Source organism: Taurulus bubalis, assembly GCF_910589615.1.
Source record: "Taurulus bubalis genome assembly, chromosome: 18".
NCBI classification, from domain to species: domain Eukaryota; kingdom Metazoa; phylum Chordata; class Actinopteri; order Perciformes; family Cottidae; genus Taurulus; species Taurulus bubalis.
This window is the reverse complement of record NC_136606.1, coordinates 9,707,366-9,831,454: the sequence shown is the minus strand read 5'-3', so window position 1 is coordinate 9,831,454 and position 124,089 is coordinate 9,707,366. Positions and strand designations below refer to the sequence as shown.

The window sequence follows — 124,089 nt, the reverse complement described above, 5'->3', positions numbered from 1 at the left end:
CTTTAGTTTTGCACCAAACCTCTGGAAAGTCTCAATGGGTTGGTAGTAGGATTCTGTAGTCTGGAGAAACGGCGGCGCACAACCCAGCTCTGGGATTTTGGGAGCCAGTCCCTATTGTTCAGATCCCTCCTCCTGCTTGGGAAGTGGGAGGACCCGAAAAGGCGTCGCAAAAGGGAGAATTGTTTGAGAGCTCAGTCATCCAAAAACGGCCTTTCAATGTGAGAACTTGGGGAGCCGAAGAAAATGTCGGTGGCATCGCAGTAAATTACCAAAGCAGCGAGGCTTTAGAGGGAAAAGAGAAGTAAAAACTGTTGTTTTTCTGGGACTAAAGCTCACCGCAGAAGAGAAGACGAAGAGAAGATCTTTCGGTTAAAACGAGGTGTGAGCGCCAGATAGAGCGGTTTTGGTAAGTTTTGTCCCTTCATGCGGTCCATGTTTCTGCGGTGTTGCGCTTTGTATCAACATATTTTACAATGTTTTAGATAAAAGTAGCAGTTTTGGTGCTTGTTTGCAGTCTGGCGCGAGACCTTACCAACTCACTTGTTACTTTATTTAGAGAGAAAATTGTGATTTAGGAGTTAGTTTGGGCTACTACTTTACGCTGTTGACTACTTTGATAGCCATATTTGTTTTGTTTTTTCAGCTTATAGATGCACATACACTTTGCCTCAAGCTTTCTCCATCACATATCTACTTTAATTGCGTGGACGTGTGCGTTTTGGCTCTCTGTGTGGGACTAACTTTGAGTAAAACCGTTTACTTTGCTTGCGGACTTAGCCTGTTGTTGATTGGTTGAGTGTTGCGTCCATACTTTCCAAACTTTTCCTTAATTTTCTGGATGTATTCGCCGACTTTAACATCTCGATACATGTCTGAGGAGAGCAATCGGCTCTGCGTGACACGTTGCAGACATTCATAACTGTGTTTTAAAACGTACGTGCGTGTTTTCTTTTGGAGAAACTGTGTGTGCGTTTTGCAGGCCGCAGCCTATAGTCGCTCCCATAGGGTAACAGAAAACAGACACGGGGAGCTCTGCCAGATTTACCCCCATATTATACCACAGGGGAGTGCAGCAATGTGGGGATAGAAAACCATCAGGGGCAGAGCTGCAAAAACAAATGAAGTTCTCATGAACCAGCATGTTTCTTGATGATGCTCTGAATTAATTTACGCCTTTTTAAAAGAAGATCCATCTAAAAAGAGACACTATTGCACCAAATGGCTTGTGCAGATTGTATAGTCGGCATAGAGAGAACCATAACAAACGCTACCTGAGTTCTTTCTATGCCTCTGCCCTCCAAACCAAAGTCCGGTGTCAGAATAACCTAATTAAAGCCTCCCAGGAACTGACAGCTGCTCGGCGCAGCCAGGAATGCAGCATCCTGCCTCTCCGCGAGGAGAGTCTCCCCTGATATTATCCTCTCATTCAGGTTTGGTTTAATGAGAAAAAGTTTGTCTTAATCCCCGGGCTGCTAATGAGTGTTTGGCCCGGGGTGTCACTCACCGAGGGGGCCGGGTGGAGACGCAGAGGAGGCGGGGGTTACACGGAGGAGGCTCCGGGAACAGCCGCAGGGGCTCAAGTTTCCAACCCCAGGTGTCGTTTTGTTATTTGGATTACATTTAGCCTCCGCTGTCTCGCATGGAGGAACCTTCAGTGACAGACATGGCATCAGACAAGAGGGCCTGATTGTTCCCGCTGAATCAATGTCACTTGGATTAAAAGTCGAAACGAATGGCTTGGCCTCCTTCAATTAGGCGCACAGCTTATAAGGGAATTAATTGGTCTCAGCAAAAAGGAGCCTCTTGTTGTTTGGTAGCAGGGTTTGTTGTTGTTGATCATCTTTGGCAGTCCGGTGGATCAAAGTTGGACTAATTGATTCCAGTCTGATTATCTGCCTGTTTCTCACACAGTTTGGCCCCTTTGATTACTTATGTGGAACCCGGGAAAAACACAATTATAGGAGTTCATCGTCAATCTTGTCAGTTATTATGCAAATATTACAGAATATTTCAATGCCACGCAGCTACTGTCAGTTGTAACGGTGATGTCTTAAACCGTACAGTCATACTGGAGGAGAGAACGATCGAAACTTGAGAGTAACATAGACCCTAGTTGTAACTGAATACCACAGGCACACTTTTAATCCCTATAGGAGTTCTAACAATGTTTTTTCTCAAGATATGATACTTAATGAAAGGCCTTCAGGGTGCAGTTCATGGGCAAACCAACGTCTGCCCGGAAGTACAGTAGTTTTCCTTGAATACACAAATGCAACAGAAAATGTATCGGAAGCTATTTTGATAATTGATTAATAGCTTAAAAGTTTTTTTTTGTTTAGCACAACATATTTGATAGCTTCCCAATTGTGATGGTTTTCTGCCCTTTTGTCTTTTTTGATATCTTTTGAATATCTGGATTTTGTAATTTTGCTCGACTCAAATTTGCAATTGGAAGTTGTTGCCTTGGGCTCTAAGAAACTAAGATATCATCAGATTTATTGACAATGAAACCGTTAGTGGCAGCTCTAGACTACAGGGAAGTGGACTCAATCCATTATTGAATACCACAGGCTCACTTCAAGTCCCTATAGGAGTATTATAATATCTTGTGTTTTCTCAGAAACATTCTCAGGCTCAAGTGCCAAGCAAAAACAACATCTATTGCCTGGAAGTAGAGGAAAAGCTGCCCATAAAGTTGTACAACAGTCGGCTAAAATCCTGCACATTGTGGACTTTTTTGAACATGTGCATACCTTTAGGCGAAAGAGACCTTTACGTCAGGACAGGAAACGCACTTTATTGTCTTTTGGTTAAAGAGTCTAATATGTGTCAGAGTGTTGGAGCTTTTTCTTTGTCTTGCTGAGCTGGAGCTTTTACTATGAAACTTTAAGTTATGTGTGATTGATCTTGGTTACCTGCCAAACAGACATGTGGCAGAGGCGAAAGGTGCCAGTTTTCGACTATTTGTCCAGAAGCCGGTGGATAGTTTGTCATGCAGTGTGTCGGAGCTGAGTTTCATGTGTTGTAGCCTGTAAAGAAAAGTTACTGTGTGGATTTAGGTATGAAGCCAATAGCAATAGTCTCTCACTCGTATCTTAGTTTGGTTTGAAAATGTACTCTGCCATATTGAACCGTGATGTGAGATATGAGTGGAAGGATTTAACTTGTTTGACTCTTGCCTGTTGTGTTTTTACATCTGGATGTAAAGCAAAGCATTTAGATGGAGATGTATTTCAAGATGCATTTTGAGATTACCCGCTGTTGCTGCTCCGACCTCGGTGTTTGGGAGCCAAAATTCCTGAGGTTTGACTGGAAAGCTGGAAAGCAGCATTGTTATTGTTGAGGGTGTAACATTGGCATTAATTGACAAAGAAGAAAAAAAATCCTTCCTGAGGCCGTGCTTTCATCTCTATGACACCAGGTACACTCATGCAGTCATAACAGCCTGCAGGCAGAATCTGTGGGCCCTTGGCGAATATGTGTGTGTGTGTGTGTGTGAGTGATAGTTCCTGTAGTAGATAGTTACTTTATAATTTCAGCAAGTTTTTTTTTTCTGGGTTAAAGTAATTTTCATAAACTAGCAAGGAACACACTCATCGCCAAATAAGGCTGCCTCGTTTCCCAGAGCCGGACATTGTTGGCCTGTTGACATACGGTGCATTAGTCCTCCAGCGCTGACAGATTGGAGGCTCGGGCTCAGGCCTCGTGCCCCCGGGAGGGTTTCTGTGTCCAGTCAGACATCGGATAACCAGAGAGGGACACCTGGACCGGCAGGTGGCCGGGCTCTAGGCCCCTCCCCGGGGGTTGCATACCTCTCTCCTCCTGATCCTCCTTGTCAGCCAGGACCACAGACAGAGAGAGAGAGCGAGAGGAATGTGAGGGGAATAGAAAAGGAGAAAGTTCTGACAGAGAGTTGGAGAGACAAATTAAACAATCCACGATCAAACGGAGTGAGACTATTGAGGCGAGAGAAGAAAAATTGGATGTGAGAAAAGGAGACACAGCCAAAAGAAAGCTGTGGATGGAGAAATTAGCTTTCTTTCTTTTTTAAAGGTTTCAAATAATATGTGGAAGCAATATGTTGATGCCCCTCCAGTTTATATCAGTATCATGAATACAATCACGCTCTCATTCGTTGTCTTAACAGCCTAATGGGGATTATCCAAAGCCTTTAAACAAGCTGAGTTGATTTGTTCCACTACTTAAAGGAAAAGTTAAGAAGCTCTTGATTGGATAATGAAGTTACCAAAGCCATACTCTCACTCTCTCTCTCTCTTACACACACACACACACACACACACACACACACACACACACACACACACACACACACACACACACACACAGTGAGTGCTGTTAGATCATTGATCAACTCCAGACCCGGTAAGAAAGCAGTGTGTGTGTAGACAAATAGCCCTGTGTGTGCAAAGCAGATATTTGGACAAAGATTAGGGGCTGTTATTACGAGCCAAAAGCAACCCAGACGGTCTTATAGATCATTCACACACAGGCACAAGATTGCACTCTTGACTGGAGCTCTTCAGTTTAAGCCTGGGTCAGTCACTCTTTTTCTCTTTTTGTCTCAATTGCACACATTATTGAAAAGTTGTGATCTTGTGCACTATAACTCCTTTATATGCTGTCATATGCTTGCGTTGATGTATTCCTGTCTCGAGCATGTGTGAACGGAAAAAATAAAAGCACAAAAAAAAAGCCAAAGACTCTAGGTTGTGTTCCAGGGCTTTAAACAACAATCAGATTTTAAAGTGTAGCCCTACAGAGAAAAAAACTCATCATTGAAGAATGTCAAACTGGCAGGAGAAGACATGATTCAACAGAATAAATCACTGGGCACCAGATTAGTTGGTTATTGGGCCCCTGAGGTTATCACAACTGGAATTTTCCATCGGCTGCGCTCCTCTTCTGTCCAAATTGTGTGTGTGCGTGTGTACAGCTTTCCCCCTTTAGGATAATGCACATCCGGGATTCTGAGTGACGGGACACATGGTAGCTCTGCTGTACCACACAAATCCAGCTTCTGACACTAAGGGCTCTCTTTGAAACGACCCTCCTCCAGCTGTTTCTCCTCTTGAGAAAAGTCTTTCAGACCAGCAGCTTTCACTTTATAACCGTGGAGCAAGCAGTCCACGTCGGTTGCAACATCTCGAACACCGTTGACGCCCCACAACCCTCGCTTTATGTTTAATTTCCTGCCTCTCCATTTTCCAATTCTTCATATGTTTTTCCTATAATGCTCTCCTTCAGGCGTTTCATATAACTTTACGGCTTTTCTCCATTCCCTCACCCCTCTTTCCGTCTGCCTTATCTCAATTTCCTAATGCCTCCCCATATCTGTTTTTCATATAATATTTCACTTGCTCTGCTTTTTTTTCTTCTTCTCTTCCTTCCTCTGTCTCCCACTGAGAGTTGTAGGGCAGTCTTGCTCCTTTTCCCTCCTGGTTCCTGCTGAATAATGGGGAGAAATTGCTCTTGATTTATAATTGGTTCCATTCACTCTGATGCATGAGCTGCCAAAGGAGTTTGGGGCCCCATTCACCCCCTCACATCCCTCCTCCCTCCTTCCCTCCCTCCCTTCCTACGATGCAGGAACACACAAGGAGCAGGCTGCAGATATGTACAGCTATGAAAGTCTATATTAGCATGCATGAATGCCGCGGTGTATGTAGTTTATCTCTCGGGCCGGGCAGAAGTGGTAGCCTGTTTTTTTGTGTTGACATTTGGTGTTGGAAAAACTTCCTGAGGTCTGCATATTTATGTGCCTCTGTGAGTATACTTTTACCATGTAATAGGAGTTTGTGTGATTGCTTGCTCATGTGTCATCAATTTTGTGTGTGTGTGTGTGCAGGGAAATAATGGTTGTGGGTACATGAAGTATGCAACAGCATGAGCGTGTGTGTACTGTGAGTATTAGTTAGTTTCCCCAGTAGAGTGTGTGTGAGACATCCATGTACTGAGACTCTTTGTGATAATTTCAAGCTTCTCAGAAGTGTGTCACTAAAGAAGACACACACACACACACGGCGCACACAGCACACACACGTACTGTAGGATTTCTGCATAGTGACATTTCTGAATCAGTCTAAAATATTCAGTCTTATTTGAGAAGCTGTACTCTGTGAATGTTTGGGTTTTTTTCATATTCATGAGCATATTTGTTGATTTAAAAAAAAAGAAAAAGTATACAGTTTGTCTTTAATACAGTTTTAGAGTTAGAATGGTCAAGGTTTTTCGTCAGCCTTAACCTTTGATTTGAGCTGTATTTTAATTATTCCTTCAGACTATCGTGTCTACTTTCCTGCTATTTTCTGCCTTCTGTCTATCTATCCATCCTTTCTGTTCTTCCATCTATTCGTTCATCTTTCTTTTCTTTTCTTCCTTCCTTCTACCATTCTTTAATCCACCACTTCTTTCCTTCCATCTTTCCCTCGTTCCTCATCTGCCATCCTTATTTCTTTCCTGCGTTCTTTCTATGCATCCATCTCTCTCTTTCATCCATCCATCCATCCTGTCCTCCCTCCCTCTGATTTGATTGGCTGACGCTACCTACATCACTGCTTGGTCCATCTAGCTGGCTCGCTCTCCCCCGGCAGTTGTGATGATCCCATCCTGTTCCCATGGCCCCGGTGGGCACGCTGGCATCCCACACCAGGCAGAGGAATGTGGGTGGGTTTGTTCGCCGTGGCACAGTAATTAGCTCTCCGTGGTTAATTCAGCTTCGTTATCTAAATTATGCAAATGCCGCATTGCCTAATTGATTAGAACGCCCCCCTCTTCTACATCGCGGGCCTGTCCAGATCCCTCTCGTTAATCCTCGAGACGCTCTGTAGCTCGTTAGTGTCGGTTTGGGGGCCGAAGGAGGGGTTGGACGGGCATATAGCTCGTTAATACTTTGTGAAGCGTGTGTGTGTGTGTGTGTGTGTGTGTGTGTGTGTGTGTGTGTGTGTGTGTGTGTGTGTGTGTGTGTGTGTGAGTATTATGGAGGAGGAGGGGTTGAATTCTCAACCTCGTTAGGGTTGCTGAGATGCTTTTGATGTGTAATTTTATGGCATGAGAACGAGTGATGTCTCGAGTGGAGGATTTGGACTGGCCCCCTCTCCACCTGTTGGGCAGAGTTTCCTTGCCAAGATAAGACTCCAGAAGGTTCCCTTGTGTCCGAGAGATAGATGGGAATAGAGTTGAAGTTTGTTCTCTGCCAAGTTTTTGCTCGTGTGAAGTACAACAGAGAAAATTGTCTACTTCAGTTATCTTTCAGATACTTTGAAGTAGAGACAGCCGCATCCAGCAATATGATCTCTTTGATTTCTGTGTACTTTTGTTATTTTTGACGCGATGATTCCTGACAGAGCAGTTTCTTTCCAATGTATTGCACTTGTTATCCTCTATTCATCTTGTAAAAGTCAATAACAAGCAATGACGTATAAATAACTATAGCAACTTAATACCAATTGCATACATTGGTTCACTAATTAGAACGATGGACATTTTCCACTATTTTATGAGAATTCATAGGCTGAATATTTAGTCAGAAAAATACAATAATTTAGAGACAGATTCATCAATCATGGAAAATAACTCCTACGTATCAGCCTTATCTAAAAAGCTTGTTTGTCCTTGTTGCTGTCTTGTTGCTCTCTTCCCTGTGTGATGGGCTGATGGCAGAGCGGGTGTGTTGTTGGTTTGTTAAGCAATCCCCGGACCCTCCTCGCCCTCGTCCACTCAGCACAAACGCGGGCCAAACCGAGAGACCAGCAAAGGCATTGACAGAGTGAGGGGAAAATATGTTGGGACATTCAGCGCCGCTCCCACAAACACACCCTCTCTTTGACGAGGCCCTGCTCTCTCCTCCTGCTCGCCCGCCAGTTGACATCCTCTCTATTAATTTCAGTCGCCGTTCTGCTTTCTCAGTCAACCTCTCCGCCCCCCAGTGCCTCCATAAACCCCCTTCACCCATCTCACATCAATCCATAAAGCCATTGAACCCCCCCTTCTCCTCCCTGCCTCCCCAAACTCTCCACACTCTACTCTCAAACCTCTTGGTCATTGAGCCCCTCCTTCTCTTTGGTCATTGAGCAGGACCCATCAGCTCTTCCCCGGGCCCTTCAGAGTAGCGTCTCCCCTTTCTCCAGGGGTCTGCGGGGTCTTTGTCCGTACGCCGGCTCACTGCTTTACAATGACTCTCCACTCTATTAAGGTGCGTTCTGCCTGTTAGCGTCGCCAGGGGCAACTGGCCTCCCGCATGGCAGCTATGCGGCACGGCATTGTGGGCCGCGGGCCCGAGCGGAGCAGTTGAACCCCCGGCACTCCTCACACTTGACACCGCATGTGTTTATCTAAAGGGGGGGCTTTGTGGTGTTTGGAGAACCTCGACGTAAGGAGGGGGGGAGGGGGGGGGGGCACAGGGTGTAAAAAGACGTAAAACGGGGGGAGGAGGGAGGGCAAGAGGGGAATTTGGGGAGGTGATAAATATTCAACAGCTCAGCTCCTCAGAAGGAGTTACTACCCTTCTACCCCTCCACCACCGCCGCCCCTCCTGTGTCCCCTCTCCATGCCAGAAAGCAGATGGAATGTGAGAGCTCAGGGAGGTGGCTCCAGTCTGGTTTTATCCAATTAGCAGGGTTGTCAAAATGAATTTATCCACGGAGGCAGGGGGACAATGGGACTGGCAGTGGCCCGGGAGAACAGGGGCCCCGGTGTCTTTACTTAGCACGCTCACAATGAACTTCTGTCAAGTGACTCTCTCCCACAATGACATATAAGGCACTCGCATACCTCCACTCATGATGCGTGCCTGCACACCATTGTCACAACCTGGCGCTTCTCTATGATATATACACTTTTAAGTCTTTTTGGCTTTGGTCAAAGTCAAGTCGCAGGTTAAGTCAAAAGTCTTCAAAATACAAAAAGTCATGTTGCTTTTAGGTGTCTGAATGTTTATTAAAATGACAATTTTGTGTGTAAATTGCAGGGATGCACCAATACAACTTTATCTTATGTTATTGATATATGGCCAGGGATTTATGTGGCAATGAAAGCTAAATGTAAGTGGTGCAGAAAATATTTATGGAATAACATTGACAAAGAAATTGTATTTAATGTGGATCAGTGACATCATGGCCATTATCTAATCCACGTAATGAGGTCACATCTGCACTGATATCTCAAAGTAAAATAGTTTTTTCCTCCACATTTTTCTTGCGTAACATGTGTAACCATGCAAGGCCCACCTGCTGCAGGGGCTGGGTGTTTAATTATGTTTTTAACACTAGTGCAATGCATTACCTGGGTTTAAGGACTGATCATCCAAATGGGACTTTGTTTAAACCGTTTACTTCAAGGAAGCAAGTTTTTCAATGTTATTCAACAAAATGAGAAAAACCTCTCAAATGTTAAATTCAAAAGCAGCTGTACAATAAACTATGATATGAATTACAAGTAAACACAATAATTTAACCTGACTTTTTCTGCAGCAAAGTCTCAAGGCAGAGCTCAGAGTAGTCAAGTGTCAGTTCCTCACCATGATGACACAAATAGCTTCACTCCCCTGTAATCATAAAACTGGCAGAGTTGAGCAGTTCACACAGTTCTCCTCACTGCACTGTCACTGGAGTATGTTCTAATCCTACAACGCATCGTTGTTCGTAAGGCTGTTATACAACAGTCGAAGGAACACATTAACACACTCGCATTCCCTCGCTTCTTAATTTAGGAGAGCTGTCTGTGAGTCTGCTCTGGTTTGTATCAGTCTGTCTGATGCGTAGGAGGCTTCTTCTCCCCCTCGATGTCTGTGACTTCTCTTGGAAGGATGGATGGAAAGACTTGGACATGGATGTCAGGCCAACTTTTCATCTTAAAGCAGGGTATCTGCTAAACAAACACAAAACCCAGATGACAAATGAATCAGAAAGACAGACAGGCTCCACGGAGTATGGTTGTCTTTAGGGAGTGATGATGTATCAGGGCCCTTCTCAGACCGCCGTTATAACAAAGTTCTCCCCGTTTCTATCTCACTGTCGCTGCTTTTATTAGTCAGGTGAGAGGTCTCGTTGGCGAAGTAGTGTGTCCCTGCTGTGTGTCCGGGAGGCAGGCTGACTGGTGTGGTTTACGGTTAGTGACTCTCACGGTTGGGACAGGTGCTCCATACAGATGTGTGTTTTTTATGGGCAGCTGTCCCGGGTTGTGTCCATAGAGCGACCGGCCACTGAAGCCGCAGACCTTCAGCTTTTGCTTCCTGGTTCTACAGCAGCTCGCTGTTTGTTTATCGAGTGAGCCCACTGCTGATGGGCCACTCTGAGTGGACGACTGAGTGAATTACAGTGTACATGTATGTAGGGCTGAATAGGGCTTATTTTCAATATTGACAACACTGAATATGCCCGTCACAGTTTCCCTGTTGCATTGTGACATCCTTAAAGTCCCTGTTTTGTCTAACAGTCAAAAAAGACATGAGATGAACATGAATGAGTGAAAATCAGCCCATTTGAGAAGCTAGAGCCAGTGTTTGTCATCTTTGCATGAAGAGGTTATCAAGTATACATACAGATAACTTTTTATTGTCTTTAAGCTCATTACTTTGGCCTTTGGGCTAGAAAATGTTTTGATTCACTCATCGGCTTTGTTCGTTACAGTTTTTTTGCAGCAAAATAGCTTGTAAAAACAACTGCAGCTATATGCTCGGCACCAAACAGCAGACACACAAAGTTAGGGAGCTGCTGTTGAACAATTTTTCCGCTAAAGAGGAAGATATTTACCTCGGGAGTTGGTGGAGACCAAAGACTGAGCTAAAAGATTGGACTCATCCGGTTGTCAGAAACGGCTCCAAATGAATGCTAATGTTGCTTCATATTTTTGCTGTATGTGTAAATAAGCAACTGTTCAACATATAACCTCAATAGGTGAAGTCAGTATGTTGTGTGTACAGGTTGTTACTGCTGCCAAAAATGTGTTATTGCAGGATTAATAAATGAATAAACCGGGTTGATCGACTAATCAGTGCTACATTGTGCAAGTTGGACTGGAGCTTTCCTAAGCCATTTGTGTCGTGAGAATTAACAATCTAAAATTGTTTACACACATTCATACTCTGCAATTAAAATGTAGTGGAGTAGTGTGTGGCAGTTGGCGTAGTTAACAGCAGTTTTTCCATCAGCCTGCTGCTTTGCTCATTTTCAATAAATGTGCCAGGCAGCTAAACATTTTCACTGCTGCCATTAGATGATGAAGGTGCACTGTAAGAGTTTCCATTCTCTTACTGTCCTGTTTTGGCCCCGTGTGTGTGTGTGTGTGTGTAGTCCGTGTGTGTAGTCCCTAGCCCGAGCTTCATTAATCATCTCCTTGCCATAATAAGATCAGGACAAATATGTATGAGAACGTTGTGTGCTTCCATTTCCACTAGTAGATTGTCGCAGGACACTTCATGCCCTGAGTGTGTGCATGTTAAAATACATGCATGTATACGAGAGAGAGACGGAGAGATTCAGTCTTACAGGACCACCCTCCTCATCCTGACGGGAAGTTGTTAGTTTAACCTGACAGGAAAGAATTTGGGAAACTTGGCAGTAAGCGACAGGGGAGAGAGGAAAGCTCCCCTCTCTACGTTAACTGTTAATAGACTGCCTATTAACATCGTCCTCTCCATTTTCCTCCCAATACATACTGCAACCATACTACAACCCTCCATCTCGCACGCGCTCCTCGCTGCTGTGATATATATTTCCTCCCCCCGTCCCCCTCCCCATCCTGCCTCTCATTAGTTGTTCTTTGTCCCGACTCCTGAATGCAGCCTGTGTGTTTTTCCCCCTCCCTCCTCCTGGACCCTCTACCTGTATCAGTTACACCTGAGCGGGAAGGTGGAGGGGTCGGGTTACGGCCCACAGAATGAGGGCGCCCCTTTGATGAGTGCAGGCTGGATGTGTGCGATGCAGGCGGAGGAGATGGGGTCAGCGGCGAGATGGGGGCTGACAGAAAAGAAAGGCTTTATTTGTGTCTGGAGTTTGGCTGCTGAGGGTACAGCAGAGTGCCTCGCCTGGGTTGTGTTTCATTAATGGCTGCCTGTTTGTGTACGTGTGTGTGTATACAAGTAAGATAGAGAGCAGCTTATGTATGAATCTAGATTGTTTAGATGGGTGATAGATGTTTCCATGTTTTGGTAGCTTTCTTTTCTATGCATTTCTGTCTCTCTGTGAATAAAGTGGTTTGTGTTGTTTGTTTTGAGTGTACCCAGTCTGTAAATGACCCTCTGACCTTCCTCTGTATGTGTTTCAGGGGGCAGTGTATGGAAGATGTCTGGAAAGCGAGACTGGACTCCGTGGATGAAAAAGAGAAGGGCTCCAGTGTTGTGCGCTCTGGGTGCAGTACTACTGTGCTGCCTGCAGAGCGGCGCCTCTGTCCCCAGTGAGTAGACGAGCTGAGATGGTCGAAAACTGGATTAATCCGCATAAATATAACTTTGAAAAGTTCCATTTTTGTGTTTTCTGCCACTGTTTAAAAATGCACATTACTTACTCAAGCTATGCCCACTTTATGAATGCCTTTTACATACTTTTTTTCCCCAAACACCTGGTGCAGGAAAAGTCTGGCCAAAGACTAAATATTCTGGCTCAGTCACAGGGGGCGAGGTGTTTTTTATTTTATTTTTTTTTTTTTTACGTATCTTGGCAGCAGCAACAGCAGTTTATTTGAAATGCGGTGAAGAAGTGGGTAGTTTGGGTGATCCCTACTAGCCATCATGGACCAACTGAAAAGAAGTGCTGTATTTAGAGCTGCATTGATTAGCCCATGAAGCCATTAGTAGATCCAAAGAAAATTAATCGACAGCTGTTCAACAGGAATTTGTCAAGCAAAGCCAAACATTGTATGGTTCCAATTTGTAAAATGGGAGAATTTGCTGCTTTTCAGCACATTCTTTGCTTTTAGACTGGTCGATAATTGAAATAATTGTGAGTCGCAGCCTTGATTAATTGTCTTAAGTGTCTCAAGATGTCTTATTTGCTTCTGAGTTCTGTGTTTTAATCTTTGTCCTCAGACGAGGTGCCGTTGTTCGGTGAAGAGCCCATGTCCGTGGTGCAGAAGCTGGGAGGCAGCGTGAACCTGCGCTGCAGTGCCCAACCCGCCTCCGCCAACATCAGCTGGCGCCTCAATGGCGAGGAGCTGGTGGATGGGCATTTGGGTGTCGTGCTGGGGCCCAACAGCCTTTTCATCCCGACACTCTCCAACCTGACAGTGGGCAGATACCAGTGTGTGGCCAGCACCAGCACAGGAGCCTTGGCTAGTGTGCCTGCTAACGTCACTGCTGCCAGTGAGTACCACCCACACAAAGTTCACATAAATAAACACAAACACACAGACCCCTTTTTTGGTTTGTCAGAGTATCCAAAGAACGCTTTTTTTTGATTTAATTTTTTTTTGAATAAAACATAAACAATGAAGGGGCGGTATTTGTTTGCTTCAAATCTTCACCAATACAATGCTGTAAACCTTGTTATTTTTCCACTGCTGTGAGCCTAATCCTTAACTACAGCTCTGGTCATGGTCAGAAACGGTTGCACATGATTGATCACCGTTAATACCTCCAGATAGTCCGGCAGTATTTAGTCTGTGTAGTTAAATGCAACATCTGCTTTTATAGTGTCATATTGATCCAATGGAGCAAACGTGAATTATTCTCACCGCTGACGTTTTTAGTGTGCTGGTCTGAGTGTGTGGTGTTATATTTGATATGCATCATGGGACTAAGAAGGGGGCCTGAAGCTGTGTAACTTGAGTCTGAGGAATGGAGGGGACCTGGGGGCCGGTCAGAGCAGGGAAGAGGGGACCAGGACTCCAGCCTGGGGGCCCCCTGCTTCTATCGGCCCCTCCGCTCCACACAACACCACATTCCTCTCCACAGGACCCGACAGCAGGGCTCGCCAAAAAATTATGACCCTGTAATTGGGTGGAGGGCTGGGGGAGATGAGGGTGTGAGGGGGTGGACAGAGGATATTTCCCACTAGAACACACCTTTTAGGTATAAAACTGTGAACTGTATTGTTCTACATGTAGTGATGTATGAGGCTGCCATAAGCTGGAGAAACTGGAGGTGTTTTAGGCCAGTCGAGACAAGATCCTCACACAAGATGAGACGTGATGTCACATTCTCTGTCTCCTTGAAGGCCTCATAACCTTACACGCACACACATTTCTCTTCCTTTGCACATTTTTCACTCTTCACCCTGTCACTTTCTCTCCTCTTGCCTCCTTTCATTATCGTTCACTTTCCCTCCTCTTTTGTCATCTTCAGCTCGTGCTTTTTTCTTCTCTCCCCCGTTTCTTTTCTCGCACAAAGGCAGTAAAAGTTATTGATAGTTTCAATAGTAGATAAATTGTGTTGAGATTACCACATGTGGAGCCAGACTGTTCGCCCCCCCCCCCCCCTCCAAAAAAAACCTTTCTAATTTAATAACTTGGCCACCCCCGAACTGCCTAAGGAATTGCTCCACGGGGAGTGTGTACGTGCCTGTCTTTCCATGCGAGCTCTTAGTTGTACGCACATGTTTTTTGTGATCAGGATAGGTTGGTTCCAGACCCTCCTTGCTAGCCGCCTCTGATGCATCGTGGCTTTTTTGGCATCGGTTAAAAGCTCTTTGCTTGAATTCTTTTGCAGACAATCACCCTCCCCTTTTTGCTGCAGAAAACAGGGACATGTATCTGCACAACACATTGTGCACACACACACACACACACACACACACACACACACACACACACACACACACACACACACACACACACACACACACACACACACACACACACACACACAGGCCTCCTACTGCTACACATAAAGATGATGAATGCACTGTCTCTGTAGAAATATTTAAGTCTGGCTTGCCAAGCAGCCCTGGTGCGGGAGGTCTGCTTCACTTTATGAATGCCATCAATCCTCCATCCCTGCAGGATACACACACACACACACACACACAGGAATACATATGTGCATGCACACACTCACACCTGAGAGGCACCCATGCGGGGTTCTTCCTGTGAAGAATGTGGGGCGTTAAGAGTTGTGGGGGGGTTAAAAGGTGTAACTGGAGGAATGTTGAAGAAGCAGGCAGGAGGAGGAAGGTGGGATGGGTAGATATGAGGGCGGGGGGCTGTAAAAACAACACCTAATTGATTTAGCAAATGGAGCGCCACACAGCCCTCTTTAAGGCTTTCCCCCCCAACACACACACACACACACACACACACACACACACACGCATTCACTGCTTAGCTTGACATGTCCTGGATGGGATTCTCATCTTTCAGAATAAGAGCTGAAACAGAGTCGGAGATGGAGTTGTGTTTTTCCCCTTTTAAAGCTCCCCAGGCAGACAGTCAGACCCAACATGCATTGTGAATAAATCAGCTGCCGGCAGTGAAGGTGTTTGTTCAGTGCTTTGAGTACATCACTTGGTTGTCCCTATCAGTAGACACTCTGGCCTTTAGTAAACTTTACTTATTGAATTAGAGCTGTATACAAAGTCTCATCAGCTGACTGTATATACCAGCAGCGTTGTCTTTTTGCCAGAGAAAGCGGCTGGTCCAAGAACAACACGCCAGTTTTAGCACCTCTGGAAAGAAGGGAGAGAGGCCATGTTTGTTAAGGATGCATCAACGAGGACTGGTAGACGTTTAATTACGTTCCTGCAGTTTTATTTATCTTTCATTTCACTGCTCGACTCCTTCATGACAAATTTCCCCAGTTGTTGCTTTGTTTTTTCTCTCCTGTGCTGTTGCCTTCCTTCTTTTCCCTTTTTGGAGTCTCGTTTTAGTTTCCCTCTGCTTCAAATCTCTAAAATGGCAGCGCCCCCCTGCTTTTTGTCGGTTTTTCTTTTTCTTTCCGGCTTCTTGAGAGCAACGTTTTGCTGCTTCCTCCCAAACCCAAATGGATATCTTTCTTTGAAACTCTATAGGATGGACACCTTTGACCCATGGCCAGGCCTCTGGGCCACTCAGGGGGAGGGGGTGGGTTTAGGAGGTTAGAGGTCACTTGAGTGTCTGCTGTGTAGACTATGTGTCTGTGGGACACAGTCACAGCACATGGCCCCAGTAATCCCACTCCACCCATTTCCCACAGAATCTGAACTGACTCCAGTCCCAGTATAATGTTTGACAGCATTAATGACACATACTCGAATGTTACAGACACCACTTTTAGGCTTTGGACTTATCCAAAGGGTCGTTATTGAATGAAAAATGAGCAAGATTTAAAGCAGATGATGTAAGACGAGAGGAGAGAAATAAATGACTAAATGGAGCTTTTCTTTCAAAGAGGAAGCACTTTGGAGAAGATGTGGGAATGTGGTTACGATACAATGAGGACACCCAATATGAAAACAGCGCTGTTATCATACAGTTTATTATTGCTCAGATTATTGTGGTTTCTTTTCAAGCCGAGAACTGACTGTATACATGTGCAGTTGGATGTGATTTACACTGTGCATTACGACGATGAAAGAGCGGTGACTTGTGTTGCAGTGATGTGACAGAACTGACTTTTCCCTCGCCCGTGTGTTTTTCCAGAGCTGCGGGATTTTGAGCCCGATGACCAGCAGGAGATCGAGGTCGACGAAGGCAACACAGCTGTTATTGAATGTCACCTCCCGGAAAGCCAGCCCAAGGCTCAGGTCCGCTACAGTGTCAAACAGGAGTGGCTGGAAACTTCCAAAGGTATGGCAATACTTCAGTTCAATAAGATCTCCCAAAATCTCTTCCCGCCTAATTCTAATACTGTCTTCATAATTTACCGGAATGCTATAATCCTGCTATCAGGCCCATTTACGAAAGCGGTGATAAGGGTATTATCTCGAGAATGTTGAAACATGGGAATGCAGTTGTTTATTTTTCAAACTATTTACTTCTAAGTTGCTTGGAGGAGAAGAAAAGCTCCAGTGGTTTGTGGCTGGTATGCTGATGATGCCTGGGAGCTGTAGGTACTGATATCTGCAGCTTATCTGTGAGGAAATGAATACCACATTGACAGCATTCACTGACTCCCTCGGTCAGACTCTGGGGCGCCACCTTGTGGTCTCTGCCGTCTTGCAAACATGCGCTGGAATGGCACATAGTCCTCATATTACAGTGTTTCACAACATGGACTCAATTCTTCTGCGGTTCCCTCAGTGTCTGAGTCATATTCATGTATTTTCTTGTATATTTCCACATATGTATGCATTTAAGTTTAAAAACATTTATGTTAAACCTGATCTCATGTGGTTGCTGTTACAGTATTGCTTGTCCAGCACAAGGTCCTCTGCTAATCCTTTTCATCGCCACTTTAGTGTAGATAATTGTATTGCATAGTTTTCTTAACAATTGTGTCATTTGCACATTTTTAATTTAGAAAAAATGGTACAACACGTTAAACACTAGGACAAAATACACTTTATTATTGTAATACGATTGTTTTATTATAATATAACATTACAATAAATATATATATATATATATAAATAAATAAATAAATCATACTAATCAGAATTATTTGCTTTAATCTTTAATTTGACTCTTATTGTAATTTATTATTCTTTATTGCACACATTATCCCTTTTTTACCATGCATGTCTCTGCACATATTGTATGAGCAAGCAACAAATACAACCTTTGAATCAAAAGCAGTAACTGCCTTTACAGCAGCTGACCATAAATGTACACTCTGAGTAATTTATGGGTTTGCTCTGACATCTGTTTTGATTTCTTTTTCTGTAGGGAACTACCTCATCATGCCATCAGGGAACCTGCAGATAGCCAACGCCACGCATGACGACGAGGGGCCGTACAAGTGTGCTGCGTACAACCCCATCACTCAGGAGGTCAAAACATCTACCTCCACTGACCGCCTGCGCATACGCCGTGAGTCATCACCGCCAACACCAAGGGCGTCATTAGCATTGCTGTTTTGAATGAAAACACAATTTAAAGATGTGCAAAAAGGTCCTTCTGAAATGGATCCGTCAATAAGTGATGACATTACATCAGAAAGGACATTATTTGAGAGCTTGCTACTTGAGATGCATGTGGCGCACATGTGAGACTTTTATCATCCGATCTTGCCAGGACACTTTTAGTGTGCACAACTTGTGCTATTGCATCTTTAAAGGCATAGATTAAAGTGCTTGGACTTCACATTGTGATTTTAAATCCTTTGTATTCTGGATGCACTTTCAGGTGCAACATGCATGTCAGCAATTTAAAGCAATGCAGAAGTGTGGATAAATATGCACAAAGCTTTTCTCATCCTGATTGATGTCGTGTTCGTACCCTGACTGTCTTTTCCAGGATCCACCTCAGAAGCCGCTCGCATCATTTACCCACCGGCGTCTCGTTCCATCATGGTGACCAAAGGCCAGCGGCTGGTATTAGAATGTGTGGCCAGTGGCATCCCTACTCCTCAGGTCATATGGGCAAAAGATGGGCAGGACTTGCGTTCCCACAACAAGACCCGCTACCTGCTCAGCAACCTGCTGATCGACGCTGTGGGCGAGGCCGACTCGGGCACTTACATTTGCCAAGCGGACAACGGCATCGGCTCGGCCAGCTCTGCAACGGTGCTTTACGACGTACAAGTGTTTGGTGAGTAAACCTGAAGAGTGGAGGAAAGGCATGTTGTGCTTTGGCTGCTTTGGGCTTGATTCATTTTGATAGTCTTCTATAAATACCTTGGTTTAATGCAGATTCCAGTAAAGACTTTTCACAGTAAATGGGGTTTGTTCATTTTACTTTCACTTTTTTTTTTTTTTTTTGTATGAGTAGATTTTTGTCTGTCATGGATTTAATAATTATACTGACTCCTGTTTGGGGGCCAGAGAAGACAGCATGTATGTGTGCATGCAGTCATGTGTGTGAGAGCCATGTAAGCCTCGGCGGTGTTGTGTAAGAATAAGTTTGTGGAGACAGAGCGCTCTGTTCTCGAGCAGGACTTGATTGAGTTTGTCTAGGTTATGGATGACTGTTTTTACAGTGATTTTGTGTGTGTGTGTGTGTGTGTGTCTTGTGGGCTTGTCTCTCTGCAGCTGGCTCTAATTAAATCCAGAGAGCTGCTGTAGCTGTAATGAGCTCTGTCTTTCCCTGATTCACAAGCAGCCAACCATCAAGTTGCTGGCCTGGCCCTGCCTGGCTCTATACAGCCTTCACGCACACGCACACACACATGCGTGCATGATTTAGATTTTACTCACACACGTGTGCTTACATACGTGACTTTGTTGGAGCTTAAACTTTAAGAAGTTTAAAAAAATAGTTGTAATGTATAGAATAATATAGTTCTGTTGAACGATTAATCGCCTCAGCTCTAAGGAAAATAACCTCCAGCAGCAGTAGCAGCCCTGGACACAATCACACCTATGCACACGTTAACATTCAGGTTTTGAACCAGCCTCTTAACTGTTTTTTCTTTCCTGCAGAGCCTCCTCAGGTGACTGTGGAGCTGCAGCAGCAGGAGGTCGTGTACGGGGAGACGGTGCGGTTCACATGCCAGGCGCGCGGTAGACCCACTCCCTCAGTGATGTGGCTTCACAACGCCCGTCCCCTCGCGCCGTCTCCTCGCCACCGCCTGTCCTCCCGGGCGCTGCGTGTCTCCAACGTGGGCCCTCAGGATGACGGACTGTACCAGTGCATGGCTGAGAACGGGGTGGGCAGCTCACAGGCCTCTGCGCGCCTCATCACAGTATCAACCGGTAAGTCCGAAAATGTATAGATTTATTAATTAAATGTGGCTCAGCTGCAAGGGGTCATAGACCCCTGCAGCAAGCGCACTTCATGTTCTCCTGCGGGCTTAATAATAATAATCATCATAGTCCCACAAAAACTTTCGCGCGTATCTCCTCCCGCAGCGTTGCCCGCACATGCGGTCCAAATACATCAAAACGTGCGGCCTGATCGGGAATTGTGTGCTATGACTTTTCTAAGAGATTCGACCGGCCGTTTTCACAAAAAATGCGAAAAACGGCGAGAAATTGTCCCATTCACTTGACTGGGGTTTCGGACTGAAGAGAGCAAAAAAACATTCATCTCTGTGCCCACAGTGACTTGCCATATTGTATCGTAGAGAAATGGTTTAAAACGTTGACAAAAGTTTGGAGTTTATTTGCCCAATTGGGCATTTTTGATAGCTAGCACAGTTTTCATGTAATTATTGTTCAAGTTTAGGAAAATGTGGGAATCATTTCAGAGTTTACAATGGGTGTGTATGGGGCAGGTTAGAGGGGTGATCTCAACGCTAGGGATGGGTATCGCTTGGGTTTTTTCCGATACCGGTGCTAAACCGATACTTTTAAAACGCTACCGGTGCCTGAACTTTTTTATTGCTGAGGAAATTCCTTTTCTTAAAATTGAACAATATATTAACTGTTTAAAGTATACTTTACATATAAATAAATAAATAAATAAATAAATAAATAAATAAATAAATAATACATGCAACACACTTGTCTTCAAACTACAGCTTCAAACCTTTTAACTTCAAACTATAAACAATATATATTTAAAAAAAGAACGGATGGGACCGTGTGCAACAGAACTCAGACACTGTTGGATTCTACAAACTGCTGCTTTACTGGACTACACGTCATCATTAATATCAACTGGAGAGATTTGTTCCAGCAAGCCGAGGACGGACGTTCAAAAGCTCGTGCTCGTGTCTGCAGCGATCTCTGTGTGCGCGCTGTGTGAGTGTGGTGTGTGTGCTGGAAGCCCCGCCCCCTCGAGCCCCGCTCTGCATGCAGGCGGACAACAGAGTGGAGGAGTGAGCTCTGATCCGCGCTATTTTAATAGTATCGATACATCAAAATCCTATCGTTTTTAACGTACGGGTACCGCGCTATCTTTTTAGTATCTATATACCGAGCAACATTACAGAGTAGTGTAAAAAAAAAGTATATATATATATATATGCGCCAACATTAGCTATGAGGACTTGATGGTGTAAATATGAATAGGACAGCACTTTGCTGCAACATATCACATGATTACACGTGTTCCTCCTGCGTGTGTGTGCCCGTGTCACTGGTTGCCATGGTGACTGCCTTGATTGGCTAACTTAAAACAGGTGTGACACTGTCATAGAGCGGGAGACTGGACTGTGGATTTAATGAGAAAACCTGCCTGAGCCGATTTGAATACTTTTTTTTTTTTTTTACACTACTCTGTAATGTTGCTCGGTATATAGATACTAAAAAGGTAGCGCGGTACCTCAATAACACATCTCACTACCGGTAATGTATATATATTGCAACGTCTTACGGCAGTAGTAGCCACACTTTCAAAATTTCTTGTGAAATTTTCTAGTTAGAAATGTTATTTTATGTCGCAGCCTTTTTAGATTTTATGATTTTTATTTCTTCACTTTCTAGGGATTTCATCCAGGGTGAAGCTGCCCTCAATCTATCGGCCGCTCAGCCCAGATAAGGTGCTGAGAGAGCAGCCGCCTGTGAGGGCCGGGGCCGCGGGGGCCATGTTGCCTCTTGACTGCTCCGAGCTGCCCGGTCACATCCTACCTGCAGAGGCCCCCATCATCCTTAGCCTGCCACGCACGGGCAAGGCGGACTACTATGAACTCACCTGGAGGCCGCGGCATGAACGAGGAGTGCCCGTGCTGGAGTATATGGTCAAATTCAGAAAGGTATTGCAATCCGTTCACTGCATTCTCGGTTTAAATGCATGAATAAATATTGTATTTTCATTTCCGTTCCTTGTCGCTAACTCTCTTCTCTCTTTCTCTCAGGTGGGAGATCTTCAAGCTGACTGGACCTCCAGCAGTATCTCAGGTGCCCTCCACAAGCTGATTCTGGCGAAGCTGCAGTCAGACAGCCTGTATGAGGTGGAGATGGCTGCCAAAAACTGTGCCGGTTTGGGACAACCTGCTATGATGACCTTCAGAACTGGCAAAAGTAAAGAAAAATGCATTGTCATTTAGCTCAAAGCAGTACAGCCTCACAGAGCTGCTAACGTGGCTGTGGACTTGTTAAAAAATGTTCTGCCTGAGGGGAGAATTCAATTAAAATAGTTGCATGGCTCAAATGGTAGCTCCTTAATTGAAACTCTGCTCTAACTGGTGTCTTCCTGTCTTCAGGTCGCAGAGGGCCAATTGACCCACCGAAAACTCCTGCTGTGCCTTCGCCAAGCCTCTCTCGTGAGTAACCCTCCAGTCCTGTACCTCTCCGTGCCCCTTTGCAAACCCTCCTATTAACAATATTAACCATAAAAATCACGTCTACTAAACTAACTGTAACTTGATGTTTTCCAGCAAGACCCTGATCTAACATTCTTCTTTTGACTAACACGGAAACTTCTCAATCTTTCTTTCCTTTCCATCTCTGAAGGATGAGCTCTCAGTAAGTGCTGAATGTAATGTGTTTTTCCTTCACTGACATAATTACAGAATGTCGTCTTGAAGTTTATGTCCTCTATCTGACACCGCTCCTCCTCCCCCTCTTCCTCTGCAGCTCCCGAAGCCCCTGACAAGCCCACAGTCTCCACGGCAACGGAGACTTCGGCATACGTGACTTGGATTCCTCGCGGTAACCGCGGCTTCCCCATCCAGTCGTTTCGGGTGGAGTACAAGAAGGTGAAGAAGGCCGGAGAGGACTGGGTGACGGCGGTGGAAAACATCCCCCCATCGCGGCTCTCTGTGGAGATCACCAGCCTGGAGAAAGGTCGGCCATCCTCACATACAGTGTTGTTGTTCACAGCAGTTAATTCTGACTTGGTGGAGTTGGGTGGGAGAAGGAGGATGTCGTACCGTATAATTACAAAGATGATGTCCTGCATAATTGCATTCCCACGGCCTGTAAATTCATCAGCATAATGACTGTTGTTACAGTCATTTCAGTAATTGCTGCCATCAATCAAAAGCATAGCCGAATCGCACAAAAGGAAAACACCGAGCGATGTAAAGACAAACATCATTAGTCAACACACTATTGAGCTTCATTGTAGGCAGCTTGTTTCCCCGAGGGACAGATTAGTAATGGTGATTTCTCTCCCTGCAGGTACGTCCTACAAGTTTCGTGTCGTGGCAGTGAATGTAATCGGTTCCAGTCCTCCCAGTGCGCCATCGAAGGCGTACACAGTGGTAGGTGGGAGAACCCATGAGCGCCCTGTTGATGGACCCTACATCACCTACAATGAAGCCATCAACGAGACAACCGTCATACTCAAATGGACGGTGAGTGACGATTTTTTTCCCCATTAATTGGGTTAAAAATTAGTTGTGTTTTTTTTTTGTGCAATGTGATGGTAACATGATTTTTTTTTTTTTCCCCTCTCAACAGTACACTCCCGTAAACAACACCCCCATCTACGGTTTCTACATCTACTACCGCCCAACAGACAGTGATAATGACAGTGACTATAAGAAGGATGTGGTGGAGGGAGACAGATACTGGCATTCCATCACTGATCTGCAGCCCGAGACCGCCTACGACATCAAGATGCAGAGCTTCAACGAGAAGGGAGAGAGTGAATTTGGCAACGTGGTGATCCTTGAAACGAAAGGTGAGGTCATTATTATGTTAGCTGCTGTTGTGTTTTTTTGGGTCATCTCGTCAGTTTTGAAGCTATTCTCGTGTGTGTGTAATATCTCAGGCACACCTGGATGGAAATTCTTAATATTAGGCATAAACAAAGGTCACCATGACCTCACAAAACACATTTTTGGAAGAATTGATAAGCTAATTATGATAAGTTCACACAAATGTCAAAATACAAAATGATGAAGTGATGACATTTTGGTTGTTAAGTTTACTTCTGGACGATGTAGATGTATCAAAGTGTTTTTTATTTTCCCATGTCTGAGCTTTCTTTTTTTTTCTTTTTTTCTTAAACAGATTTTCAACTTTTTGTTTCCTCAGCTCGTCCTAATCACCATCGGCCGATTCCATCAGAGACCCCGGACCATGATTTGGGACACCCCAGCGGACTCGTGCCTCGGCCCGGCGACCTCCCCTACCTCATAGTTGGTATTGTCCTGGGAGCCTTCGTCTTCATCATTGTCGCCTTCATCCCCTTCTGCCTTTGGCGGGCGTGGGCCAAACAGAGTGAGCGCTCCTCACAGTTCCTCTTTGCAGTCGCTAAAGTTTTTGCCTCGACATCTGTGTAATTTTCTTTTTGCGCTTTCAGAGGAAATGGCCGACTTGTGTTTTCCTGCCGTGGTCACCCCCGTGTCCTCATGCCAGTACACCATGGTTCCCCTCCAGGGACTTGCCCTGGTTGGCCACTGCCCGCTGGACGGCCGCATGACGGCGCCACATGGCGTCTACCCTGCGAATGGAGAATACACTCCGAACGGCAAACCTCACTACCCCACACACTGCCTGCCGGGGCTGCAGCAGGTAAAAACTACTAAAATAGTTAAATATAGGTTGTTCCAGTTTTTCTTTTTTCCAATCTGTCGTTTTCTTTACATACTAGCTTCCCCAATACCAAAATAATGATTCTTTATTTTCTTATTTATAAATGCTTCACTCGGAATGCCATGAATAAATAAAACTAGTAATGTTCAAAACCATGAACATAATATAGGGCCTCTACTTCTACAACATCATCAGCTCAAAGGCAACATTGAAACAGCTGATGAGCATTTTTGAATGAACAGATCATTGGAATATTGATGAGAAGCTGATTTTATCATGAATTGTGTAAAATATCGAGGCCAATAGCATGCAGAGAGTTTCTATCTGCGGTGCATAGTGAGAGACACGAGATGTGATGTGGACAAGAACATGTGGCCAAATGCTGAAGATCGTATGAATTAGAACAGGACTGGGCTTTTTCAGTTTTCTTTCCCTTCTGTGACATGTTTACTGTATTTGTGTATTTCTTTTTTTACTAATTGGGAACCAAAGGCCATGTACAGTATGTTTTGTTGATCACTGGCAGCAATTGGTACTGGCAGTTTTTACTGCAGGAATTATGTCACTTAAGTGGTTTACAGTAAAAGGAAGCTAATTGTGTGATGTATGGGTACATTGTAATAAGCTGTCTATGCACAGCTTTTAACATATGATTTCTATGATCTTGTGCTCTGCAGGAGGGAGTGGACTGTGATATGGAGTGTGACACGTTGTTGCCACAGACAATGTCAAATGGACATCTGCCCGTTTACCACTACTCCAGGTACGTTTACATATTATGGACTGGAGGGACATTAGCAAATAATTTGTAAACAAAAAATAATGCTCGAGGTAGACAACAGTTAATCATGTAAAAAGTGACTGAACAGTCATATTTAAAGACTTTGTTAATCTGCATTAAAATTATTTTCATGGTAATTTTGTTGATTTCATGAATCTATTGTATTGGGCTGAAAGGCCAAACTTGCTGGTTCCTCTTTTTAAATATACATTTCATATCTTATGTTTTGAATTGTATTGTGGCATAGAATATGTGAATACGTTCAGGTACAGTATTAAGTGTAGGTCAAAACTCAATCACTGTAATTCTACAAAACAGAAGAAATAGACTTGAAGCTTACAAATACACTAAGCCCTCCCCTTTTTATACTAATTAATAAAAAACTTTTTGAAAATGTCACCATTGTTCATGAGTTGCACCCCTAATAGAAACGTGTCATCCTTAGTGGTCCAGATCATCACGAACATAGTTGCTGTCCTCCTGATGACTCCACTCTTCGGCTCCTCGACTCCTCCCATCAGCACCACGGTTCACAGGAACTGGGAGGTGATGGCAACTTCTGTGTTGGAGATGAAGCAGAGGATGGCTTCACTTACAGTACGTGTGCATTCTTTTGTTTTACTGAAATACTATTGAGTTGTTTATTAATGGTCCATTTGGAACGTAGTTTTTCTTATGTGTGATAATCCTGCAGTGCATCCAAATATGTTGGTGTCAGTGCTGAGTGTGAAACATTTGACATTTAATCCTCCGTTGAACACCACTTTGCATTTTTCTTACAAGTTCTCTTTCCCTCCTTCTCTCTTCAGAGCCGACATCCTTTCCTCTTCTCTCTCTCGAAGACGAAGGGATTTTCACCACGTCGTCTTCAGCAGCCACGACGCCACAATCCCAAGACATAACAATACAGGAGGTGAACATCCTCCCAAATGAGGCGTCCCCTGTGGACGAAGGGACAGCCAACACAACAGATGCATAAGAGACTGTTCAACAAACAGAAGAAAACAAGAGAAAATATTTATTTTTGTATCGGATATTTATATATTTATGCTTTTGTACATACTGATTATACTGTATATTAGGTTATTTTCACATTGAAAAAGATATTTGCTGAACTGTCTGCATTTCTTGGGGAAGAAAATAAACGAGACGTTATTCCTTGTGTGAAGACGACCAGTCGGGACAGTAAGCCTGCAGGGGATTCCTCTCAGTTCAGCACTTCATGTCTAGACCTTCCTCACTCCTCGCGTCATTCCTCACAGATATCCTCCATCCTAAATGTTTGGACCTTAGTTACTTAGCTTTATGTACAACAAAGGGACCATTCATACCAGTCTGATGCTGTAGTTATGAGGTGCTTCGTTGCTATTTAGTTCTGTTGCTTCATCACGTTTTCAAAATACAAACCGCCTGTCATGTTGTATAGCAATAACACAAATGTATTATGCATTGTTCATTAACAAAATATTAACAAGTGTATGCAACATAAATCATTCTATTTCTGTAGTGTACAAGAGATTATATATTGTATAGTTATTTATTTTTTTTTAAATCACTGAATGGGAGAGATTCTGGAAAAACTATCTTAAACTCAGTCATTGATAAGCTGAACTTTATACTGCAACCACTTCTGTTTACTCATCGCTGGTTACCAAATGACTGCCAGGTGAGGGCGCTGTGACAGGTGTGTCAGTATTACTCCTCCCTCACAGGTTGGTGCATTAAGTATTAGTCTTTGCCAGAGACATCTGCAATCAAAATGAAGGAGATCCTGAATCTACACTCCCCTTATCAGTGTAGCCGTTCTGTGGTTGCACATGCTGGAGCACTATTGCATGTAAATAAAAGCTTATGAAACGAACTGGAGTGCATCTTTTTCATCTTTGGACATTCATGTGGGTTAACTACATTTGATTAGAATGCATTTTGGAGAAGATAACTATTTCGCCATATTTCTCAGTGCAGTAAAAAAAAAATGTTGCTGTATAATTTATCTCTACAGATGTGGCAACTATGTTTTAAATCCATTCGTGTTGAAGTAAAGTCACCACTAATCTTTGTTTCTCCTGCTGGTGGATTACAAAATAAAAAAAACAGCACTACAAAGAACTATTTGACTGAGTTAAAGTGCCATCTAGTGGAGAAAGAAACACACTTCTTTAGTTGGCAGCAGATACAAATGTCTCCTTATAAACTTTATTAATCAATTTTGTATTTACAAATACATACATAATCTAACAATTCTGATATGAAACACTGGTATTTACAAAATAGCTCTTGGAAAAAAAAACAGATTCTGTACAATACAACCTGATATAAATTAGTAAATTACATTGGTAGGTAACTGCAGGTTTCTTGACCCACAACACATTGAATTCAAGCTCTAAACATAATTTAGTTTAACTACCAAACAGTTGGTTTAACCAACAAAGAGCTTCAAAGAAATATATTTTCATGTCCCCTTCAATTCAAATGATTTTGGAAATATTACAAATTATAACATTGACATACATATGCCAGAAGGAACAAATCTGAGATTGAAACTGTGACCATGTAAACAATCGGACAGACATGGTGTCATACCAAGAAACCGTCATCAGGTGCTTCACCACCACTTTTATATCAAGTTCATCAAAATGCAGCAGGACCTCCTCACACGGCCGAGCTGCCGTCATGGCCCAGAATGTGGCTGATGTTGTGGGCAGGACGGTTGGGCTGCTTGCCAGAGTCGGCAGCCGAGGTGTTGGAGAGAGACAGCAGGGGGGACATTGGCATGGCCGAACCATCAGTGGGCATGCCGGTGGCGATCTCGGGGAACAGGGAGGTGAGGCTGAAGTTGGATATGTGGGGGGTGATTCCAGATGAGTTGGCAATGGGCATAGGGGGCATATCTGGAAGCAAGGGGAAGCTGGCCTGGCCAAACCCCACAGGGCGAGGTGGGGAAAGGATGGAGCCGAAGCGGTTATTAAGAGGAGGAGCGCTGCCCTTGTCGGCACTTGGGCTGGTAAACATTTGGTTGGGAAAGTACTGGAGGGTGACGTCGCTGGGAAGGCTTGGGTGAGCAGCTGGAGAATAAGAAGGGTAGAAGGAGGGTAAAGTGTTTTGGGGCTCCACGGGCAGAAGGGACGGCGTACGGGAGGAGTTGGGCTGACTGACTGGAGGGATGAAAGTAGAGTTAGCATTGATGGGAGGTGGAGGATTCATCCCTCCCTCTGGAATAAAGGGGAACCCAAAGTTTTGTGTTAAGTGTTGGTCAGGAACGAGGTTGTTGTCGCTAGGAATCTGAGCAGTATCTGCCATAAAGCGAACGATAGTGCTGCGTCGTGCCTCTCCTCCAGACTGTGGTCTGCTCAGCAGCACCCCTCCACCTGACGGCAGAGGAAGGTGGCCCTCAGGCTCAAAGGGGTTGCTCTGCCTCAGAGTACCCGATCGAGGACGGTCACCAGGCCTCAGCTTGGTGGCCTGAGTATCTCGGGCGATGTGGCGAGCATGCTGGCTTACAGCAGTGGGGGGCCTGGAGGGGGCCGAGGAGCGGCCAGGCTCAGAGCTGCCGTGTGGGGTTAGAGGGTGGGGGAGACCTGTGCGTACACCTGGGCCTCCATGCATATTACTGCTGACCTGAGAAATATGGCCCTTGTTGCCCTCTCCAAGCCGCATAGCTGGGGCCTTCTGTGTCTGGGGCCCACTGGGGCTGGAGGCCTTGGCCTGTAGGTCTCCTGAGGAGCTTCCAGGCAGACAGCCGTACTCCATGCTGACTGGGGGACAGCACTGCACAGCTCGCTGGTGGTTGCTCTGCTCAGGCAGGTGGGGTGAAAGAAGGCTTTGCATGAAACTCTGGTGACAACCTTCCTGCTCCCGGGAGAGGCCAACTTGTACTCCCTGTGAGCCGGGATGAGCTGCACTGTAGCGGTTACGGCCATCTGGTGGAAGGCCAACACCCATCCTGAACCCGCCTTGCTGCTGCCCCTGAAGGCCCCTCTGGGAGGACGGCACTGACTTGGGGACCATGTCACTCCCACGGGACACCTGAGCTTCAAAGCCCCCGAGTTGATGCACTCCTCCTCCCATGGTCTTGAATGGCGGACACTCTGAGACCCGCTGAACATCAGCAGATCCAGGATGGTCAGAGGGCAAGCGATTCTGTGGGTTGTGTGCAATTGCAATGCCGGCCTTCCCTCGCGATGTGTCCAGATAACCGCGGAGGTCTGGCTGCTCCTGTGTGGCACCGCGGCCAGGCTGAAGGTGGAGACTCATGCGCTGTTGCTGTTCACCACTGGTGGAACTTTTACCGATGAGCGCCTCCGCAGAGTAGCTGGAAACACGGTGACGTTCCTGCCGTGACGGAGTGCAGGCCAGGTCCGACGACCGGGACACAGGATTGCTGGGAGGAGGGATGAGCTGCGTGCTCATCATCCTCTGCATAGCGTTATGGTCATGACCAGGCTGAGGGAGAGGAATAGGCCAAACGTTATGTTCCTGTCAGCTCAAACACATTTATATATATACACACACATGTAATATCATATACTAACTGGCAAGACATAAATAATTGTGTTTCACAAATATCTCTCTCTTAACTGCGACTATGGGGGAAGGGATGCCTTTTCACTGCATGGCCCAGGAAAGCTCCTAGGAAAGCATTTTGTTTTTCTGATTATTTTTCGCTGTGGCAGTGTAAATGTGGTCTGCTGTGGTAGTTTGCTGCAACTGGCTCTTTGTAAAATACTAGCATACCAGTTCTCAAACTCATTTGACTGCACTGACAGAAATGTCACACATATGAGGTTGTGATAATAAAATCATTGTCATCATAATTAAATACCCAACGTTATTACAAATGATCCTCACAAGTTCCTAGTGTTTAGTACACACAGTAGTCCAGCCACATATTTCAATTAAGTTGCAATTAATTCATTAATTAACAGTTGATGTCTGATGTGGTTTAAAGGGTAAATGAAAATCTATTCAGAACTCTGTTGATTGGTTGGTCCCACAATTACTTGTTTATTAAATGTATCATCAAATGATTTAGAACTGACAATGTCAGTTGAATAAAAAGATACATAGACAAGATAAACCCAAGTACCAGAAGGTGCCGCTGTACTTCACTTTCCAGTTTCATAAATTGTCATAGTATCCTCCATCTATGCAACACCAACCTTGAGGTGATCCTGCTGGCCCAGGTGGCTGCTGTGGTGGGCCCTGGATCCCGCTGCTTGGGCTTCACAACTTTTCTCCTGGTGTCTAAAGTGCTGCTGCTGCTGTTGCTGCTGCTGCTGGATCTGCTGCTGTAGATGCTGCTGGTGTCTGGAGTGGGAGCTCTGCTGCTGCTGTAACTGCTGCTGCTGCTGTTGGTGTTGTTGATGCTGCTGCTGCGTCTGTGGCTGCTGTTGATGCGTTTGCTGTTGGTGCTGTTGGGGATGAGCCTGTTGGTGTTGTGGTGGCTGTTGATGCTGCTGTGATTGTTGGTGAGACTGTTGTTGATGCTGCTGCGACTGCTGCGTGTGGGGTTGATGCTGCGTCTGTTGTTGTTGTTGATGCGAGTGCTGCTGCTGAACTCCAGACTTATCCAGGTGGTGCTGCTTCTGTTGCAGGCCAGAAGGTGAACCAGTCTGACTGCCTCTGACAAGCCCTCGCTTCTTCTGCACATGCTGCTGCTGCTGTTGCTGCTGCTGCTGCTGTTGTTGCTGTTGTTGCTGTTGCTGTTCCTGCTGCTGCTGCTGCTGAAGCGCCCTCTGGTGTAGCGAGTGGCGCTGTGCGGGGTCAGGCTGTGTCAGGTGGTGTTGCAAATGATACAGATGGTGCCTCTGTTGCTCTTGCTGCTGCTGTTTCATGTATGGGTTTCCTCCCAGGTGCTGGCCAGGTTGGATTGCAGCATGCTGTAGATGACCCTGGGGCAGATGAAGCACACCTGGCTGGTTCTGCTCAAGGGTTCCTTGAGGAAGGCAGTGGCCATCTGTGGGTCGAACTACTGGGCTCATGAAAGAGTTTGTGGAGAAGAGGGGGCCTCCACTTTCTGAATTAATCCTCGTCATGACACCTGAGGACGTGGGAGGCATCTGTCCCACCATCATCTGGCTGTGGTCCGGTGCTTTCAGGTCCATATGGCTAACAGTGGCAGCTGATGGAGGGCAAGGCTTGGGCCGTTTTCCTGTGTTTAGCATCACCTCTTCCTGGGCCTGCCGTTTGGAGATTATCTTCACTTGTCGCTCACCCACACCAACTCCAGCCTGAGCCCTCATTAACGCAGTCTTTAAGGGGGTGTACTCGTTCAGTTGAGCTGCACCTGAGCAGGGGGAGAGGGTGTTGTTTTGGGGTTGGGATATGTGGGCTGAGCTCCCTACCGGTGAGGGAACTGAGCCCTGTTGGACAGCCAGGCTGGGAGGGCCAGGGTAAGGTTGCTGACTGGAGCTGGGCCTGATCAGGTTGTTGACGCTGAGGCTAGCCACGGTGCCGCTCTGGGATGAGCTCTGAGGCTGGACCTGGGAGAGAGACTGAGACTGGGAGTATGACATGTTTTGTGGATGTCTGCTTCCATTGGACCCCTCCCCAGCCTGTCCTCTGACAGATACCTGGACAGGTTTAACTGTTACTGTGTCCGTGGGTTTAGACACTTTTGCCTGCTGTCCAGTTGAGCCCCTTTCTTTACTGTTTGACACCATTGGGGTTTTTGGGTGCTCCCATGTGGCTGCGGTGGGGTTTGTTGAAGCAGTGTTGCCAGAGCAGCTTCCACTCCGCCTTCCTGGACTGTCCTGTTCTAGCATGGCCAAGGCCAGCATTTCTGCCTGCTCAGATGTGAATGTAAATGTTCCAAAGGAGCCAGAAGACGCACTTATAGTGTGGCCTTGGGGAAGCATGGATGCCACAGAGAACCCTCTGCCTCCACCAGCCCCTGAAGACATTGGAGAATCTGTCTGTCTGCTTGATGTCATAGGGTGCTCTATAGTTTGATCGTCAAGGTTAGTGTACACCTGTTGAGATGGGGCAAGATCCTTTCTAGAGGGAGTGCCAGAAGTTGCCACCACCAAGCTGTCTTTCTCTGCTGCTGTGGAGTGTCTCTCTACCTGAGACTCACCATCTCTTCGAGAAGGCTGAGGTGGTTTGATTTCAGCAGAGTGACAGGGTGATGGGTGGGGAATATTCACATTAGTCTGTTGTGTTGGAGCTCTACTGGTAGTTACCCTTTTCCTAAACTCTGAGCTTGTTGTAGGAGCTGTAACAGAGCTGTGGGCTGCAGAAAAAGTTGCTGCAGGTGATGAGAGCGCCAAAGTTGTGGACACCAAGGGTAAAGTAGTGGGCTGCGACTGTGGTTTATTACAGGGCAGAGGATCTTGGGTATTAGATACCTGGTGGGGACGACATACTGAAGTTGTTTGGGTAGACTGATTTAAAGATACTGGTGCAGTTGCTGGGATACTGCTGGTGCAGACTGGAGTCAGGCATGCGGTAGAAACAGTGGTGGGAGTGTACAGAGGCTCAGTGGCACCTTCAGAACTGACCACAGATTTGCTCTGTTTAGAAACAGAAGTGGTGGCAGCCGACTTACTTTGTGTTGTGCTAGTTGCTGAACTAGTGGGTGGCTGTTTAACCTCTGGAACTAAGAGTTTGGTTAAAGTCGAGTTGTTGCCAGAAACTATGGATGGTTTACTCTCAATGGCCATAGCTGCACTAACTGTTGGCTTGACCGATGTGGCATTGACAGTTGTAACTGCAGTCGCCACACCACTAGTGTTACTGAGCACAACATCAGACCGAGTTGCACTGACGGAGCTTTTGCTCTGTGGATGGGATTGCCTAAATACAGGTGACTCACTAGATGAACTACACACAATCATTATCTGAGTGTTTTGTGTAGAGGTGATATTCCCAACAGCTTCACTGCAATCTGTTGTTGTGACAGCTGTGGTACTAGTAGGGAGGATGTCTATGACTTTTACTGTCGAGGACTGTAAAACTTCAGATACTGAAACTTGAACAGTCTGACCTTCTCCTGCAGCTACCACAGGCTTGGCTGAAACAGCAACGACAGGTGGCCCTTTCTTTTTGGCTGGTTTCGTCCTTTTAGCTGTCGCCCTCTTTGTATTCAAAGTTGTGTGACGCCTCTTTCCTCGACTCTTCGAGGCATTACCCACCAGCCCTGATTTGACTGGGTTGAAAGAAGGGATTTGTAGCTGCCGGGCAGGCAGAGCAAGTGCGGTTCCAGGGCCGGATGCCGGAGCAGGAAACTGCTTCTGCGGGACTACTGATAATGGAGCCGCTGGAAGCTGACCATTAGTCTGGCTAGAAATGGTAAGTGGAAGGCCCTGAGAGATGCTCTGATTGAGACTGCTGAGTGCACCTAAACTGTTGAGGGCCACATTAGTAGTTGGTTCCTCAGTGGTGGTGGGCTGGACCAGTTGGAGTGTACTCTGGCCAGCATGAAAACTGGACTTGTCAGAGGTTTTCATGGGCTGCAAAGCAAACACCTGGCCATTCACAGTGATAGTCTGTGGGGCTGGAGGAACTGGTGGGGAAGAGGAGGCCTGTGTGACCTGAAGGGGATGGTTCACATGAGGCTGAACAGGGCGTGGGAGAATGTGCACCAGTTGCTTTCCCCCAACACTCTGTAAGGAAGTGGCAGATGTTGCACTACTGGTTGTGGATATCTGAGTGGACACGACAGGTACAGCAGTGGGCACAGCAGCAGGCACCATGCCAACCTGAGGATTCTGCGGAGCAGGAGCAACTTGATTGGGTGCCTGGATGATTACAATATGCTGACATGGTGGCTGATTTGTCATTTCCTCCCCTACAACTGACTGGGTTGGGCAAGAACTGGCCTGCTGCAGGATGACCACACTTGGGTTGTTAGTGTTCTGTTGGGCTGTTACACCTGAGGCTGTCCCTCCAGTTGGGTTGACCTGCAGCACCTGCATGGTCTGAAGGAGGGGCAGCACAGTGGCCTGTTGCTGGGGCAACAGGGCCGGCTGAGGGATGTGCTGAGGTATGAGGGCGGTCGGATGATGGGGAACCAATGATTTAAGTACAGCAGACTGGGGCTGCGACGGCACGACGGCAGAGTGGGCCACCACAGCTGGCTGGGGCACTATGGCTGACTGGGAGAGAACAGCACACTGTGGTTGGGGGGCTAGAACGGGCTGAGGCTTTACCTGGTTCAGGATTGCTGGCCTTAGCTGGGGTGATCTCTGAAAGGGCTGTGCTTGAATGTGTGCTGTAATTGGTGCTTGCTGTACAGGCACATGTGGTTGCATCTGTATTTGAATGGGCTGAACAGAAGGTTTGTTGCCCATTGGACACACAGTCACCTGCTGGACAGTCTGGGTGGTGTTGATGATCTCTGGGGCGGGGAGACTCTGGCAGACTGGTTGCACTGTGTTTCCTGCCATCTGCAGCGTTGTCCAGGTCGTCTGTGTGCTGCCTGCCGCCCCAGCCCTAAGAAGGGCTTGGCTGTTGTGGATAGCAGTGTAACTTACAGTCCTCAAGGCAGTGTCCTGTGGGGCCCAAGAACAAACCTCTGAGGTTGCTGATCTGGATGTGGCTATAGCCTGGGTGAGTGTGGTCAGATTGGACAAGGGCTGCACAGGGCTTTCAGTGGGGAGCTGTGGCGCTGAAGATGCTGCTATGGTGAGGGTCGGGACCGGGGCGGCAGGCTGTGGTTGTTGGGAAAGGGTTGTGGTGGCTGCTGGGATCTGGAGGGTGATGTAAGACACAGAGGGTGGCAGAGTGGGGGCTGCAGCCGGTGTCTCGACCACACACTGCTCTATCATTCTCAGGCCTATTGTAGACTGGTTGGGTGTGGCAGTCGACCCAGGGAGAAGTGTAGGGGTGGAAGAAGAAGTATTAACTTGCAACAGGGCTCCATTAACTCTCAACCTGGCACCGACCTCAGACGGTGCCTGAAGAATTAATGATTTAGAAGGCTGTATTGTTGGGCTAGTCTCCTTCCCTGCTGGGCACTTTACAATGCCATTGGTGTAGACGACGATCCCTTTTGGGAGTTGGTGAGTAGGGGTCACCTTTGCTACCTTGGTGCAACGCTGTTTGCCCTTCCAGTGAATAGTGGGGTCTTCTAAAATGTTAATATCATGGGCTTTAAGGAGGTCGATGTACTGAGCACTCTCCCTCCTCAGCTCCTCCATCTGACGCCGCAGCCGACGGATCTCCTCAGCTGCACACAGACCAAGCACACATATTATCAATCAAGTATACTTACGCCAATACATCTAAATGCACATACTGTACAGTAACACTATAACTTCCAAGTATAAATAAAAACTATGAGCAAATCAAAGTGTGCACTGTTGTAAAAACAACAAGATGTGTACAATTATTAAACTTCACCTTGGACTTTATCTCCTCCTTCCAGAAGCAACGTATCATTTTGTTTCTTCAGTTCAGTGATGTAACGAAAGGCCTGATCCAAGATCATGTTTTTACTCTAAGATGAGGGGATATTAAATATAACACAGTTCACTGGCTTGTGCAGAAACGCATTTGACCATAATATTATACTGATAACGCAAAACAGTAATGCCATATTGTCTCTTACCTGTTTAAGTGCTTTGGAACAGGGTAGTAGATTACCAATGCGGTTAATCCCAGTATTAATCTTCTCTTTTCTGTGTCTCTCAACTATATAGAGAAGAGACTATACTTTAATGTCCAGTTACAGTTATAATTTATAGTGACCACTAGTTAAAGAAACCATCCACAAAGCAGCGAAGTCTGAACAGAAGCATAACAGGATATATTATTTCACCTGCATTGTGAGATTCTTTGTTTTTCTTCTTTCTGCAAAAAAAGTATTTACATTAGTATTCCAATCATGTAAATATTTATCCAAGTGCCTCTACTGATATTTTGGTTAGAACAGCAATAGACAGCAGATATCTCAAACATCCTCACTTGGGTTTACGACCAGGTGTTTGAGTTTCAGTCATCTCTGGCATCCTGTCTGAACAGTTGCCTGTTTGATAAGGAACCAGTCAACACATTTAACAGTTGGACCTTAAATCCCTCCCGTGAAAGTCCTGCAATGAAAACATAAAACATCCAGACAGAGTATACATAAGTATGATGACACCAGACTGTATCACACCAAAGAAAATCATTTAGATGCATTAATCCAGCAGTGATGTTGTTTTAGGTATAGGACATTGTTAAACTACACTGAGCTTTTCACAACTAGACGCTAACAAGTTGGTGTTGATTAACCTAGCTTTACAGCTAACCTAGACTAATGTGCCTGCTATTACAGCCTGTTTCACGAATTGCATACAGTTGGGAGTCGTGGTTTATCTTGTTGACAGCAAGCGAAAGTCGAATTACTGTCCGTAACAGTAACGTTAACCAGCAAGAAACTAGCAACCTGAGCAATTACCTATTAAGCTATCTGTCTGTTAGCTAACTGGCTAATAGCTAGCTTACTATACCGTTACCGATATAATTATAAAGCAAATAACTGGCGTATTTCTTTGCGTCTGTGCTGGTAAAAGGCTGCTAATGGCGGGTAGTTTCCACTAACCTCAAGCCTCAGCATTTTTGAGACTGTCTGTCGCTGAGAGTAGATTGAAGGCTAACTGGTGGCTAGCAAAGCATTTAACTCAACTCATTTCTCAAAACAATCTAGCTACACCTAACATGGTGCAGAAAGGGGCGGGCCCATGAGGTGCTGAGAGCCAATAGCATTAAAGATGTTGGCATTTTCAGCCAATCATGACGGGACATATTTGTTATACATTTTTCTTTGCAGTATGTTTTATTATGTGCATTTAGCTAATAATGCAGAAGAATACGGAAGACAATTAGTAAAACATTTACTGCAAATAGTAATTCCTTTATTTAGACGTTAAAAAGTCTTACAATATAGAGCTCCAGAAAAGATAAAATTCTTCAAAGAAAGGAAAAACATGCTTATACTACAGTGGACAGGACACAACTCTCCTTGCATGCAGAGGGGACAGAGCTTCCTCTGGGTAAAACAGTGTTAGAGAGAATTTACCAAAACTGCCAAACTATCAGGCAAGCTTCAAAACACAATGGTGTGTTTAACAGAAGCTGACAGACAGATAGTTGTAGAAGACCAAGTCTGAAAGGTGTTTAAGGTAAGATGTCTCAAAACACTTCCATGTGTTTAGAGACATATCCTCACACACACACCTTCATTATACTAGTGTAAATAATGCCCAAATCCAATCCCAAACAGACGGACAGTTTAGTTGAAACATCAAGACTATGTGGAGTGCCCATCTCAGAAACACATTCAATACAATATTTAATTTGTTTCTCTCATTCTTTAATGTTTTCACTCTTGGTAGTAAACCCAGGAGAAGCTCTGAACCATTTGCCATTTCAATGTAAAAAATAAAAATTACAGTTGAAGGGGAATTAAATTAACAGGTTGGAAAATAAAGTTATTCAGAAATTATGACTGGTGACAAAGTCTTCCTGCCATCTCAAAACCGTTCAGCATTCTTTACACCCGAACCGAGGGGATACATTTCTGCTTTCCCCCCTCTGGTCATGACATACCAACAAGCTGGTCAGACTCATTTCCCATAATTCCCAAGGTTCAGGTGGTGAGGGAATAGAGTTGTGACTGTTCCACGTAACAGCTCAAAGCGTCACTCCAAGCTGACAAGCTGGTACTTGTGTCAGTGATGGTCTTTCAAACACTTTTACAGCTTCTAACCAACTGTTTTCTTTTGCTCAACAGTAAAGATATGTCCCCATTAGCCTTATAACCGCATAAAAACAACTCAAACACAAACAGAATGATTTGCAAACACCACACCCTAACCCCCTTCACCAAGTCTAAAACTGTCCAAGTTGTCAACTTTGTCAATAGGCGCACTTTTGAATACTGAGCTTTTTTTTCGTTTTCAATTATCTGTATGAGGACACGGAGAAATAAAATATGCAAAAATCAAAAGGGGACCCCATTGCAAAATAAATGCAGCATTTTTTTGTACTTTAAATTTGTTTTCTCTTTTTGCGTCCTTTGAAGAAAGTGTTGGATGTGTCGACCCTGGGGCATTTGTCACAGTTCTGTTTCTGTGGAGGCTGGCACAACTGTGCTTTCCAAACGCTGTGCCCCTACTCTGCCTTCTGAAGCTCTCCAGTGGGCGGCGCACATGGGCTGCGCAGACTCTTCTGCAACACATGGGCATCTGCGGGCTCTATCCTCTTGTAGTAATTCTTTTTTGTTTCGATGATCTCAAAGCCAAACTTCTGGTAAAAGTGAATGGCTGACTCATTGCTGATCTGCACATGACTGTGGAAAGGGAAAGGAGAAATTTAGTTAGTGGTAGTACAGTTTGACGGTTTGCTCAACGAGAAACAATGGAATGAAAGTATTTGTTTTTGCTACGGCTGAAATAAGCAGTCACTTCTTTCAGTTTCAGTAAAACAATATTACAATAATGTATGCTAACTAAATCCACTGAAGCTACAATGGCCTCTCATACAACTTCTGCAAATAAACACTCACAGGTAAATGTTGTCAAAAGTGCCATCCTTCTCACAGATGTTTAGCACATGATTCAGCATCTTTGTACCTGGAAAGACAAAAGCGACAAAGGCAAAGTTGGAGAAACAACGCATAAGATCACACGGTGCACTGCAGAGTCTTCTAGAAATGCAGAGCTCTTTACCAATTCCAAGTCTACGGTAGGGTGCTAGACAGCCCAGCGTCATGATGTACAGTCTCTTCTGGTTCTGAGAGTGGTCCACTCTGCAGCACACAGCACCCACTGCAATGTCATTGAAGTATGCTGCAAAACAAAGAGTACTAAAACGTCACCAGGGAATCTTTAGTTCCTTCTAACTGAAGAGCCGATGATTGCTAGACTGCAGAGAATAGGGGAAATTTAAGGTTTTCATGACAACATCATTTGATTAGGTCTATAAATGACTCTTTGAAGGACTTTGTTTAGCCCATGTATGGACCCAAGCAGTTAAGGAAGAATGGTTTTCATCCATGTAGTAAGTAGTGTAATCTTCTACATTTCACTGACCAAAGACAGAATCATGACAGTGACTTCCCCTTCTAGTCTCTCACTATTACCAGAACTGCATTAAGTTCATGCTTTGAAAAACAAAAAGTTAGGTTATTTGAAAATACACGAGTGATGTTTCTTACCTAGCTTTGCAAGCTCTCCAACTTCCAGTACATCTTTGTAAAACTTGTCATTGTAGCTGACAGGGAAGATGACCTGGTTCAGACGTTTCAGCTGCTTTATGTTGTGGGGCGTAACATCCCCCAGCTCGATCCGGCTACTGAAACAATAGCAAAACGGTCAATTGGCTGGCGACAAGTACATTATTGTGACTCAAATGCATTCTGTAACTTTGAGATCCAGCTGTATACTATCAAATGCTTGACTTTTTTTTTTCTCTAATTACTTAAATGCAGTTGCTTTGACAAAGTGAATGGTACATTTGAAACGATTATTAGAGTACTTTAGTCGATCAACAGCAGATTAGGCCATTTAGATAATTCAAACAAACTGCTGAACATTACCGGGTTTATCAAAGCTGGGGGAAATTAATCCCCCATAGTAAAATCAAACCAGCTTTTCCACTGACATAATTGTCACACATTACTCCTGGTGACAGACACAATCTACCTAAATCACTTAAAAAAAGCTAATGATGTGGATATACATGCTTTATATTCACTAAGAAATGAAGGCACCTGCTAAAATCAATAGACAGGATAACCAAAGGATGTGTGTTAGTGTCAACCCTCCAGTGTTTATCATTGAGGGGTTCACTGGTATTTATAGGAGACAACACATCCTAAAAACAGCTGTTGGTCACGTGTCCTGCTCATCAATATATGCAGTGCCAGCATCCGTGCAAACTTCTAACAGTAAAGTCTCCTAAATCCTATCTGAAATGTATTAGTTAAACGTACTTCAGCGTTAACAGCTCTCGTGCTATCCGAGCACCAAATCCGCAACCAGACATATTACGACGTCCAGCACCAGCGCTCGTGTGTCACTTTGACATTTACACGAAGTAAACTGGAGCAGACTCTGAAGCTGATGTCGGTATCACGTTATCGCGGTAACCGACCGACATGAGCTCACAGTGCCTGCAACTTGTTCAGTAACTTTGTTCACCGACTTGGCTGAGAAACCACAAGTGAAGTCCAGTTGTCGACTAAGAAGCGAAGTATCACAGATCCAGAATCTGCCTATTTAGCTTAACTTAGCAAAGTGGTGTTTTCTGACTCAGCTCCCCAGTAGCAGCTAGCTAGGACTTAGTTTTGAGTAACCCGACATAAACGAACCGATACACGGCTTAAATTAACGAGCATTTACGTGACAGAACAGTTTCGGTCACAGGGCTGTCCGTCGTATTTTGTTTGCCATACACGTAAATTAAAGTAGCTTAGCAAGCTAGCTAGCCTCTCCGTCTCCTCCCCGCCTCCCATTAGAGAGAAAAAAAAATGAAAAACTTTACTCGTGCTAAGCTACTTATCCGTGACTCAAAAGCTTACACTCACCCTTTCATTGTAAATAGATAATATCCCTTATTTTCGATGAGGCTGAACTTTAGAGTTATTTTGTGTAAAAAAGGAGGGATATTGACAGAGTTAGGGTCAGGGATGCCTCCCGTTTTACCCTCCACATGTAGCTAGTTGCGGTGGTTGCAGTTAGCTTAGCCGCCGCCGCACTCCTTCCACGACTGTGTGGAGACTGTCAACCCTGACCCCCGCATGCGCACATGCGTTGCTGCATGTTTTAAAAGGAGTTTGGTATCCTCAGTTTGGTCTCCCAGGATCTACTGTGACCGCAAGCAAGAGGTTGATGTTACACTACAGTAAATTAAAACAGCCACGTAGAATAGTTATAATAATGGGTAATGCTGTGTTGTGTTATACAATAATCTTATTTTTTTGTCGTCGAATTTGAGAAGAGAAGGTCAGAGAGGCGTCGTGGTTGGGATTATGTTAAGAATAAAATCTGCCAATCATAGTGGACGAGGCGGGATTGGTGGATTTTTCAGAAACCTGAGCAGAAGCTCAGCCTCCGAGGCGACACTCAGGGCACCAAATACAATCAGTTAATGTACATACAACAACTTTCATTTTTGGAAATTTCTATACTTTTGCTAAATGAAGAAGAAGAAAAAATGTAAATGCTTTTGAATACACTGTCACAACCTTGCCTTACCTATTTTACCACGGACAATAACCACACCGCTTTAGGCGAGACAAGGCAAGGCAAGTTTATTTGTATAGCACATTTCAACAACAAGGCGATTCAAAGTGCTTCACATAAAACCATTAAAAGCATCAAAACATAATGCAGATTTAAAAACAGTTAAGAAAACATTAAAACAGTCAAAAAGCAAAATAAAAGTTGAAAAAGTAAAATAAAAAATAAAAGTTGAATAAAAGTTGCAGTGCAGTTTAAGAAATAAAATGCAGTAGTGAGATGCAGTAATTGAATCTGGTCCAGTTAAAGGCAGCAGCAAACTGGACTTAAAGGAGCTGAGGGTCTCAGCAGACCTGCAGCTTTCAGGGACCTTCTTCCAGATGTGTGGAGCAGAAAAGCTGAACGCTGTTTCTCCATGTTTAGTTCTGACTCTTGGAACAGAAAGTAGACTCGTCCCAGACGACCTGAGGGGCCGGGATGGTTCATGAGGTAGCAGCAGATCACAAACATACTAAGGCCCTAAACCATATAGTGCTGTATAAACCAGCAGCAGGATTTTAAAGTCAATTCTTTGTTTGACAGGGAGCCAGTGCAAAGACCTCAGAACTGGAGTGATGTGATCCACTTTCCTGGTCTTAGTGAGGACTCGAGCTGCAGCGTTCTGAATCAGCTGCAGCTTCCTGATTGACTTTTTACAGAGGCCTGTGAACACACCGTTACAGTAGTCAAGTCTACTGAAGATAAATGCATGGACAAGTTTCTCCAGATCCTGTTGAGACATAAGTCCTCAAACCCTTGATATATTCTTCAGGTGATAGTAGGCTGATTTTGTAATTGTCTTGATATGGCTGTTCAGGTTGAGGTCTGAATCCATAACTACACCTAGATTTCTGGCTTGGTTTGAGGTTTTTAACATTAGTGATTGAAGCTGAGCGCTGACTTTTAATCGTTCGTCCTTGGGACCAAAAACAATTACTTCTGTTTTATCTTGTTTTAATTGAAGAAAATTCTGGCACATCCAGTTATTGATTTCTTCAATGTATTTAGCCAGCCCTTCTATGGGACTATAGTCCCCTGGTGATATAGTTATGCAGAGTTGTGTGTCATCTGCATAACAATGATAACACACATTGTTGTTTTTCATAATCTGAGCCAGTGGAAGCATGTAGATGTTGAACAGAAGAGGCCCCAGTATTGAACCTTGGGGAACACCACATGTCATCCTAGTCAGCTCTGATGTGTAATTAGCTACCGACACAAAGTATTGTCGGTCCTTCAAGTAGGATTCAAACCAGTTAAGTGCTGCGCCAGAGAGTCCTACCCAGACTTTCAGTCTGTCTAGTAGTATGTCATGATCAACCGTGTCGAATGCAGCACTCAGATCCAGTAATACTAAGACTGAAGTTCTGCCACTGTCTGTGTTTAAGTGGATGTCGTTGAAAACCTTAACAAGAGCAGTTTCAGTACTGTGGTGCTGACGAAAGCCGGACTGGAAGACATCAAAACAGTTATTTTCAGCCAAGAAGTTGTTCAGCTGTTGAAAAAACGCCTTTTCCATTATTTTACTTCAGAATGGGAGGTTTGATATTGGTCTATAGTTTTTCAATATTTCGGGGTCTAAACTAGCCTTCTTTAGAAGTGGTTTAATAACTGCAGTTTTTAGGGCTTGTGGGAAAACACCTGAGAGAAGGGATGTGTTTACAATTTGTAAAAGATCAGCGGTCATGCAGTGTGAAATATTTTTGAAAAAGAGTGTTGGTAGAATATCCAAGCAGCATGAGGATGTGTTCAGATGTTGTATAATGTCTTCTAGGCTTCTTTGGTTGATTGAGTGAAATTGTGTCATGATATTTGAATGGATGCTATTTAAAGATGGGGACAACACATATCCTGTGGTTGGTGTGGAGCCACCGACTGCTTGTCTAATTCTCTGAATTATATCAGCAAAATAGGAGGCAAATTGATTGCATGCCCAGGTGGATTGGAGCGTAGCCGTTATCGACACCGGAGGGTTTGTTAGCCTGTCGACGGTAGCAAGCGTGTATTGTTTTTGTTTTTGGTTATGATGTCAGAGAAGAAGGCCTGTCTTGCATTTCTAAGTTCCAAATTATAATTGTGAAGTCTCTCTTTATAGATACCACAGTGAACCTGGAGATTAGTTTTTCGCCACCTGCGTTCAGCTTTCCGACTCTCTTTTCTCTATTCTGACCAGCGTGGCATTTCTCCAAGGGGATCTTTTCTTACCCGAGACAACCTTCACCTTAGTGCAGGCCTGGCCAACCCGCGGCTCCCGAGCCGCATGCGGCTCTTTGCCTGGTTTCATGCGGCTCTTGCTCATATCGAAGTTTTTTTTTTTTTTTAATCTTTTTATTGATTTTGCAAATACTTTAGACCACTGGTGTCGAAATCAAGGCGCGACGGCTTGAAAGCCATGAAATCGCGGACCCGTTTTCAGTCATTTGCGGACCCGTTTTCAGTCATTTGCGACCCGTTTTCAGTCATTCGCGGACCCGTTTTCAGTCATTCGCGGACCCGTTTTCAGTCATTCGCGGACCCGTTTTTAGTCATTCGCGGACCCGTTTTCAGTCTTTCGCGGACACGTTTTCAGTCCGTCAGGACGGTCATTTTACATGGGCAAAAAAAAAAAAAAAATCCTGTGCTTTTATTTTGAAGGGATTTTTTAATGCGGCAGAGTGCAATTTATTCAATTTCAGTCATATTGATGTCATGTGTTGTAACTCTGTTACGTTGTTCATTCTGGTCACATGACATCTATTGCTTCTGTCCATCCGGGGAGAGGGATCCTCCTCTGTTGCTCTCCTGAAGGGTTCTTCCTGTTTTCCCTGTGAAATGGTTTTTACTATCTTTATTTGGGGAGTTTTTCCTGATCTGATGTGAGGTCCCGGGACAGGATGTTATTTGTACAGATTGCACATTTTAATTTGTGGTTTTGAGCTATATAAAATAAACTGAATTGAATTGAATATTCACACACTCCTCAATGCTGCGTTCACAACACACTTTACTTGCGTGAGTTTACACATCGGACTATTTGTGATAGTTTGCTTCATTCCCAACCTTTTTTTTGTTATGTTCAAAAAGGCTGAAGTTATAACATTATTATGTGTGTTGTATTACCTTGTATCCTTAAGAAGCACTTTTGGGTTTTTAATTGAGTGTGAAAGGGAATATTTCTGTTTGGCATACTGTGATACTATCTCAGGTTCAAACCTAGGTGCCATATTTTCATTAAATCAAATTGAGAAGTTGAAAATGTTCCTCGCTTTGGTCGCGGCTTGTCATTCAGGGTGATGGTGGGTCCTGCAGCCAGATCAGTTAAACCACTGCCCCAGACCACATGCATGTTCTCAGAGTCATGTCCTTCTCAACTGTGACAAAAAAGCTTTGAACAAAGTTAATATAATAACGTGTGTTTAATTTTTGACTTTGTTATTTTCATCTGTTTTAAGTTTGATCTTGATCTTTGATAGAGTAATGTTGGTTTCTTAACCCTAAATTAAATGGATTTATGTCGTAGTAACAGAGACATTTTAATTTGGCTCACGGGGGGGGGGGCATCAATGGCATCAATAACATTTTTAACTTTAGAATTGAAGCCATCCACAAGCTCATTGACTGAGATGCAAGAGAGGGCTGGTGTGGAGCAGAACTTCTGAATAAATAGTTCACTGGTGTTTTCAGTGATGTAACGCTTTGTCACAACCTTGGTTTGGACATTTGTGTGTAGAGAGATTGCACTCTCAAAGAAAACACAGGAATGATCAGAGAGTGCAACATCAGTCACAGCAACCTTGGAAATGTTCAGACCTTTGGTGATGATTAGGTCTAGAGTGTGCCCCTTGTTGTGGGTGGGACCTGTTGCATGCTGAGTCAGGTCATAGTTATCAAGGACACCACATAGCTCTATAGACCCTCTGTCCTGGGGATTATCAACATGGATATCAAAACCACCAACAATGACAACACAATCAAAATCAATACAGATTGTAGACAGCAGTTCAGTAAACTCATCAAAGAAGGTTGCACAGTATTTAGGTGGTCTGTAAATGTTGAGGAATAAAACTTGCGTGGAATTGAGAGCCACATATTCAAAGGAAGTAAAATGACCAAAAGACATCTGCTTGCATTGAAGAGACTCATTATATAAAATAGCAACTCCACCTCCTTTCTTATGCACTCTTGTTTCACTCATGAAACTGAAGTTGGGAGGTGTTGCTTCAATAAGAACAGCTGCACTGTTATCTTGGTCTAACCAAGTTTCGGTTAAAAACAAAAAATCAAGTTTGTACCTAATAATAAAATCATTGATTAAAAATGTTTTTCCTGACAGAGACGTGACATTTAATAAAGTTAAGTTTAATGTGTTTAAAACTATATTTGCCCTATTTCTTTGGACAGGCTGACGAGGAATGAATTAGACAGGTATACATAATACTATTCTGGGTGTTCATTTCCTGGATTGGGACCAGGTGGGCTGAGTACATTAAAATACTGATTGTCTCATAAATAGAGAGTAATTTGACTTAGTTTATACATACAAAAAAATGTGTGCAATCGTATTTTTAGGTCATGCTGTGATCGATCACCGACGTTCAACACTTGCAAACGCTTTACGGTAGCTCACGGGGCGGATCCAAAATGGCGGCAGTTGCAGGGCCCCAGCAGTAAAACCGAGCAGCGAGTGAATGAAGTCAGCTGATCTCAGTCTGCTGTCACGCACCGCAGCACCCGTCGTTTCTCTCTCGAGGCAAGACAGTAAACCACCACTTCACAACCAGACGGTAACTATGACCTTTTATTCGTCAACCCTGATCTCCAAATTATGAACTCACATTGGCTTCGTTGTGTTTTCATTATGACATAATGTAGCTACGCTGTTACGACAAAACGCGAACGTTAGAGACAGCGGTTTTCATCCAGGCCGAGAGACCAGTATTTGCTATCGCTTTCACAACACGGAATAACATACGAAGCCGTCTGACGTTGCTTGCAGTGTGACGACAAAGTGGGATTAAGTTAAAATGATAGATATATATATATATTCATAATGTAATAATGTGTCAGTAAAGATGGCCAGTGTTGGATACAGTTTCGAGGAAAGCTGAATATCCTGCATTGAGACCACTTTCGGTACACCACATACAGGCCGCTGGGTCATTGTTATGCCATTAAATATGTTTTATTGTTGTTAGATTAAACGATCTAATTTAGCTGAGTTTCATGCGATTAGCTACATGCTTTCAAGTAATTTGCAATTTACATCAGTGTGTCAGGATGTGATCATCTCACATAGATGTTACATTTCTGACCCTATTTTTGCACAGACACCAACACCAACATATATATTTATGTGTTGTTAGTCTGATTTTTAATTATATATGTTTTGCCTGCCGTCTGACATATATTACAGAAAACAAGGTGCAGTAAATGTGTCTCTGTCTGGATTACAAACTGTTGACCATTCCCACCTCTCTAACCTCCAGCACAAATTATTCAACATACCATCTAATATCAGCAGTAACATAATTAAGGCTAAATTATTTTGAATATATGCCTCATGCCAATTTTCCGTGGAGGATTGTAGTCAGGGGGGGAACATTTCTCCAGTGTGTACACACAATCATAATTTATACTTCCCAGTTTTGCACCATGCTAGTTTTCCACTTCCTTAAAGAGACTTGTATAGATCAGACCAGCTAGTCATGTGCCAGGGTCATATGATCAAGTGTGATGTCTGTCGTTGCAGCAAAGATTATTACAAAAGGATGTGGCTTTAATGACTTTTAAAAAATAGTGTGATATTTTTGTCATATGTTTTAATTTTTTTTCAAAGTCTACATGTAAATCTAGTTTGATTTGAAGAATTCAAACTAATCAAGCAGGTCGAGAGGTGTTTGTGATATTATGTGAATGAATCATCAGAACAAATAGACATTATCTTCCCACTGTATTATGCTCTTCGAAGGCTCTTTAAAACTAACTTTAAGTACGCATTGATGTTGAATTGCTCAAGTGTACCTGTTGAAGATGTGTTCTGTGTGCTTTTGAGATGAGAAATACAATCAACCAAGATCATTTTGTTAGTTTTTGTTGTCTTTTTTTCCTTTTAAAAATGCTGTGCTAGAAGAAAAAAACCTTTTTAGGTGTCACCTGTAATTCCTACAATGACCCATTGGTGGAGCTGTTAAATTCCTGCACAGATGGGTTAAGCAGCCTAGCTTAAACAGGAAGATCTGTACATCAGTGGGAAGGGCAAGAAAAGGGCATGGATGCAGAGTACTGTAGGTGTGATATGATTGTCAGATAGAACGTTTAAAAAAGTGTGTGTGTGAGAGGGACACACATAGAATATAGGTACGCACAGTATATTGCAGATAAGAGCATCGTGCAGCCAGCTCTCTGTGGGGATGGGTCTCCGTCACGACTTGCTTGTGTTTAACTGCAGTGACACGCAGGAGCTGCAGTTAAACACAAGCTGTCAGTAGATATGTGACGTGAAAATAGGAATAAGAAGAGACGGAAGAGTTTTATACAAAGATGTCTGTTTGGAAAAGGAGCCTGCTCACAAAACGTACATCTACTGCCTGTCCACATGTGAAGGTAAGGCGAGGAGCACGCTGCTCTGTGGGATTCCCCTCTAGTGGTAGCCTCACACGTCCTACTGACTGTACTGCAGTGGCCTCGATCCGGCACCGTAATGCTAAGAAAAGCAGAGTCGTGAGCAGTGATGTTGCCATATTTTCATGGAGGTTTCCATGGTAACAGCAGGAGGCGCCACTACTGAGGTTCCACCACGGTGCCGTGCCAATATTTATCTCTTTTTTTAAATTCTTTCCATAATATCTTTTTCATTCTAATATAGTTTCTACCTTTTTTATTATGAAAAAAGTCTGAATCTGTTGTGAAAAGTAATTTTGTTTTTAAACATCATGCTGAAAATGATGCGTGAGAACTTTATTTTTACTCAGAACTGTTATGTTTGAGTTGGCATCAATATTTAAAGTTGTAAGATGGGGATGCACCCTGCTGCGGACTCTTGTATGACCATATATAGATTTAAATTTTCTTCACATACAGTTGGCTCAATTCTTAAACAGACTGGTACTAAACACAGTGTGGTCTCTTATTAAATGAACTGTAAATCATATAATATGAGAGTTCTTACCCACAGCTGCTTTATGGCTGCCAATAAAACGAATCAACAATTAAAATGTAGACACCGAGATCATATTATTGTAAGTGACCATTGCCACGGAGAGGACGGCCTCTCCGGCAGACTCCTGTTTAATTGTCCTTTTTCCTTTTCGTTCTGTTGCCGGATGTCTTCCTCACATTGTCCTCTTCTCTCTGCTCTGCTTCCAGTCAGCTCAATAAACCAGTGAAGATGGACATGTCCAAGCTGCCCAAGATCAGGGACGAGGAGAGGGAGAGCGAGTTTGGCTACGTTCATGGAGTCTCCGGACCCGGTGGGCCACCACACCTGCATAAATACAACCATCAATGTCAAACTCTCTCTTAGCTTTACACTTATAACCGAACAGAATGACAACAGAAGCCTTTAAAACAACATTTGAGCTGAAAGAAGCAAACGGAAGTGCACAGACTTGTTCAGCTGCTACTCTCTGATTGTTTAACTTCTACCCAGCTGGATTGTTTACACTTGTTTGTTTCAATAGTGGTGACAGCTACAGCCATGGCGGGAGCAGCTATGTATGAGCTGGTCCGTGTCGGCCACAGTGAGCTGGTGGGAGAGATCATCAGGCTGGAGGGGGACATGGCCACCATCCAGGTCTACGAGGAGACATGTATCCTTTTCACCACGTGCCTGTCAATTCCCCGTCTCCACTGGATGTTACAGCTTTCATATTGATCCATTGTATGGCTGCTTTTAAGCCATCGGTATGACTGTATTCTGAAATCTAATAATTATTAACAGCTCTATAAGAATGAGAAGATATCAAAAACGAAATATGTAATAGATGATACTTGTCAAAGAATAAAAAATTTAAAAAATCACAGCACATAATTAAGGAGATAATCTTCAGAACATGGAAAGGAAACATGAATGTGTTGTGACTAATGTTGCCGTCTTCCACTCTGATGCACAGGAGTCTCTTTGCTAAATTATGTAAAAGTTTATATTGAAGTATTCCAACATTCCTGTCCAAACATTTTTCCTGACCTTGAATCCAGCTGGTGTGTCTGTTGGAGATCCTGTGCTGCGGACGGGGAAACCTCTTTCTGTGGAGTTAGGTCCAGGAATCATGGGCTCCATCTTTGACGGTATCCAGCGACCACTGAAGGACATCAATGACATGACACAAAGCATCTACATCCCCAGAGGTGTAAACATCGGAGCCTTGAACCGAGACCTCAAGTGGGAGTTTTCTCCTGTCAAAAGCCTGCGGGTGTGTGTCTGTGCAGCTTCAACCTTCAAACCTTCAGCATGGCATGTTTAAATTATCCGATTCATGTCAGCTTGCCTGTTTTTCATCACTGTTAGGTTGGCAGTCACATCACAGGAGGAGACATCTATGGCATGGTGACCGAGAACTCCCTCATCAAGCACAAGATCATGCTGCCTCCCAGAAACAGAGGCACTGTAACCTACGTGGCTCCACCTGGAAACTACGACGTCTCCGTGAGTCCACCACTCCTCCCAGCTATTTTGCTATTGTTAGATGTTGCTTGGTGCTGATGGTGTGTGCGTCTCTGTGTCAGGACATTGTGATGGAGCTGGAGTTTGAGGGATTGAAGGAGAAGTTCACCATGGTGCAGGTGTGGCCTGTCAGACAAGTGCGACCCGTCACAGAGAAGCTGCCCGCCAATCACCCGCTGCTGACCGGACAGCGCGTGCTGGACGCCCTTTTCCCGTGAGTCTTGCATCCGCCGTTGAAACATTTTCACTCAAGACGTGTTGAAAATGTTTTCCTCATCCTGTACTCTCCTCTCCTCTGTGTGAAGATGTGTGCAGGGAGGTACCACGGCCATCCCAGGAGCCTTCGGCTGTGGAAAGACTGTCATCTCCCAGTCCCTGTCCAAGTACTCCAACAGTGATGTCATCGTCTACGTAGGCTGCGGAGAGCGTGGTAACGAGATGTCAGAAGTACTGCGAGACTTCCCTGAGGTGGGTAACGATGGCGGTGGCATTGTATTTCAACTTGATTTGGTGTTCAGAGTGACTGACCGTGCGGTCTGACCAACAGCTGACCATGGAGGTGGATGGGAAGACGGAGAGCATCATGAAGAGAACAGCGCTTGTGGCCAACACCTCCAACATGCCCGTAGCTGCCAGAGAGGCCTCCATCTACACAGGTGAACACTCGTTGATCACTTACATGTGTTGGAATAAAGAATCTCGTTCACTGTGGATTAACACACACGAGCAGTGCATACTAAATCAGTTTGTTTTGGCAGGAATCACGCTGTCCGAGTACTTCAGAGACATGGGATACCACGTGAGCATGATGGCCGACTCCACCTCCCGTTGGGCCGAGGCTCTCAGGGAGATTTCTGGCCGTCTGGCTGAGATGCCTGCTGGTAAGTTTCCAACTACCGCAGAAAAAGTTCAACAATTTATCTTTCATTTGATTGACTAATCTAAATTTATAATTAAATGAAGCAAAATTGCTAAAGATTCAGTTGTTCCAGGTTATTAAATGTGAATACTTGGAGATTTTCTCAGTCTTCTTTGATGGTTAACTGAGTATTTTGGGGAGTTTTGCTTTGTTGTTCAGACAAATAATCTCAATATGATCTACTGCAATGTTTATAAGACGCAATGTGTGTTCAAGGCAATGTGTCAAATTACCATTTTCCCTGAAGATCACAGGTCTCTGCAGAAATCACACTATAATCATTTTTAAAATGTGCTTCAAGGAAAATTAAAATAATATTGTCAAAATGATCATTCCCTCTAATATGGCAGAACATATTTACTCAATATCTGTCAAAATGATCACAATTAATATGTATTCAGCATTAGATATTTTTTGACATCATAAAGGACTTATGATGGATATTTTGATTTATATTTTCTTTTTTGTAATTTTATAAACTAACCAATAATAAAGAAAATATTCTGGGGATTAGTCAATGATGACTAATTATTGGTTGCAGCCCTACATTAAAATGGGTTTCAATTGCACTGCAAGAAGATGTATATTGAGCTTAAAATCGCAACCTAAATAAATACTTGCGCTCATTGATGCTCTTGCCTTCTTCCAAACTAAAAAGTAAAGTTGGTGCACAAATGAGAAGACAATCTTTCTCTAAAAGCACCACCTGGCACTTGTTTTTCCCTCTTCCTCTTCTTGTCTGTATCTGCCCACAGACAGTGGTTATCCTGCCTACCTGGGCGCCCGTCTCGCCTCCTTCTATGAGCGTGCTGGCAGGGTGAAGTGTCTGGGCAACCCGGAGAGGGAGGGCAGCGTCAGTATTGTTGGAGCGTGAGTTCAGCTTTTTAACACTAGAGGGAGACATTACTCTGCACATCTTGTACATAGTGTAACAAAACAGTTTGTTCCTTTCTCAGTGTATCGCCTCCTGGTGGTGACTTCTCTGACCCTGTCACTTCAGCCACCCTTGGTATTGTGCAGGTAAATGTACACATTCAGATTCTTATCAAGCTTTGTTGATTCAAGGTGCTCAGTTCTTTACTCATTAAGGTTGCGGTTATTTCCTCAGGTGTTCTGGGGTCTGGATAAGAAGCTGGCTCAGAGGAAGCACTTTCCCTCAGTGAACTGGCTGATCAGCTACAGCAAATACACTCGTGCTCTAGATGAGTATTACGACAAGCACTTCCCAGAGTTTGTGCCTCTGCGTACTAAGGCCAAGGAGATCCTGCAGGAGGAGGAGGACCTGGCTGAGATTGTGCAGCTCGTCGGAAAGGTAATTCAGCATCAAGTTGGCGGCAGGGGTTTGATCTTTAAATTAAGTTTTACTTGATTTTTTTTCCTTTCCCAGTATGTACCTTCGAAGCTAGACAAGTTAAAAAAAGAAATCTGCTTTCTATAACACATTTCTTTCATTTAACTTATATTTTTTTAACAGGCATCACTGGCAGAAACAGACAAAATCACCCTGGAGGTGGCCAAACTGCTTAAAGACGACTTCTTGCAGCAGAACGGTTACACACCTTATGACAGGTAGCATCACACCCAACGTAGCATGTACTCACTCACCTTTACTCGCATTCAGACGTCAAACGGATACCGGACCCCCTGGAGAGAAAGTGGAACTCTGCTCTTGGGTATTTGATCCAAAATGGCTGACTGATTTGTGTCCATGTCCTCAGGTTCTGTCCCTTCTATAAAACGGTGGGCATCCTCTCCAACATGATCTCTTTCTACGACATGGCACGGCACGCAGTGGAGACCACAGCTCAGAGCGACAACAAGATCACCTGGGCCATGATCAAGGAGCACATGGGAGAAATCCTATACAGGATCAGCTCAATGAAATTTAAGGTGTGTATGTCTGCAAAAGCTTGTATATCTCCTCTGCTTTGTGTGTTAATTTAGTGGTTCTCATTTAAGTTGTATGTATGAGTTGTTTGACTTTGCACTTTTTGCTTTATTTCCTGTAAAACTATGGAACCGTTTTCAAGATTTAAGACTCATAATAAAAATAAGGAAAAAAGGGATTTTTTAAAATATATCAATTGTAAAGCATTACACATTCTGCAGAGGTCACAATGTAAAAGGCGGAATACTGCTTTTTAAATAAGACTTTTTTTTCTTAAAAGGATTACTTGTTGACGTATTGTTTGCTGTAATACACTGAGTGCATTTAGGAGTTGAGACAATCACAATAAAGAATTGAACATTTTAAGTGCTTTACCTAGACCGGTTGCGATGATCTCCACCCATCAGGTTTTCTTTTGTCATAATTAAAGAGACACCTGTCCAAGGGCGTAGCATGAAAACATTGTTACCACAATAAATGCAAACAACAAAAACAGGCTGAGACAAGAGTGTCTATAATATCCAGTTCAGATTCCTCAACAATACATTTAATTAACTTAAAGCTCTGACAGTTTCAAGTCTGTACATTGTTCCAAGAGGATGGGGCAGCCTATTTCAAATGACATCTGTAGGACACAGTGAGGATGGTGGCCATAGCTCAGGCACCACAGACCATGCACAGAATCTGCCTACGCTTCCTGTTTTCTGTTCTTGTTGTGAGACTGTGTTTCTTTGTTGGTACAGGACCCGGTGAAGGAAGGCGAGGTTAAGATCAAGGCCGAGTACGCTCAGCTAGTGGAGGACATGCAGAACGCCTTCCGCACGTTGGAGGAATAGGCCGCCTGCTCTCACAACCTTCCCAGTTTTCATCTCTGACACCGCCACTGCAGAATCACATTCCACCTCCTCGTCTGCCCAAAACCTGCATACTCCCTGTGCTCCTTTTGTGAGTGATTGTGTGTGTGTGTGTGCGTGCAATTTTGTGTGGAGGGAAAAGAGAAAGGTGTACTGTATTCATTAATTTTTGGTTGCCTCATATAGGCACACTCTGGATCCTCTGCATGGTCGTTGGTTGTGTGTGTGTGCGTGCGTGTGTGGATTTAATGTGTGTGTGAACGAAGGATCTCTTCCACCCCGTTTCTTCCTTTCTATGTTTACATGATTTTCTTTTGTGTGTCTGTGTTGCTCTTCCTGAAGAGGGTTGTTCGGTTGATGTATTGTAATTCATAGACCATCTGTACAGAAGAGTATTAAATATAAATTTAATAAGATCAGCCTATTTATTGCCGGCCTTTTGACGTGAAGGCTTTGTCGTTCTTTTCTTTTTTCTTTTTATGGTTGTGTTTCCCCCTGTGCAGTGTTGTGTACTTTGCTGTGTGAATGTGTAAGAGTCGACACTCTGCTGTCCAATACTTTCATGTTACTCCAGAATAATTAAAACATGAGGAAAAAGAAACATGTTGTGTGTTTTGCCTTTGTGGTCTGATTGTTCTTAATGATGCTGTCAGAGCTGCTGAACTGGTCTCTCTGCATATCACTCCAGATCCCCACCCTATGCTTTGTTCCTAAAAATACATGTATATTCTTTAAATACTGTTATACCGAACTTAATTTGGTGTTACAAAATTAATAGAAGTCCTCAAACTGTTGTGATTTTAAGTCAAACACCTTTTTTAAAGTGAATAAAACATTCTGCAGTAGCTTTTTCACCTGAATACTTGGAATACAAAAGTACTGTACTTTAGCGGAATCCACTCCTGAATACATTTAGGGAGATGCCATTTTACAGCCATTAACTAGTTATGTGAAGACCAATGAGCGTCACGAATGAGATGGCAACTCCCATTAAGTATGTTCCTCTGAGCAGATGAGATGCACATGCAACAAAGCGCACGAGCACAGCGCATCAGAAGCGCTGCAGAACTGCGTGGGACAACCTGGCATATCCTTGACTTATTTTTATTTTTTTTTAACTCTGTCGCACTTGGAGAGAACAGAAACCGCGCCCGGTAAGTGACTGACGACAAGAGTTTAGTCTCATGTCGGTAACCCGCATGTGGAGACATGTTGGAGGTTCAGCTCGCCCGTGTGCTCATGGCGCTGTGTGTAAAAGTATTTATACACGTAGATCTGATAGCTTTTATCATGTGGGTTTTGGGCGATAACCCTTCTCATAGATATGTGATGGATCCAATCAACCGGCACAATCTGACAGCACACAACAAGCGTTTGGGTGTATATTATGGTGGAAAGTTTCTTAAAATTGGTATAAAAGTGTTTACCTTTGTGACATAAATCCGTTCTTCAAGATATTGTTTTACATAATATCACATGCGTCATACATGCATTAAGTTTCTATTCTTTGGCATGACTTCACTAGTGCCTCCATTGAATCCTTCTAGTCAAACCAGTTCTGTTGCAGTGATTATGACTTCCCTGTGCTGCATGGCTATCCTTGTTACAGGACATTTACCGGCGAGGTTCAGAGTTTTAGTTTAACTCTAAAAGACCCTTTGGTTATGTTTATCTCCTTATGATGTTGGAGAGATTGAAATGTGTTAACATCAATCTACAGCAGAGTTGAAGAGGTTTCACAGAAGCACATGTTTTTCATTTGAAGCAGAGCAGATGGAGCAGGTATCCAGCTGGTCAGGAGTGGGCAGTGATGATATTACACTGGAGTCGGCATCCATAGGGGATGTCAAGTTGAGCTCTGATGAAGAAGAGGTAAAAAACACAACACTGTCCCAGTTAACACAAAGCTGCTGCTACTTGTAAATGACCATCGGCTCCTTCATTTAAGTCACTTACATCATGTAGTTCTAGTATAATTTATAATAAACTGCATGGAAACATTGATTATACAACTGCTCTCTCGTGGGTCAGATTCATTACACTATGTTTCACCTCTCACAAGTGGGATTGCTGTTGTCTCTAACGCAAAGCCCAAAAGACTCACAATGCTGTTTATTATCTGCTCAAACTCACAGGAGACGATCTGTCTGTCTTCCTCTTTTGACCTCTGGTCAGAATTACAGCTGATCATATGTTCTTGTTTTTTTGTGTGCAAAGAAAAAGAACAAATGTGCTCGGTTTCATTAATGTCTCCCTACCAGTAATGTTCACATCTCCTCCACCAGAGCTCCGACCCTCAGGGACAATGTCTCGCAGCACCTCAAGCGCCTCTGACGACCTACAAACAGAGGTTGGATGAATTTAAGAAGTTGTTCAAAGAGCTGCCGGAGTCAGAGAGACTCATAGTGGGTGAGTTATATAAAGACTGCTTCTCATAGTAAGTATAGTGTTGGTCCATGATACAGATATGTATTCTATCATTTATATTAATGATATTCTTCACTGAGATCAATTATTTCAATTTTTCATGTTTCTTAAATTTGCGCAACAATTTTAAGGTCATGAAAATACAAAATAGTCCTTGTTTTATAATTCGTTTTTAAGTTTTCTTGTTTAGTTTAAATGATGTAATATAATAGACATGTGACACTCTAGCATGACACAGGAGCATCTGGAAACCACAAGGCTATGGTGACTAGACCTCAAATGAATCTAAACTGAAATATTAATGGTTACATGGTTTCTTTATCTAAAGTGAAGTGTAAGAAGTTAAATCACACTACGGCTCCCACTCCATCTTATTACAGTAGCCTGTTTCATACATACAGTGTGTCACCTCAGGTACATTAAGTTGTGTGGATGATTTCAGCAGCCTATATATTTTCCATAGACTACCCGTGTGCACTCCAGCGGGACATCCTCCTTCAGGGACGCCTCTACCTCGCAGAGAACTGGATCTGTTTCTACAGCAATGTGTTTCGGGGTACAAAGGTAATTGGAGAGTGGAGGAAGACAGAGGGAGAGAGAGGGGTTGTACAGTCTAGAAACTGTGTTCACATTAATGTGTGGAAAAAGCAACCGAATATGTGCAAGATTATATTGTCATATTAATATCCAATTTAGTTTTCAGTTCCTCAAAAACAGATGTCAAGAAATTCTCATTTGCAAGCATGTACCACAGTAAAAATATCATGTGAGATACACTTGTGTTAGTCGACCATATGCTAACGCAGCATTGCTGCTGTGAGTAGTAAGTTCAAGCCTCGCCTTGGGAGTTTCTGAAAGTCATTATAAGATGTCCTAACATTTATACTCCTGACTGAAGGAGGATCGAGCTCACAACATTGATCCCCAAGGGTTGATTTTTTTTTTTTTTTCATTGTAAAAAATGTTTGATAAGCGTGTGTGCTCTAACTACTCACCTTTTCTTAAAGATTGTACTGACTCTTAAAGACATCATGACTATGACCAGAGAGAAAACGGCTCGTCTGATTCCCAATGCCATCCAGATCTGCACAAGCACAGAGAAGGTGTGTTAGATGAGAGGAGAGTTTATTTCCCGTTTGATGAACACATAATCAATAACTTTATATCTCTTCACCTGCAGTTCTTCTTCACATCCTTCTCGGCAAGAGAGAAAAGTTACCAGGGTGTTTTCCGCATGTGGCAAAACACGCTGCTAGACAAGGTATGGTCTTCCCTAACTTACCTGCTACATTATCCAGTCTCCTAACTGCAAACACTCATCAGTGCAATGCTCATTCTCCATGTGGGAGTGATGACTGTTCATGCAGGCTCAACAATAGTCCCTGATTCATACCTCAGTCACATGTATAACACACAGACTAACTTGACCGCTGTGACTAAACGCCTCTCCGATTACCAGCAACTCTGTGACTTTATTCCATTCTGCAGCACTTATCTAATCAGTCCAGAGTGCGTATCATTCTGCCCTGTCTTCCTTTGAGGTTATCACTGCTGCTTTGCTATTGCATGTAGGGTAAAGATCGGCACACAGCAGCACAGCAGGGTTTGCACAGGAGTCCAACAGACACACGCTTTTGTTAATTGATCCACATACTGAGGTGCTGTGTTTGGAAGCATCCGCCTTCATGTATGTGAGGAACCCAGCACAGCTCAGTCAACTTTATTTAGAGAAGAAACATGAACAATAAACTAGAAAAACTTAATTTTCTAGTTTAAAAACTGCAGGCACGAACACTGTAAACTGTTTAAAATGTCTTTTAAAATGTGTTATTGTTTGCACGCGAGTTGACTGAAATGCGTTTGAGGCCTCTGTTGACGTATAATTGCTGAAAACCTTTGATAATATAATGATCATATTTAGCACAACAGCTGCATTATAGTCTGGAAATGGCACACTCTGCCACTAACAATAACAACTGATGATTTAGGGAGAGAATTATACAAATGCTTAGCATGGCAATTGTCATTGCAGCTAAAAACATTTATCAACAGGGTTTGATTGCATGAAAATCTTAAAGATTAAAAGTGTCAGTTGATGTGTAGAAGCTAAAAGCAAAAGTGAGTCGGCTAAGACGTGAAAGCAATTCAAAATGTCATTGAAGTCAAAGCGGCATAGATGTTATATATTATGCTCATAAACTGGAGCTATTTACCTCCAGTATGTCACAGGTGTAGTCAAAAATAAAACCACCAGCTCAGCCATCTTTATTTGGAGAATTAGACCATATTAAATCCCAATAGGACTTTCCTGGAAAAACAAATGTAAACATTAAGATTATAGATGATATTACATTATGCACGCATTATAATATCTTGTTTTAAGAGGAGAAACTCTGCAGCAAATACTATTCTTATAGACGGGCACCATGGCAGCCTACCCAAGGGGGTGCGAATCTGCTGGGATTTGCCGAACAAACACCTGCATGAAAACATCCCCGTCAAGAGTTCATTGACCTCAGGTGTGGCCACGGGCTGATTTACATGCTGCCTCTCGCCGCACAGAGCGCACTAGACGCTCCGCTTGCGTCGGAACTGAAACTATTCGCGGAATCGCTTTAAAACAAAAGGAGTTGGTCCGGACCGTCGGTAAACCGGGCTTTCGACCGGTAGAACAAGCTTTTATTTACCTTTTTTTTTGGGGGGGTGTTATTATCGCTGCGTAAATCTGGGCGGCGCGTCTTTACGCTTCTGAACTCTCTCAAATTCGGGACTTCCTGAATGTGCGTCCAGGTTATAGATCACTGCCTGACAGACAGTTGAAACTCGCAGCTGCGGGGAACATGTCATCTGACAAGTAAGTAAAGTCCGTGTTTATGGATCTTAAACTTTATCTCTGTTTAGTTGCGCTTGAACACGTATGTGGTTCCATATGGTGAAAACAAACAAACAACGTGTCGGGTTACAACAATTCCGACTGTTTTTATCACTTTGTCTCCTCGCCATACAGCTTGTTTTTGAGACTTTATAAGCTTCTCTTGGTTGTCAACACGAACATGTAAGATTAATATCCCAGCGGCTTGAAGAAACAATACGTTGTGTAGACTAGTTTGCTTGTGACCATGGAGATAAGACTGTAAATGATACTGTGTGGAAACTAAATGTTTCCAGGTTACCTTTAACAAACTCTGAGTCGCCTTTCAGCTAAATTCTTTGTGCAGCCTGATTAATTCCATGTCAAAGCAGAGTCCTTATTGTGCAAGGGGTATCTACAGGAGCTGGTTACCAAACAAGATTGTGCGGTTTATGTTTCATGACTTTGTGACCTCCCTTTCTCCTCCTGGCCTTTAGCCTCTGACCAGCTTGGAGTTGTGGCAGATGGTCAGACAGCATTATGGGTATGACCTGGGCCTGAGCCACGAGGAGATGGAGAGTTTACAGATATCAGCAGAATCAAGCATGCAGAACAGGTAACGCACGGCCATCATATATTTTTATTTATTTATTTTGCACATTTCAAACAATAAAATAAAACATAACAGAGATAAATGAATATCACAGTGCAGGAAGATGGAAGCCTGCACCTATATAATATTTTACAAACATGAAATATGCATGAGACGGACAACAAAAGAAAGGAGAGAAGAAAACTGTGTGGAAGGGGGTGGGGCTTGTGTTTGTTCGGGGATGTTGGATTATACCCCTGCGGTATTTTTTAAGTAATGGTAATGCTAAAAGTCCCCATGACTGAAACTACTATACCTGTAGAACAGCTAAAACAAGAAAGACATGAACACTAATACATATCTTAAGACTATCTTTTAAGCAATTTAAAAAACATTTTTTTGTGAGGTGGGAAAAATCATTTCATAATTTGGTTCCCCTAAATCTAATGGAAAATGACCTCTGCTAGTCGGTAATTTAGGAGGATGAAATTGTGAAGATTGACGAATTGACTTTGAAGTATGTCTTGAAATGATCAGGAATATTTCCTTCACTTAAAAGTATCTTGTACATGAAAATGCAAGTTAAAGAAATATGAATGTCATAAATAGTAAGAATCTGTAGTTTGTGAAATAAAGGAGCAGCTGAGAAGTGTGACTGATCGTGTTGCAATCCTAACAAAACGTTTCTGGAGGACCAACATTGTTTTGCAGAGAAGTAGGAAAAGTACTTGCCCAAACTATATTACAATATGAAAGATAAGGATAAATGAAACTGTTATAAAGAAGAAGGAGACAGTTTGCAGAGACATGATGTCTAACCCTCCTTATGCCATCCTCACACACAATCCAAATGTGCTGTGATTTGACACCACTGTCCGTTTGTCTGCAGCCTGACAGTGGGGCCTGGTGGTGACGATGGTCTCGGGAGGCTTGAGCGCCCTCCTACCCTCCGCCTCCCTGGGACGGAACATGGGCCTTTAGAGACCTCCACTCCCTCAGGGGAGGACTTGCCTTCTCCTTTCGGCTCGCAGAACTCTCCCAACATGGTATACTTTTTTTTTTTTTTTTTTTAAACGATCATTGCGTGTTCTGTGCATGTCTAAAATCTTTTCCCGCCTCATTAGTTTGCTCGCCTCTCTCGCAGGATGACTCTCGCAACTCCCCGTCTCAGCGGCGCAGTCCTGCGCCCTCGCTGGACCGCCTCGCGCAGGAACGGGTTTCCAAACACTCGTCGCTCTCTCTTGACCTCAACGCCAATGAGAACGACTTGTCTGAGCAGAGCGGTTCAGAAAGCATCGAGGACGGTAAGAAGAGGCACTGGAGGATGCTTGAGCTTCATGTGTTGTACTTTTTGTGGTTTAATATTTTTTTCTCTCTAAATATGTTCGCCTCATCAGTGGAGGACCAAGTGGGTTTGGCCCAGGTGCAGGGTCGACTTTATCTAAACAAGGTGTTCCACATCAGCGCCAGCAAGATGTTTGAGCTGCTCTTCAGCGACTCCAGCTTCACCCGCAGGTTCATGAACATCAGGAAGACAACCAGTGAGTGTTAATCTAAATTTAAAGCCATAACCAGGGAGGGGGGCCTTGTATACAATGTTGCATTGCTTATCTGTTGGTACAATGTTTATCTGTATGATCCCTGCATGATAAATTAATACATTTCTGAAACCAGTTCTGGCTTATCTAAGATAGTGTCATATTATAATTGTCCTTTGTGTTATCAGACTTCAGCTTTACTGCTTGGCAAAAAGACGCCTCAGGAAACATGAAGAGGAGTCTGAACTACACAGTGACCATCAGCAACCCTCTGATTGGCAAGTTCTCCACGGCTACAGAGAACCAGGTGTGTTTACATTTGTGTAACTGGTCTATGTGCACCTGAATGGATGATTTAATGATGTATTTGTACTTCAATTATCTCCTCAGATACGGTACAAAGAATCCAGGGAGGGTCAGTATTACCTGGTGGACTCCGAGGTGTACACTCATGACGTTCCCTATCACGATTACTTCTACATTCAAAACCGGTACTACATCATAAGTAACTCAAAGCGGAAGTGCAGATTAAGGTAAGGTATCATGATAATCTCATGACTTTGGACTTTTGTTTTAAAGCGACCGTCATTAAAAATGTCTGTGGTGCTGCCAGGATTTATACCGATGTGAAATACAAGAAGCAGCCATGGGGCCTGATCAAGTCTTTCATCACCAAAAACTCCTGGGGTGGCATAGAAGAAAATTTCCGGCAGCTGGGTAAGTAGAAAGCCGGGTCCGCCCAGTGTGCAAAAGAGTGAGCTTCCCTGTCTACTTTCCTTCGCTCGTGTTTTATTTGATCTCTTATCTTATATGAATGTTTTCTCCAATGCTCGTCAGGCTCTGCAGCAGTGACTTATTTCACAGCTGCATTTGCAAAAAGGAATATGATGGTTAACATTTTTCTTTTCTGAAATGCATTACCCACCTGATCTTTAACCATGCTAGCTGCTCCATATTTGACAATGTACAGAGGTAGAACTGCTGGAGGAGGAAGCAGAGTTGAATCAAGGAGGTGGAGAGCCTAGGAAGACGAGTGGGCTTCGGAGGAGGAGGCGGACTTATAGCCGGACGCTGTCAGAGCACATGAAGCCCAACAAGCAGTACGGACAAGACCCCGAACAGCACAGAGATGGCAACATGGGTAAATGACACACATACTGTATATAATGGCTTTAAAGGAATAGGTTTGTTGACTTTCTGGAGTTGGCGTGAGGAAGTCACTGTGTCCCGCCAAGAAAAGGTTAATAGCAAAATAAGGTCATAAAATGACGTTGTTTTTAATCCTTGGCTTTTGAACAAACTGCTTCAAGTCTTTATGATAAGCTAATCAACTATTTATCATCTAGGTTAAATGTTTAACTATACCGCTACAAGGCTGCTTGGTTGAGATTTAAAGCATTTACTTAATTGTTTAAATAATATTTTAGTAGGTAGTGATGCCAAAAGTGCTTGAATGTACATTTTAAATTGTCTTAATCTGACTGAAGTAAAATATGAACCTGTGAGGTCTTCAGCACTTTTAAAAAGTACCGAGATGTCCAAATGTTGACTGTTGTGCATCAAAGAGAGAATTTCTTGCTGCGATGGTAGCAGCTGTGACGAAGCCTTGCAAGCAAATGTCTAATGTTATAGACGAGTCATTGTCTATTTGCTTGCACCCTTGACACACCCACAAAACAGCAGCATCTATATCTCAGGCTGATACAAAATGCTGCACGCCACAAGGAGGAAATAACTTCTCACCAGAAAATTGTTGCAAACCAGTCCCAAACTTTCTCATTGTCTGCAACCAAGGTTTTGTTTTCAAACAGCCAGCATGTCTTTTTTTTTTAAAGTATATGTATTATCTATTGATCTGTCCTACTGTATTTCAGGTCCCATAGAAATGAACAACCTGCATAAATGGAACATTACGACCATAGTGGCTGGCATGAGTTTGATGTAAGTTGACAACTTTAAAACACTCAAGTGAAACGGTTGTATTGTGTATAAGGATTGCAGATTGTGCTTCTCTTCCTGTGTTGTCCAAAAAAGACGAACTGTCCCGATTTGTAAAGTGTCATTTCTGGTGTTGCAAGCTTTCTTCAAACAGTTGTCTCTCTAAGTGGTCAGATTAAACGCTATGCTTTCTTTCTCTTTCAGTCTGGTGATTCTGATGATGATGAATCTCGGTCTGTTTTTTAAGTTGTGGGCGATGGAGGACGTGGCCCACCGCATGTTCCTGACCACAAAGCATCGGCTGAGGTACAGGAGTGAGGCCAGGTCGGAAAACTTTCTGTTCCTTTTGCAAAATGACAGAATCAAGAAAGAAATATGCAGACAGTAACTACTGTATATCAGTAGTTGACATGATCACTCAGAAAGCAGAAGTCTTGGTGTGAGTGGAGAGGAGGAAGGGGTTACAAGAAGTTTAGTCTGTGGCGTTTGAGCAGCCCACATACAAGAGAGCTCCTGCTCTAATGACTGTTGAAACTGGCTGTTTATTAGCCTCAGAAACTGGTTATGTAAATGACATTGTCTTGCCTCTGTGCTCCTCCACTCCACTGTTTTTATCTTCTGCTGCCTTTTTATATAGCAGATGTAAATATCATATTTTGCACATAAAAATAATCATTTTTTCTTTCTGTTGCTTTGCAGTTTAGCCCCTGAGTATGGGCCCATACGGGAACCAGCGTATCGGACCAGAGAGGATGCGCAGCTGCTAAAAAACGTACTGCAGGACTCAATCAACCTTTTAGAACAGGTAAGACGAGCTGGAAATTTACTGCAGACGTAGCTCCGACGTGAACATGTGCTCTGTCTTGACTCTTTTATCTCGTCGTCACAAAGCAGAGACATGAAGCTGTCATTTTCTTTTTTACAACCAGCAGGAGTCCAACTGATACATTTACAGCTGTCTTGTCACACCTTTTTAAAAAAAAAAAAAAAAAAAAAACCTGAAACAGGGGTTATAGCTGCTGAGTCGGTTGTTGTTTTTCTCCTCACAGCTCCGCAGCTCTCTGGTGGTGCTGCAGCAAACCTTTGCTTTGGCCAATCTCACAGCAGCTCCACAGTGATGCTGCACAGTGATGCTGCACAGTGATGCTGCACAGTGATGCTGCACAGTGATGCTCCACACAGGGTGACTGCAGAATGCCTGAAGGAAAAACTAAGGACTTCACTAGTGAAATGTCTCTGAGGAAATACTTGGTATCCAGTGACGTTGCCATGTATACGTCCCTAAACCACCGACGTGTCATTTGTTGCCAATGGTTACAGGTCCCAGGATGTTTTTAAGGCTGTGGACTGACTGCTGCAAGGACAAAGTGGTATCAGTCGGAGCAGTAGGTTTAGATTTCTGGAGGGTGCTGTTTGTCTACTCCCTTGGCTGCCGTTTTTTCCCCCTCTTTCTTTAATTGTGGCATTGAATTTCAGCAAATGCCTTACTATGTGCTGACGATCGTGCCACGCCAAATTAACTTTTGGAAATGCTTTTATTTTTGTTTTATTCCAGGGATGTGAATCAATATTATGTACTTTTTTTGCACATTTTATTTTTTGCACAAGAACCTCATAGCCGTGTTTTTAATAATACTGTGAGCCAAATCTGGTGAACAGAAGGTACTGCTGACAATGTGCCTTTTTCTTCTTCTTAACACCACATAGGCATATTTGATTAATTGTCCTCATTAACTTTTTTAAGTGTAATCAATTTTCATGTTTTTTTTGTCTTGTTCTACACTGTGAACCAAGCATATAATATATTGGTTTAATGTTGTATTCTAGGTGTAGGGTCAGTGCGACTCTCAGGTTATCTCAGCACTTTGCTTTCACATTTGATTTGTTATTTCCACATTGACATGAACACTTGTCTTTTTTGTGTGAATTCATTGTTGGTGACTAGCCCCTACAATTGCTTAGTTCGATGTTTACAGTGTTACTATCAGCGTAGTCTGTGTGCATCACTTATCTAAATCCAACAGCAAGCGACCACTAGTTTAAAATTGGTTGTTTTATACATTTTTAGCCATATTGCAATTAATAAACCAGATTTATTGCCAGAACATTAGCAGTGCTGCTGACATTTTGAAGGTATAACATATTGGAGCTGAAAAATATTTTTATTGATGAATTCTTATTGTCTATAAAAATCTCAATATTGTAATCTATAAAATAGTGTCAAAATGTCCATCAGAGCAGCTGACATTTTTTAGTTCCTTGTTTTGTTCGACCAACCCACAAAGATTCAGTTTTCTACCATAAGACACAAACGGCTGATTTAAATATTGAAGGTGTTAATTTTAATTATTTTACTTTCAGAGTTACTGGAATGATGAATCGATTACAGACCACTATTAGCTTTGGGAATGATCTGTTCATTATTCTTGAAGCTGATCTGCCTCGAAACAAAGGGAAATGACCACATTGCTCTTGAGCTGAGCAGATTAAATGTACTAGAGTTTATTTTATGAAGCCAAGATTTTTAGTTGTTTGGTTTTGTTGTATGATGCTGGGAACTGCACACTGTCTGCTACTGCTGGAAACGGAAGCGAAAACTAAATGGGAGTAAAGCCAAATGTGTCTTTGTCACAGGTGAAATACAAGACTATTGAGACATAATTTAATCATTGACCGAGCATGTCCTTGTGTGCGGAGAGAGGAACTAACACATTGTCTCTGTAGGCTGTCCACAGGATATCTGATAGTGGCAATTAGTTTATATTGAACATCTATTGTTGTATACATGTACAGACTTTAATAAAAGTTTATACCATACTTCAGAGTGAAATATTGGATTATTTGCTAATTCATTTATATGTTTAGGTAATTTACACAAAACACAACACCTTTTACATTATGATGTGCTTGTTCCCTGCATAAATCTTGGTTTAATTAAGTAATTTTAGTCTATAATTGAATTGCAAAACATACAGTGCAGTAAGAATATACTCCAGTCTGACTTCAATTTGTTTTAAGTCTAAAACAAATATACAGGCTACTCTTCCTGCACACTTTTTATTTTGTTAAGAAACATATTAGGACTCACCTATAGTCTGAATTAACTTAACATTAAGACATTTAGACTCTGAACTGCTCCACGTTAAAGCAGCCAGTCAAACTGATCTCAAACCAGCGTCTGTCTGGAGGAGTGGGAAGTAAGAATTCTCCACCGCGCAACCATGATGCCGAATGTATTTTCAATTACCCGCCTGGCCCTGGAGTGGCGGTAGTTGTAGACCTGCTTGGCCATGCCTACTCCTGTATAGGAAAGCACAATATTAATGACCACACTACTATACCATGGATTTTACAAACACTTGAGAAGCCATAATGTACTGTGTAACTTTAATGGTTGGCAACTAATCGATTAATTGTTGCAGCTCTAATAATATCTAAACATTTAGTTATTACGCATCATTTCTCTGTCTGTACAAGTACTGTGAACTATGACAGTCTGTGAGTGACGACCTCAAATTTTCTTTTGTCTGTTGCAGCTCTAATGTAATATATATATATATATATATATATATATATATATATATATATATATATATATAAAATACTGCTACATGCCTAGAAAGGGACGCATCATGTTGCAGTGCAGGGGAAAGGCAGCATCAGCAACAATGACATGAGGGATCTGGACTCCGGTCCCTGGAAGTTCAGCTGGTGGGGGCATATTGAGTTTGTGGTCGACCAGCATCGACCCAAACCTGCTCTCTTTGAAGATGCCACCATCGCTCTCTTCCATATCCTCCCACGTCCACCATTGTGAAATTGTATCTGTAAAGGACATCAATGCGTGTTGTTTTACTGTGGATTTGTACACAGGTAGAACATGGACTCATAGATCAAACATGTTTTAAATTATTTAGCTCGATAGGAATTACCTGGAATCGCATGTTGCCATCAGCACAATGGAGTGAGTCCGTTTATAGTTAAAGTAGTCGCTTCCTGCATTTGGCGGTGCTTTTATGGTCACGTGTTTACCATCGAGACATCCAACGCAGTTTGGGAAGTTCCACAGCCAACAGTAATCTGCTGCCATGGCTTCCCATCGTCTGGTTGAAGGACATGCTAAAAACTCGGGCTGCAGCGCTGTCCACAATGCTTTGCAGACCTCCGACAAAATGTTGGACACAGTGCTCGACGCCAGTTTGTAGCTAGCCGCCACAGCTTGCTGGTTTCCACCCGAGGCTAAAATTCTCAGCGTCACCGCCAGTTTCTGGGCGGCATCAACAGGCATGCTGTGCGTTGCCTGGTGCGTTATTAACGGCTGTATACGGCGAAGAAGCTCGTCAAATGGCCCGCTAACATTCGAAAGTGCATTTGTTCATCCAGGTCCCTCAGTGGGCGAACCAGTGTTGTAAATTCACCCGTTCCCAGCCTCGACCGGTTTAGTGGTCGTGCAGACCACCGCCGCAAACGTCTTCTCTGTCGCCTGCGCTTCAACATTTGCAATAGAAGCATTTGCTTTTCAATATTGATGAGCTCCAACTCCAAATGCAGCCGCTCCAACCTGGACGCCATTGTTTACTGTTTACTGTGACCGGAAGAAAAAGGATTCGGCCCCTATATAACCCCTGAAACCACACAACCACACCCCCCTGGCGGCATGGCGGTTAATTGCAGGCAACGCGTTCCTTCGACGCAGAACTTCGAATGCTCTACGACTGCGTCACGTGACGGAGAACCACGAACTAGCCATGGGCGGGGACCGGGCGGCCCCCTTGACGTCAGGAGGGACACTGTTTGGGGGCAGAGCCGCAGCACGTCTCCCTCAACAGCGATCCCGAACCATACGAGATCCCCGTCGACCCCGGACACGTCAACCCAGACCGGTTCATCTGACTGTTGTCCTGGAGACTTCCGAGAAACACCGGATACGTCAGCCGCCGAAGACTTCCGCTGAGGCCCGTCGACGAGGTGGAAACCGCCTCAGTCGAGATTCAACGTTACTGGAAAGCTTCGGCATGTAGCAGCTCTGCGATCAGGTATGCTCCTTTTGTTGTGTGTCTGCGGCTCCACGTGTAAGCCGTGATTGATCGGGTTGTGGGTCAGCAGTGATGAACCGAGCTGAGAGGACAGGAAACCAGCGTGAAGTCCACGAGTGAACTACAGTTCAGAGATTACAATCTGCACATAAAATGATTAACAATGTATCCGCCTTTCAGATGGATCCCTTTATGATGTTTTGAGCCTCACTGTTTCTAAACGTATTAAAAATAAACTCAGGGCCTGGTTAAAGTGCAGGAAGTGTCACTTTTAATCAAGATACAAGTTGCAGAGGCTGTAACAAGAGCAGTGTCATGTTGATGGAAGGAATATAGTGCTTTTCTTCAATTTAGATTTTTAATGTTGGTAAATTCACAGATGAGAACATTGATACCACTCATATCTATCTTGTGTAAATATGAAGTTACAGCCATCAGCTGAAGAAAAAAGGAGACTATTTATTGACCCCCTTGAAATAGTTCCCTTAACACAATTTATAAATTGGAATTAGAAATAATCAAAATAGGCAATTTATTTTCTCTCTTCTGACTAATTATGACCTTTTAAGGAATGCATACCCATCCTTAATAATTTACAAACGGCTTTAGCAGTCCTGCATTATATCTTTTAATGTTCTGCAGCAATTGCAAAAGCAAAGAATCCCTCAGTGTTGCAGCCGGGCATGAAACTGCTGAGGGTCACAGTCACGCTATGAATCCTTGCAGCAGTATTATTATTATTATTATTATTATTATTATTTAGCTGTTGTCAGGTTGGTGGCACCACACATCCACACACATCATTCAGTACATGTCGGTCTTCTCTTTAGAGCCTCAGGGCTGCCTGGAAGGACTATTAGTTAGCCTGATGTCCTTTTTATCATGTTTCTCTGATCAGTGGATGATGAATCATAATAAAGTGCCATGCCACACTTTGATTTGTTGCTAGTCAGAGGCTGATTCAACTCAGCAAGATCCCCCCCCCCCAGAGAGAGGTTTAACTGAGTTGAAGGATTAATCCCACGTTGCTCTACGTGATGCAGAGGACACTGAAGACCTTGTGATTGTTATAAATGCTTCCACTGCCTCACCTCAGCCCAAATCCATCTGCAACATCTAAATAAACCAGCAGGCTGCTGCAGTGGTGGGACCGCTCAGTTCTGGTAAATCATTAAAGCCAGACAGATGTGGGACAGATGTGGGGGCATAAGGTGGACTGGGTATGGTCAAATGAGCAGGATCTGCTTTGCAGTGTTGCGTGGTGGAAATCTGTTTGGAACCACTCCAACATCTAAAACGCGTACAAATGGCTGTTAAGCTGCTGTGGGCAGAGGGCATTTCAGCAGTGGGCTTTTACAGTATTTACAGTTATTGTCTTACTCTTCCCGTCTCTTATGTGTCACTTTTCTGAATCTCGTTTTATCTGTAACATAAATGTGAATAATGGTTCTTGTACACTTTTTCCTTATAATCTAATAGGCTGTAAGGCTGCCCATCATGAAGAAGCGAGCCAACAAGGTGCTGGAGGAGGAGATCTTGTGCTGCTGCGAGTATGTGAACAGACTCGGGGAGCGCAGCCATGTGGGAGCCTGCTGCTGTGACTGTGAGGACCTGGATGACGCCTGTGACAGGTGAGTGGAGGGCTGAGAATACTCACTTCAAAGTTGTTTTGGTGTCCAGCTAAATTAATTGTGGGCATAATATTGAAATGATGGCAATTCTTTAAAAAAAACGTTTTATTGAGCTCAAATTGACCGTTGACACCTTTTTGGAAATTACTCTAACTTTGCATTCACTGCAAAATAACAAGGGGTCGTGCCAAAGCAAAAGGCATTAACTTGCATTTGATTTCTCCCTCTGTTGTTGATTACAGCAAATAATATACTGTATCATAATCATTAGGCCCCAGATATAATCTAGTAAAATATAATGAAACTATCTACTTAATATAATTACAAATAAATCAATCAATTTGTTGTAGTTTTTTTCAATTCTTTTACCGAGACTGGACCCTACCTGTCTTTTGATGGTACATTACCAACGCACATCATTAGAACCAAATTGGCTAAAATAATATTTGTATCAAATGAACCCCTCACCCTAACATTATGTTGGTTTGCACTCTTCATTTCGACTATTAACTATTTTCAGCAATCTCTTAACTTTTTCCAGGTATCTGTGTTTAAAAGCCATTTTCACCAAGATTGTCCCTTGGAAGTGGGCCATTTATCCCCCCTTATGTAGGCTTATTGTCTCCCTTGAATATTAATCTTTTTTATTATTATTCTGTTATATAGTTACTTTATAAACCCCTGGACTTTACTAGCTCATGTGTTTCAGAACAATTTCTGCTGAAAAACTTTCTGCACATTCAAATCCTATTCCACATATCTGTGTACTCTGAGTAGTTGAGAATAAAGTACTGGTATTTCAAGAAGAAAAAAAATCAACCTGTCTGCTGCTCTTCTGGTGTGGTAGTATTCCCTACAGATCCTCTGACAGACTCTCTTGAGGAGACAAAGTTTAGAGAAGAGGCTGTGCTCTGCTTTTCATTGGAGGTGGAAAACTAAAGTTAAAATAAAAAACTTCTGATCAGACATTAATCTTACCTTTTCAAATATAGAATCCAGAAGTAAAAACTATTTTACTTGTTACTCTTTCAGGTTTCTAAAGAGGGAGCCTCAGAAACCTGAATCCCTGTCGCATGTGACTGCAGTTGTCATAGACCGGATCCGTGTGCCCTGGCTGTGGGGTGGAGCCCGAAAAGTGGACCTGTCAATCATCCCTCCTCTTATTCTCCTGCCGGTCCTTCTCCACGTCGCTGCTCTCCACTTCCTGCTCGGCATGGTGGTTCTGACAGCTCTGCCCGGCCTGGTGCTGTGGTACTACTACTTCACCCACCGCAAGAAGGGACAGACGCTCTTCTTCCTCAGCCTGGCCCTCTTCTCCTTGGCGTACATGTACTACTTGTTCATCACTGAGGTGCTCCAATGCTCCAATGGGGATATTGGTCTGGTCCAGGTGGCCGTGGTAACCGTCGGGGTCATACTCACCCTAATCGCCCTGTTCCACACCAAGAGAGAACCCGGCATTGTGCGGCCAAACCAAGAGACCGTCCACAGCACGGTGACGTATTACAGCCCTCTGGCAGACAGAGACCCTGCCGTCAACGGGGGGAGGCAGGATGTGACCATGACCGTGGCCAACCGGGCGGGATCGTCGGAGCATGCGGGGGCGGAGCTGAAGGAAAGCGGCCGAAGGAACCGGTGTCCGGTGTGCAGGGTGGTGCGGCCCCCGAGGGCGGGACATTGTCGGATCTGTGGCGTCTGCGTGCTGCGTCTCGACCATCACTGTGTCTGGTTGGTGCCATTAACAATGCCTCTCACTCGACCCGTCTTCACTGTTCCTTCCACTTTGCCTCACATCTCAAACACTGAAGTCGTTTGTCACCTTCTCCGCTTTTCTACACAAACTATTCAATAAATAAAAAAAAAAAGTCCTTTATTTGTCAAAACAATGCCCTTAAGTCTTTCTTTCCAGGTTAGGCAGTCAGCTCAGACTGAATGAGTGTTTGTCCTGTTTACAGCTGCGGTGTCTTTTTTAAACCATATTTGTATGTTGTGTCGAGCCAGCATCGTACTCATAATATTCACAGCTACAAGTGAACAGCTCCTTGCTATCATCCACTCGTACACTTGCGTGTGTGATCCTGCATGTGTGTAGTGTAATGTACGATGTTTTGTCTGCCTCTCTGTGTGTCTGTGCATCCCCTCCGTCGGTGCCCGGGTAGGATAAACAGCTGTGTGGGGCAAACCAATCATCGCAGCTTCCTGCTTACGCTCGTCCTCTTCCTGTTGACATCTCTGTATGGGGTCATCCTGGTGCTGCAGAGTGTTTGTCCCAACCAACACCTCTTCACCGCCTTGCTCTACTGCCCAGGGGTCTACAACCAGTACAGGTATTGAGACACAATTTGTGCAACTTTCACATTATAGTCCCTTAAAGTTACTCTTTTCCTGAATCTGAAGCCCCCTTATTCTGATGATATAGGTTTGTCAACATTATGAAAAAGACCCTACAGAGAAGCAAAACTTTACCTTTCACTTGATCCGATCTGTTATTGTGGGTCTTGCTTGGATAAGTCTCCTTTTGAAGTCTTGAGTCTCATCCAAATTGTCGAAATCAGCTAAACTTTCAGCCACGACATTTAAAATCGTTTAGATAACACTAAGCTACGCTTTCTGTACTTCAACACAACAAACACTGACAACACCGGCACTCATCTCTTCAACTCTCACTCAAGTTTCCACCGTTGTCTGCTGGCAACAAGTCACATGACAAAATACCAAACGGACCAAATCAAGCCAAAGGGAAAGAAGAAGAATGTATTTCTCTGTTGGGTCCGCCATACCAGTAAAAAAAAAAGTCAACCAACAAGAACTTAATAACCACAACTATTAGAGTACTTACAAGAGTATTTTCCATTGACCATGTTGTCTCCTGTCTGTTTCAGCACTGCACTGTGCTTCACCTGTGCGTGGTACAGCAGCATCGTGACCTGTGGGCTGCTCCACCTGCTGATGGTGCAAGTCATCAACGTCAGCTACAACGTAACCGAGCGCGAGGCACGCACGGCCCTGAGTGACAAAACCGCTCGTAGCGCCTACTGGGGACTCGTCGTGGACACGGGCGTCTACTCTCGAGGTTTCCGTGGCAACTGGGCAGAGTTCATGACCATGGGAGAAAAAGTGAATCCACCCTCTCCCGTCCCAGCAGACCTGGTGTAAGAGACTGATTTGCCGACCCTGATTTGAAAACACACGTTTTGAGTTTATGGTTGCTGTTCTTGTTCAGGTCCACTGGATGGCAGCGTGGCTCTTTTCCCTCCCAAGTTCCTCTTCTGCTTGCAGCAAATTGCTTTTATCACTAGGTTACAGTTATTAAGTTGCTCTGATTTGGACACATAGTAATACAAAGTACAATAGGATACATTCAATGCCATTAATATTACCCACAACTGGCATCTCCTTCATGCAGCTGTGCACACTCACATTGATCTTTAATCTCTTTCCACTAGTCACTAGTCTCTCTGCCAAACAAATATCACCGTATCCTTCACGCTGATTGTCTTCTCTGGACTTGAACTTTGTCTTTATGTCTCCTCTACATTCTAGTGCCTTGCTGGGAGACGGCGAACAAGAGAAATGTGAGAATTAATAGTTGCTCTGGTCCTCGTAGGGACGATTTCTCTGAGCACGGCGTCAGCAACAACATGACGCCTCAATGACGCACAAAACATCTTTTCAAAGATTGTTTCTCACTTTCACTTTGTCCTCCACAAACTCTTACCTGCAGTGTTCACAAAGGAGGGTATCTAACTTGACCTTGTGAGTGTCATGGATTATTTATCACCGGTGAAGGAAAAGTCTGAGCACAAGCCACATAATCGGGCAATTAAAGTTCTACAGTTTGTCATGCATTTAACATAATGAATGATCGTACAGCGATGAATATATTAGTAGTTAGTTTTAATCTCTCAGCTGGTTCAAACGGATCCCTGAATTAATTAAAAGCAAATAAACCAATATGTCACCTTGAGATGTTAGCTTTCCACTATCGCTGCTTTTATTAAAGGGATTTCCTCAAAGGGATTGAATGCTTTTTTTGGGGGGGAATTCTAAAAGTTGTATTGTTCCAGTTGTCTTTGTATGAAATTATTTATTTTTATTAAATAAATGTGAGATATGTGCATATGTATTCATTTTGTGTTCGTATGCGTGTCCTCCAGAGTTGTGGAGATGTTTGCATGCAAGTTTTTCTTCTACAGTGTCGGCTTCTCCCAGAGGCTTTACAGTGGATAGGAGCCGAAATCAGGCAGAACCTCGGTCACTCTCCGTCCCAGCTTCTCCCGCCGCTCCTCCCTCACTCTTTCCTTGCGCAGCAGACCGGGAAGCTGCCTCCAGGCCAGCAAACATCGCCGCAGCACCCGTCTGAGGTGCAGGCAGGTGGAGGGACAGACAGGAACAGAGGAACAATAAACTGCATTATAGGGACTTCTGGGATGACACAGCCTAATGTTTTCACATAATGAGTTTTGGCTTATTGACAATGGCAGCTGGGCAGCCGGTGGGAATTCACCTGCAGGCTGTGGTCAATTAGCTGACTTCACCTGAAAAGCTGAGGTTTAAAAACACTCACATTCTGTGTATTAAGTTAGAGCAGTGCCACAGAAACCATTAAATTTAGTCCACAACGGACTGAATAATAATGCTGTTACGAAGCATAATCCAAACCACTTTTTTTTTTTGCTGATTTAAATGTATAATTTGTAGGAAGAAATCCTACAAAAGTATTTAAATGCAAATGAAAGTTTCCACTCACTCAGTGAATGGTTTTAACATCTACTAGCAAACTTGGCTCAAGGTAAATGTCTCCCTATGTCGATAGGGAGACATTTACCTTGTGCCAATAGTGGCTGGAAAAAGAATTATTGTGGAAAATGCTTCTTTTTATTAATTACCCAGGGCTCATAACCAGTCGGGCCATAAACACTATGCCATGCCAGCTAGTTTAGCCATATGTAAGTTTCCACTTGAGCAGCAAAACACTACAACTGACATTAAATGTGACATGAAGAGACAATGAACAACAGATTTGAGGCACATCACTGGAGTTAAAGAGATGATGGTGTAGTTTATAATCTAATGCATAGGCAATTGCAGTGGAAAAGATATTGGTCAATGTTCAACAACTGCATCTGCTCCAAGACCGTTAACATATTCTGCAGTGTTGTTTGTTTATTAATTAATTATCTTTATTGCACTTCAATATTGAAAGGCATGGCTTCCTTAATATAATAAGCCTTAAAATGTCTACTCTATACAGATAAAAAATAGTTTGATACAAAATCAAGGCATTGTGTTTTTTTCCTCTACTGTAACCAAACTGCGCTGATATGACAGTTTGACTTAGCTAGTTAAATTGAATTTGACACTGCATCCACACAGTTAACATATGGGATAGTCATGAGCAGCAGACCTGTTATTGTGCTCCTGAGCCAGCTCCTGACGGTCCCACTCCACCAGCCTCTCCTGGGTCACATGGTCCAGCAGTGCCAGCAGAAACCTCCTCAGAGTGCGAGTGCGATAGAAACGCTTGGCTCTCTCCTCTTGAATCATCCGCCAGTCTTTAAGCTGAAACATACAACACATCCTCAGAGATGGGTGGATTTTTAGCGCATTTATAGCAGTACAAATCCACCACAGAGCAACTGCAAGTTAGTTTGAGTGATGAGGACAGCACTATAGCTTCAACGCAAAAAGAAGTAAATTGTCTTCTTTTTTTCATTAAAGACTTGGCACCCTGAAAACATGATTGAGTGCAGGTACAGAAGAAGATTAGGAAAAGTGCAAGTCACTGGCAGAAGATGGGCAAACTGCAATCGTGATTGAGTATTTAACGGAGTGTGCGGGTGTATACACACTCTTTTCCAGCAGCTTAAGCTCCTCCGAAGCAAAAAATGCTGGTGCAGTTGGTCAACAGAAGCTTCCTTCTCAGACAGGGACTCTCTTGCTGATTGCTGCCAGCCTCGTGTGCACCGCCTCAGGAGGAAGAGATTGTGATGACGCTCGGCCAGCTGGCAGGGATTGGAAAGAAAAGTGTTGATGCACGCTGATGAGTGAATCCTTGCTCGATCATACGTGCCAGGTTTAACAAAGAGGTTTTATATCTAGCTGTGAAACATATACGCACACACATTTTCAGAGAGGAACATTTTGAAGATGAAATAATGTCAAAAGAATGCAGCTACAAAGTTGTTACATGCTTTAGCTTGGATGAGTGTGTCTGTCTGGGCTGTATGTGTGCAGGTCCAGAAGAGTACAAGTGTGTAATTGGGTGGTGGGTTTGTGTGGAGCTTTGCCTTTGGCTTGGGGTCTTTATTTTAGCTGCTCGGTGAGTATTTTTTACCACACTAGGTTTCATATTGTGCATTTATGTGTTAAAGTGCGTTGCTCATGGATACACAGCATGTGGTTGGTTGGTGGTACTTTTATAAAATGATAATAATAATAATAATAATAGAGACTTATTTTTAGTAATTCTTAAACAGGCAAAATATACTATTAATAGACAGATAGTGATAAAATGGAACAATAAATCATCCCAGCAACAGGAATAATACATGTAGAATTAAAAAAATAGAATACATAAATCAGCCAAGAAAAAATAGATAAAGAGCTAGAGATTATATTCATTATGGGATTTTTAAGAAGTTATTTATATCACTGGTTAAGGAAAAGCTCTGAGCTTTAGTTAAGGCGAAATAAGAAAGCATGTATAATCCTCTTTGAATCGCTAAAATTGAAAACAGATTAGTCCATATAATCTTTGTCGTATGGCAAAAAAAAGTAAAGCTTTTTAGTGTGAGACAATTGGGAAGCATTATGTCCACAAATGGTCCATGAGTCATGAAAGACATCCAGCCACAAGAAATTTGAATTATAAAAAGCATTTCATAAAGGACACACATTTCCTTTCAACGAAAAACTGACACAAAGCTGACACACAATACTGTATGCAAGTCGGTCTATAACCAGTTTTTTTTCTCTCCTTTAATTCAAATCCAGGTGTGTACTCAGACTTCACCCTTGTAGGTCTGAATGTCCTCTTGCTTATTGTAATTGGTTTGTGTGATCATGGGAAGCCTAAAGCTCTCCTTGCACAGCTTCCTATTAAAAGTCAAGGCCAGAATCAAGAGTTCCTCCTTAAATGATTGAGTTGGAGGACTCACGATACTCTGCGTGTTGCTATCGCTGACAGCGGAAAGGACAAGACAGGTGATTCACCTGTATGTTGTCTTGTCTGATCTGAATGAGACGTTGCCATGGCGCCAGGCCTCGCCGCAGCAGCAAGTTTCTGCGGTAATGTTGACGGGCCAGCTTCAGGAGCTCCTGTTGCCTTTTCAGCTGCCTCTGTTTCTCCTCTTTCCTCTGCACAGACGGAAGGAACACGTGACATTATTTTAATATTTGATAGTGGTCACCGGAGTACAGTCCTGCTACATGTCAGTCAGTGTTACTGCTTCCTGTATTTGAACTCATGTTATTGAGATCAACCAGGAAGTATGAATCTCACCTCTCTTTCCTGCATTTTCTCCTCCCTTTTCTTTTCCGCTGCTTTGTGTTTCTCCTCCTCCTCCTCCATCTGCCTCTGCTCCTCATCAGCTTTCATCTCAGCCTGAAAATGTATTTAAATGTGTGTTTTTTAAATATTGTTTCAGACAATAAAACTGGCTTCTCATCCTACAAAAAAGCAGTTCAGGGGTCCAGAAAACAACTCGTCAATCTCTCACCAGTTTTTCATCGTCCTTCCTTCTCTTGAGTTCCTCTATTTTTATTCTTCGTTCTGCGCGCTGACGTGCACGGACCTCCATAGCTTCAAAGATACAAAGAGGGCTGAGTTGAGCTCAAGTTATTCCTCTGTGGTAGGACAGAGTCTTAAGCGTGGATATGTGGATGATTATGTGTTCGCCCTTCATATTCTGTACACGTAACTGGGAGGACAATATGTTGTGGGACTATAGACCTATGCTATGTCTTATTATGCGTGATTCAGGGTCACGCAATGTTCTTTACAAAAGGAGGAGGAAAATATGTAAAGAAAAATATGTAATTGCTATGTATGTATGTGTGAGTGTGTGCATGTCATCCTCTGCTTTTAAGCTCTCTGAGTGAAGGACCTTGCAAACTGACCCGTGATGATTGGATGGGAGCATGTCTGCCGTGCGGCAGCTTTCCTTGGAGGTGCACAGAGACTGTCAGGTTCCCCAGTAACTCTTGATGCCCTGCAACAGTATCAATCACATCCAGAAGTATCGTTACAAAGGCTCGAATCTCTGTAGGCACATTCACTGCTTTTGAATGAACAAAATATTAACTTTTTCACAACTATTGACTTTGGCACAACCCCCACTCCTCTGTTCTCTCTCAGCATTCAAATTCCTCTGCAGCTGTTTCTTTGAATCTACTCCTATGAGACTTGTATGTAAGAAGAAAAGCTATTAGAGGATAATAACTTCTACCCCAATTCACCACGGTGGAGCTCCTGAAAACAATTATTGTCTACACTTTTCTAGACATTTGAGATATTAGGTCAAAATGGTATTATCTTTGTATAAATTATACAATCTTTACTATCGGAGCCTTTAATAAAGGATTTTAGTGAAACAGTAAGGGTGCAAATGGCCAAAGAGTCACTATGACTTTAGATTTAGACCCACTGGACCCATTTCTAAATGTTTTAATTTGGTGCAATATTTCTAGGAATATTTCTAGGTTTGACTCATATTTTCATATTCATCATTTACATATTCATCATTTACACTGAATGGTGATCGCTCACTGACCTTAACAAAATGATTAATGCTGAAATTTGCACCACTTTCTATAAGTCACCCTTAATAAAAGGCTTATAAGTTGTAACTAGTGGCTTTTAGTAACAACTACTTCAAGTACTACTGTCCACTACTGAGGACAACATTGCCAGGTTGTAAACAATCTATTCTTCTACAGTATGAAATCGGACCTTCTGGAAAAGTGCCACAGGACATATGGACATCCATTAACTAAGTATTTATTCACATTTCTCCTAACTGGCAACCCAACCATTATTCTTGTTAATGGCTTACAGTTGCTGTTAAAGCAGTGGTAAACGATTTATTAACCATTTACAAAGCCATCAGTTACAGCGGGAATATGGGTGAATATGATACACACACATCTAGAGTTTTTGTGATATCTCAACATTTTGCAGTGAGCCTACCTCTGCACTGTGAGTTCACCGCTGTGGCTCTTTGGTCTTGATGCTCTTAGCATTGATAGCTGGGTGAGCTGGGTGCTTTTCTCCATTTCCAGCTCCAAACCCATCACGCTCTGCTCCACCTTCAGCTGTGCAATCTGCTCTTGCTGTTCCTTCAACAACTTTCTCTGCTGCGTGATGATCTGCTGCTGGGCGCCGTGCCTGTTCTCAAACCTGCTGCCCTGCGCCACTGCTTTTTTTGAACAGGTAACGGCGCCGCCCTCGGCTCTCTGCTGTGCCCCATTGAGCTCAGCAGCAGTCGGTGCTGCATGGCGTCTGGTCACCTGCCATGGCTGAGTGGGCTGGGCCACAGCGCCCACGGGGATCTTATTATGAGGTACTGCAGAGGTGTTGGGGGCTAAAGTGCTTGACCTGTGATGATCCTCCTACAGAGAAGGCATAAAGATGATATTATATATGAAAGAAACACACCGAAAAACTGAAGGGGATAACATAGATACAGCGTCCCAGTGCAATTTAATCTCCTGATATGTATATATAATATATAAGCAGCGAAAGCTTGATAGTGAGGATGGCCTCTTTATTGACCCATCCACTATGAACTCAAACTTCATCTCCTGTTCTTTGTCTTCAGTCCCTCAAGCTCTGTGCCACTATCCTACACCTCTTGCATTCTTTCCATCTGCTCTATGCCTTCACATCCCCTATATTCACACCACCCCCTTCTTTACCGCTCTCGCTAACCAGAATTTGGAATATTTCAGACTAAGTTTTAAGAAAGGTTCAAGCCATGCAAGGAGGAGATTTGGAAAGTATTTTATAATGATCACCTGCCAAGGATAGGGCTGATGTTTAAGTCATGATTTCACTCAGTGTGCAAAAATGTAATGTCAGGTCCATTTCAGTGGGAAGCATCAACAAAGAGGTTTAATGAATTCCTTTGCATTGTAATGACGATTTGTGAGTGTACCTCTCACCTTCGCTGGGGCCTCGGGTGGGTTAGATGCCTCGGCCGGGGCCAGAATTGCCTGAAAAGTTGAGGTTTCTGTGGGCATGAGTTTGCCTGTTGATGCAGCATTGATTAAGGCAGCCATCTTGCGACGGGTCTCCTGCTGCTGGGCCAAAAGCTCTCGTTGTTCCTTTTCTATCCGACACCATAGCTGCCACCCATTCAGACATCGCCGTAGTAACCGCCTTCGGTCATTCTCCACAGCCAGCTGGCGTTGTCTGGAGGACCAATTATTGCTTAGTCAAGGTAACAAGGATCAGCGACTGTCTTCTAGATATACTGTCATAATTAACGGTCACATTTTTTAAATATAGGTTCTGATTAGTATTATGTAATTTGTGGTTAAAGGCAGGATTTATACAAGGATCAGAACCGTTAACATCATTTCACTGAGGTTCTTGCCTATTTTCAGCTCGTAGATCCTCTTCTGTTCTCACCACCTCTCGCTGCTGATGTTCTGCCCACACGACTGCCCGCCACGCACGCCAGGCTCTCAGCTGCCGCTTCCAGTCACAGAGGGCCATGGCCTTCCCTAAACGTAGCCTTCGGTCCAACACAACCGAATACCATCCAGAGAAATGCCTCTGCAGACGCTAAACCATAAATGCAAACATGCAGATCCACGAAATTAGAAAATGTACATAGATTAATTTTGCTGTACCAACCCGCAACACTCACAGTACAACCAACCTTGAGATTGACCATGTGAACCATGGTTTGAAGTTTCTGTTCTTTATAAAGTCGCTCTCTATCCTGTGGCCGCTGGTTTGTGAGAGGTGGAGGAGCTGACTGGAGGCTTCTGGCTGCCCTTTGTCCTTCCACTCTCTCTCTTTCCCTGTGGAACAACCATGCATATACTCCATAGTCTACTAGGTCTATACAGATTACCAGTCATCCACAAAAGTTCAGATAAGAAAAAGATGATCATGAGGCCAATTCACTAGTTACAAATATTTGTTTATATATATACTGTACATAAATCAATCACAAGTTTTTCCATAATTGTACAGCTGGAATTTACCCAATTGTTATTTCTTCTCTTGTTAGGTTCAATTTCCATGCCCTCTAATGTTAATTTGACAGAATAATATTCTGTCAAATTTTTTATGTTGGCATGGTGGCCGCCATTAATTGCTTTTCACAAAGGATGTTTATGATGAAAGTTACCTGAGGACACTTTGGCTGGTTCACACTTTGTGAGAGATTACACAGCAGTTTCATTGTGCTGGCCAAGAGTTTATGTACATACTCTCTAGAGGGAAACTTCCCCAAAACTAGTTTGTGTCAGAGAGCTGGCATATGTCTTTTGATCCAAGGGTTTTCACAGTCTGAGACGGCAAGCCTCTTCTCAGACAAAGCTTTGAATCCCCGCTTATAGACGAAAAGCTAAGTGCTTCAGCACAGGGGTTGCTGTGAATACCATACCTCTGTCGAATCAGCTGTTCCAGGCCTCGCCTCTCCTCCATCTGGCGTCGCAGTGTCACCATCTCCTGCTGCACCATATCCTCCTGTCTACGTGCCTGCTGTCTCTTTCTTGTCTCCTCCTCTCGCTCCCTTCTCTTTGCCTCCTCTCTGGCATCACGTCGAGCCCCCCTCTCTCCCTGTTGCCTCTGCCTCGCAGCCTCCTGCCGGGCTCTGTTCTCTCGCACCTTCAGTGGCAATCGGAAGCAATTAGTGGAAGTGAGAACACAACTTGGGTGACCGTCATTCCGGCTGATTCAACTTTCACGGTGACAGTTTCTTAACCCACAGCATTCAGGTCTCCTTATCTTTATGAAATTGAGAATCACTTTGGTGACATACCTGCAGGTGTCGTGCTTCCATGGTGACAATTGGATCTCTGAACTTCCTCCTCTTTTGTCCAACATCCAGCGCCAGTTCCTCCATCACTCTAGAGTCTAACACCTCTTGCTCCATCAGGTCTTGTAAGAAGCTGTTAACAGCACTTTGCTCTTCCTCCTCGGCCAGGCAGTTGTACAGATCTTTGCACAAGTGAGTGTGAATAAGAAGTATTATATCCCAACTGAGGAGTTTCTAAAAGGAAAATCACTAGTACAGTAATGTCTATTCCTTTAACAATGCATGATAATGATAATGACTAAATCTTGCGTTGTGCTACTCCTTTAAATTTGATCTGTTGAACCACAAACCCTAGCTTTAATTCATTAGTCCCATTATTCATTTTGATTTGTAATGTCAAATGTAATCCACACCATTCCCATATAACTAGGACATTTGAACTGGTCGTGATCCATTTAATTATGGAAGCTCAAGTTAGTTAGTAACATTTAACTTTTGTCTGTGTTATGTACCATCAAAGTTGCTGTAGTTAAGGGCAGCAGGCGGATCACTAGGCAGTGCAGCGGGGCTTCTCCTCTCATCGCAGCACATCAGGTCATCTTCCTCCTCCACCTCCAGCTCCAGCCGCAATTTACTGTTCAGCCAATCACCAAGAAGAGCCTGAGCTGCAAGCAACCACCCAAATATCATTGTCGGCCTGCAGCTGATGCACAGGCTTAACTCTATTATGAAGGTAATGCCTCTCTAGAGACACACTATATTTGTTCATGGGCTGACCTACCTTCACTGTAAGCGTCATCATGATCTCTTAACTGGTCAGAGCTTTGCAATGGTACAGCTCGGCTGCCGGTTCCTGAACGAGGATTCTTGTGGGAGAAGACTTCAGATACAGCAAACTCGGAGGCCACCTCCACACGCTAAGGACAAGAAAATAGACTAAGTAATGATTACTTTCATCATCAATACATCTATGGATTGTTACTTAATATCCATTAGTCAAAGGTGACATCTTCAAATTGATTTATTTGTCCAGTCCAAACAGTCCAAAATCCAAAGTATTTTACAATGATACAAAAACATGCATCATGAAAATACTGATATTTACACTGGCTGCAAATAAGTTCTCACCTTTCTCCACTGATCAATATCACTATTCTTCACATGCATCTGTTAGGAAAAGAAAAGAAAAGAAAGCTGTGAGCTGATACTGTTTGCAAGAGAGCCCACAGGGCCCATGGCAATGCTGGTCTCATGGTCACCTTTGCCTGTTTTAAAATGCCCAGCCAAGCTCACTGACACCTTGAGCTGTGGGCACAGTGTTCATAATGATGGCTGAGGCAATACACGATGCGGATTATGTCACAGGAAAGTTTAGCCATTGCCTTAAATCAGAAGATTACTTTTTTTTTAAATCCCGGACGTTCAAAAGTCGGCGCTTTACTCGCAGCGATTCAACAATATCTGTCTCAGGTAGCAGACATATGAGGCTGCAGGCATCACCTGAGAAAGCCCATCTGAACCGTCCCCCGACATGAGCCATGCGTTCATAGTAATAACACCGATGTGCTTTTCCTTCATTAATGAATCCAATATACTAGAGTCCTTTTTACGATGTTGGATCTCTCGAGGGGATTTGATGATGGGTCTAAAAAATGGCAATAGAAATAGATTGAAAAACATATTTTATGATAGAGTAAAAAACGAGGTGAGCTCGAATGTATAGCTATTTTCTAGAATAGGCTTCATTTCCTCCTTCCAATTAGAATTAAAAGCCCCACCTCTCAATTTAACACAGATTCAAATACTAAATGTACCTTGTCCGCAGATGTTTTCTTGCCGAGTCCCCGCCACCTGAACAGGTGAGGATTGTGAGCTGGGAATGTCATCATCTGCTTCGTTATAGAACTGTACCTTTGCGACTATAATGTCACTACAGTGTCCTCTTCTGCCAACAGACACAATACAACTATTTCACTGCTATTATATCAACAAAACGTGTTCAGAAGTCACAAGGAGCCCTCGCTCAACATAAATCCGCACAGGTTTCTGGGTAATGTAGTATAATAATCATTTGTTCTAGCCTAATTGTCGCCTCAACGATGCATTTTAGGACTACGTGGACCACTGCCGTTTCTTTGTGGTTATTGGTAACCAAGGCAACGTTGTTCACTTCTCTAGGTGCGTCAAGTTTGTGCTTAAATGTAATACAACGTAACATTTGAAATACAATGAATCGAGTAACATAACGTGTTCAAATTGTTTTACAAAGCACAAACACAACTAATTTGTGTTTTTATTAAAAAGGGGACACCGCGCTTTCTGTAGTACTGCCGTGGCAGTCGGTGATGACGTCATATTTAGACGACTCGTGTATTTTGTCTCATCCGACCTATCCTGTCTCTGATTGGTTTATTCTGACATTCTCACTAATCCAACCAACGGAGGCAACGAGTAATAGCCAATCAGAGACAGAGTAGGGCGGGTCTTCGTAGGACGCGTATTAGCCCAGCTTCTTCCACGCTTCCTGTCAGACAGTGAAACGTATAGGTGAGTGAGTGGTAGATGCTCTTAATTAAACAAGTATTTAAATAAAACCAGCACAACTGCAAATGCGTGCGTTTTCTTAACGTTAGTCTCAACTCGCCGAAAGCTTTCACAACACGTGAATGTGATTAGGCTGGTTAGCTAAGTGGCTAAGGTACTTCACGTGCGTTTCGCTAACTGGTATCACTGTCGTTCAAACTCGTTGTGGTTTAGAAATTGCACGGGAGTTAAGTGTAGTTCTGTGAATCTCTTTAGAGCTGCTCGCATGGCTGGCAGCAGGATGAAGCTGGAGCTGTCCCGTGTAGTTCAGGGAAGAGGTCGGCTAGGAGTCCTGAAGGAGCTTGGCAAGATGGGGCAGCACTCTCTGGAAGTCCCGGGATGTCTGCTGCACACACACCTGGGCACAGTGCCCCACCTCACCCAGGAAACACTACACACCCTGAGCAACCTCCCCTCTGTCATTCAGGTCACCCTGTCCAATATGTAAGGTCACACTCATCACACACACCATACACATGAACTACTGTCTTAACTACAGGTAGGACCACATTACAACCAGTAGAAACACAGCAGGCTAATTTGACCTAAATATGGCTTCCAATGACTTGATAAACTGGGAAAACGTGATACAATTTGCAGTTATTTTGTATGAACATTTTTATGTTCTGCCCCCTAAATACTGCTGAATTAATTCATAAATACCAAAAACCTCACCAACCAGGGCCACTACCATAGGGCATTGTAAAATACCTAGGAATATCTAGGAAAAGTTCCTTTGGGCAGTCAGCCTTTCCCTATCGGTCAACACAACCTGCCAGAGATTTCAGATGGAAAAATGTGCTTGCATCACTAAATCTGACACACATACATGGTGGCTCATGTTAATGATTGTGCATTATCGCGTCTTAAATGAAATAATCGTAAAATAAACATAAACAAACGTAAACTCTCTCTGAAATATACCTCTCTTTTTTTCCTTTCTCAAGAGCAGAGCATCAGGAAGTATTGGAGGAGTTCAAGGATGGAGTCAAAAAGTTTGCAGGTACTTTTGATCAATCACATTTTTGTTCTTCCTCAGTGCCACTTATTTCCCTTAGAGTAATCAGGAGAAGAGCGAAGAGGATACGTTGGGACGTTCTAGCAGACCAAACAGCATTGATTAGACATTCATATTGATGTAGTCAAGCTTTATTTACAGATACATAATACAAATGGGCATCCAAAAATATATACAGCAGTGTTTTCAACTTTTTGTTGCATTTGAATAAAATAATAATAATAATAATTCAAACTTATATAGCGGTTTTCAAGATACTCAAAGACACTTTACACTGGGGACAAGAGACAGAGACAAACAGAACAAAAAAATATGGAAAGACAAACAAAAAGAACATTTTTGGTAACAAAAAGAAAACTGGAAAAGCTGTGTGGAATGAGTCAGTGGAGGATAGGGTGAGGTGGTTTAGCAGGTCCTCAAGTTTGAAGAGGTGGGTTTTGAGGGAATGCTTAAATGAAGATAAGATGGGAGCCTGACGGATGTAGTTGGAATCGTTTTAAATTGTGCTTTTTAAAGGCAGTCAATTGCAACATGCTATGGACAGGTCTTTAGTAATGTGCAGATCTACCAGATACTCTATACTGGTCAAAATATTGGACCTGATATTTGAAAAACTAGAGACCATCTTGCAATGGGATCACACCAGCCGCGATGCCAAATCAGATCAGCGACGTTAACTGGAAGGGTAACCCCCCCTCTTCCAACCCAGTCCAATCCAGCTCCCTTGTTTGGACCACACACATCTTCGATCTCAGCCTTGATTTTGATCTTAACTACACACTTGTATAGAAGTTTTGTGACTTCATCTTGCATGATAGTGATGCTATGGAGGTGACACCGGGCAAAGTACCTGAACCACTTCTGTGGCCGTGTCTCCAGGACATGCCACATCAACTCACACAGGTTAATATAGTAGCTGCTTATTGTAAGCTTATTGTAAGCAGAGCATGTTCATAAAGAAAAGTTAATTAACAACTTTTTATGTTGAGATTTGAAGTTCCTTCTCGGCCTTGAAAACAGCAGTCTCAACACGTTTTTTCGCCCAGAAGCTCTTCTATTCCGTCAGTCTCAACTTTAGTTTAAAGCCGACACGGATGAGAAATCCATAAAGTGAGCGTGATACAATTGAAAGCTCCCCAAGAGCTACTGGGTTTGACCTTGTGAACATATTTTTATGTGTTAAAGAAATAAAGGATATTATTGGATTAGGATCTGTATCTTTCAAAGAGGCTTTAAGTGTAAAGATCTTTCTCAAAGTTTTTTCCCGCTGCCCTTTAATGGACCGGTCGGTATGTCTCTGCTGAAATGCATGGCATTTGAACTGGGCTGTGTTTCCGTCCCTTGACCAAAGTAGCTTTGGTAATTTTTAAAAACATGTTTGTCTCTCACAGTGTCAAAACAACAAGTAAAATCACATCCATGTCAAAGATTAGGAGGCTGTAGAGGAGGAAAGGGACTGTTTGTTGAACTATTTAGAATTGACATTTAACCCTCTGCAGTAGTCGTATTTTAAATAGCAACCCCATCAGAAGAACCTCCGCCAGGCTCAAAATCCTCTAATGGTGTGACTAGTTGATGTATGTGACGTAAATGTCAAGCATGAAGCATGCGCAAATTGTCTCTGAAGAGGTTGGAGTGTGTTAACATTATTTCCAGAGGATAGATTGGAAAGACTGGAGCAAATTGCTTCTAAATATATATATATATATATATATATATATATATATATATATATATATATATATATAGAAAAGCTGATTAGCTCCATGAGCCTGACCAAAAAGTGTTGCCGTTCTATGTAATATTAATAAATGCCCCAGAACAGTGACCTCATTCAGTGTTGCTGTATAACAGTAGCCTTGGTACTCTGCCTCAAGCAAAGAAATTAGAAATGTAATCACTTGTTTTAAACTGTCAGGGGATTACGACTATGCTGTCTCTGAAGTCTCAGAAGGGAAGAGCAGTGATTGAATAATTAGAAATAATAACAGCATTTGCTGCGATTAAACCATTTGTTTTCTCACCTTTTGATCCTCTGCTGCAGCTGTGTTTGCTGATAAGGCCACACCTCATTCCTCTCTCCCGACTCCTCATCGCATTAACATGCAGTAATGAAGCTTCCCACTCTGTCAACTCGCTTTGTGCTCTGCCTTTGCCGACTTTGTCTCAATTTTTTATTGATTTTGGTTTTGTGCAGGTCTTCATGACACTGTGTTGTACTGCTCGCTTCACGACCCGGCGACTCCCTGCCCAACGGGTTACACCACTAACAAGGTGAGAAGAAGCTTCTGCTTAAAGGAGCAGTTCCACGTGTTGGGAAATGTGCTTATTCCTTTTTATGCAGACAGATGAGGAGGAGAAGAAGATGAGAAGATCAATACCACTCACATACTGTATATGTGTGCTAAACATGTGGCTGTGGCCTGTATACTTATATCTTTGGACTATTATCTCTGCACATTGTATATTCTATTTATTTTCAATACTGAGAACCTTTGCACATGACCTTGACTATATTTAGCTCATTCCTACCTGGCTCTTTCCTTTTTCAACAGTTACATGATACATATTTTGTTATTTGAAATATTTATTATATATATATAACAAATATTTATATTGTAATTGTTCTATTCAATGTGTTTTGTTTCTTACACCAAATAAACCAAAGCAAATTCCTTTAATGTAAACGCCTTCTTGGCAATAAACTGGATTCTCATTCTGATTTCTGTTCCTTATGCTAACCTAACCTAACCAGCTGCTTTTAAATTGGTATCGATCTTCTCTTCCAACTCTTTGCAAGAAATCAAACAAGCATTCCTCTCATAATGCCAAACTGTTTAAAGATAATTACTTCAGCAAAGCGTTTTTCTCCCCCATCTCAAGCATCTTTGTGTCACATTTCTGGGGGTTGTTCTTAGACGGTGTCAGTGTGGGGCAGCGGTGGGCGGATAGAGCTGACGGTGGCCAAGTTCATGGCTCTCCAGAAGACCGTGCAGCCAGACTGGTACCAGAGCATGGCCGATGGAGAGACGTGGCAGAACAACACCTCCCGCAAAAGGGTTCGAAAGTCAGTGGATCGAACTCTTGCCCACTTGGATGAGTGTCTGGTGGTTCACCAAAAATCACAGGTACACACACACACACACACACACACACACACACACACACACACACAAGCAGCAGTCTAAAAAATGACATCACCGCTCTAATACATTTGTGAATCAGTCACGCACCACATGAGCGCAGAAGGCAAGGATTGATTGTTTGGTGTTTTTGTTGTCGCAGGAGCCGCTGCAGCGGGAAACACACTGAGATTACATTAATGGGTTCATACATTATCAGTAGGTGTGTACAGGCTGAGCATCAAGCATGAATAATGGAATCAATTCCTCTTTCTTTGAAAAGCAGTGAACGCTATATCATTTAATGATAGAGAGAACAAAGCTGATCCACATGAAGAGGTGCAGGAGATGGTATATGGCTTCAGAGGAAATCATATATATATTTAACTGTATTTAGTCCTAGACAATCTGTAGCTTGATTCATAGGAACTTGTGTATTGCATTTTTCTTTTTTTGCTTGCAGTAATCTGAAAGTGTGTCTTTCATACACGGTTTTATATTGTGTGGAAGTTTCAATGCCTGTACATCTTCAAGATGTGCTCTTCTGTGTATTTTCTTGCCTGAATGGGAACCGGATTTCCCTTGGCACAAAAAATGTGCGAGTGTAGAATGATATTGAGCTGAGAGCCAAACAACTGATGGCGTACTGCAGGTAATTCTTGACATCAGCAGTGTACTGAGCGAGCTGCCTAATTGCTACTGAGATCCACCCCCACAGCATCTTTCCTCCCCGTGATGTGCACTCAACTTCATGTTGAGTCATCAAAACTCAGATTGGCTCTAACAAGAATCAAAGATTTATTCTTTTGCACTTGAGGTACATTTCACTATGTCCCTGCACCACGCGTGGTTAGAAAAAGGACATGTTTCATTCTACATTTTTCCTCTTTCTCCTTCTTTTTCTTGCTCTTCTTAATATCTTTCAGAGTGTCTGCCTGACAGCTGTTTAATCACCTAACTGTCTGTCATTGTCAGGAGTTGGAGGGAGTCGAGGTGTTCGGGGTGGTGGAGGGAGGAAGCATCCTGGAAGAGAGGGTGCGCTCAGGCCGGGAGACAGCCAAGAGGCCAGTGGCTGGATTCTGCCTGGACGGCCTACAGACGGGCTCCATGGACCAGGCCCTGAGGACCCAGCTCATCACTGCTGTGACCAAGGAGCTGCCTGAGGACAAACCCAGGTCAGCTTGTGACTGTGGAATAAATGTTTATTGATTACAGTTGTTGTAGAAGACATAAACAAAACAAAACATCCGTGTTGATTTTCATCATTAATGAATGTGTTGATTTTGATCAATCATTTACTCTACAAAAGGCTTAAACATGTTCATAGCCATTTTAAAGGGATGTTTCAAATATAGTTATTAGTCAAGTATTCAATTTTGAGTTGCCTCTAACGATTATTTTCTAAATCTGATTATTATTTTCTTGCTTGATCGCATGGTCTAAAACATTGGTAAATAGTGAAATTGTCCAAAGCGACATCTTCAACTGACATCTTTTGTCCAACTAAAGTACAACATCTCAATATATTCAATTTACAATTATATTGAATCAAACAGCAGCAAATCCTGATATTGGAGGAACTGAAACCAGAGAAGGTTTTGAGTTCTTTTGCTTGAAAAATGACGTAAATTATGCTAATTTGTTGTTGGTCAAGGAATCTATTAATTGACTAATTGTTTGAGATCTAATTAAATTAGTAATATAAACTGGAAGAGAGCAACCAACTATTTTATATTTGGTAACCTCGAACAATGACATATCAATATTTGTATTAATTACCAAAATGATTAATCATTTGCCAACACTGAAATTCATTAATTCTTTGCAACTGATACAAAAATGAAAACAATTTTGATGAATTATTATCCTTTTTGTTTTTAATACATTTACAAACCAGTGCAGCATTGTAGTGTGATTTCATGCCTGAGTGGGCCCAGTGGTGGGTTCTGCTCAATCATTAAATGAACCTGCTTGATTGATTACAAGTGAAAACCCAGCAGCTCTGACGTGCCGCCCACAGGAGTCATTATCTCAGCTCACTCCTAAAGAATAGTGCCAGTGCCATTTAGTCTTTATCCACTTTGCTACTGTCCGTCTTCAGTTCACTGTTCTCCAGACATTTTTAATGATTTGCTGACATTCATTTAAATCATTTAAATCATTTTTAAAAATTTTTTTACAAAAAGATTGTTTAGTTTAGTAATCTTTCATATATATAGGGTTGGTTGCCTTCTTCCATTTTACAATTGTTATTTAATTAAAGATGAAATGATTAGTTGTCAGTTAATTGTTAATCTAGAGATGGGTGATAGTTCATTATAAATGATTGTCTTTTTAATTTATCATGCATTGCGATACCGTGATACAGCTACGTTATCTAAATTGATAATAACGAGCACATATTAACTCAAGTTTCACTTAATAAAATGAGAAAATCCTTCCGCACACAGGAGTATACAAAAATAGGCTTTACCATGTGGCTATTTGAGTAGACACAGAAAACATGCTTTATTGTGATATATCTCATTATTGAGATATGAAAGGACCTATATCGGGATTAAAGATGTTGGCCATATCATCCAGTTTCTGGTTCCAGTTTTTTCAATGTGAGGATTTGCTGCTTCTCTTTGTTTAAAATCATTACAAATGAAATTTCGTTGGAACCGTCACCTTGTGCTTTGGAAATCTGTGATAGACCTTTCACTATTATCTTATTATATAAATAACTAATCTAATGTTTTGGAAGGTAATTGACTCATTAATTTAATGAAAATCAATGTTAGTTGTAGCCCTAAATAAAATCTTTTATTTAGATTAAAACCCACATAAGTAGACGTGAATTAGAAAGATGATCTAACCCATGTTTAATGCGGTGGAAGGAATATTGCATAATTATAAATAATAACATGCTTCTTCTGTAGATATAAAAAATAGCCCCAATCTCTCCAACCAGACTGACTACACGTTCAGAGTTCATTACTTTTTAAAGGCCAAACCTTTACTAGATGTTGCTGATACTCCAAACTACATAAGCCTGTCATCTTTCAGAGGCTTTTCACTGGAGACTGTCACACATGAGTGCTCCTCTCATGGAGGTGAAGCTCTGGCTGTGACATTTGCTTGTGAACGGACGCCTTGGTTGCTGGTTGTTGTGGTTGTGTAGATGTTGCTTCCTACTGGAAAGTGGAATAGAGTCATTATCAAATGCTAAATTGGGCTTGACCTTGGTGCCTGCAGGCAGAGAGTCGTGGGAGCCAACTGAAAGCCCATGATGAGCACAACCGCACAAGGGTGCACATGATGTTAAAGGGTAATATGTTGTAGAAGCTTGTGTGGGTTACATTAACCCTTCAAGACCCACAGAGATATTTATTTGTCTTTTCTTTCGGGGGGACAGCGGATCTTTAGGGGGAGATAGCAGGTCAACGTTATTATGCCACATATAAGATTTTATACCTCATCTAATTTGAGATGCAGCTCAGCTTTGTATGTCAAGTTGTTCTAGTCATAAATGAGAGATAAAAATGTATTAATGAATTATGTCTCAGAAGTTGTTGCAGCAATTTTTTACACAGATTTGCTGCTATATGTAACACATTAAAGCATAAATAGTATAAAAAAAATCCCTCCCAAATATCACATTAATACACTAAGACCTCAAGGAACACCATAGAAAAATCCATGCTGTGATTTGGTATAATGATTAATTTAGTTTTTGACTGTTTTCTGCTGTGTGTCTGTGACTCTCAGACTGCTGCAGGGTGTAGGACGGCCGGATGAGGTGCTGGCATGTGTGGAGGCCGGTGTGGACCTGTTCGAGAGTTTCTTCCCCTTCCAAGTGACGGAACGAGGCTGTGCTCTTTGCTTCAGCTTCGACATCTCCCCGGACCCAGAGCTTGCAGGTAGAGCGCCCCCTGCAGGTGTGGTGAACTGCTGTGCTGAGGAACAGTTTAGTTTAAACTATTTGTTTTCAATTTTCAACATTTAGAGGGTAATTCAATATATCTGACACAGCTAAACCGAAGTAATGAAAGAATGTTTAACTTAATTGGCAGCTGTGGTACATTGACGGATAATTATCTTGTTATTGACCCTTCGCTTAGTCCCAAACTCAAACGCAGATTGGTCAATCATAGTGTAGCTTTGGGGTTAAATGTTGAGTAATAGTGATACTCGTTACCCAGATATACCTTTCAAAAATGTTACGTTTCTACATGAGTATGTCAGCATGTCATTAACTAGCGTTGGCACATTTATGCTACGCAAGCTAGTGAAGGTATACTGAATGGCTACACACGCTGCGTTTCTTTTTAATGATTGTAACATTGCATTAAGACCTACCTGGTTGTGTTGTTACAGGTGTGTAGTTGAGATAAAATTGAGGCTAGAGGTTGAGGATGAGTCTGGTCTGTGTCAAGAGGAAGATCGGTAGGAAGGAAGTGGGTAAGGGGCCATTGAAAGCCCCACTTTACGCCCCCCATTTGGGCCCTGTTTCTCGTACCTGGCTAAACAAAGTCAAGCAAATGTCCTAATCTCCATCTTAAATTAGCGAGATGATTGACATCAGGCTATCTGGGTTTGTTCACGGCTGATCCGCGCTGAAACGGTCTCGTTAATTCTAGCCAGACGTCAGTCATCTGGATAAATGCGCGCGCCCGCTCCTCTTCAGAAGGGATAATAATCGAGCACTGACACCACGATGTTCTAACAGTACAATGGCAAATAAACTCAGAGGAACCTCTTTTTATTTCTCTGCTGAGAAGCAGGAGATGATCATGAAGGCATATGAGGAAGTCAATACCGTAGTCATTCACAGCAAACTATATGAATATTCCAACGTTTTTGCAACATTGTTGCCGTGAACGCAACTTTAACATCGCCCCCGCTGCGAGACATAAGCGTCACAAATATATCAGACAAGTTAAATGCGTCAGTGTTGGGAAAATGTATCGGCTAATTTGAAGTGCTTCATCACCCAAATCAATCAGATTATATTTACGAATAAATATATACTTATGAGGATATATGTACTGTATGTGCGTATGTATCATGTACTATATATGTGTAGATTACTATATAACTAGGAGTTTGAATATGTGTATGGGCGGATCAGTATGTATGTATTATTCATAATCAGAAATTCAATCAATTGAAGCAGTGAAAATAAATTGTGTGTGGTTCTTTGTATTATCACGATCACCTTAATTATGTTCTACAATAATGATATGTATGGTGTACTAATAACACTGTCATATAATTATGAGTGCTTTCAACACATCCATAAGTTTCTGAAGCGCTAAATAAACTTAAGAACAGCGCGGCATGCAGCGGCTGATAGTCTGTGTCTGAGACGGGCGATCAGCTGCGCCTGTGGTGATCAATGTCTGCGGCTCGAGAAGCTTTCGTAAATAAAGTATTTCTTGCCGGCAAAAATCTATATCGCCGCGTACAGGAAGTCATGAGGATGTAAAGGATGGATCCTGGCGATCTGAAAGAACTCTCTCCCTAAAAAAATAATATAACTAATATCGCTTCTTCATCAATGAGGAAGTGAGCTGCCTTTTTTGTCCGTGGGAGTGTCCATCTTATCCAGTGAATTTCAGTAAACCTGCCCGGGAGCAGGTTTAAATTTTTGGCTGTGTTGCTATGGTGATTAATCTAAGCTTGCTTCGAGAAACCGAGAAAGCCTGACCTACGTCATCTTATCCTGACAATTAGCCCGCTAACTCAGTAAGCCAGGTACGAGAAATAGGGCCCAGGTACGAGAAATAGGGCCTAGGTGTAATCCCATCGCTTGATGGTCTCTAGTTTATGAATATGGTGCCTCAACACCAAACTCCATTAATAAACAGCCTATATTATTGTTCATGAGTTTAGATGTATTTCCTTTCTCAAATCCTTCTGCCTCATTTTGGTCTTGTCACACAAATCAAACGTCAGCAGATGTAGATCAAGCTTGTTAACTTCCAGCTGCTCTAACCTTTCCATTTAATCTACATCAAGTATTCCCATTACAAATGTACAATTTATGCAACTGTCACCTGTTTTTAGACTTCACCATTTAACATTTAGCATTTAAAAAGGGGACAAGTCCGCTCTTGTCAAATTACTTTTCAGCTAAAAGAACCTTGCCTTAAGGCCCAATTTAGTTTTTTTAAAGTGTGTTGAAGGAAATTACCCCAAAAAGAAAATCCGGGCGTTCTCTTCACGAGCTTGCAACATCTGCCTTGAGCAAACTGACACAATGTAATTTGGGAGCTTGGCTATGCATTTGGATTTGAATGAAACCTCAATGAAATTAGTTTGTGTTTGAAAATATGATTCCTATCATGATCATCCCTGTGCATAAAAGAGATGTGGACAAAACAATGAGTAAATATTTATATTAGGGCTGGGCAAAGTTGAAAAAACTGATTAATCGCATGATTCTTCTGCGATTAATCGCATTATGCGCCAAATTCAATAATGCAGTAAAATCTAGTGTATGGCGCGCTTTTATTTTAAAGTAATGTTATCAGAACAATTTAACAGGAACCCTGGAGCAACAGCAAGTTAACAACAGTATATAAATCAAAAATATATGCTAGGGAAGCAAAAAAAGATGTATTTTATTTTGTAATGCTTCTATATGACTGGTCATTCAATTAAATATTTTATTTATTTTCAGATGTTATAGACTATTTTATTCTAATGTAAAACAGCTTAATATCATGCTGAAGAAGAAACATTTGTCTTTTATCAGGAAACAACATAAACAGTCTGTTCAGTAGTAAGGGTCCATGTGAGGGACAAGCCACTCCTTCTTTTGTCCATGTTCAGTTTGTTGCTTACCTTAAAGATGTATGTTAAAGACCAGCAATTGATTAACTTTATACAAAAGCAATAAGTGCTTTTAATCTTGTTCAGTTCCATTTTTCTTTCTCAGTGAGAAAAGTCCAGTCTGTGTTGGCTTGAACAAGTGCACTGAAGACTGGTTGAATGAGGTGGAGATGTGAAGGACAGCTGACGGGTATCTCAGCGGCGGCTTTGCGCATGCGCGATTAATGCTCTGTGAGGCGGAGCGGCTCGCGGCAGCACCCGCTGCTCGCTGAGGACAGAAACTACAGAACAATACGTGCTTTCCCGTCAGTCTGTTGGCAACAAGCCGGTCGCTGGGGCTGCGGAAGCGCGCGCGCTTACGTAAATCGCCTTCAGAGTAAAAGCAGTGCCGTTGTATTACATTCATGGTGTGCATCTTATTTATTTATTTTTCTTTTTTGATTGACCTCACGCGGGCCGGACTGGGAGAGCCGTAAGATGCCCAGGTCTGAACTACGCCGTCTGGGAGAGATTTAAAGTGCAGCACCTGTGTGCGGCAGCATTAAGCCCCTCCCAATGCAAAAAAAAACAAAAGCGAGTTAACGCTTGATCAAATAATTAACGCGTTTTTAATGTGCCCAGCCCTAATATTAATATTCAGGCCTGTTGTTCTGCAGTGCTTTGTTTTACTTTTTCAGATTGTATGTAAGTTAAGTTATGATGATAATATTACATGTTTATCAGGCTTGACGTTATCAATATTCTACTGTGATTGAAGCTTTTTACATTTCAATAGCTAAACAAATTGTTTTATTCACATCAATTCATCTTATTTCATCACAGCACACAGGCCTGACCTACATGAAAGAGCAGTTTACATGTTGACTATGAATACAGAAGATAAGATAAGGAAAAAAATTTTTTCCCATATTGTCCTGTCCAGCCCTTGTACAGAGATGATTAAATATGCCCAATAATAAGCCAAGCAGGCTTTTGTCAATTTCTATAGGAGGAGCCTTTGATGCAGAGTTGAAAATGCTTGGCGATGTTTCTGGTGCTTATACAAACATAAAGGGAAAAAAGCCTGCATAGAGAATTTTCTATAATTGCACCACTTTTACCCACACTTCAAAAAGGTTAATAGTACAGACCGTGCAGAGTGTCTTCAGTAAATGAACCGTCATTAATCAGCTTTTAACAAGAGGAAGTCTGACTGCGGTTTTCACATAAAGAATAGGAAAGAAGTGTGTTCTGTGTCTTCATGTGAATATCCCTGCAGATAATGGATTTATTTTGCCTGAAAATCCGAGCTGTATCTAATGATCTAATGTGTGTGTGTGTGTGTGTGTGTGTGTGTGTGTGTGTGTGTGTGTGTGTGTGTGTGTGTGTGTGTGTGTGTGTGTGTGTGTGTGTGTACTTGTGCGCACGTTTGTTTTCTAGCCCCAGGTCAGTTGAAGTAATTAGGTAGAAAGAAATTCCGCTGGTGGAATTAGATCAATGGTGCATTAGATAGCCGCTAAGGTAACCAGTAAGTCCAGGCCCGTCATTCTGATGGTTGTCCCAAGTGAAAAGCTAAAGAATCGTTATGACAAGAGCTTTGGGAGATGCCCTGCTGGAGACTTTGTGCTTCATTAAAAAGTAGTGTAAAACTTGACAGCTAGAGTGAAGTTCGGGATCCGGTAGCATCTCGTGTCAGACAGCATTAATCGATACTGCTCAGGGATTGTAACGGAGATCAGTGGAGATGAGAGCAGTGATGGTGTCAAACCTGCAGAGAAATTCAAATTCCCCTCTCGGACAATTACAGAAATCCTGTGGGAGGAACTTTCCAGTGAAGAACCTTTTTGACACTGCAGACCAGATGCTATTTCATTCCCTTCCTACCCGATCACCCTCTGGAAGTTTTACACTTCATGTTTTCATCATCGGATGAAACTCTGGTTCCAAAAATAAGGCTGATTGTATATAATATGAATGAAAAATGAATACTTCTCCCTTGATTTACCTCAGTGAACATGAGTTTATGTCTCAATCGCAAGTTTAAAGTCTTCAATACAGTGTGATGGTCTTTCAGTAAATTATAGTTAAATTTAGAGTAAAATAGACCCGCTTTAGGGCGGGGCTACCCTTTGATTGACAGGTTGGTACCACGATGTTGTCTGCTCTAATAGTTGTCCGTGTTTTCGTCTTTAACCCTTTTACAGTGTGTTTTCTGTTCATGAGAGTTTATTATAATATTTCGTTTGCTTTGATATTTCTTATTCGGTTGTCATTTCTGGTTGTCAAACACAAGATGGCGACGGCTAAAATGCCAAACTCAAGGCTTCAAAACGGCAGTCCACAAACCAATGGGGGATCTCATGGTGACGACGTCCACTTCTAGTAGACAGTCAATGGGCTGAACTACCTTTTGAATGACTTATTTAAATGTATTTAATTAAAGACTAATTCATGAAACTTGCTGAATTTACCAAAAGGAAAGGAAGTATGACGATAAAGAATACATTTTCTTTGTGTTTTCTTTACATCCTTTTAGACATCAAAATATTGAGTCTATGCATGCAAAATATTAGGGTTTCCATCTGTCTGCTTCAGTTTGGCTACGCTGTTCTGCTCTATGCTTTTGAAGGACAGAAGTACTCTTCAGTGCAAGTTACTACTCCCTCCTTCACATCTTATCAGCTTTGGTCAAGCCTCATTTTGTTCCAGGTATTCTCTTATCACCCCCTCTTTAAGCTAAATTCCATTTCATGCTCTGTTTATACACTTTGTTGCTCTCCGTTTCACCTGCTTCAGTTTGCACTAAACCCATTTTGCTCTTGTGTTACCTTTTAAACTCTATCTTCAATATATATATATATATATGCATTGTTATGTCTGTAACTGTGGAACACCTCCTGTGAACAACAGCCCTCTGGATAAAACACGGTCTTTATCACCTCTGGTTACTTTTCTATTCTCATTAAATTAAGTTAAGTAACCTTGCAGTGTGAGACAGGGCTCGGCTGTCAGAACACAGGCAGTAAGTCATTATATTATAACGGCGGAGAGAATATAGAACACCGCAGTGTTTAATAGGGATCAAGCTACATTATGTGTTCCCGTTTTATTTTCGCGTGCGGGCTGATGGAGAGCTGAGGTTTTCTACGAAGGAAATGTATTTTCTGCTATCGGATGAGATTATGGTGTGAATAGTTTGTGTTGAGGTGGGACTAATGCGATGCATGTGTGCTTTACTAGTGCTGGAGCTGGAGGAAGAGAGGAACACGTCGGGAGAGATGCAACAGAGTGGAGATTTAAATCCTGACGATCAGTCGCGGATGACATCCTTTGAGATCAATCTCAAAGACCAGAGGTTTGTGGCAGCTGTCATAAAACCCCAACGGCTTTCAATAGTCGCAATGCTTACAGAATCAAGAACATTTGATTTACATTTTGAGTGCTTGTTCATGAATTCTACTTACTTAAACTTTCTTTGAACTTCTATCCAGATACAAAGATGACTTCAGGCCCCTGGTTGAGGGGTGTGTCTGCTACTGCTGTCAGAACCACCAGAGGGCGTACCTGCACCACCTGCTGGTGACCAATGAGCTGCTGGCTGGAGTATTGCTCATGATCCACAACACGGCCCACTATCATGCCTTCTTCGGCGCCCTGAGAGATGCTCTGGCCAATGATAAACTGGATGTCCTTACGAGACGGGTACTTAGGGAGAGCGGCGACAGACCGAAAGAATTGACTAAGACTGATAAATCAGAATGATAGGAGAGGGATTGATCCTGCTTTTCCTCTCAAGGATCACTGGTCTGACTCAATCAAAGCCTTAATACTCAAGAGACCTTGAGACCAAGTCCCGCCATATATCTCTGAAGTTACGTCTCAGAAGCACGTTTAAAAGAGGAGAATGAAAAGACGACGCATATAAAGACGACCATTTGATGTGTGTTCCTTTGGTTTGTATCTTGGTTTCACACCAGTTGGACTTACTTAAGCCTGTGTATTGATCAAAGCAGATAGCCAGGAGAAGTCAAGGCGAGGTGGCTGTGAAGGAAGCTGGATAGGAGGTCAAGAGGACTTTGCATAAAGAGGGAAATGTGAGGATGGATGGTGGTGTACTATCGACAATGACCGAATCCCTCTGAGCTTCCTTTAGTGGTCTGACTGCAGGATAGCAGGTGACTAATATCCTCCGGACTCATTGACATCATCTTGGGGAGCCAGTTATTTGAGGAAGAAATTGCTGAAATAGATCTTTCTTTTCTCCTGTTATACATTAAAACATAATTTGTGTAAAAGGATTTCCTTGAGGCTTTTTGTCATTTCATACTTTATTAATCTCTATTGGTGAAATAATTGTCATGCGTCTTGTGCTTCATGAATATTATGAATGTTTCAGTTGGATGAGCTTCTCGCACACATAGTTTTACTTCTTGCTGTTGTCAAACCTACTGAATAACCAGCATGTATGAATGGATCGTGTCACAATAAATGCGCTACTCTCAACATGCAGATGTGGTGGTTGTTGTCTCTCGTGGGTTTCGGGGAGGTTAACTGAAGGTTCGAGCTGACAGCTCCACCGTTCCCGCTGCTCAGAAAGGATAAAGATCAGGGATAGATATGGGTCTCTACTGCCTCCCGTGCAGCAATGGAGGGAGGCTTTTTGAAGGTGAGGAGATGTAATTGACTACCATACCGTGCAGATGTCTTTGGGGGACAGACAGGAGTGTGACAGATTTATGGTACAGCAGTGAGGATTTTTGTCGGACCTTTACTGCATTGAGCATTATATAGTAGTTGGTTGGAGGATTTGCGGTCATCAATAAGTGAGCGAAGTGCATAAATACTTACGAAATATAGCCATAAAATTGGTTTGGAAAGAAGGTAGTTTATTTATGCCTGTGGGGAAAATAAGTCTAAAGCAGTAACCTCTAGACTTATGTTCATTCTAAGGTTTACGGCTGTAGACACAAGCTAGTGTGGAGAAGGTTGTGAAGTCTATCCCGCAGATTATCCAGTAAAAATAGAAGTAGTGAATGGATAATGCCTTCCTTTCCCTGGGTAGCTGCTATTGATATTTTAATCAGAAACTCAGTGGAGGTGTTCAGCAGCTTACACAGAAAGAATGTTTTCTTGTGTGCCGTGTGCTGAAAAACATTTGTATTCAAGCATGCTGAGCAAATATATTGGTAAATATGCTTACATCTGTTAATAGCCATAATTAGGCCCCTTTAAAGCTGCTCTTAAGGTTGATACAAATATAAACTTAATAGGTCTTGATTACTGCATTCCAACTGATTATTTAGACTTATCATGGGTGTCTTGAGGCTATGTTCACCAGCTAGTCTCTAACTTTCAAGCAGGTATACATGAACAGTAATCAGCACTTTTTATTTGGAAATTTTTTTCCCACTGCAGCTGAAAATTAAACTTGTGGACCATAAAATAATAAAAAAGACAGAACAAAAAGGTATTAAAATTCTCCATAAATGAGTTACAGGGGATTTGTCCTGTGAGTGACACAGGACCATCACTTTCACATTTCATATAAAAACATTTATTAGTGCAGCATACTGGCAGACTGAGATTGAGGAACTTTTTTTAAAGTTTGCAGCAGTATAATACAACGCTATTATCTCAGTTGTGTCCAGCAATCTTTATTTAAGTTGTGTCCAACAATCTTTATTTGGGGATTAGTTCCATAAAGTGTTTATATTCGTGGAAAAACTAAAAGCAAAGCTGAAAATGAAAAAATACAAACATTTAAGAAAGACTTATTTCCATTTAGGAGCTTACATTCTTGAGAGCTGGTGGTTATGCCCATTCTTTCTTTGTGCCCATTCTTTCTCTTTCTCTGCCAAACTCGCCGACATTGGGTACAATTTCCATGTAGAAGAACTCTGAATGACACAGTCAGCAGGTGGTCCTCCATAGCTCATTTCAACCAATTATACAGATGGAGAGTGCCATTCAGGCTTGATCACTACAAGCTTCTTTTCTGTCTCTCCACTCTCCTGAACAAGTTTGCAGTGTGAGCCGAGCTGCACATTTATCCCACACTTCACACGCCAGCCGGATTGTTATCTGCCGATTTGGCAGCACAACCTGAAAAAGGATTAAATCCGCTGTTCTCCCAAGACAACAGATTCTCATAAAGCCATTGGTGTGAAGTGCAGTAGCTGTTATCGTGGAGGAAATGATGGCAGGAGAAGGGTTTCATAAGTGAGGGATTGTGCTGTCAGAGCAGAGCAACCAGAGTTTTAACGGGAGAGAGAAAGTACCAGTATTTGTCACTTTGAGAGGGAAATGTCACATTGTGCTGCATTGGGTACCTTAAATCATTAAGTTGACAAGGTGCCATAGCCATAAATGGATTACTCAACAGGCCTAGGGGTCATGTGACCCATTGGAGAGCATCTGTTTGAACATTTTGTGACCACAAAGAGTCACAAAATAACCACAAGGAAATTGAACATTAACACAAAGAAACAGAATGACCACAATGAGACAAAGAATTACAAAGAGATGCAAAACAACACCCAAAAAACATTAATAATGACTCCCTGTCTACAAAGAGACTGATGCAAAACAAATAAAAAAATATATTATAAACCGATGTAAAATGAACACAAAGAGACAAAACAACTGCAAATCAATGCAAACATGATCACAGGAAGACACAAATTGACCTCAAAGAGCCACAAAACGACCACAAAGGGGGAATTGTGTCTCTCAGTCTGGGTGTTATGCTCCTGTTTAGGACATGTGGGGTATGGAGTCATCTTAGTGCCTTTGTAAGGAATACATCTGTTTGAATAGATGTAGGAAATATATACATTTATTTCTGCATATATTGATTTCTATAAAGAAGATGCATCTTTATTTTTTGCATTGAATTAAAAATTTTTGCATTGAATTACAATTTTATGACATTATCTTCACTGACTAACGACTCACGATACTACTGAATCACGTGACTCAAGGGATGAACAATACTAACGTGTCACTTGACTAATGAATCACGTGTCTCACAAAACTAAATTAAACATAATAAATGTCAATGTTTACTTTTAGTTTCACTGGGACCACAAACAGCAGTTTTCTGGTTGAAAGTATGTCACATTTCCACCTTTTTATTTACTTAAATATTCTTACATTTTTTCCTCTTTGTATTTGAACAATGTATTTTTTCTTATTCTTTTACAGATGTATTCTTTATTATGACACTCCTATGACTCCATGGTGGGGGCCCTCTACATGTCTATGCCCTCGGGACTGTTGACTCATTATTCGTCCAAAGCGGCTGCTACAGCCACACAATGAAACACCGAACTTCATTTCACCAGTCATAAACAATCAGGATACCACAAACCAATGTCTCCCTTTGTAGCCCTTGACCCTTTTTTAATTATTTTATACACAAAAGAGGAACGAAAAACCGAGCCAAGCTCTCACCTTTGACGTATCCATGGTAATCCTTGACCACCAGCGAGGAGCAGCCGTGATTTTTGCCACACTGGCCTTGAAGGATTGCTCACTAAAGAGGACTCCAAATGCCTTATTACCCCTTGGATGTATTTCAGGATTCATGTATTCACATAAATCATCAGCTGACAATGTCCTAAATCAGCGGAGACCTACTCGGTCGGTCGGATGCTCTGATTGAATATTTCATAAGGGCTGTGATTCTGCACGTCACAATGTATAGGCGTAGGTTAAAGTACTCTCAAATATAGAGATAGGGAAGGTCATATTACATTCATGCTCCAGACTTTTTGGTTAACATCCCTCATGACCTTCTGCCCCGGTGTCATGCATGTGTACATTTAATGGGATGGGATAGGAAACCCATAAAGAATGTGCATGGAATAAAACAATCTGTGTTGTATGCCTGCGCACATCTACAACTGGTTTATGTCGTGCTTGTAAACACACACACACACACACACACGTACACACATACTCTCTCTGTGTGCAGGCATTTTCTGTAAATCATGCTTTATTATTGTGAACCATATTCTTTTAGTACCTGTATGCTCACTGCAGAGCCAGGTGTTCGTTTATTTGTGTACACTCCAGATGTGCTTGTGAGGTGGTGACTCACCACTTGTGAGAGCAGACACAACTCAAAAGGTTCCCATAAAACTATATTGAGTATAGTTGGAAATATTGAGTTATATTCAGAGTGGTACAACCGGTAAGATCTTGTCCGATGACTTTGCACACTATTTGTAAGCGTTGGTGTTTTGTGTGTTGGTGAAATGGATCTGCCTGAATTGTGGCTGCAGTTGTGCAAATCCTATACTATATATTTAAATGTGTTCTATGATTTGTGGTCATGTTTGATTTATATATGTATGTATGTAGAGCGAGATATATAGATATATTTACACGTTATTTACATTTTGGCAAGCTAGTGCACTCGGGCTTGGTCTAATGATTATTTTCTTGATTAATTGTTTAGTGTATAAGAGTCTAGAGCTGCTATTTCTATGCGAGGGTAGATCTACTGTAGTTGTAGCGATGCTTTTAGTTAAACGCTGACATGCCTGCAATGATGATACTAATATGATAGCACATGTTCACCATCTTATTTCAGGGTGTTAGGATGCTGAGATTTGCTAAGAAGCACGAAATACAAAGTACATCCCTGATGGCAATGTCATAAAACTCAGCATCGGACAAATGGAAGTTTTAATGATGCACTAGAGGAATAGTTCAGGGACCCCCCAATGCTATTACAATTTATTTTGAAGCGAACAAGACTACCAAATGTCCTGGCTCAGAAATGTCAGTCTGTTTCTGTAATTAATCAATTTAATATTATGGAAAACAAAGACTGATTACACTCAGTCTTCTTTTTGACTCACAAATCCCCTCTTTGCCTGCACACACAACCATTCAATGAAATATACGGTCATTCTAAAGAAACAGACCGGTAGGTTTTTATTTGAGTGGAGAGGTTGGCTGGGGTGGCCTAACATCATATATTATTGGAAGAAGTGTTATTTTGTTTCCCCCAGAGTCAGCCAAAAGGCTCTCTCCACAGTAAGAAAAAAAAGGTTGGAGTTTGTAGAGAATTGTGGAAAATATAAAAAGACGACATACAAAAAGACGACATACATATAAAAAGACGACATCCCTACATTTGTCATATAGATCGATAGCTGAACGATAGTACCAGGGACACAACACACGTTTTTCTTCTTTGGCACCTTTAAGTGGGAGTGATGCTCCGTCTGTACAGTGAGTCAGTTCCTAAATGCAGGATTAATGTGTGATGTATAACGGCTGTTACTATTCAAGGAGCTAAAATCCTCTTTTTCTGGAGAAAAAAGATTTGGATAACTGAGCTAGTTCAGAGTTTATACAAAGGACACTAAATATTACAGAAGGTCAGGTGCGCTTTCGCTTCTGTGGTTTCTGTGATTCTCTACTAGAGCAGGCTTTTCATTATTATTGCTCTGCTGCCCTAGAGGTCGCTGGAAGTTGAACGAAAGGTCAGCTGTGTTGGGACAGTGGACGGATGAAAAGGCCAGGAATTTGACCTTTACTGGTGAGGATCATCGGTTAATGCGGGTAAATGGGGAATGAAAGCCTCGTTCAGCATCTTTCCAGGTCTGGGCTGTTTGCTGAAATAGAAAGAGGAAGGGATGTAGGAAAGGAAAGGCCGTTCGGTAAAACATTAACACTAAAAGGGTTCTCAGCAGCTGCATTAGTATCACCTTTTACAGTACAGGGAAATTGTCTGAAGAGATTTGCTGCACTTGAAGTGTTTACTGCTAAAGGTATCTTCAAGGATGCATCCCTACACTATTTTTGAATAGGCAATAGTTTGAAGTCCCTTTTACGCAATGACTGATGATTTAAGGATTCATCTTCCTCTAATGGTGCGACACGTAGAATATATCCTCGAGGGAGTTGTTTATGATATTTCCTTTAAGGAGCCAAGGGGGTAATTTGTGAAGCACCTTCAAACCATTTACATTTGATTGCCACGGTTGTTTATAGCTGATGTGGCGCTTGTTTAAAAGAAAGAAAAGACGTGTGGTGACGGAAGACTTAATTATGCTGAATTTATGTGATCCCCGTGCCATTAATCAAACATATTCATATACATGTCAACCGTAACTCAGGATGGTTTATTGTTAATTCTAAAATCATTATTTTTAAATTAAAAAATGATACAGGCTAATTTCAATATTAGAAATTGTTTTCCACATTTTAAAGTGCTTGGATGAAGAATAATGGTATTGAGGCTGCAAGACAAAAGTGTGGACAAATACCAACAGTGGCAGGCTGTGGATTTTCTACCTGGGCCTTCAGTGGATCAGCTGTTCACGGCGCTCTCAAGTACGTGAAAGGAAGCTCAACTACCTCAAATCAACAGTGACTGCACCGACAATCAGGGGCAATTCAATAGAATTTAATTGTAATGACAGCTTGGAGGTTTTCGCTCTCAAGAGTGTGACCCAACGTCTTGATTGGCTTCCACGCAGAGAGAGCCATGATTAAATAGTGATGGGGTTATCTGAAGGGTGCGGTTGATTCCTTTAGAGATGCAGCGAGACATGAGCAGAGGTTGGTCATCTTTGCCTCACAGCAAGGCACAAATGTTGCAACAGCTACTTTGTGCCATGTTGGGCAACATTTCTTAATGGTGCACACATTGTTTTGTTCTCATACTAGCTGTGGATCCCACTTTTGCAAGACTAGCAGGGTATTCATAAAACATTGGATAGGGTATGATGGAAGTAAGGACAATAAAATGACATTCGACAGCAGCCTTCAAGGGAGCAGGCAACCGGTATAGAATGAATTTTTAAGTGGGAGAAATGTGGAGAGAAATCCCATTGCTCCTGCTGTTAGAGATGAGTTTTCTTTCTTGTGGGCCATATGAGTAGAGGCAGCCGATAGCAGAGATTTATAAATTCATCTGGATTTGAAGGTACATCAAAGGCAGATGCGCTTGTCGAGCTTGAAGTCACATCACATATCTGTTGCTTAGCATGATGTCACTGCAAATTGTGGTGTTTTTAAACCTATTTTCCTTTCTATATCTCCTCATTATACAATTTAGAAAACATAAACATACTCTGCATTGAAAAAAGCTCAATAAACAACTGAAAAAACAACAACTTCAAAGCATATCTAGGCCTACTCCCTCATTGAGAATTCCAGTCTATGAATAGCAGCCGCCTCAGGCCTCACGCTGCTCCCAACACCACTGCTCTTCCGCTTAGAACTAGCCGCCACACAGGCCATGTCATTTAAAATACATTGAGCTGATTCTCATTCGAGCTTTATGTCAGTATCCGCTCAGGAATACTGCATACTGAGCTGAGAACTTCTTTCCACTAAAAACATCTGAGTATCTGAAAATGTGAGTTGACCAAATTCTAACACTTTGAGATTATTGTCTGCATGATTATAATTGAAGGAGTTCTTAGACGAACACAAAGGATTGTAATCCCGTTGGGGGTTCAACACACACAACACGTTTTAAATTGTAGCTTACATGAATAAGAAATCATCGGTTCACTTAATTACATGACACCAACATCTGGAAACCTTGATCATTGAATGATTGTGGCTCAGAAGGTAGAGCGTGTCATCGTTCAATCAGAAGATTGGCAGTTCGATCCCTCGCTCCTTAGTCCATGTCGATGTGTCCTTCGGCAAGACACTTATTAACGTGTAGTGTAGAAGCGCTTTGAGCGGTCACGAGACTAGAAAGTACAAGTCCATACATGAGCTCTGTGAACACACACTGATTCAATCTGCTCGCCAACAGCAGTTGCCAGCTGTGATTTAACAATATCAAAGTCACCTAGGAAATATGTTTAATTTCTTGAGGGTTTGTGTCATGTTGTTGACGGTGGATACATCTTTTTTCTTGATGGATTGAGGGTGCATTGAGAACTGATGGCTCAGACCACATTTAGAGGTCCGTGTATGTTTCTCGGGCCACATTCAAAGCCCGTTGTCATATTAAAGTGCGACAACAGCTGGTTCTCAAATCACGTAACCTGGCCACGTTGTGTGACAGAATAATAATAATATAATAGGCCCTTTGGGTATTTTCAAAATGAGTGCGTCAAACATTTTGAATTATTCGGTTTGCCTAAAACGCCAAGGAATAGACCGAGTCTGTATCGTTTTGAGTTCGTTCTTTCTTATTTTCTGGCAAATTTGGCACAGGAAGTACATTGCTGTCTCCCGGCGGTTAAAGGCAACATGGTTTTTGTTTGTCTTTACAAACAGAAATGTATATGTGTATTTGCATATAGAGCGGGATAGGATTCAATTACGTGTGGTCACTTGAGACGCATGTGGAGACGCATTACTAATGCCAGGTGTGAGCTGACCGACCTGAAACTGTCAGCGTGTAATCAAATCACAAAAGACGCATGCTACCGCCAGTTGTGAACAGGGCCTCAGGAAAAAAATAATCTGTTTTTGGACCATGATTGAGTGCCACTACATGTGATGTTACAAATTATGGACATCTGGGATTTCACCAATAAAGAGAAAGTTTTAGCCGCTGGACTTGGAAACCAGGAGTGGGATTGGTGCTGTCACTGTGATAAATGCACTGACAGTCGTTGAGTTTAAAGGCAATTTTCTTGGGTCATCCTGGTTGCACCAGTTCTTGATGCTATGCATTCAGCCTATAGGACCTGCTTCAAATCGCCGTCCCCTCTCTCACCCTAAATCTTCCTTACTCCTTTTGCTCTGAGCAATATGTGAGTAACATTCTCCGCCTCATTGCTCCAGGCTGAAGGGAATGTGTGTTTCTGGGAATGATAGAGCCCAAACTCTCATTGAAACTCTGGCATTAGTCCAGTGTTTCGATGGCGATGAAAAGGCTGTCAGGCAGCCACGCAAAGACACAAATCTCTTCGGTTGTCCACCTCTGCACACCACAAGTTCTGAGCACGCCGCAGTTACTCACCCTCACTTGGGACATTTCTCAGTGCAATGACAGCACCAGTGTAATCAGTAGAGCAGATGAGAGAGTACAGATGTAAACTGGGATATTCTACATCTGTTTTTCAAGTACGTCCATGAATACAACCAAAGTCATTTACAATGCATAAGATGGGACGGAAGTATACCCACGTCCAATCAGCAGTACTCCACTTTCCCCAAGTATCATTACACCACTGAGGTGATGTTTGTGACACTCTATAATTTACTGAATGTAAGCATTCATGTGTGCGGTGGTGATTCAAGAAACATTGAGGGCCTATTAATAGTTGTGATGATTTAGTTCATTATACATTACTCCATTTACAGATTAAAAGCACAACGAAATTCACAAAATACACCTATAACGACAACGAGAAATAATTCAGGAAGTGCAAGAGCAGAATATTATTATTTCAGCCGGTTGGTCCCCAAGGCTACATGCCTCCTGGATACTGGTGGCCTTAGCCTTCGCTGCTGTCGCAGCATCTTATGTCTCTTCAGCAAGTCCACAAGGGATTAGCCAGTCCAGAATTAGCATTTTGTAATCAAAAGGACAATCTCCATTATTACATTTTCAATCAAAACCACCAAATAAGACACAAGGTGACACAATCCTAAAGGTCTTATCATAGCAGGTATGGTGTTCTGATATAATGCACAACATTATACATGGGAGCACTGCACTGTGTCTTTTGTAAATTGGACTGCGTGTTTGCATACTTTGCATTGTTATTAAAATTGCATTATAATATATTTATTAGTCATGAGGGCGATGTGGATCTTGTTCAGTCAGTCATGTCATGTCGCACTATCATCAGCACAAGCAAACACATTGATAAACACCAATCCCTTAAAAAGTATTGTGTCAAAATGAAAACATCTGTAGAATATTTGTTTTGTGCAACTAGAAATACGAATGTATTGAATAATTTCATCAGTTGTACAAATAGTTGTCAACTACCTTAAATAGGGCTATTTCTTTCTGGTGAAATTACTCTTTGATAAAAAACAGCCTCATTGTAGTAAGCTTCCTCCATTTGAAGCATACGCAGAAAACTTGGGCCCTCGAAAAGATAATGTACCAGCACAAAATACATTTCATGGAAGTAGTGGAACTTTTGCAAAACTAAAGTCTACTACATAAAGGGCTTCCTGTGGTTTAGCTTGTAACAATTCTCCCCCGGCCCCTCATTTACGACTCATTTATTTCCCCGCTTTTTCTTAGCAGGTGTCATTGATTGTTTCTATGGAAACACAGCTCTTCGCCATTCGGTTGGCAAAAATCTTCGGCTTAAACATAAGTCAGTATCTATTCAATTAAAACATGTTTTTATGAAACAGCCGCTGAAGTTCACCTATGAATGTAACACACTTGTGGTGAGTCGCCGATAACAACTTTTTCGGGCAATTTGGGTCCATTTCGGCTATTTTGAGAGAGATTGTTGTGTCTGTGATGACTCACGTTGATGTTTTCTCCGTGACTTTGTATTTCAATGTTGTTGTGGGTGCTGCTGATGTTTGAGCCAGCTGGGTCGGTTTATTGTTGCTGGAGATGGGGAGGTCAGACACGGAGTTAGCTGCAGGGGTAAAAGAACAGCTGGGCGAACCGGGATACTGCCTGCAGCTGAAGACAGGCCAGGCACCCCTCTGTCTGACTACCAAGTACACTTAGTATGTGTGTGAGTGCACATGGGATCGTGCCATGCTTCGTGCATGGATATTTGTCTTCATTTGGGTTGCATGGTTAGGCACAGTTTTAACCTAATTTGTAACCTCTATTCTCTTCTTTGTGAATCAACAGTGATGTCGGTTTGGCTTTGGGAATAAAATGACAGCTGTTTGAGGAGATCTCCTCCACTACACAACAAGTACTCATTAAATGTTCAGTAGAAGCACCATCTTTCCTGATTTAGCTGACATATCATAAGAAAATAAAAAGAGGAGAGCCTCAGGGAAATGGGGTAAAAAAAAGGCAAAAGTTTTAACAGGTGGACATTTGAAGCGCAGGCATTAAAAAAAGAGAGAAACTATAAACTGCAGTAGAGAAACTATTTTCTTGTTGTGACTGAGGGAGAGGAAGCCTGTTAGCATTCAATGATTGATTGAGATTCATCTTGCAGTGTTTAGATGGGCTCTTTGTTGTTGTACAAGTACACACTCTCACTTCTCAATTGGGCCAAGGATTGGGCTAACATCAGGGGAAGAATTGTGTGGAATGAAAGTCATCTATTTGTGCTCATCGATTAAACATTGTTCCCCGGGGGTCTTTCAATCTGCAGATTTAATTAACAAGTTTCACACGACTAACAGGCAGCAGGGGCCTGCAGCTGGGAGAGCGGGAGAGGATTATATGGTAACGAAAAGAAGAATGAAAGAAAGGGAAGGTGTGAGAGACAAAAAAAGGCAATTGGTATGAGAAATAGACCGGGCCTTAGGTAAAAGAGAAGAAAGGATGCTTTATAGATGATTAAATAGGTTGGAACATTAAATTGGGTAACATAATGTGCACACAGGATTGTAGGACAGTTTCAATGTCATTAGAATTTATCAGGAATAGTTCAACATTTTGAAAAAATTCCCAGAGGATGAAAACACAATATTGCCTGAAAGCTTATTTCCATTGGCAATTCCACGTCTGACCAACCATCTCTGCCTGAACCAGCTATTCACAGCAGGTCTTACCAACAAGTGGAATTCATAACTACGCCTCGAGGACAGTTAGCTTAGCTTAAAAAAACAATCCCCCACTAGGGGAGGGAAGACTGAGCGATTGCTATATGAAACTGTAAATCATAGCTTGTTTTATAAAATAAAGCCCCAAACTACCGTATTTGGATGTATTGAACACTGTAAGTAGTATACAAGTGAAATATATGGTTTGGTACATGAAAAAATTCAAATGTCACAGATGTGCACAAATGTGCCCCAATGCAAAGTCCTCGCCTGAATTTTCTCTGTACTAAACCCTCTCCAACTGTGTTCTGCTTCACTTTATCAAAGTCAACCTTTGTAGAGAGAATGTTCACATATTGTGCTATTATTTGGGTTAGAGTTAGACCTTACAGCTATATCATTTCAAATAAATAATCATCCTGAAAGTGCTTTTTTTCAAGGCGGACCTGAAACCATTTCAATTTTTTCTGTGTCATCTTCATTTACTCTTAACCAGTAACATATATACTGATATTTACACATCTGAACAAAATCTCACATATGTAGCCTTTTATTGTAACCAAAAGTATTAAAATAGCACTAGTGGTTGCAGAGATACACCCTTTTTAGTTTGGGTATGCAATTTCTGAGGAAAGGGCCTACAAATAGGTTTGTTTTCAAAAGGTTAAAGACTGGTAACGGGGGAAAACAGATCTGCTCAAAGGTAACAACATCCTGGTGAAGAAAAAGAAAGGTATAAGGTAGCCTAACAGCATTTACATTTTATTTTGTTACAAGCACATAAAAAAACACCAAAAACAAAGTGGAAACGTCAAGTCGTGTTAGAGGTGCTGGTAGGAAGAGTTGTGTTCACTTTGTAGGTGGGATAGCTGTCTTCCCAATCTCCAATCTGTATGCTGAGCTAAGACAACCTGCTGCTGTAGCTTCCTATTTAGTATCCAGCTATATGGATTGTGGTATCGAGCCTCTCATCTGACTCATGGCAAGAAAGCAAATTGAGCGTATTTCCCAAAATGGGGAACTATTTCTTTAACTCCAGTCTTGTTTCCAACCACATGTAGACTGCAGGAGAAGTGTGCAGCTACAGATTAGTCAATATGGCCATGCAGGAACAACCACCTGTGCATCATCACTGAAGAATCAATACATGAGAGCCTGACACGCGCAAACAAAGCACACATGTGATTGCAAAGCAGAGCAAGCTGGAGATGGAGCCATTATTACAAGAGAAAGCAATACATTAGGAAGAGATTTGTGTGTGGAAACAGTTTAGTGTGGTCCTCCGACTCTGTAGCGTTACTTCGGCGTGACTTGTGCAGAGTGTCTCTCACAGCAGAGAGAGGAAACTGAGAGCGAGCAGAGTAGATAGTACAGAGGTCTACCAGTATGGAGCCAAATCCCGGACTAATTTTGTTTTGTTCATTTGAAAAAAATATTTGAACCTGAAAAATCTAGTTTTGTTGTATTCAAAATAAATATAAGTTTATGAAAAGTTTTTGGGGGTTAAATATAATTTTGACTCAGTTCTGTCTTTTTAATTTTTTTAAATAAAATATTTTTTTCAGTTTTCAGTAACATATTTTGTATTTTCAACTTTCATTTTTTTTTCTGGGTTCAAATATTTTTTTCAAATGAACAAAACATTTGTCCCAGATTTGGCTCCATTTTCCAGGAAACAGATATATGGAGTATGTGCTGAAAATTGCATCCAGGTGCTTGTGAGGGTGTGATAAAAAAAACTTCACAGAACCACACAATGTTGAGGATGTGTTAGCTTTATGAATGAGCATGAAAGAGGAAAGAGGAATGTTTTTGTTACCCTTTCAGGCTCGGGTGGAGTATTATCTGTCAAAGCATCAGCAGCCATTGTAAAATGGACAACAAGTACGAGGACAAAGTGTGTAATTTGTAGTTATTATAGCAGTTTAGGTCTAAATATGGTGTAATTGGATGCGGCATATATCTTGACCACTAAAGGAAATATATATCTGTATCTCCTTCTCTGCCTCATATGCAAACACATGCACCGCCATTTTTCTCACAAACCACTCACACAACAAGTTGCTCCCTTTGCTCCCTGCAAAGGTGGTAGGGAGGTCTCACTGTAATTGCTCATCAGATTGACAGAAGGGGAGCCCAGGTGCTGAGTGTCCAGAGTTAGAAAGGTGTGACCGTGCATAATGCATTACTTATGTATGCCAATACATTATTGAACGTGTGTCTCTATTTAAGGAGCACAGCTTATCTGCAATAAGTACAATTTTCAAGATACAAAGATACAGTAAAATCATAATTGTATCTGAATAATTTCCACCATAATTAAACAGTTTCCCAGGTCGTTGATTCTGCCTTTTTTGATCTTTACTCCAAAAGTAGCTTCCTTGTAGAGACCCATAGCTTGCTGATAATAATCACGCTGCCGCATTGGGATGGTAATTCTCATCTATTCTATAGGAGCCTCCAAAAAGGTGTAGTGCATTGGATATATATGCATCCTTTGAGTCTCTCTCTCTCTCTCTGTGTGTGTGTGCTAGTTTTGTGTGAAAGCATTTGATATGGTGTGTGAGTGCATACTGTGTTTGAAGGGTCTTATTAGGTGATCCCTCTGTTCCTTATACAGTAAACTGTAGTTGAAGTCTTCATGCTGCATCTTTTATCCAATGACAGAACATTTGTTCCAGTTTTTCTCTGTTCTTGATTCATGTCCATGTATTTGATCAAGAAAGAACAGGGTCATTCTCTGCATCTTGATTTTAAAGGTGTCTCACTGAAGCGTTTCCCTTTGAAACATCCCCCTTTCCCCTCTTATTTACAAACCCTCTGCATTGCTAATCATCCAGAACTAATTATATCTAATCACGCTAAATAGTTAACTCAAATACTCAGTGCTACTTACGAATGGAAGTCACGTAACTCGGGAAGAACATCCTCCTCTTGAGGCCTCCGTTCCTCCTCTTGTTAACTCCTTATCACAGAAGGGAGATAATCACAGCTGTGGAGGAGGATGCACCTTTCAAGTGTTTGCAAAACGAGCGTCCAGGCATCCACCTGTACATCTCTCTCCTCTCAACATTGGCAGGGTAAAGCACTACAGTGGAAAATGATCATAAAAATGCAAGAATAAAATCCAGTCTTGCAGCTTGTAGTCCCCGTTTACCAAAAAAATAGCCTGTTTATAGTCCAAACAAACACAAAGCTTACTAAAGCAAACTGATTATGTCTGAATGAACCAATTCAATGCTTGAACCCATCAGCTTTTCTGCAATTTTACATATTTGTCACTTCATGTGTGAATGCCTGGGATATGCTCTGTCATCTGCTTTGATCTTCTGTAATGGTTGACATATTCAAAGGGCTTTAACTTCCCCTAAGGCCTCATTATGCATTTAATTAGTACAGTGGTTCTCAACCTTTTTTCAGCTAAGTAACCAATAACCATCGCAAAGCATTTTCGGTTGAAACAAATATGTAATACACAGCGCTGTGCTTGTGTCTCATTTAATATAGAATATGTAAAATTCAGTTTATGAACTTAGACTTATATTTGATTGAATATTTATTAAATAACTATTTTCAAAGGATTTCTGAATGGATGCTTATTTTATATATATTTTATAAATCCCACGTACCCCCTGGAGTGCCTTCACGTACCCCGATTTGAGAACCAGTGCATTAGTATATATTCACCCTATGGTTGTTTGAAACACTATTGAATTAGTTATTCTGCTTTAGTGCCAGTAGCGTTGTAAACAATGAATGTATATGAAGACATGAAGCAGCTATACCACAGCCATCGGATAGTTTTACACATCCATCAGCCAGACACTCATTCCTTTGTCAAAAAGTCAATGATATCTTTTTATTGGATTTTGGATCATTGCAGAAAAAAAGCTCTGTTGCTAAAACAAATTTAAGATCCTGCAAGATAATCTTCACAAATGAAATGAACGCCACTTTTATGATTTTTTTTATCGAACAAAACGGTAAAACGTTTTACTCACATTCATTCACTAAACTTGATCCTAACCATAACCAACCAATGCAAACTTCCTGAAATGGAAAAAAGGACCAGGGTTTTTGATTTTTGCATCGTGGTCACATTTATCCTGAATGTCCCAAGAGGTTTTCCTAGAGAGAGATACTACTATTTTTATGTGTTACATTGTGTGCAGTCAAAATGCAAGAACTCATTTCCCAACACCGCAGGACTGGTTCCCTCCTCACACATAACCGTTTAACCTTAAAATGGCACACAATTATCAGTAACAGCAGGAAGTGTATGGACATCAGGGATGGGAGGATGATTATTGTGCTGATTTGACACACTGGTGGGTGGAAAAAAGTGTGAGGCAACTGTGGAAAAAGAGAAGGACAGACTGAATGTCAGTCAAGGCGTGTATCACTGACCTTAATCAACCTCTTTATCCGTTGCTATAAGGACTGAAACAATGTCTGTGCACCCACAGAAATGCACCAAGCCTCTCATATCAATGAATACAAAGAATAGAAGCAGAACAAGATTTGTGCAGGAACTGGAGCGGTTGCACTTTAGTTCACTAAGCCTTTGTGTTTTGCCTCCTCAGTCACAAACATGCAAAGCAGCAGGGATTTTAGAAAGTGTACAAACACACAGGAGTCTGATCTCATGTGAGTAATTAAACAATGAGCAGCCATCACTCGCACAAACATCCTCTTCCTTTTGAAGAAACATGCAGATTCTGCATCGCATTAATTGCATTCCTCTTTTCAACGTGCCATCCTCAACTATAAATACAGTGAGACCCTCCCACTGACTTTCACCCATGGAAGGGCTTATTCACGTTGATCCTTCTCGCTCACTTAGACCTATGTACACGTGTTCCATCATGCACGCCTCACAAATGTATACAGGCATGAAGAAAGGCAAGCACCTGTTTGTGTTTTCACAGAGATGTGCACATCAGACTCATGCATGTCATGCAGCAATTAATAATACCCCCACAGCCTGTGTATGTATCCATTCATGCATATATGCATAAAGCTGCACAGCATACGCAATGACACACAAAGATGCATTGCATGTAAACCTGTTAAAATCAGTTAGTATGGTGTTGATATAAATATTGAGGGTTAGAACAGCTTAGAGAGCACCATGCCAAAGAAAATGACACTCCATTTCTACTTTTAGTATGTAAAAAAAAGTATGTTAAAATAGAAAATAAGAGATCATAGTAGACTTTTTACTTTCTATTTTTTGGCAAACTATTCTATGATTTTCTACCACATTTGTATGGCATACTATACTTTACTTTGACACTTTACAATTACTTATTTATTACATATTTTATGATTTTTTTTAGGACATACTATATACTACGTTTTGATAGTTCTATAAAATATTTTACTTTTATAGCAATCTATACTTTGACAAGTCTTTATGACGTTTTATGGTATAATATACTACGACTATTTTAATAGTATACTTTTTTATGGCTTTTTACTAAATTCTTACTATATTTTCACTATTATATATATATATATATATATATATATATATATATGTATATTCATGGCATACTGTACCATACTTTTTATGACATGTTATGTCACACTATACTATGACTTTCTATGAAATAATACCATGGCATTTTTATGGCATACAATACTTCTTCCTGTCTTTGCATTAGCCATACGTTATTGCTCTGCTTTTCCAGTCAGACCATTTCATCGACACAGAACCCCATTTGAGTCTCCCTGGATGAGACAATGTTGAGGGAAGTGTCTGCACTGCTTTCCATCTCAGGTGGAAAACTGTTGTGGGTTTGATTCTTATTGAGGGTCAGTACGTCTTGGATGGAATAAGAGTAAAAAACTGTCTCTGAAGAGAGTTTAGCTGTGTGATATAGTGGATCAGTCTGTTATGAGACTGTTTGGCAAGTCTGAGGTTGAAGGATCGATACTTTCTGAGGGCCAGTAAGATTTGAAGGCCATTTTTCTAAAGGAACGAGTAAAAAGCTTAAAGAGACCGTGAATTGTGTGATTCAATGGCTCAGGCGGTTAGAAGACAGTTTGGAGAGCTTCAGACCTTGAGGATGATTTTTTAAAAATGTTTTGTAGTAACAACTAAAACGAGCAGTAGAGTAGTAACGTTAGAATTATAGAGCTGTAGAGAGCCAGAGCAAATGGATACAACTTTGCAATTCAACAACACATCCCATCTCATCTAATGGTTCCTTTGTCTCACTTGCTACCACTTCCTGGCAAGCTGCGACAACACTTTAATGCCCAAATGTCGAGGTTGTCACCATAATAATTACCAACAATTACTAGGTTTTTTTGTATCTGTCAAATCATCAAGGAAAACAGTTTAATGTTCATTATATTTCTATGGTATAGTATGTTGTAAAATTGACATGATTAAAAATACACCATGTCTCGCTGTGAGGTGACAGTAATAGCCACTACACCACTGCCGCCCGGGGTGAGTCCTCTGGTTGCCAAAAGAATTCTGACCCTATTTCTCATTTGATTTATTACCTCACTAAACATTTGTGAAAATGAGTTTGTGGTCTTGATCACGAGTTTAAAGACTTAAAAGAAAAATTTAGAGAGTTCTTCAGGATTTTGGTTTTAATTTGTCAAGTGTGAATTCTTCTTTTATGTCAGATACTATTGGCCACGTTTCATGCAGTCCGGAGACAAATACAAGCATCCACACGGAATGAGAATATCCCATCAGAGATGTGACTTGAATGATCACTACGTCACAAATGTATCTGGTGATGCAATCCAGAAGCGCCCTAGTTAAGGCTAGGAATAAAGTGAATAAGGCACACAATTTTAGACACTGAATGAGCTCTCCATGCACTTGCATCACCTTCAGAATAAAAAGGTCAACTTTGCACACAAGATTTCTTTCAATGTAAAACGCTGATTGCCTTGAAATTGGATGATCACATTCAAGCTCCCAAAGGGAAACTCTTCTATGTTTTTATGACCCTGTAACCTTTCCTTCCAAGACATCTAAAGACAAGTGTTTTAGCCTCACTGCTGTTGAAGATGTAATATCATCAATGTGTTTGATTCATGGATCTGCTTCATATCATTGAATGTAATGTACGTATCATCCTCTGGGGATCGAGCAACTCCCAGCCTTTAGAGTTTTGGGCTCATTTGCAGTTAATTTACAGTAGGAGGTTTGTTCTTATTGTCTCTGAATGACTCGATTTAATCTAGAGGCACATGTGCACAGCTGTGCAGTATTTATGACCTAAAACGCATCGTTAATTGAATGAATTCACACTCAAATTAATTTACAGAACAGAAGAGCAAACATCATGAATCTCAACCTCAGTTTGTTTATGTCCTGATTACACCATTAAGTCTTTATATTTTAAAGACTTATCTATCACATATAAATATGTTTTAAATATTTATTCTGGTTGTATAAAGATTTTTTAGAGAAGGATAACATAGTAACACTATAGGTTATTGGCATTATGCTTATCAAAAACTGAAGGTTTTTGATAAGCCTACCTCCATAAATAGAGTGACACACACACACACACACACACACACACACACACACACACCTGGTGCTTCATCACCATAAGTGGTCTCAGTGGAGCGAGTCTGAGTCAACGTAAAGTGTCAGGGGTGCAGGTGTTCATGCTTCTTAGAGAAATAAGAGCTTAAAATACAGACTGAGAAAGGCTGACACCCCCCTCACCCTTCTCTGCACCTTTTTTCCTTCTGATTCTTGTTCTTTCACTTTATTTATTTTCGGCTTTACTCCTTCCCACTCTGCTCTCCCATCATCCCCGATCTCGTATAGTGTTTTTCATCATTCTCATACTGTTGTTTCTTTTTTCTGTCTCTACATCTCCCAATATCCTGTTCACTCAGCTGGGTTTCTCTAGTGTTCCTCCCAGAAGGCACTCATAGACTTTTATTCACCAATATCTGATGGTGTCTCCCATCAGCAACATTAAGACATCCAAATGCATACAAGCTGTATTATACCTACTGTGTATAAATAGCCTGGAAACATTTCATTAGTTTTTTTATTTACAGCACACTGCAGTTAATGCTCTGTGCATGACAGTCCTGCTCACATCACAATTTACAATCCTGCTTGATTTATTAACATCATGAAGCTCCTGCTATCCAGCAGGCAACTCTAAATTTAAGGGAGTTTTGCTAATAAACAGACTGTCCCTTTAAAAAAAACAACACTGAAACTGTTTTCACTGTGATTTACATCAAAATCTCACATTTTTATCCACATTGAGCACAATGCTTCCACATCAACATATATGACAATCTTCAAAATGATGTGAGTCTTGGCAGGGACTGAAAACGATTCAATTCAAGTGAACGCCTTTGACATTTTGTGTGTGCATGCACTGGAGAGTAACCGATGGTGATTATAGTGAATACGGGGTGAAAGGGGAAGGTGAGAATCATCAGTTAATCCACACAGTGCAGCGGGCCTCAGGACAAAATGGCCCGCAGCTCTACGATCAATTCATCAGCCTCAAAGCTTCATCTTGGCTCCAAAGAGCTTCCAGGCGTACATCGATTGAAAAGTCCTCTGCCTATAGAGCAGCACACATACTGTACAAGATATTCACAATAAAGTCGAACAACTTGTGCTATCAACAAGACTGTATGCATTAAAAATGTAGGTCTTATTTGAGGAGTACTGCTGTTCAAATCGAGTCCCAGCCCTGTTGCAGAAAAAAGTCTGTTTTGAAGTAATAGTCTCTTTTTTTAATTTATTTATTGCATACCACAGAGTGTTGTTTTTCATGCTTCACCTTGCTTCCGCTGTGTAACTCCTGGGACAGGTTTGCTTATGTGTACCATGACCAGCGTACACCTGCGGTCACTGTTGTGTTTACAATGTGCACCATGCTTGAGTGCACAGCCTAATTTCCATTTTAATTGTCCTGACACACTGTCTTCCTCAGCAGCTGAGGATCTTGATGAAGGCCCGTCTGAACTCAATGTTGAAGGTGGTGTAGATAATAGGGTTGAGGGCACTGTTGACATAACCCAGCCAGGTGAAAGCACTGTATAGCCCAGGAGGCACGTAGCATGTCCTGCAGTGGGTGTTCAGAATGTGAGTCACAAAGAAAGGCAGCCAGCAGATGAGAAACACCCCTGGAGCAGCCAGAGTGCAGAGAGGTATAGAGAGAGGGCAAAACCAAAAACACAAGAGCAAAATTGTAAGAAACAGTATGTTTATCTGCTTGGTCGTAAGCTGAATATGTTAGCATGCTCGACTATCTCACTAGCTTGCCACCAACAGTAGTAGCCTCACCTAGCATTTCTTTCAGAATTAGCTAGTAATGTATAATAATAAATGTAGTTTATATTATTATTATGTGGGGTCATATATATATATATATATATATATATATATATATATATATATATATATATATATATATACTGCTCCTATATCTGAATTTAGAGTACCAACCGAATATATTAGCGTGCCCAGCTAAATAGCTTACTAACAACAGTAACAATGGGTTACTTTCAAAGCTCACAGTTAGCTAATAATAAATAATAATTAATAGCCATTAGCAAACTACAATGTTATTATTGTGGTTACGCTTGAAAAATCCCCAATATGCAACTATTAAACAAATCTGATGGAAGTCATATATTACAACAAACTCATGGTGTTAATATTCGTTAGGTAACACTACATCTGAAAACAAATCTTCTAGTTATTTCAGCCAACAAATTCCGGGGTGGGCCCTTTTACTTTCATATTATTACACTTTCATATAAAAGACAAACAGTTAAAAAAATTACGATGATTTTCGAGTAAGCTGCTCGTTGAAAACTGAGACTGCATCGTATTCATGCTAGAATGAAAAGCTTGGCAAGCTAAGCACGTGTCAATTTTAACACTTTTGGTTCCCAATTAACCTCTAGTGTGTGGTAAATATAGGCAAGTGTTGTCAAGTCACTCAGTATGCCGAGCAGCAGCCAACAAGGCACTTATTGTTTTTAAACAACTACTAATACTGCAGCATACTTGACACATAACATTCAAGCACTATAATTGGGGTCACAAAATCAGTGGTCTGCTTGCTGAAAAGCAGGTGGTCAGTGGGCGGGACAGGAAATCATTTTCTGAATGTCTGCCAAATGTTCCACTGACACCAGCGTAATGTAATGAGACACCTCTGATTACATTTTTGTTTTCAGCAAGATCTATTGCAAGCCAGAGCTAACTTGACCAGCCTTGTAGCAACCTGGCAGATAATTGGAATGTGTGGAAGCTGTGTCAGGAGCCAAAGCAAGTGTGGACACACACTGTGGAACCAGCCAGCCATTTCTGACATTTGAACTTGATTTATTGTGGCTCTGCAAAATATGTAGCTGACGCACACAGTAAGAAAATATGCTGGTGCCATCACCACCAGGCGAGAGACAGAACAGGTGACCGGGGTACTCTAGGCAGAAAAGACCATCACGGAAATGTTAAAGGAGTTGAAGCAGGATAAGCAACTTTCTCTAACATTGCATTAGGTGTTTCCATGACATTCACATTTTCATTCACCTTATCCCAATTAGGACAATTTCCACTCACCAAGCACAATGGCCAGCATCTGAGTAGCCTTTTTCTCCCGTGCGTGCATGCTCCTGAATCGTGGATTATTGATGGAATGAGCCGTCGGCCGCAGTGACGTGTGTGTTCGTCCATTCGACAGATCCTTCACCTCGCAGCCCATCCTGAAAGAAGGCCGCTCATTCTGGTTATTGTCCTCTGCTTCCTCTTCTTCTCGCTGCTGCTCCAGATCCATCTCGGTGCGACCGCAGGAGGCGTGGCTTATGCTGCAGCAGTTCTGCGTGTCCACTGGGGGCAGCATAGAGTTCTCCACGGGTCCCGTCTTTGGCCATTTGCGCCACAGGCATCCTGACAAAAGGTTGGCCTTAGAGGGACCTGAAGCCTCTACAGTCTGCTGTCAGGACAAATGATACCCAATGAGGAGATGCCATACAATCATCGCACATATTTAATAATGTAATCATTGCAATAGTTTCCTTGTATGTTAAGTCATTAAAGCTGCACAAATTGTTTTTAGGCGATGAACAATACATCAAGTGAAATATAGAAGGTGCCGGTTGTAGAGACGAACCAGCTTCAGAAAACATCACCAAACGTGATGTTTTGGTTCACTGTCAACAACAGGCAGCACATTTCAGCAAAAAAGCTTTGATAATCCTCCACTGGATGCTACCTGCCATGGTTCATGATAAGTGCAAGAAGTCATGAGGGCTTCTTTAAGACTGTATGTTATGTATATAAGGGAGGCTCTCCGCTCGTTCAAAGAGCAGTCTAGGATGTGCAATTTGTTAAGCACTACGTCGCATTTCTGACTCTGTTCCTTCTTTGCAAAGAATAAATGTCCTGATTAATGATTTTACAACTGGTGTCGACTAACAATATTTCTAACACATGGCGAAAGGACGGAGCATTGGACATTTTACAGGTGTCAAGAAAGAAAGAAACACAAGCTTAAATGTCTCTGGTCAATGTGTACATATGACTGTTTGCTAATAAATTAATATGGAAATAATGCGTCAAGTTTGTGTTTTCAGCTTGTTCTGCTGTCTTAAATTGCCACAAAAAAAAACGGCGGCTTTAACAATTTAATTTGAAGTAATCACAGTTCATTGCTCAGTTCATTGTTTATTCTCCTACACATTGACGTTATTACGTTCATCTGGACCTGCTTTGGACCTCATTTGGAAAATGTTAGACACTGAGACTACTCCAGTGAGTCAAGTGGCACCTCCACTCTGAGTTTTTAAATCACAGATGCACAGTTAACGTTTGGCATACATCAGTGCAAATGCACTCTACAGCAAATATTTCCACTTTCTAAAACTCAGCAAATTCAGCAACTACAGCTCAAATGAGCCTTTCCCCTTGGAGTGATAAGAAGCGACATTAAAGTTTTAAGTATTGTGTAATGTGTATTTTCAGTACAGCCCGAAACATGAATTTAAATCTTCTCATCACTCATTTTCCTCAGGGGAAAACTATACAGATCATTAATCTTGCCGCCTTTGAGCAGTCTGTGGAATATGCAGATGCAGTGCGTCACCCACAGATGTTGCTCATCTGACAGGTGACCAGGTGACGAAAGCCAACAAGCCACGCTTTAGAATCACTTTAGAACGCCAAACTGTGTGCATGATTATACACGCAGACAGACTCACATGAAAAGCTAAAATCAGAACCACCTTGAGTGCCACCGTGTCACAATACGCCAACACAGTCGATAGGAGAGCTAGTCAGGCTGAGTGGCGTTCTGCAAAACTAGAGCACTGAAAAAAGATCTATTCAAGAACGGTTGTGTTTTCATCTCTAGTTTAAAATAGCACCTACCACTTTAATCCTTATAGGGGACAAGTCTTGCTTTGCCTTGGGAGTCTCTTCTTGCAGACAGGTCTCCTAGGAGATGAAAGGATAGAGCATTTGTTTCAGAGAAATACTTAAACTCCTCATCTTATCCAAACACCTCTACCACATCAATCTACAGGTTTTTGACATTCACTTGAAAAGTTCTTGATTCATCTCTTTGCATCTCAGAGGATTGTTTTGTCAAACCTCCAAGAAATCTTGGTGAGCGTCTCAGAACGACATCAATTAGGACTCACATCTGTTATGTTTCGACGCTTCCAAACGCCGCGTGACTCAATTAAAGCTCACAGCAGAAATAAAGATAAGTCACTTCTTCATATCAATATCCCTCAGTTGACTGAGTCCTATTATGTTATTTCAAAACACACTTCCATTATAACTCTCTTAGTCTGATCTCCTCCAGGGCTTGGATCTTACCCATGGATGAGATCCCAAACTGAGGCACAACCACAACCAATTATCTGTTAACTGCTGTTACGATAGAGGACTTGACTGTGAATTAGTGTGCAATGAAGGGAAAAATGGAGGGCACCACATAACACAGGAAGCTTCTGGATATGGAAATGCTGGTCATGCTACAGGATGTAATAATAATGTTATTTTATACACCAGATTTTTTTTTTAGAGTAGATACAGATGCACAGAACATGACCCGGGGTCTCCTTGCCCGAGGTTAAGAGATAAAGCCGTCATTTATATGATAGATGTAACTGTGACGAGTACTAGAGTGATGGTGTGATCAAAGACCTGACAGCTGGTTGAGAACAAAAGTCCAATTGCTTCTCAAAATGAACATAAATCCCT

At 42.3% G+C, this 124,089-nt stretch overlaps 9 protein-coding genes across 12 annotated transcripts in view; 5 read left to right on the top strand and 4 right to left on the bottom strand.

The window, feature by feature from the left end:
- Window positions 1-12,299: 12,299 nt before the first annotated feature.
- Window positions 12,300-27,025, top strand: boc (BOC cell adhesion associated, oncogene regulated; the record flags this gene model as incomplete). Its single annotated transcript, XM_079234008.1, has 17 exons — window positions 12,300-12,411; window positions 13,043-13,315; window positions 16,567-16,713; window positions 17,752-17,895; window positions 18,322-18,615; window positions 19,446-19,718; window positions 21,393-21,661; window positions 21,764-21,929; window positions 22,112-22,171; window positions 22,485-22,694; window positions 23,031-23,206; window positions 23,313-23,535; window positions 23,892-24,077; window positions 24,160-24,371; window positions 25,070-25,155; window positions 25,619-25,770; window positions 25,983-27,025. 17 exons carry the CDS (start codon window positions 12,300-12,302, stop codon window positions 26,150-26,152), a joined length of 3,153 nt encoding a protein of 1,050 aa, XP_079090134.1. The 3' UTR covers window positions 26,153-27,025.
- Window positions 27,026-27,353: 328 nt separating this feature from the next.
- On the bottom strand, window positions 27,354-36,122 carry usf3 (upstream transcription factor family member 3; the record flags this gene model as incomplete). Its single annotated transcript, XM_079234442.1, has 6 exons — window positions 27,354-29,616; window positions 30,333-35,341; window positions 35,515-35,611; window positions 35,723-35,805; window positions 35,933-35,964; window positions 36,079-36,122. 6 exons carry the CDS (start codon window positions 36,120-36,122, stop codon window positions 27,826-27,828), a joined length of 7,056 nt encoding a protein of 2,351 aa, XP_079090568.1. The 3' UTR covers window positions 27,354-27,825.
- An 872-nt stretch (window positions 36,123-36,994) lies between these two features.
- On the bottom strand, window positions 36,995-40,847 carry naa50 (N-alpha-acetyltransferase 50, NatE catalytic subunit). Its single transcript, XM_079234020.1, has 5 exons — window positions 40,685-40,847; window positions 39,314-39,450; window positions 38,826-38,945; window positions 38,663-38,729; window positions 36,995-38,446 (listed from the first exon to the last, which is right to left on the bottom strand). The coding sequence occupies exons 1-5, from the start codon at window positions 40,690-40,692 to the stop codon at window positions 38,269-38,271; spliced, it is 510 nt and encodes a 169-aa protein (XP_079090146.1). The 5' UTR covers window positions 40,693-40,847; the 3' UTR covers window positions 36,995-38,268.
- A 7,897-nt stretch (window positions 40,848-48,744) lies between these two features.
- atp6v1ab (ATPase H+ transporting V1 subunit Ab) lies at window positions 48,745-54,260 on the top strand (the record flags this gene model as incomplete). The annotated part of the gene is made up of 14 exons (XM_079234384.1): window positions 48,745-48,826; window positions 49,037-49,165; window positions 49,554-49,768; window positions 49,864-50,001; window positions 50,082-50,233; window positions 50,325-50,487; window positions 50,567-50,675; window positions 50,778-50,900; window positions 51,694-51,808; window positions 51,895-51,958; window positions 52,047-52,250; window positions 52,413-52,507; window positions 52,657-52,828; window positions 53,570-54,260. 14 exons carry the CDS (start codon window positions 48,745-48,747, stop codon window positions 53,660-53,662), a joined length of 1,854 nt encoding a protein of 617 aa, XP_079090510.1. The 3' UTR covers window positions 53,663-54,260.
- Window positions 54,261-55,453: 1,193 nt separating this feature from the next.
- Window positions 55,454-65,921, top strand: gramd1c (GRAM domain containing 1c; the record flags this gene model as incomplete). Its single annotated transcript, XM_079234271.1, has 17 exons — window positions 55,454-55,552; window positions 55,966-56,089; window positions 56,571-56,671; window positions 57,115-57,210; window positions 57,288-57,368; window positions 59,456-59,574; window positions 60,440-60,596; window positions 60,695-60,854; window positions 60,948-61,091; window positions 61,277-61,395; window positions 61,479-61,621; window positions 61,702-61,805; window positions 62,059-62,229; window positions 62,963-63,029; window positions 63,231-63,350; window positions 63,726-63,831; window positions 64,076-65,921. The coding sequence occupies 17 exons, from the start codon at window positions 55,454-55,456 to the stop codon at window positions 64,142-64,144; spliced, it is 1,980 nt and encodes a 659-aa protein (XP_079090397.1). The 3' UTR covers window positions 64,145-65,921.
- Window positions 65,922-67,941: 2,020 nt separating this feature from the next.
- zdhhc23b (zDHHC palmitoyltransferase 23b) lies at window positions 67,942-73,811 on the top strand. The gene is made up of 6 exons (XM_079233939.1): window positions 67,942-68,062; window positions 69,542-69,693; window positions 70,726-71,421; window positions 71,853-72,020; window positions 72,576-72,845; window positions 73,237-73,811. The coding sequence occupies exons 2-6, from the start codon at window positions 69,560-69,562 to the stop codon at window positions 73,277-73,279; spliced, it is 1,311 nt and encodes a 436-aa protein (XP_079090065.1). The 5' UTR covers window positions 67,942-68,062; window positions 69,542-69,559; the 3' UTR covers window positions 73,280-73,811.
- A 99-nt stretch (window positions 73,812-73,910) lies between these two features.
- On the bottom strand, window positions 73,911-83,578 carry ccdc191 (coiled-coil domain containing 191; the record flags this gene model as incomplete). Its single annotated transcript, XM_079234099.1, has 17 exons — window positions 73,911-74,052; window positions 75,101-75,255; window positions 75,546-75,698; window positions 76,909-77,052; window positions 77,198-77,299; window positions 77,415-77,497; window positions 77,815-77,906; window positions 78,884-79,302; window positions 79,858-80,107; window positions 80,280-80,482; window positions 80,580-80,724; window positions 81,315-81,538; window positions 81,693-81,871; window positions 82,202-82,354; window positions 82,471-82,606; window positions 82,818-82,856; window positions 83,504-83,578. The coding sequence occupies 17 exons, from the start codon at window positions 83,576-83,578 to the stop codon at window positions 73,911-73,913; spliced, it is 2,694 nt and encodes an 897-aa protein (XP_079090225.1).
- A 920-nt stretch (window positions 83,579-84,498) lies between these two features.
- qtrt2 (queuine tRNA-ribosyltransferase accessory subunit 2) lies at window positions 84,499-99,684 on the top strand (the record flags this gene model as incomplete). Of its 4 annotated transcripts, none has more annotated exons than XM_079234530.1 (8): window positions 84,499-84,716; window positions 85,220-85,275; window positions 87,488-87,564; window positions 88,209-88,418; window positions 89,388-89,587; window positions 92,163-92,314; window positions 98,451-98,565; window positions 98,702-99,684. In XM_079234530.1, the coding sequence occupies 8 exons, from the start codon at window positions 84,499-84,501 to the stop codon at window positions 98,970-98,972; spliced, it is 1,299 nt and encodes a 432-aa protein (XP_079090656.1). In that variant the 3' UTR covers window positions 98,973-99,684. The 4 variants fall into 4 exon arrangements, with proteins under 4 accessions (XP_079090656.1, XP_079090657.1, XP_079090658.1 ...); XM_079234531.1 differs by having other exon boundaries at window positions 92,163-92,332; XM_079234532.1 differs by having other exon boundaries at window positions 92,163-92,334; window positions 98,459-98,565.
- A 20,115-nt stretch (window positions 99,685-119,799) lies between these two features.
- Window positions 119,800-124,089, bottom strand: part of drd3 (dopamine receptor D3) — a gene marked incomplete at both ends in the record, with an annotated part of 14,780 nt that continues 10,490 nt past the window's right edge. The window contains 3 exons of the mRNA XM_079234521.1: window positions 119,800-119,996; window positions 121,444-121,816; window positions 123,250-123,315. Of these exons, the coding sequence (XP_079090647.1) occupies window positions 119,800-119,996; window positions 121,444-121,816; window positions 123,250-123,315 (636 nt within the window). The remainder of the gene's footprint in view (window positions 119,997-121,443; window positions 121,817-123,249; window positions 123,316-124,089) is intronic.

What these genes read in the sequence shown, in the direction of transcription:
- naa50 (XM_079234020.1), bottom strand. An exon ending in TGGAGAGCTTGCAAAGCTAG is followed by an intron (nt 38,946 to 39,313) that starts GTAAGAAACATC and finishes TTTGTTTTGCAG; the next exon opens with CATACTTCAATGACATTGCA. An exon ending in CTACCGTAGACTTGGAATTG is followed by an intron (nt 38,730 to 38,825) that starts GTAAAGAGCTCT and finishes TTGTCTTTCCAG; the next exon opens with GTACAAAGATGCTGAATCAT.
- zdhhc23b (XM_079233939.1), top strand. Translation starts at nt 69,560, where the DNA reads ATGAAGAAGCGAGCCAACAAGGTGCTGGAGGAGGAGATCTTGTGCTGC. An exon ending in CTGGATGACGCCTGTGACAG is followed by an intron (nt 69,694 to 70,725) that starts GTGAGTGGAGGG and finishes TTACTCTTTCAG; the next exon opens with GTTTCTAAAGAGGGAGCCTC. An exon ending in GGGGTCTACAACCAGTACAG is followed by an intron (nt 72,021 to 72,575) that starts GTATTGAGACAC and finishes TGTCTGTTTCAG; the next exon opens with CACTGCACTGTGCTTCACCT.